Source organism: Centropristis striata, chromosome 18 (assembly GCF_030273125.1).
Source record: "Centropristis striata isolate RG_2023a ecotype Rhode Island chromosome 18, C.striata_1.0, whole genome shotgun sequence".
Lineage (NCBI taxonomy): Eukaryota > Metazoa > Chordata > Actinopteri > Perciformes > Serranidae > Centropristis > Centropristis striata.
The window spans coordinates 18,153,649-18,270,743 of record NC_081534.1 but is presented as its reverse complement, the minus strand read 5'-3'; the positions used below and the strand labels follow the sequence as shown (position 1 = coordinate 18,270,743).

Here is a 117,095-nt window from a genome sequence, read left to right as displayed (position 1 = left end):
GGTTTTCACACCCTGAGTTTTCACCGTGTTGTTCTCCTAAAAGGCCACGCAGTCAGTTTCAACTCAGGGTCACAGCCAGGTTCTGCCTACGTAGCTAAAACTGCCAGCTTTAAAGGAAATGTCAGTGTGCACACTCAAGAATCACAGTCCGTTCTGTTCACTACATTCTTGAACGAGATGTATGTGCACAATGTGTTTGTGCTAAGCAGACTGTTATTCTTCCAGTGGCCCCGAGTCCCCACAGTCCTGGCACTGTTTCCTAGAACCAAAGAGAGTTTCAGGAGTGAATTTTTTGTTGGACAACCCAAACCTTAATTTCTCTCCTGTGTGTCCATTAAAAACTACCCTCCGGCAATGGACTGAGATCAGGAACATCTCTTATGCTGGGCTTACACCAAGAGATTTTCACAGTCCCAGACTAAAAACTGAAAGTCTTCAGTAAATCCAGGAGTTTTACTGGAGTCACAGCGCGCTCCCGTCATCGTTAAGTTTAAGGTAGTAATCTGCACTGTGACTGTGCAGTGACGTAAAACAATCAACAACCAATAGATGAGCAGGGGAAAGGTCCCTGGTTCCAGACTGGGCAGTAAAACCACCTCGACATCACAGTAATGCTAGTAAGCTCAGTCCTAAATACAAATATAGTGATGTCATATATTTACGGCCACAAGCGGGATTTTTGGGGGCCGCTGTTTCTTAGTAAAGAGAACATAAGTTAAAATGTATAAATAAATGTATACATAAATAAGTAATAAATAATCGATGATTAATGTATGATTAACTAAATTAAAGTTGATAGAGCTGATAATTATAATTATTCAGTTAAACAAATTATAATTAAACAGGAAATAAATGATTATCATGAATTCATTTCTAAATTTTACTTTCCTTTATTCTTCCATATCTATTTTTACTGTAAAATAGTCAACTTTTCATGTCAGAAAAAATAGAAACCCTTTTTCAGCTTTGTGAGGGGGCATTTTGTGGCGTCTTCTTCTCTTCTTTTAGTTTTTCAACACAAACCAACCAACACAAACCACTGCACACACTACTACTACACACTACTGCTTCTCCTCCAGTTTGTAAGTTTTTACTAAGAGCATGATGGGGGAAAAATTGCATGGTAGGACAAATTGCTAAAAGAATCTAGTTGTAGTCTTGTAAATAGTTACCCTGCAAGATCAGTCTGAGACTAGGCTGGGACTAAAAACTCTAAACACTTGTCTTTAGATGTGAGCAGGTGTGAGCTGATAGTTTTCCAGGAGTCTTTTCCAAATCTTTTCAAAGTCTTCTGATGTATAGGTTGTAGGGTTGTCAAAAGTATCAATACTCAAAAAAGTATCGATACTAAAACGTTGTATCCGGATACAATACTCATTTTCAAAAGTATCGAGTATCTGAAGCTTGTCATCATAGTTGCAGTTTCTTTTTGCACAACTGTTTTTTATTATAAATATTTAACCTGTGGTTCTGTTAATTTTTACTGTTGCATTTTTCTTGTTAATAAAAATATTTCTGTTAAATTTTGGGGTCTTTGTTTCTATCCTTGTGGTATCAAAAATGGTATTGAGTATCGAATATTTTCCTGAGTATCGGTATCGAGTTGAAAATTTTAGCATCGTGACAACCCTAATAGGTAGCATTACGGGGCCTTTCAAAATCCCTGTCAGCCAGCTTATCAATAACAAATAAACATATATTCACACACACTGAGGATGTTACCCTTCATATTTTCTCCTCAAACTGAAATTTATCTCACACTGTAGCAATACCTTTATCTTTATACGATGCTCATAGGCGCTCCTTTCACACCACCACAGCAATCTTACACACACTCACATCTACACAGCCCTCCTACACACACTGCTGCTATTCAGGCAAGAAAACGAGGGGTGTGCAGTCACAAGGTATCAGAGCCGCAGGGTCAGGAGAGATGTTGTATGTGGGCATGGAGGGGTCTTGACTTGCCCGGCTAACCTGATTGCCGTGTCCAGTCATGCTCTGTAATCTAATATAGGAGCACAGGGAAACAATGCAATAGGTTTAGCTTCTCCCTCTCATACGCCAGCCCAGTCCATTTAACCACGCTGTGAACTCAGAGTCATACCGAGAATACCAGAACCAAGCAATTTTAGCTAGATAATTAACTGAAAAGGCAGAGAGCAGCAAAGACAATCAGCTGTTTTCTTCTCCCATGACCCAGGACTTTGGACAGGGCAGTTATACATGTAGCTCTGTTTTAATTTGAGATTTTATCACAACAAATTGTGACTGAACAAGCGCTGTAGACTTGGTGCTACAGGGGGGTGACTGAGATAAGCTTTAAGGTAAAAAAAAATGCCTCTTGTGGATCAAAAATGTGACCCGATGAGACAATAAAAATGCTGACCCAGGCCTGATAACGAGGAGATAATGCAGGAATGTTATGAGGCAACTTCACATGTGGTTATTCATCCCATAAAAGGTGGCTGACTCAAATAAAAACCAGAGCAAATATAAAAGCCTCAGCCATGCCAGAAATGTGTCCCGTCATCTGACCAGTCTGCAATTAAGAGGAGTGATGGCTGAATTTAAAGAGAATTGAGCTGTTTTGGCAGTGTGAAATGGCAAAATCCTGTGGCAGAAAGCAGTTCCTCCCACTTGTCCACAGTGATAAAAACCACATCCGTTTGTCCTGCGGTCAGAGTTACATTTACTCAGCTGTCCCTCCAGCTGCTTTAACAGAGTTCACAAAGCATTTGGTCCATCTCTATTACACTGTTCAGCACAGTAGGAGCTCCATGCTGTACCCAACATAAAGTTATGTCATATTATTTTACATGCAACTGGTATGGTGTGTGAGGTAAAAGCCTTTTAATAAAATAGACCCAAGCTAAACACTGCCACCTAGTGGTCGTCAGTATGAAGTCCCAACATTGGTGCAGGGTTGAAGAAAAACATTTGTGCTGGCAGAAGTAAAACACAAACAAAAATGTATTTCCAGAGAATAAGCTTTATTAAAATTTTAAAATGTTAAAAATAGATTACTCCAGCTTCATTCGCGATGAGACAGGTTGAGGTCATGATTCATAAACTATATAAACTCTATCTATAAAGGACCCTGCATAAGTCAAACCCATCGCTTAATAATGATTAACAAATTATCAAGTCCGGTGTGAAACTTCTCCCGCTCTTTTTGTTTGTTACTAAAAAAAATCTCCCATTTGAAAAGAGGGGGAAAACAGGCTTCAAGGACCCAAGGGGGAATCCTGTGGTTCGACCAGCTGTAGCATCAAAGCTACAGAAAGGCCTTTCCAAGAACCTCATGTTTCCCAGGAGACGTCGTCCTGTTTGAGGCTGTTTCTGAACCTCTGGGTGTCTCTGAGAAGCTGCAGGTTGTTGTTGTTGTTAGTGGTCCCACTGTTCTTTCCTTTCTTAGCAGCTTTAACAGGAGAGGGAGCAGGTGGCCTGATCCCACTCTGCTTTTTGGCTGCATGTTCCTCAGGCTGGCTCTGGGTCAGTTTATGGACCTGTGCAGGAGCCAAAGAACACAAAGAATACACGAGACATCTGTTAGTTTGACTTTACCATTTGTTTTTAATTTTTTGTTTTTAATGTTTACTTTTCAATTGTATTTCAGTTTAGTTTTAGTTTTCAGAATGTGTTTGCTAGTTTTACTTTAATTTAACTATTCAGTTTTAGTTTTACAGTAGTTTTATTTTAGTTTGCTACATATACATACAAAATACAAGGTTGGAGAAATGTGTTGGTATTGCCATATTATTATTATTATTATTATTATTAATAATAATAATAACTTTTTATTTTAGCATTTTAATCATTTTACAAACATTTTTAAACATTTCCTGACATAGGATTTGTAATAAGGGACATCATAATAAACATCAACAAACAAAACATGAGGGGAGAATGGATAAATAATTAAATCAGAAAAAAAGGGGAAATAAATAAATAAATTTAAAATAATTATATATATATATATACACATACATATAAATAAATAATAATTATATACAAAAAGTATATACAATTAATCAAAACATAAAAAGGTACAAGAAGTTTATTACATTAAGGAATAGGTAATTATGAAATAAAATTGTTCACAGGTACTAAAGTAATACTAGTAACAGCAACAGGCAGAGGAAATTATATCTATCAATGGTGGCTAAGCAAGACTTTCCAAAGAGGAATTCAAATAGGCATCTCTTTTCAACGGTATTCTATCACATCATCCCATCCATCAAACACCCAGGTATTGTGTGTATTCAAATTCAGGTCCATCTTCGCGTAGAAGTGGTATTGCCATTTTATTTAAATATTTTGGTTCGGAATCAACTTGTGCACTCTGCCACTACCACACTCAGAAAACGTGTCAACTGCAATTACATCCCAACCCCAGTTGGTTAACATTAGACCTGAGCTGAATAGCTTGGCTAAATGGTATTTGATCTACAACATTATTCAAATCATCTTTTTGTGAGACTAGACTGCATGTTAAAAACAGTAGTGATTAATAGATCTGGGAATGTCAAGTCTGTTCGATTTCTGTGGTTTAATGTCACAAGAGCTGACAGAAATTCATGCCGTCTCCCTTTTTTCCTTTAATGATTTTTCCTTAATGACATTATTAAAGCTAAAAAAACAAAACTGAAACAAATTTAACTTGAGCCGAGTGATGGTTTACATACCGTCTGCTGGTGTTTGCGAAGCTTAGTGATCTGAGCTCCCTTCTCCTCCATCCTCCCAACCAGCCTCTCCAGTTCTCTCTGCAGATCCTGTCTCTGCTCGCGATCTTGGGTTGCATCTATCAGCTGTACCAACTCCTGATGCTCGCTGACAAAACAACAAAAAACACACAGACGGATTACTAAATGTGCAGAAGTAAAAGTAAAACAAAACCATTAAAAAAAAGCTTACTCACAAGCTCATTTGTCCCAGCTCGTCCTGCAGAGCCAAGAGCAGGTCAGACAGCGAGCCCAGTGACTGATGTGCTTGTTCGGTCTCCCGGTCATTCTTGGTAGAAGATGAAGCAAAGTCCTTTCGGAGGCTTTTCTTGGCTGCACAACCAGACCTGTGCAGAGCACTCACTCGTTCACACAGCTGGGGCTGATGGTGCTTCATCATGTGAAGTATACTTTGTACGTTGGCGTGGACCGAATGGCTCGGGCTTGTCGACTGTGAGAGGTCGGGGAAATTGAAAGGATTAAAACTGGTAGAGAGTTAATTATAATATGTGGTTTTTAGAGTTGGGGCGGAGCATCAGAACTGGCTTACTGTTCCTGCAACAAAAGGCATTTTTTTGTTCCTTAGGCCGCTTGGTGATGTCACCTCATTCTGTCTGGGGGTTTTCTAAAGTAGAAGACAGTAAATATCACTACAATGTGCAAACTCATATCTTTCGCCATTAACTTAATACAGTCAGGTAATTAAGAAAAGTACCTTGGTGCTCTTTTTTGTTTTCTTCTTTGGCTTTATCTCTTCAGTAGCTGGCATAGACAATCGAAAGTTGATGTCCAATTCCTTCTGCAGCTGTGTATATGGCAATAATAGCATAGTTAAATACAATTTTTTTCTCTCTTCAAGATTCTTTGTTCGCATTTTACCATTAAACAGTCAGATTTATGTAACTTAAAATACACTCAAGTAAAAAAAATCATAAGTAAAAAAAAAAACTTATTTTTTCTGCATTTATTGTAAAATTGATTTTGTGCCAATGTTTAGCTGGAGAATGTGTGGACTAACCTCCTCTGCTTTCTCCTGCACAAGTTTACGCTCATGCTCTTCTTTCAGTAGTTTTTGCTCCAGAATGGCAAGCTTCGTCTGAAATAAAAAACATGCATTGGAATAATGATCTTATCATTAAATTTGTGATGATTAGAGTTTAAAAAAAATCAGTTGTTAAGCTGTGAATTACCTCTGCCAGAGTTTGGGTCCGACTCAATTTGAGACACTCTGATTCAAGTTTCTCCAGCTTCTCCCGCTGAGACTGGGTGTGTGAGCTGCTTTGCTGCTGGTTCTGCAGTGAAGCCTAGTGAAGAGATAAACATAGATTATACTGTATGGTGCTTTAGTAAAATGCATTTATGCCACTTATAATTCACCCAGAAATTCTTGGAAATAACGAAATGTTTTCCAAACTTCTGGGTAGACAAACTGACAGTGATTAGTTCTACAGTTTTTGGAGGTCTACTTTTGAAAAAGTTTTGTTTATGAATATTGTTTGTGGCACTTTACACTACCTGATTCTCCATGAGAACATTCCTCTCCTTCTTTGCGTTTTCAACCATCTTCCTCATATAGTCCAGCTGCTTCTCAAGAACCTTACACCGAGCCTCTGCAGACTGCAGCTTTGAGTCCAGCTCTGTGATCATAAACAGAGACACAACTATATATTAAAAAAAAAAAAAAATCTACAGAAAAGACTTTGCATTTGCAGGGGCCTCATCCTTTGCATCTTTCACCACTTACCTTTCTTGCCAGAGTTATCTTTCTCAGGCAGTCTGGCTGCTGGTTGACTGGACACAGTGGAAACTGCTGTGACCTGTTGATGACTCTGGGCATCCTGGGAGAACTGGCTAAAGCTCTTCTCAGCTTGCTTCCTTTCCAGCTCCAACCGCCTGATTTTCTCCTGGAGGGTCTTCAGTGCATTAACAACAGCTGAGGAGGAGACAGAAAAACATACCTGGTTATTACAGCAAAAAGTGGCCATAAGAACATTGTATGACAAGAAGCTCAAATTATTGGCTGTGACATACCTGTGCTATCAATATTAGGTTTAGTTTCAGACTCGTGGCGGCTGGTCATCTGTGGGTCCATGGCAGGGAACTCCAGCTGTCTTGCTATTGGTAGCAGCCTGTCTGGAGGCTGGTAATAGCTCCCAATGTAACTGTTTTTCGAGGGTGAGTCTAAAGTCTATAGACAAAAAAAGAAAGAAAAAGGACTAATGATTATTATAATTAATGATTAATTGGTTAGTCTGTAACACTTTAAAAAAATCATAATGTTAAGTAAAGTTTAAGTAAAATTTTAAGGATACATTATTCATGATGAGTTAGTGCATTAATTAATGTAGGGTGAGTCATTAATTCCCTTTGCTCACCATTAACAAATGATCGAATCACTATGACTATTTCACACATAACAGATAATCCATGTGTGTTAATTCCAATTCCTTCACATATTACTAGATGTGAAACCAAAGTAATAGTTTCTATTCTCACAGAAATATAAAGCCGTTTTGAAATCTAGGTGCAAACATTGACATGTTTGCTCAAACCTTAACAGAGTCATGGAGCAGGTGCAAACTGGCAAATGACATGCAAACAAATATCTGGAAAACTGCTCTGGTATCATGGAGACATTGGTCTGAAATAAACCTTAAAGCAATTATTTTGGCTGCATAAAGTGACTGTGAATTCACATAATGATTTGATCGTTTGTAAATGGTTGACGTTATAAATAGAGGAAATCCTTATATATCCTGCATTAAATCACCACGAGTGACTTGTACCCTTATTTGTAAAGTGTTACGGTTTGGCCTATAAAATTTAAATATTAATAAGATGACCATCAAAAAGTCCCCACAGTACAAGTTGGGTTGTCTGTTTGACTAACAGCTCATTACCAACATAATGATTATTATATTGCTGCATTAAACCTCTGAAGTCCAGGAGATTTTGGTTCAAATTTGTCAACTTCCTATGCATTCATTTCTGTCTCTGTTTAGCATCTTTCAGTCTGTCCTTACATAACATGCATGACTCCTTTTTCTCTACACAAACTTGGCTATCAGTCTGATTTTTCATTTTATTTTAATTAAAGTATAAAGCTGCCAGGAACCCAAAATACAAACAAAAGCCACAGGTGTCTATGGAAATGTACCTTTTTTTTTTTTTTTTTTACCATTTATACACACAAAAACAGCAGACAAAAGTATAAATAATAAAACTACAAAACAGTAATAAAGTAGTAAACAGTAGTAAACAGTAAAAATCTATTTGCATGTTAATTAAAAGTAGTAATAGTTTTCATTGTAGAAAGAAAAATCACATTTTAAAAATGGTCTAGAAACATAAATGGCACACTGTGAAAGCTCTTATGATTGTACTTTCAACTGGCTTTCTCAGCTTGTCTACATATCATACATAAATAAAGTTATTACTGTAAATTAAACATGTGTATTTTCAATAAATAGTTGGACTCCAGAGGGTTAATAACATTGACAATTCTGTGCAGCTAGAACAAGACACGTTCCCTATTTGTCCTGTGAAAAAGACTGTAGTAACTCTGTATACTGATCAAAATCGCTATTAAGTTAGTAAGATATCTGATGATCAACAACTAATTTTCTGCTATAAGAAGGCTGTTTTCAAGCTCATCGTTTGCTCCTAAAAGCTTCATGAATTTAAAAATTGCTAACTTTACACAAGCGAAAACATCTCATTTTGTAAACAAATAACGTTACCGTTAAGAAAGTTATCGTATCATAAAACTGTAACACCCTTTCAACCGTTTTCTCGTTAGTTAAGAAAGATAAACGTTTGCTGCAAAAACCGATAGAAAAGCTGCTTCAGATAAGCTAGCAGCTAACGAGAAACTTAGCCAAAGTAAGTAAACAATGCTAAAGCTAACGTGTTAGCCACATTAGCAGCTAACTGACGGCTGGTTTGTTACCTGATCGTGATACGTTTCCATTCTGTGACATTGACGTTGATTCTCGTTTTGAATCTAATCGTGTATGTTTATATTTAATATTCTTAGATTGTTGTTTTTTTATGTAGGAAACCGACTTCCTCTAACGACTCAGTTGTCCTGTCCCCAGGCAGTCCGGACTTTTTGAATTTCCCTCTTCTTTGCCGCCCTCATCACATTGGTTCCGCCTGCGCACTGTTTCTTACTGCACGTCCCCACTGTTTCACACTTTTATTTTTTTTAATATTTATTTATTTATTTATTTATTTTTCAGAGTATGTGATTTTATCCCTTTAAGATAATGGCCTATGTCAAGTGTGTGACTTCAGCGGATTTATTATGGTTAAGTCAAAATAAAATGTGACCTAGGCAATTTTTTGAACATGCCTTTGTGACTTAAGCAAGATATGGTAACACTTTATTTTGAAGGTGTCTACATAAGAGTGACATGAGCGTGTCATAAACATGACATGGGATGTGTCATGAACATTAATGACACTTTGAAGTAACATTAATGCTCATGATACTTGTCATGTCATGTTTCTGACAGGCTTATGTGACTCTTATGTAGACACCTTCAAAATAAAGTGTTACCATATCTTGCTTAAGTCACAAAGGCATGTTCAAAAAATTGCCTAATATAAGTCATTTATTTCTCTTAAGTTACATAATTTACACACAGTGTTATTACTATGCCAATAGCCATCCTTTGTTACATCCTTTTTGAGTGAAATGATCAATAAATGTCATATGTTACACTTTTGGTGAAGTTTTTTGTGTTTCCTGCAAAACTTGAAAAAATTAGTTAGACGATTATTTTAACAGAGTAACGATATATTATATTATTAACCAGTTGGTTAGGCTTTTTCAGACTTATTTTTCAGACCTTATTTTTAAAGTACTTGTTGCATGTATTTAAAGCATTCACATTAAATGGGTTAAATTGTTAAAGGGTTTATATCTTGGGCTCTTCAAATATTAGCAGCCACTGACCAAATGCCAAAACGACCAAAATTTTTTGTCTATTAAAAGAGATTAAATACAGTGAGTCCATTTTTAACACAGTTATGTCTGTGCATATATCAGATTCAGTTAGGTTACATTATTGATTTAATGATTTTTTGAGTGAACTGATAAATGGACTTAACAGTTTAAAAAAACAAACATTAAAAACAATTGTTCTTTTATTTTTTGTTGTTCAAGTATATGGTGTCGTCTTAAACCATCAGTGACTGTACCAAACTTTTAACATATTTTACTTCGCAACATATTTTCTTCATAGAAAGACAACATAGATCCATAGGTTTTTTATTTTTATTTTATATAAAAAAAATAGAAATCAAGTAGTTTTCTTGGTAATCTAGGCTACCCCAAAGTGTCCAAGACCAAGACCTGATGGTCCTATAAACACTATTAATTATGTTTGATCATTGTAACATGGCAAATGGCATGGACAATTTTCCTTTTTGACCACACAGACACATCCCTTAAAATAGCAAAGATATGATCTCAGTGTCCTAGCTATAGCCTTAAATAATATACATGACTTAAGAAAGAACCCTTTGTGGTCTATAAAGTGGGAAGTTGGAATGTACCTTGAGACATGCTCTCATGCAAAAAAAACTTTAAGCCTTTTTTCTGATCTTTTGGGCTATTATCAATCAATCACCCTGTAAACATTTGCACAGCAGTATGTAAATAGCCTGCTGCAGCTACTAAAGGCAACGTGTTGTGTGGCAGGTGTGCTGCACTGAGAAAAACAACATATTTTCAGTTTTGGTATTTGTCTTCCTACTGCAGATTTGATCTAATTTTGCACAAAAAAACAATATGCGGCAGTTTAGCTTAATAAAAATAATATAAACAAGCAGTACACGCATGCCGGGGCATGCTGCTGTCGGGGTGTGTGCGTTACAGGGGCCAGTCTATACCACCCCTATGAATTTCATTGCCTTAAGTGTTATAGTGTGGCCACGGTACCAAATATGAAATTAGACTGCCACCACAGTGCCACCTAGGGGCCGATCAATAAAACCTTAAAGGGTTATCCTCAGGAGGGCACTGACAATAATTGTACCAAGTTTTGTATAATAATGCACAAACTATCCCTTTAATCCTCATACAGTTTCTGAAGGAGGACTCTTAACTGATATGTATAGGTTAGAAGAGGCAGGTAGCAATGGTGGAAAGTAACTATGTACATTTACTCAAGTACTGGACCTAAAGTAAAATTTTGAGGTACTTTTATGTACATTTTCTGTAACTTTATACTTCTACTCCATTACATTTTGAGACATATATTGTACTTTTTATTCCTCTACATTTAGCTGACAGCTTTAGTTACTTTTCAGGTCAAGATTTAAAATGACAAACATGATACATTTAAAATGATTACCCATTTTTATAAATTAAACCACTTAAAAGTTTATTAGGTAGTTAAAATGAGCGGAGTGGAGTCATTTCAAAGTGTGATATTAGTACTTTTACTGAAGAAAAGGATCTGAACACTTCTTCCACCACTGTCTTTTTTACTTCTTTACTTTTTTTACATTTATTTTTTAAAATTTATTTATTTGTCTTTATTTTCTTCAATTTTGTTATTTTTTAAAATTTTATTTTTTAAATTTAATTTAATTTAATTTTTATTTTATTTTATTTTATTTTATTTTATTATTTTATTTTATTTTATTTTATTTTGTATTATTATTATTATTTTTATTATTATTTATTTTTTGTTATTATTATTTTATTATTATTATTATTATTATTATTTTTTTTTTGTATTAATAATTATTTTTTCTGCGTTTCTGCGCATGCGCGGCTTTTTGCGGTTCTGCGCATGCGCGGTTTTTCTGGACATTGCGCATGCGCAAAACCGCGCATGCGCAGAAGTGAAAAATGTTGCGCATGCGCAGAAGTGCAAGGAAAGCCACGCATGCGCAGACGCGCAGAAAAACCGCGCATGCGCAGAAGCGAAAAAACCGCGCATGCGCAGAAGGGGGAAAAAGACCGCGCATGCGCAGAAGCGAAAAAAACGCGCATGCGCAGAAGGGGGAAAAGACCACGCATGCGCAGAAGCGCCGGAAAAGCCACGCATGCGCAGACGTGCAGAAAAGCCGCGCATGCGCAGAAACGCAGAAAAATAATAATAAAAAAATAAATTAAAAAAAAAAAATAAATTTAAAATGTAAAATTTAAAATAATAAATTTAAAATGTAAAATTTAAAATAATAAATTTTAAATTTTAAATTTTAAATTTTAAATTTTAAATTTTAAATTTTAAATAAAGTTAAAAAAAAAAGTAAAAAAAAAGTAAAAAAAAAAAAAAAGGAAAGAAGTAAAAAAGACAGTGGTGGAAGAAGTGTTCAGATCCTTTACTTCAGTAAAAGTACTAATACCACACTGTGAATTGACTCCACTCCGCTCATTTTATCTACCTAATAAACTTTTAAGTGGTTTAATTTATAAAAATGGGTAATCATTTTAAATGTATCATGTTTTTCATTTTAAATCTTGACCTGAAAAGTAACTAAAGCTGTCAGCTAAATGTAGAGGAATAAAAAGTACAATATATGTCTCAAAATATTTAAAGTTTCATGAGTTTTGGGGTATGTTCAGGCAGTGAAAAATGCAATCATTTGGGAAGAAGAAAAAATAATTAAAAAAATAATAATAATAATCATTAGAAATACAATAGGGACCTCGCATGTCGTTGCCTGCTCGGGCCCTAAATATAAAACGCATACAATGGAAATGTACAACATTCCTTCTCTCTCTTCTGTCTGTTTCTCAGTTATTTCTGATAAACAAGAAAAAGGGGGGCTGCTATGCATGAAATGCATCATGGGATATGTAGTTCTTTAAAGCTACGCTGTAAACGGACATTGAACGAAGAGAATTCATCTCCCATAAAACCTTCCCCCGCGAGCATGGCAACTCCTCTTCAACCAATCACTTGTCAGAATCCGCACGGTACCGCCCTAGAATGCCCAGAGCCGCCTCTCATTGGTCGGCAGCTTCTGCCAATCAAATGTTTACCCTCAAGTTCTACCCTGGGACTAACGTTACTGGTCAGTGCTGTGGCAAGACGTCCCGTAGCTGAAGACCTGCACCAAAGAATGTGGATAAAGTGAGTATTTGAGAATGACACTTTCTGTTTTCGCTCCACAGTGAAAGCTTTGTATGTAGGAATGTTATTTTGACCGCGGTTCAGCCGTACTTAAACTGGTGTCTTTGTTAACGGGCAGCTTGACAGCCTTGACACGAAAGGAAGGCAGGGAGAGATTGAATGGACTCACTACCTGACAAGTTGCGTATTTGCGATTTTAAGTAATGATATGTCTAACATTTAGATATAAAGTCATTTTCTTTAAACCAATGGTGGTTCATTGATATTTGCAAAAACTACGTGGGGCAAAAAAACAGTTTTAATTGCCAGATTATGGTGGTTTATTACATAATTTATGTTAGTTAAATAGCCTGCACTTTAACCAGGCTGTTTTTCTTGGAAGTTGCTAATGGACCAAATATCAGTATTGCAATTTTCAGCAATAACTCGGTTTAAATCCCTGTATTCCTCACTGTGACTGGCTTTTTGAGGCCAATACTGAGATTTGTTAGTCGAGCAATGACAGATAAGATAACATACATCAGCTGATATGTGTGTATTATTTACATAAACGCATAACATTTGATTGAAAAAAAGCCTTGCATTTGATTATTTAATAATTGTGACCAAGATTTCGTAAGTAGGGTTTATCGTCACAGGCATCTAACGTTAAAACCCTACTGTTTCAGTGTAATAACAGTGTGTTGTGGGCAATAAATCTTCAAATTAGTATTTTTTAAATATATGTCTTTATCCATTCCTGTCAGGTTATTTGATGTATACACAGTTAATAATTTTCAAGAAAATGAGTTATCACAAATATAACTTGTTATATAAAAATATATGTGGAGAGTTTATTTGCTAAGGCTGATAAAAATCCATTCTTCAAATTAATAAACCAACACCAGGTTAATTGATATTCCTTTAATGTCCAAAAAAACCTAACCTAACCTAAATAATTTATGAAAACAGATTTTTTTTTAAAAACAACCCAACACCAGTTCATGTTGAAATTGCATACAAAAAAGATTTAGGAAAATAAATGAAACTAAGATTTGACGCTGCTTTTACAGATGAACCGTTCATATGTAGATAGAGAATTTACCAATAATCCCTTTTACTGAAACTTTCATGTCGAAAACATGTCAGCAACAAGTTAATTCCAATTTTTCTGCAGCTGGAAGGCATGTAATGTGTTACAGACAGGAAGAAATCTTTATGACATAGGTCAACACATCATAGGACTGTGCACTGATTGGCTGGTGGGTATTATTTTCTGGCCTCATTTTGCAGCTAATTGTTAAACTATACACAAATTTTAGTTTGGCTGCAGAAACTAATAGAAGTACAATTTCCCATAGACATTGAATGGCAGCCTGCCGCACTTAACCGCTTCTCAGTGTGTGTTTTTAAGCGTTGCAGTTGAAAAAGTCTCTCCTCAGTGGACAAAGTATGTAAATGCAATCTGAAAGCACATGTTTGAAAATTATGTTCTGCAAATTTTGTTGCCTTTCAGCTGACTGAAATGTACTATTATTATGTACTGATACCAACATATTTGTGATAAGCTAATATTGGTCAGTAATATTGGCTGGCCAATTTATCAGTCAGGCTCTAATTACTGCGCTTAATGACATTGACTCTGTTAGATTAACTTGACAACCATTGTTTAAAGTGTTTTTAATGCTTTTTACCTTTTATATAAACATATTATTGTGTGTTTCATGTGTCATTTGTTACATAGCCTGTTGTAAGACAGCACAAACGTTACTCCAACATCAAAAGATGGAAGTGCAGGACCGGGAGTCTCTGGGGAGATGGGACGGGCTGGGCAGCCGGGATGCCATCTCCAGAAACGAAACCATGGAAAACATCCGCCAGGACGTCATGAGGAGAGTGGAGGCCATCAGGCCCATACCATCGCCGACCCCATCATCCCCGGCCTCTGGAAGCCCTCCCAACAGCGACCTGAACGACATCCTGGCTCACCTCCTCATGCTTTCCAAACGGTGTCCCTATGACGACGTCAAGGAGCGGTGTGGTCGTCTTCTGCGGGGCGTCCAGGTAGGAGATACATACAGCTTCTAATGAGACACCAGTGAGCTTCTTGTTCTGTGCTGCAGTAAGCTGTACCAGGCTGTCATATGTCCTCCCGTACTGGTGCTTAGGGTATTGTTCTGCTGCCATCTGCTCCTCTCTTCACCTCCTCATAAGCAATGCAAACATTGTGGTTGAGGCAGAATGTCGTAGATACCCAATGCATGTTTAGTCAAGTGGATTACATTCAATGACACGATGAGACACCGTGAACTCATTAACACTACAAGAGCCAAGGATTTACCAATCGAGGCTTTCAACCACATACAATCATGCACAGAGAAGAGCAAGAATTTGTATAAACAATATCACCAGTGGGTGTAATGTTACAAGGAATGGGATCGGCTGAAGAGGAGATGTCGCACTGAGCAGTTGTCTGTCTCAGCCATCCGTGACATAAACATCATAACCTTGTATCAGCTAAAATCAATGTCAGCACTATCAGTATGCCATGCAGTTTTTGTTGTCATTGCAGATGTGTGGGGTGTGATTGGGATTCAAGTCACAGCACGTAGCTGAATTTAATTCTGTATTCATGTTGTTGTCGATGCACCAACCTCGGTCAAAGAAGTAGACGGACTTAAAATAAATGTGCATTCATGGTTAATATGTTTTGGTGATTAACACAGGCACTAAAGCATTTTGGATTTATTATGTTTCGTCACTTAAAATCGTTATTTACTCGAAGAGAACAAAATACTGGTTTTATCCCGGCTTTTGCGTGGTGTTAGCTGTGGCCTGTTCCACTTAATGAGTCCTCTAATAACAAACAAGACTAAGCCCGACAACTTTTGATGGCCTGACATGTTGTTATTCTGAGGAAATAGACTGTTTGGCTGTGGCATTAATTCCTGTTTGTGCGGAAGTGGTTTTTGGAAGATGTAGGAGAGGGGCAGAGAGAGATGAGAGAGGGAGAAAGCTGCTTTGTGGGTTTTAGTAGTGCACCACAGTACACACACCGTCTGGTATTTTTGAATTATGCTAAGCTGCATTTGGTGTGGGCTAGCCAAAGAGTGCATTTATGAGCCCAATGTGGCAGCTCATGTCGTTCTGGTCCCACGGTCGAAGACCCCCCCTGACCTACACACACACACAGGCGTACACACACACCTTTCTCATGTTGTCGGAGATGGAAGGGGCTAAGGTCGAGGGGCTTGAGCTCAGACAGACCTCTAATTCCAGCAGATCCGCTGATTAAAGACAAAATCTTTGAAAGCACAGACAGTCCTTTCCTCATGGCAACCCCCCTCCTCTAGAAGAGGAAGGCCTCCTGCTTGGTGAGAATAATGTCTCTTAATACACTCATGGCTTGCAAAAATTTTCCCTCGGACAATTCTTTTGCTAGTTTATTGTCCCACTGTGCATATCCACTGAATACTTTGTACATTTATCATCTGTGAAAGTAAATCCAATAATGATCCAATATGAGGAATGCCTGTGTCCATGGGTAGGGAGGAAAAAAAGAGAATCTAATTCTAGGCACTCGTGGACAGTGGAAAAAAAGTAAAAAAAAACAACCTTAAATAATATGTATTACATAATATAATATGTAATAATGTGCATATGGCAGTGTTGAGGTTATCTGCCACCAGCTGTTATAATTTACTTTTTAATCAACTTTAAAGCCACATTTTTATGTTACACTGTTTAGTTCTTGGTGTTTTTTAATTGCATTTTAAGTCATCAGAGAAACAAGCAGAGTAAACATTAGCAGCAGCTTGCACAGTGCCTCCAGGACATCCTGTATCTGCAGAACATCAATCGGAGAAACACTGATTTTTAACATGAAACTGCTTTATTCAATGTTTTTATGGGACTTTGGTCCTCTGTGCATAATTTGGCCCTCAGCAAAAACCTCCATAATGATGAACTCTTAAGTAATCCTTACCGAGAGAAACCAACCTAAATGTTGATTGTGGTGAAGATGACAATTCCCATGATCCCACGCTACTTCCGACGTGACCAAACTCTGTCTTTTGTTTCGATTGAGAGACAGGTTGAGGCGAAATTACGTGTTGGGCTTTCAAAGCACTGGTTTTAGATTTGGGGAAAAAACTTGTTCACTTTATATAGGAGAGCTGCCAGTGAGCTTAGCTTAGCATTAAGACTGGAAACAGCTTGCTGACTCTCTGCATGTAACAAAATCTACCTACCACCATCTATAAAAGCCAACAAAAAAAATGTCTCTTAAATAGTTTCTTTCATTCATAAAAAGCCAAAAAAAACAAACACATTTTATGGTTGTGCAAGACTGTTTCCGCCTGCAGTAACTTCCTGATATGTCCACTGTCCATTGTCTGTTATTGTGGATAATAAGACTTAACCTTACATCTTGCACCTAAACTGAGCTAACAGGCTTCTGGCTGTAGCCTTATTCAGTATTTAACGGACAGATATAAGAGGGGTTTCGATGTTAGCGTATTGCCTAAAAAGTCAAACTGTTAAGACAAGTGTGCCAATACGTAATGGCACTTGGATATTTTATCCCACACTATACACATTAATAAAGACTTAGTTTCTTATATTTGTTCATTTTTGTTATTTTTATAGATCCAGTTATAGTTGCAGAACCCATATGATGAATTAGAGATCCAGAAACATCTCTAATCGAAGGCCATAGAGCCTTGTGTGGTCCTAGCAGTTACCTTATGTGCCTTTTTTATGCAATCTGAGTCGTTGCTTGTTTTTCAAGGCACCCTGTGAATATGCAGGTCAGGCTGTGTTCACAGTTAAGGAGTGGGCATGTGGGCTCGAATGTTTTCAGTGGTATGTTGCCTCAATATGTCGGAGTGTTAAGGTTAAGGGTTGCAGGGTTTGCGGCTGAAAATAGGGTTACAAGTGCCCGGGGTGGGGTCGGGTTCCCGTTAGCTTGTCCTTGTGCGAGGATCTGCTGGGGTGAACATACGAGGGTCAAAATCACTTAGCTGTGCAGCCCAGCCGGTATGGTCAACACAGACACAGACAGAGGGTCATCCTGGGGCTCGTCAAGGCGGTTGACCTCGCTGAGCTTTATTGATTTCATGCGTATAGGGATGCAGGCTAACGATGGGCGAAGACAAATGTACACACACACACATACACATGCACACAAACCAAGAGGGACAATAGTAAGTGTTTGTTTGTGCCGAGTCTATGAAAGGGGTGGGCAGACTCCATCGTCCCTCTCTCTCTCCGGTCACCATGTTCCCTCGCTGGATGAAAGGAGCCCAGTCTTGGGCGGCTGGACAGAGACAGAGAGGGGTTTCTTTGTGTTATGTAATTACTCCATTGTGTTAGCCCTCTACCCTAACTTGAATTAAGAGCCACTCTGAAAAGATCAACCTGTTCTTGTGATGCAGGCTGGTGCTGCTCAGATTCCACAGACTTGGGCTGATATAATGTTGGAAAGGGCGTACAGTAAATACCAAGTGGGCTTAGTGTCTCTTTGCATTTCATTCAGTCCAGTTCTGAGTACATGTGGTCAACTAGCTCTGCAGTCCAGTCCAATAAAATGAGCTTTATTAACATTGCAGTTTGTTCTACAAGTTTGTGCTGCACACTTCAGCATTGCACAGATATACATAGCCCCAGTTTGTGCCTCTCATGTATTATAATAACATTTGAGCCACAGAGCTAAGCATTTTGTTTTTCTGAAAAATAAATCCCTGGCAGTCTTTCAAAAAAACTCCAGTGGGTTGTTTAACAACATTAGCTGCATTTTTGAAGGTATTTCCAGATTCCTCAAAGACTCCTTTGTCCATTAGGATAAACCACTTTTTCAGTTTGGTGTGCAGTGAAGTAGATTTTTAACCAATTTCCCAAATTGTGACTCTGTTTCTCAATGCAAAGAAAGATGGTTAATGTTAGACCAAGGAAAGAAGCAAATCTTCACATTTGAGAAGCTGGAAATGTCATTTTTGGCATTTTGCTTGAAAAAAAAAAGGATTTTATTTGTTCGCAAGTAGTTAAACATAATAATAATAGTAATTGATTCATTGTTCTAATCAATGCAGCTCTGAACTGATTTGTTCAGTTTGCATGATGTGAAACAAAATTGTAAGTTATACTCATTATTAATCATTTCCAGTCTTTTGTCTTTTCATACATTCACAGCCTTTATATTTTTCTTTTATATTTCCTTTTACTTGCCTTTCATTCTACAAAATAATCAACCATCTTGTTTTTGGTTTTGGGGGTGCAACTTGGCAAATGGGTTAAAAATCAGTTTTTCTGCAGCAGACAGAATATTTTTTGACCCAGATCTTGCAGCTTTGGCTGCTTAGAAGAGATGAGAGATTCATTTTTTTTGGAGATTTTAACAAAAGCGACAGTTGTGGATTAGCTCAGTTGTTCTCTCTGAGGGAGGCAAAGGCTGTGGATGTTTCAAGCTTATGCCGCTCCTAATTTACAATTTACACATACTTATTTAGCTAATTATGGACATTTAGGATGACTCAGCAGCCCCTGCAATAAACACTTATGTGTGATTAATTAAGTGAAATGGCTTCCTGGATCTGGCCTCCTCCAGGAATAACCCAGAACACATTTCTGTCTCCACATGGAAAGCTTGGGAGTGTCTCCGGGCCCTCGGAGATGACATCAGATATCGATCACATTGCTTTTCCAAGATTAATGTAGTACATAAGGTCTCTGACATACAGGTTGTTAAGGGTGTGCACTGCCTTTAAGTCATTGTCTAAAGACTGAAATATGTATGATGGGGGCAGCCAGTCCTCATTTGAATTGGTCCCTTAAATGTTTAATTCATTTTTATATTATTTTCCCTTGCTTCTCTGAGGTTTGTGTGGTGTGGTAGCTCATGCTTTGGTTTAATTTGGTGAGTTATTGTTGGATAATTTGTGACTGATTATAGATTTGGTTTGGTTTGGACACTGTTGTCTGTATAAGCCTGTCTCAAAGGTGGCTTGCTTGTGGTGAGGCTGTATAAACAAACTTGACTTGTCAACCTTGACATACAGGAGTGTGGACAGATGCAACATTACTTTTTTCACAGAGTCAAAGTCCACATGCAGACCGTAACATTTCTGCAGAGTTTTTTCACACTGTCACACTAACAAGAATCTTTTTTTATAGGCTTTTGTGCATGGATGTGTGTATATGTACCTGCCTCAGTCTTTGTGAGTGTACTGTATGTGTCAGCGTGTTTGTGTGCATGCCTCCAGTTCCCTCGGGGCTACCTCTGCTTACTCTGTAAATAGAGTGAGGACCCATGGAGAGAAAGCCTTGTGGTCTGGACAGATCTGCTGGATTATGGACGATCTCGGCTCAAACCAGGTCAGACAAATTGCATGTTGAAGGGGGAGAGAAAGCAGCAGTAGCAGCGGCAGCAGGCAGTGACCTTTGGCACAGTAACTGTACAGTGCTCTGTGGATATGGAGGACGTGACAGAGAAATAAAAGCTGTGGATTTACAGCTGCCAGCCAGCTGGGCAGAGTGATGGGACGGTGTTGATAGGGGCCGGCGTGTGTGTGTGTGTGGGGGGGAGACGTTCAATCTAACTAAGCTACATAAAGCTTTATGTTGCAGTCATACTGTGGCTACTTAAAGCTTTTCTACACTCCTTCAAACCTGTAATATGCTTTTTTTTCAGCTACAGTGGTGGTGCTGAAACAACTGCACAATGACGTAGCTCTTCTTTGATGCATTTTAGCTTCTTTTCCATTGCTTTTCAAAGGTTTGGTGCAATTTAGAGCTGATATTTATCTGATTAATCAATGATTCAATCCACAGAGACTTTATCAACAACAGTTAGGATAATTGATTAACAATTCCAACCATTTCTGCAGCTTCTCCATGGTGCAAATTTACTTTTTTCCCCAAATTTTATCCTTTTTAAACCAAATGTCTTTGGGCTTTGGGCTGCTACCCGACAAAAGGAGGCATTTGAGGACATTTTCATCCTGGATTCTTGGAACTTGTGTCGGACATTTCTAGGGCTGCCCTCTCTCACTTGATTATTCGAGTAATTGGGTGTTTTGGTCTTAGTCAACTAAGATTTCCATGAAAATTATAAGCACTAAGCGGCTCTGGTGATGCTGATACTGGTGATGATAGCTGCACAATGAGCTGAAATTATTATTCGATTAATGAATGATAAACAGAAAACTAATTTACAGTTATGATAATTGATTAATCATTTCAGCCATTTATTCAGAAAAACAAGAAATTTGAAGACATTTTTATCCTGAATTATTGGAAACTGTGCTGGATGTTCTGTAGATCAGATGATGAATAGATTAATGTAGAAACTGATAATGAAAATAGCTAATAGTTGCAGCCCTTGTACAATTTACTTTATCATCAAATTGAAATCAGGATCACATTGATTTTTATCCTTGAGTGGCTTACTCAGTGTACAATGTGAATTAAAATCCACCAATAAGTAAATTAATACAATCTACAATAGATAAGCCTTCACTTCACTGCACAGTAAAATAAACTGTGCAAGAATCGGAGGATTTATACAATAGCTTGACTTTCCAGCACCAAATGCCTGTTTTACTGGAATATTATAGACCATTTCTAACATGCTAGAAAAGCATCGTAAAACCCCCACTTTGATCCTCCAACACAGACAGACCCCCACCTTCCAGCCAGTGCAGCATGCTGCCGGCTGTAGACTCGGGAAGACTAGTGAGGAGGGGGCATGTGGGAAGTGTGCAACTAGGTCACTGTCAATCTGTTGTAAGCCTGAATAAATGATAGAAAAAACCACCATTTTCCGTTTTTAGCCATTATTACACATGCAAAAAAAAATGTCGGAAACATTTTCCCGCAGAAAGGGAAAAAGAGAATCTTTAATTTGTTCCCCATCATTGTAACATTTGTTCCACTAAAGCATGTAAAGGCTGTATTATCCTGGCATGAGGGAGGGATGGGCGAGTGTTGGGTATGGGCTTTTGCAGAGCCAAAGCAGTCGTCATGGTACCAGTGGCATGAGGTGGCGGTGCATTGATGGGGAGGGTTGGTTGACACCGTTACTTGGGTGTGGGGGTGCTGGCTTTTCTGTGATTATTTCTGGCAGTGCTATTCAGGAATTGAGAGAGCGAGAGAAAGAGGGAGGGAGATAGAGGAGCGAGAAAGAAAGTGGAAATGTTGCAAATAATGTTGTCTACGCACTGAAGATTGAACACGGGACGGGGGAAAGTAACGGCGACGTCGTAAGAGGGGTGAAGGGGTGAAAACGATGGAGGAGGTGGAACAAACACCGTCTCACTCTGTATTCAGTCAGCAACCTTCAATGGAAAACTACTAGCACCCCGAGTGTACGAGCCCTGCTCTCCTGAATAACTGCTTTTATAATAATATCAACTCCTGTGCGGTTTAGAACCGAACCCCACATGTAAAAGCTTTAAATAATATATAAGTTGCCCTCATAATAAGTTGATAATCAGGCCACTTTGTCACCCAAGCCCACATCCCTGAAATCAACCCTTGCTTGCAGTTGTCTCTCGTCTGATCCAGCACACATTGCAAGGCTCAGCTTGTCTCACCCACACACCCCGAGACTGTGGAAGAAAGAGGAGGAGGAGGGTGTGGAGAGAGGAGGCGAGGCAAGGTGGTGGACAACAGCAACAAAGTCCTGCAGCAGGAGGTGGGAAAGGAATAACAAACTCTATGAAGTAGAGAAACACACAGAAAAGGCACATAAATAAAAGAGTGTTTATGTTCTCCTGCTCTGTATGCATGTTTCAACCTCAGGTAGAGCAGGATTTTACTGAGGTTCTTCAATCAGTAGAGTCGAGAACAGAGAGGGAGAGTGATCACATGGTGCTGTTGAATAAACAAGGCTCCATAATGTGATATTTATAACCTGCATATGGAATTAAAGTTCACAAATTATTTATGAAGTCAAGCCTTCTGCTGCTTCGTTAGCTCCTATTTTTATTTCTTTTCCCAGCATGTCTCTCTCATGAGATTGTGTTCAACTCTCCTGTCTCCATGTTGCCAGTAGAAGGTGAAGCTTGTGTCACTGTAGCACACAAGAGTATTTCTGGGTGAGTGCCGATATGTCAAAGAAAATCATGGGGGTTAAACAGTTTAACACCCATCCTAAACAGGTTCAACCTTATGAGTTTTCAACTCCACTTTACAGCAGACATTAACACTTGTCATAGCATGAAAACCACAGGAGTGGTACTTATCCGTGGTCACTCCATTGACAAAAACAATCATTTTTCCTCACAGAACACAGGAGTTGCTGGTCTACCACTCCCTTGATTGGTTAGTCTATTTGTTTCATTTTGGGACTTTGGTGTTTAAAGGGTTACTTTGAATTTACTAACGTTGCACAATATCATTAACAAAGTAACAAATTGAGGCAGTAAGAGACCAGTAATTCCTGTAATCTGCCAGGTATATTTACTGTTATTGTCAATGGAGTCTGGTTGCTTTGACGTGAAGCTATGATGGCTTCAGTTCTCCCTGCTTATACTGAAACAGGGCTGAGTGATTGACTTTATCCATTAATCTGACAATTATTTTTTCTATTATAGGTTAAACGTTTGGTCTATAAAATGCCAGAAAATGGGGAGAAATTTCCATTTCATTTTCATTTCTGTCTTGTTTTGTCAGTTCTAAACTCAAAGATATTCAGTTTAATATAATATAAAACAGAGAAAAGAACTAAATTTCCATATTTGAGAGACAATAAACAGCATTTTATAACATGTTTGAATGAAAAATTTGCTTTAATGATTAATAGATTATGAAAATAGTGGCTGGTTATTTTTCTGGTGATCAACTAATCATTGCAGCTCTAGTCTCTATCAAATAAACTCAACAGGACTTCTGTTAGTGCAATAATATTACACATATACACGCTTAAATATCTTGGCTCAGATTTTATTTTGTTCCAACCCTATGCCTTTGTTTATTTCTGCAGCCTTTTTGGATATCCTGAGGGAATATTTAAAACAGAATCACACACACACACACACACACACACACACACACACACACACACACACACACACACACACACACTGAACAAAACACAATCCAACAAAATAAATCTAAATCTAGCTGATTATGAAAGTGGCTGCACGTCATCCCACTTGCCTCATACACTCGGCCCTGGTCTCAGACACTTTCATCTATTGACTTGCATGCCATCTGTTCAGGATTAATTTGATCGAATTCATAAATGAATGATGAAGGTTATTGTCCAGTGGAGGCAGTATTTGAAAAAAATCAATATCTGCCTTTTATCCTCCTCCACCCTCTTACTCTTTAATGCTCAGCTTTTTACTTGATGAAAAAGAATCGCCCATTGAGTGGTTTCATCATTCTCACAGTGTGTAAAGGGACTGAAGCAGCTGCAGTTCACCTGTGTGGACACATGATGGCGCTCTGTACCAGTGTGTAGGCTGCTTCTGCTCTCCTCTCCTCTCAAGTTGCTGGATGGGAATTTTCCATGCACTGGGCTGAATGCATGCAATGCTGCGCATGATTTTAATTTTTTCCTTTTGCCCTGGTCACTGGGCGTTCATCCAGTATGTTTGTGTGTGACTTTTTTATGTGCTAGTGCGTGTGTGTGCTTGTGTGTGTGTGTGTGTGTGTGTGTGTGTGTGTGTGTGTGTGTGTGTTGGTCTGTCTGCCTTTGAGTGTGAGTGTTGTGTGTTTACAGGTCTTGAGAGATTTATAGCAGTGAGCATGCAGGATTTAGAGGCATCTGCGGATCAGGTCACAAAGCATGAATAGCCCAGTGGCTGCGGTCCAGGCCTCAGTCTGTGGTAGCCCCTATTAGGATACAAACTACACAGGCTCAACACCAGGCTTAACCAGCTAGAATACACAAACAAAATATTAGGGACACTCGCTCCTGTTTTGATCAGGAAGTATTGTGAAATTTAGTTAAATCTGAATCCAGGTGAAAAGCTGCAACTCTTTATTTCTCTAACTTACTGCATCTGCTTTGACTTGAGCAGAAGATGCCACTGAACAACTAAAGTGTTTCAAGGATCAACATGAACTTTTCAGCTTTTGTTTGCCAAATCTGAAAATGTTGTTGCCATATTTATTCATCTTTAGTTGAATCAGTTTGCACAATTCGTTAGTCAAACCTTTTACCTCACAGTCAAACAACTTAATTTGCTTTGCCATGTGTCGTAAACCTTCTTTTGACATTTTAAAGACCATATGACTCATTGATTTACCGAAAGCACTGTTAACAGATTAGCTTGTTGCACCCCTAAACAACACATGTTTCAGGGTGTTGAGAGACATAATGGGAATGTACAACAGGAATAATGGGGCAAAATGAAAAAAAAACCAATGCCTTGTCTCTGCCATACCGGTATATCTTATTATCATCAACACAATATAAAAATATCTATCATATATGTTTTTCTATCACAATGTTGAAAAAAACAAGCGGCTGATGCTTTGTGGTCTGATCTTTGCACATTGGAGTTCGAGCGAACTGTAAAGGTGCTGACATGGAGTATACAGAACTAGGCTTTACCATTTGGTTATTTAATATTGACTATTTATTTATTTATTGATCTACCAGAAAACATGCTATATTGTGATATGATGTATATTGTTATCAAGAGATATAAGGACCCAAATTGGGGTAGAAGATTTTGGCCATATCGCCCAGCCGTAGCCATCTCAGTAAATCTGATTGTGTAGGCTTCTCTGTGAGCTTAAAGTCCCCTCAGTGCCTTTAGTCTTGGAGGAAAACATATAACACTCACACAGGCCTGTTCACCTCTGTTCACCCCGTCCAGCCCTGCAAAGACCCCTCACTTTGAGACATGAACTTCACTGTGGTAAGCACCTGATGGATCATTTCCCACTGCAGGCATTGTGCGGTGCTGCTCGCCAAACGGAGTCGCTTCAGTTTACCCAGTGCCTTGTTGGCTTAGGCCTGGCTATGGTGTTGTTTCAGCGTGTGTGGTATTGTTTCAGGCGCAGTGTGGAGTAGCAGAGTGGTATTGTGCGCTCTCCTCTGGGGGTATTGTCCCAAGCTGATGTATGTGTGCTTGTTTATGTTACAGGCTAGTTTGTCAGGACGGTGACAGTTTCACGCTACGGGACCTCCGCGTTCCCACAGTCGTTCACCTCTGACCTCAGCACTTTTGCTCCAAAACCAGGTCGAAGTGTGAGTGTGTGTGTGTGTGTGTGTGTGTGTGTGTGTGTGTATGTGTGTGTGGTAGAGACAGGGAGGGAGAGAGTGTGTGTCAATGTGTGTGATTGACATGCAAGAGTTTGTTAAAAGTGCTTCACATTGTTTACTTAGGGTAGGAAAACACACCCCCTCACACTGACCAGTGTGTCTGGCCTAAATCTGGACATGCACTTTCATGTTGGAGGTTATTTGGTGTCTTATCACACACAGACATAAACAAAAACATAAAAAGTATGAAATTAAACTGATTGGGATATTTAATTGTCACCTCTCGTCTTTAATTTATGTATTCATATCTACATTTGATGAGAAATTTAAGACTTGTAGCACTTTTTATATGTAGTCCCTGATTTTGGAGGTAAGTGAATAAGATAATATACAATATAAAGTCATATTTTAGTGAAACACATAGAATAAGGTCTGGTGGCTGACTGGAAGGCAAGAATAAACCCCCATTTTGCCATAAAAATATTTAATCTTACTTTATTCCAGCTTTAAATTTCAAATGCACAAACAATTAATTCAAACACAAAGTAAACAACAGCTTGCCACAGTCAGTGTCTTATTTTGAAGATCATTGTCCTGCTGCTTTGTCCTAACATTCCAGGGGCTTTACTGCTACTATAAATATATATTTATTATCAAAAATTCACATATCATATTCTATTGTAACACTGGTGCACCTGCAGGTCGATTCTCGCTATAAATGAGCTATATTTGCCACACTCACATTAATGGCATTTATGGCTGCAGGCTGCAGACAGCTGTCAAGTGTAACCAGATACTGTGCCAAAATACTCCTGACGATATTGATCCACCACACCGAGCACCCGGACACTTTGAGGATCAACATTAATTCCTAGTGATACATTCATTTTACAGAGGAGTGACAACTGGCTGGCTGGAAGATATTTACAAGGCATTCTTGATCAAATACTTGCAAATAATACTTATAATGTGCTGATTTTTTAAAAAGGGGATGACTAGCGGTGCCATGAGAAATTATTAACACTTACAACAATGTATCGCTTGTATTAATCAACATAGAGATAATTATCACCTGAATCTGCAGCTTTTCTTGGTTTTACAGTAAACTTCACTTGTTTAGCTGTCTGGCCCACAACTTTATTGTCTGGGCTCTCAATGCTACTCCTAAAAAAACACTGTACACCACCTAATCAGTACCAAACTACATAGGAATTGTCGAACACAGTGGAGCATTGAATAACTAGCGAGGCAGATATTTCCTTCAGGAGCTTTTTGACACCAAACACAAAGGTAAAAGAGAGTGATGACTCGAAATTAATGTTAATGTTGCTCTGTAACTGTCTGGTATGTTAATAAGCAGTTTGCTAATAAAGTTTGCTATATGAACTTGAACTTAACTTAGGGAATTGACATTTTAGGTACTCCATAATATAAGAATAACTGAAATCTCCGATGTTATGTTGTTTAGAGGTGGGTCAAAGTCATTTTTTTTCAACATTCAAATTCAAAAATTCAAAATTACTTTATTTATCCCCAGGGTGAAATTCAGTTAGTCTGTTAGCTCTGTTAGAATGAGACAGCCTGATGGCTGTAGGAGCGAAAGATCTTTTGAATCTCTCTGTCCTGCAGAGAGAGAGGAGCGGTCCACTGCTGTTTTTTTTGGTCCATAAAGGTGTTTTGTAGTGGATGATCCTGGTATTTCAAGATGGCCTCGAACATGTTGACAGTGGATCCCTCCTCTGTCGCTCTCCCCGTTCATAATGGTGGATGCAGCTGTAGTGGGATTTATGCCAGTATGGTTTAATCAGTTTGGATGATACGCAGCGACCGGGCCTGCAGTCTGCATGCTCAGCAGAGAGGAGAGGCAGACCGGCCTATACAGATGTGCAGCCATATGACCCCCATGACAGACATCACTCAGTCCTAAACTTGAAAAAAGTCATAATGTGTTCTTCATATATTAAATTTACAAAAATTATGAATGCTTTTTAACTTTTAACATTCATTTAGATAAACAAGTTTGTTAAAACAAGTGCAGCTGAACTTAATCAAAAGAAAAAATAGTGCTGACATTGCACTTTTATGACATTTAGCCTAGTCTTTTCGAGCCAAAGTGAAGTCAGAAGTCATTAGTGTTAAAGTAAAGCTGCAAGTCATTACATTTTGTCAAGTCTTAAGCAAACAAAACTGTGACTCACGTCAACACCTCTGAGTTTAGCACAATAATAAAGATAACATCAGTATACTGCATCTCTCTGCAGCAGTAGCAGCCAAATATTGCGTGTGAAAATTGTTAAGGACAAACTTATGAGCTGTCAGAAATGCAAATTGTATCGATATAAAAATACATCTGAGTGTTAAAGATGATCATCTATAATTGGTGGGTGAATGCAGCCTGTTAGCATGTTTTTCACACTCTGCCCCTCCTCTCTGTTCGAGGTGTTTATGTGTGTGCGATCGCTCTGAGACCAGTGTGGTCGCTGTCTCTGTTGATTTGGTCACTTCAGAAGCTCGAGTCTGGTGTTAACTAAAAGAAGACTCACGTGTCAAAGAGGAAATGCTTTTGTTCCCTTTTTTTTTTTGTTTTAACAGTTCAACGGTTTTTAAAGTTCATGACTGAATAAAGAACGGAAACTTCATCTGGTAGGTGCAAAGCAAGTGCACACAGTTGTTTACCCTCCTAACGCTCACACACTTGTACTACATGTCCCAACACAGTAATTAGAAGAGATACCGTTACATCATGTTGTCATCCATCACACCTTGTGGGTTTATTAGACCCCCTGGCTGAGGCCACACACACATGCACACACACACACATTCCCCCGACACTAAGCACTCCTGGAATGTTCTGATAGCACGTTACCTAACAACTCCACACATTTATAACATCTTCTGTCAGTGTAGCACATGTAAGCATTTTTGTCATACTTTCCTGACTTGTTTTGCAGGACTCAGGTTGGATATAAGCGTGAAGCTGGCCCCTGAACACATCACGTAATTGTGGCCTTTGTAAGCTGAGCCCCTCTGACTCATGAGGCCCCGTAGGAAAATACTGGTGTTTTGTTGTTTGCACCAATAATTGAAGTTGTCTCCTCCCTTTGAATTATTGCAGTTGTTCTGCTTATTATTACAAACATGTGACATGGAAATCACTGAAGTGGAGTTAAGTGAAGGGAATTTGGTGTCTCATAGGTTCTTCCAGCTGAACTGAGATGAGTTAGTTTTTAGTGAGGAAGTTTTGATTTTTTATTGATATTTTTACTTTGAGTCACATGTAAGAAATGCAGTTTAAATCCATTTTTCTGCCCGAAGATGTCAGGTTGTTTCCGGATGACTCAGAAAAAAATCTGGAAAATCTAATGATTGTCAAAACAAGAACCATATGGTGTGAATAAGCTCCTTCTAACTCCTATGACTTTTCATGTGATTGATAAAATGTTGATGCATTTGAAAAAATGTATGTTAAACATTAAAACTTTAAGTTGCTGGCTGTTTAAACAGCATTTTTTAAACTGAAAAAGTTTGTACATTTTTGTCTGGCTTCTGTTTTTGTTATGTTTTAATATGATTTGTTCGATTACATTTCCTTTTGTTCATCTATTTTCTTTAGTTTACTGTAACCTGTTATTTTCACATTTTTATCTTTATCTCTTCCGCTGGTGTTGACAACATTAAATACTCTTTAATGCATGTTATAGGATATATGATATGCATTCATGCTGGATATTCACAATGCTCACTGTGTCAAATCTGGCGACCCTAACCCTAAGTCATAAAATGTTGTTGTGACTAGACAGAGAGATGTAATAGATTACATGCTGGTCCATGACCAGTCAAAGCCCGCCATCTTTGACAACACGTGTGACCTGACCAACTTTCAAGAACAAGAACGTAAACAAACAATATGACTGAATAAAGAATGGAAACTTCTTGCAAAGCAAGTGCATACTTGTTAAGTTGTTTACTAGTTGACGTAAACTAACAATAATGGTGTCAATGATGCTGGCTGTCCTGTGTGTTTGGAATAGAAAAAAGAAAGAATGACATACCTTTCCCCTTTTTCACAACTCCCTCTGCGGGAGTGCGGGAACAAAAAATTTCTAACATGCTAGTTTTCATGTTGGGACGGGGTTTCGTTTGTCGTCCGCTACATGACTGACATATTTTAGAGGATAAAATTATCCATTGATGCATCCGAGGGCCATCATCTATCTCGATCCAAGCTAAGGATCCAAGATAAAATGCTCCCCTCCTTTCTTTTTCAATATGAGATAACAGATTTGAAAGTTGTGGAAAGCAGTCCATCCCTTCAAATGAACATTTATAACTATTTTTTTTATTCTTTATATGCTGTTGTGAGCATCATATCAGTGTTTTCATACAGTGTACTTTCACCAGACCACAGAAACATGTCAGGCTCCTTGATTCGGATGGGTGTGACTGCACATTGAACCTGTTTACACTGAAAGTTTAATATGTTTCCCCTCCCTTGTGTTTACTTTATCGACCGTTTCATAACATGTTTTCTTACCTGCTGAAAATGTAGGTGTGATTAAGGCAGATGGATGAATTATGGCAGTCTGTCTCAAAATTGGGTCCTTGAGAGTACTGCTGAGGGTCTCCACTTTACGGTAATTCAGGAGAAATTAGCCCAATTACAGGGTGATTACAATTAACTACTGGACTCAGAAACCAACAAAAGTGAAAATGGACGTTTCTGAGGATTAATATTTAACTTATAAACATCTGTTGAAGTCTATACAGAGCCTCAGCAAACACAAATATGGATATGTATAGAAACCAGGTCCTATATGTGGTCCTATACAGGTTCTTATATATGAGATAATGCATTACAGTGCACAAAGCCTTCAGCGGAGCATTTCAACCAGGGTGTGTAGCCTTACTGTGAGCGTGCTGTATGTCTCTGCCAGTGGTGATTAGAAAGTAAGAATGAGCCCCTCTTTGAAAATACCAAGTATAATCTCTGAGGCCAAAGAGCGCATTAGACAGAGATCCTAACAAGTAGAAATATTTGGAAACAATGCAATCCATTGTTTCATAAGCAGGAGAGAGAAAATGAGTGGTTGGTGAATGGATGGGTACGGTGAGGTATAGCAGAAGGAACGCTGAAAAGAAGAAGTAGACAGAGGACAGGAATGAGGTGGAGTGGAAACAAAGAAGATATGCTGTATGTCCGATGATATCATACACAAGCAGGGTCTAGCAGAGGGAAATGTAGGGAAGAAAGGAGATTTTGACTAACTTTTAGGAAGCTTAGAAGTACAAGAATAGCAGGGGCCAAGCTTGGCTAAACCCTCGGGAGAACAGAAGTATCTAGGCCACAGAGAGATCGATGGTTAGAGAGACAAAAAACAACTTCTCCATCTGGTTCCTGAATAGTTTTTGCTGGCAGGTTGCCACACCTCGTCTGTTCCTCTGTAGATTTCTAGTCAAGTTGCAGTAAACACTCTGAGGCCCTTAGGAAACCAGGCATGTAAAGGTTGGCAACCAACCAACACAAAATATATACACAAACCCTTGAGTCACTCAGTCAGCTCATTTTTTCTCTCTTTCTCTCTCACTCTTACTTTTTCACCACTGGGGATAACATCCTGGTAAATATCTCTAAGCCCTGAACTAATATCAGCTTTTCCCCAACATCAAACCTTAATCTCAGAAATGGAGAGAAGGAGTCGGCTAAAAGAACTGATCCCCCTCATGACCCACATGAGCTTATTCGGACAAGAGCTTCCCCCTCAGGATATCAATCAGCGACATGCTCTCAGACGGTTATTGGCTTGTTTTGAGGGTGTGTCGGGGGCCCATTGGCTCACTTCTCGTCACTTGACGTCAGGAAAGAAGGAGAGGGGGGAGGAAGGAACTCTATAAGGACCCCTTGTCATAAATTTTACACAGCACAGGGCACGATGTGATGTCAGGGGAGAAGGTAAACAAGTGATGTCCGGTAACTTATGTAACATGCTTTCTCAATGTCAATGAGCAAGTCGAGGTCAGATTTTTATCTTAAAATCAGTCATACTAAGATTTATTGAGGTTAAATGTTGCAGCTTATCTCTGATGTTGCCGTCAGTGTAAATTGGCCTTCATAAATAGGTAGGTTTAGGGTTAACAGATCAGTAGGTATAGGAAGGTTGGTGTATAGATGACCCAATTCTTCCTGTACTTCATGCATCATTGACTGTACTTTACAAACATGTCAAAAACACACACACGTTCCTCTCTCAGTGGCTGTAATGCCCATCTGTCATTTTCTTTGTCAGTTCTGTGTGTTTGCTTTTCTTCGTCTGGTCTGGACGCTTTGCTTATTTTTCTTCTGCAGCGTCATCTTGCAGAGAAATCCACGCCGTTCTGTTTGTTTGCGCGTTATAGCTTGTGTGCTTTGCTGGATGTACCAAACCAAGTGCCATCCTGGTGTGCGTTTACCTGCATGTATTTTTAATGTCTGCCTTTTTATTTGATGGAGCAGGCCATGTTGCAAATATGTTAGTTTTAGTGAACTCATGCACAGTTGTGATGTTTAACAGGGACTAGGGCTGGGAAATATATATCGATGTGTTTATAAATGTGATATGGAATTAGACCATATTGCATATATTGATATAGTTCAAAACAATTTTTTCTTTCTTTATATATAAATGCTGCCCTTACTAGGGTTTGGCATATTTAGTTCATATGATGCTCTAATATGTTTCAACAGACTATAATTGGCCCATTTTAAGCATTTTTTAGGCATATTAAAATTTTGCACAGATTTTTAAAATGTATTGCTTAAATCACCCAAATATGATGATTTGCTACTTTTATTCCATTGTAAATTAAATATCTTTGGATTTTTTTTTACTTTTTACACTTTGAGAATGTCACTGTGATTGCAGTTAGTATTTTTTTTAAAGAGTATTAGCCAGCCAATATTGGCTTATCAGCAAATCTGTCTGCTGATTTGTGAATTGCAGTGTAGAAATGGAAAAGATATGACATCAAAGGTGCAATCAGGGAATTGGCCTGAATAGTAAATTGATGTTAAACACTACTCATGCTTTTAGAAAGGCTCCTGACTGAAAAGCTGCCAGCAATAATATTCTAATAAATTATGAAAGCTGCACAGACAAGGAATTGTTTTGATGGTGTGCCAGTTTTTTTTTCTTCTTTGATTACTAATGCCAAAGATATGTTGGTGATAATGCAGAAACAGCTTTGCAAGTTTATGCAAGTCCTGCTCTACATATCCTGGACCCAATTCCTGTATAGCCAAATTTTAGGGACATACAAATGCTATGATTGGCTTTGGCTTCAGTCAGGCTTTAGTTAATCATCTTATTTAAAACCAAAATCAATACATGAATTAGTTGTAAAATGACAACCCCAATAAGGTTCATTCAAACTTGAAGTATTGTCTTTGATTGAACAAAATTGTGCAAATGGAAAATGTATGATTTACATCCTGTGCATCAAGGCTTATTATGAAAAACATGTACTTTTTCTGTGGTTGTAAAACCTGTTTTCGGCGACTCAGCCCATCTTTCCACACATAGAAATATAGGTCAGCAGGACTCGGTAGGTTATATATGGGTGAAGAAGAAAAAAAAGAGGAGTTGTTGAACCATGAAACCTCTGTGAAATACCACGTGTCTCTGCGCGTTTCTGAACGCAGGTGTGTGAAGGTGACCATCCAGCCGAGACGTTCATCCAAACATGCTGTCATCACTCCCTTGTCTCAGAAGTTTTCCCTCCTCATACTCATGAGAAGAAGGAAAAAAACAGAAAGTGGGGTGTCCATGCCAAATCGAGCTCACTTGTTTTCGTGTCTGATTTTGAAATGGTCACCATACAGCTACACTATTTGTCGCACTTTTTTATCACCTGCTGATATCGCAGAGCGGTTATACACTGCTCCTGATAAGGGACGTGTTTGCTCAAGATTTTTATTTTGAGACGTTACAGGAGTTGCAAATAACACTCTGGTTGCTTCATTGTGCAACACAACCCCATTGCATAAATTTGACTCTAAGAGGGAAGAGGGAGGAAAACAAGTCATGAATGTTTTCCTTCTTCTGAATGTGATTTTATGGGTCTTGTGCTGTTTGAAAACACAAAAGAACAGTGCCTTAAACTACTTGTACTTAAAAAACTGTACTTCCATTGCTACATACTTTATTTTGAACCTCTATTTTGTGCTGATGTTGATAAAGGAAGTGCAGAATTATCTTTGTTTGTTGTTGACTGGTTTGACAGGTGCCCTGTTTGTACTGGACAGACACTCTTTCCCCTATTGCCAGCTCTACACACCCTCTGAATAGATATAACCAGCAGTGTGTGTGTGTGTGTGTGTGTGTGTGTGCATGGGAGGGAGGGAGGGAGGAAGAGGATGTGAATGATGTTTATGTGCAAGAAACAAAGTCTGGCCTGTGTGTGTTTGAGGGAGGGAGAGGGAGGGTGACAGATAGATAATGATAAAACATGTGAATGCTGTGCAGGTTCTTGGGGTAAAACAAAGTGTATGTGTGTGCACCATGCACACGCACACACATACTTGTGAATTTGGGATTAGCCACCTAATTGTGGGCAAGCACTCAAAGCCTATTAATGCCTGACCTGACCTCCTCTTTATTCCCTCCATCCATCACTCGGAACGCAGAAAACACGGAGAGCAGCAAAACAACAACTGCCGTTAACAGAAGGAGAGACGGCTGCTTCCACCGGCCGCTCTGATTGGCCCAGATGCACAGCTTGAGAAGGCTGCGATTGGCTGAGAGGAGACACACCTCTAGAATCTGTTTATGTGCAGCCAGAATAGCGAAGAGGAGGAGGAGGATGGGGTTGGTTAGAGGAAGGGTGATATTGGGGTTGGGGTGTGATGTGCAGAAACAGAAGGGAAAAGATTTAGGTGGAGGGGGGAGTTACATGTACTTTCTGGAAAACTTCCATTGGATGCTGTTCAAAACCTTCTAGGAAACCAGGATGTTTGTTTGCTTTACTTTGGGTGTGTGTGTGTGTGTGTGTGTTTGTGCTGAGCCCCCAAATCACATCCAGGCTTGCCTAATTTAGCCAGCACCATTAATGAGCCAGCAGCCCTTCCCAGAAAAAGTTGACCAGCAATAGCTTGCTTGTGACAAAGAAAAAATCGACATCTTTATCTCTGGAAATCACATCAACATGTTTCTGTGGTCAGGCCTGCCTTTACATGCTACAAAAGAGCCACTTTGTCATTATTATCAGCAGCAGCAGCAGCAGCTTGTGCACTTGTGTTCTTCATATTTGACATACATGAGTGCTGTCTCAGCAGTGAAGCATTCTTGTCTTTTGTCACATGTGACATACAGTGTGACGAGATCACAGTCTTTTTGAAGTTAAAGCAAACCAGATAGTTTCAGTAGGTGGGTCTGCGGCTGGAGAGCTGTTGTTCTCTAATCACAGAAGCCAAGGATGTAGGAGGAGCTTACCATGTTTGTGTCTCAGGTTAGATGTACAAAATGTCCTGTACATTTGTTGGAGATGAAAGGTCAGACAGTGTGTCAACAGGTGAGCCCATAGCTTTACTGATTTAAAGACATTGATATCAAACTAAGTGCAAAGTGTATCCCTCTATTCCATGGCAGTGAAAAACACCCCTAAATATGTTTAGAACTTCAAGTGCACTGTCTCCTGTCACAATTACAACCCTCCCCCTTTATCTGGCTTCAGGACCGGCAAAACTGACCCAAAAGAGACACTGACTGTAAACCAGCTAGCAGCGACTTTGGTTTGCAGACTGGACGCTAAGGGGTTAACATCCCCTCCGGCTCCGACTGCAGCTGGGAGAGACTGCTGCGGGAGGACTGTGCCGCTTATAAGTGCTTTGGGGCGAGGGAGGGGCCGCTGGCAGCCCCCCCGGCTCGTTAAGAAGAGCAAGCAAGAGTCCAAAAGTCTCCGATAACACCAGAAAAAGTCGCTAGATTTGTCACTAGTGGCTTTTTTGAAAAATAGTTGCTAGAGGGGTCTGAAAAGTCGCTAAATCTAGTGACAAAGATCCAAATCCAAATGTATAATTCTTTGAATCAGCAAATCCATTATAGAAACTCCATACAGAAATATTTGGAATTTTTCGTTTTATTAATTGCTGAAATCGTCACTTTTATGTTGATTGAATTATAATCAATGCATTGGCTTTAACTATTTGTTTCAGCACTACTAAGTATGTTCCACCTCAAAAAGAATGATGACACATATTTTTATGGCAGAATTTGTTTGTTGTGTGTGTATGTGTGTGTGTGTGTGTGTGTGTGTGTGTGTGTTTACTAGCAGGGATAAGGCCAGGAATATGTGTTGTTATGAAAGCTGAGAGCATGGCAGCGTCCATTCACTCGTTGTTTACCATCTCACCCTGCGTGTGTGTGTGCGTGTGTGTGTGTGCGTGTGTGTGCGTGCGTGTGTGTGTGTGCGTGTGTGTGTGTGCGTGCGTGTGTGTGTGTGTGAAGAAGAGTGTCTGGGTGTGTACAGAGGCATTAGTGACCCCTGAGGAAAAGGTTAGGGTTACTAATGCACAGGTTACTTGCGGACATTCACTTTTCTGAGCATCATATGACCGAAGTGGGAAGGGAAGCTGTCCAGGAAGGAACCAGCACTGATAAAATACTTATTGTTGCATCAGCACAACCTCCCCTTCATCAAACCACGCCCCTCTTCTTAGGTCACGTTTGTTTGTCTTCACTCCTCAGGATGATGTATTTCTATCATCTGCTCTCTTGTTGATGTTCAGGAGAGAAGAAGAGGACAGAGCTTTCCTTGTTCACCTGCTTTCTGCACAAACAAAGCCAGAGTGTGTTTCTTGTGCCTGCACCGGAGTTGGTTATAAAACCGAATTCTTGTAAAGCTGCGACATATTTAGAATATAAAAATTAACACCCTTGTCTGTTCTGAGTTCCTAAAAAGTGAGGATAAAGATAGTTAATGAGGTGCACTGTGGAAGAGACATTGATGAGCCAAGTTTACGATTTTGAGGAGCTGGTAAAAATAATTTCCACTTGCAATGCAACCCTTTTACATTTAATAATAGTCTGATCAAAAGTCTCCATGTTTTTCCAATATTCATTCATGCCATATAGAGGAATAAATGGCGCATCCAATACAGGATATAAACATACTTATTTACATGCATATTTCATGTCCGAGAAAGTCCAGACCAACCTGTTTTTTGAATTTCCAACTTTTCACATGTCGACACCTGCTCAGGACCCTTTTTCTTCACTTTTCACTTTTGCAGGGTGGACAGAGAAAGTACTTTAAAGTTGTATAAAGAGCGCTAAAGTCCGCAGTCACAGGACTTTCACACCGAAACTGCTGCTCATGTCCCGTGACTTTAACCCAGATGGATGCAGTTTGTGTCCCATTTTTTAACACAAACGACAATCTTTTCCTAACCCTAATCAAGTACTTTGTTGCCTAAACATAGTTTTGTGTTAGTTAAGTGTGAATTGAAAACATTAACCACATGTTAAAGTCTATGGGGCTATTCTGCATGTCCAAAACTGACTCTACAGAGTTACCCTGTGTGTTAGAAAGTGATGCCAAGTTCTCCTGACCAAGCCTCCACATGTGATGAGTTTGTAGTAAGATTGAGTTGTAATATTACCTCTAATCCAAGAGCAGGGCAGCTGACACCCTAATCTCTTTGAGCATCCAGAATATTTCTCACGCAGTAAATGTCACTGTCCAAAATGTACTTGTGACTACACAAAACATCGTAGTTAGCTTAAGTTATGCTACCCCGTGGCTTTGGAACTTCAGGGAACTGCTGTTGGTACTTCTGTTGGTAATGGCTTACATTAAAGTAGATGAACACTGTTTTATCAACCTTTTATCCTTTAATTATTGTGTTTTTGTTCTTGGAAAGGAAAAATAAATCACACCACCATCCACAGTTGTTGTTTACTGAGAATTACTATTGCCCCACGCACACTGCTGCAGCATGTTGCAAAAACTCAAAGCTCAACAGACCTGCTGTACTTAGTTACTGTTGCAAAGTTATAATTGGAAAACCATTGTTCATAGGAGAGCTTTAGTGAAAGCCAATTTCCAATAAATGTGTCAGCTTAAATATTAGTTTCCCACTTGGACCGAATTTAAGATGCAGTAACTTCCTCTGGTTTTTGTCAAAGGCACAGCTGATACATGTCACACAGATCAGTAAACAAGTGTTATAATATGTGTGTATGTGGGTGGGCGGCAGCATACATACATTACAGATATTATATTTCATTGAACCGCTTGTCACCCCCTGCAGCAGACTGCTCAAGGCTGTTGGCTTAGAGTTACATGCTCAGGCATGTTGTGTCAGGATATATAGCGCCTTGTGTCTCACTTTCCTGTCGGCACACATTCTCATGGCAACAAATTCAACATAAACAAATAACTGCAAAAGCTTATAGACACATTGTTTCTTTGTCTGCACGGGTTTCGCCCTCAACTCTTGATTTTGAGGCTAATATGTCCCTTCCATACAGCTATAGCCACCAGGCACCTGCAGACGGATATTCATAAATCATGTACTGACTACACATTGCACACACATTAAACCTACACAGTCCTGTTTTTTATGTGGGTACAGAAAGTACGTGAACATTCCTGCCTCCCTGTACTGGATGTTCTCCCTGCTTCTGGGTCAGTTTACTCAGAGTTGAAAGGTTACAGCACTTAACAGAATGGCGCACACATAAGTCACAGTTATACATACATAAAAGTGTGTATGCAAACAGACACAGTTTCGTACACTTATGTAAGTTAACTGGTTAGCCATTCATGAAGCTGTCGTGCAGCAAAATGTCATTTGGCCAAATCGCTCCCACATGTGTGTGTCTGTGAACGACTCTGCGATGGAAAATAGCTATTTAAATCACAGCAATCATGTCTGAGTGTGTGCGACGTGAGGTGCGTGACAGACAGTTTATTTGTGTGTTTGTGTGCGTGTGTGCGGAGGGTTGTGTGTACTGTATGAGGTCTGTGGTGCGTGTCTGTGTGCTGTCTGTTGGCCAGAGCCCACGGTCCTCACTGGTTCAGACTAGTTCATCTGTCATTGTGGGGTATGTGGCCTCGCCGCACAAAACCACTTGTAATAACACAGGGGTTTTTGCTCTGCATGAAGGCTGGTGGTTGATGAAGTGAGGTGCTGCGTTTGGGCAGATTTTGCACAAACCAGTTTGGTGCCAAACTCGCCACCGCCGATCTTTTTTCCGTGCCACTACTTCACCGGAGGGGTAAAAAAAGACCCGTGAACAAGTGGTTAGACAATAACACAAATAGACAGATATAAAAGAACAAAAAAAGAAGAAGGTGCATTAATTTCAAAGAGGAAAAGTCGTGAGGGGAAAGTTTGTGCGTCTTTCACAGGAAGTGAGGCTCAGAGTGTGCTACCCCACACAGGAAGTACAAACAGTGGGTAAGAGGTCGACTGAGCCCACAGGGGGAAGTTTCTCCAAGGTTTCAACATCTGTGTGTGATATCTAGTGTAGACCACATTTACATGTTTGACATTAAGCTGAAAAGAAGGTTGAAAGATTGATTTGCCAAATGCACTGAATGTGGTACAACAAAAGCTAAATTTTTTTGGACAAATATAATGATAACAACAAAAATATCTCATAAGAGTTCAATTTAAGAGCTAATATCTAGACATTTTCCATGGTTTTCTTGATAATAACCAAAATCATCATCAAGAAAACCATGTCTAATGTCTAGATATCAGCTCTTAAATTAAACTCTTATGAGATATTTTTGTTGTTGGTCTTATCATTTTTTTTCATGACTGTAGTTGCACCAAGCCAAGGTGCATCTACTCTGGTTTGCATGAACAATATTCAACCTTAAAGTAGCGCTCCACTGATTATACATGCTAAAGTCAATTTACTAGTGCACAGAGAATGCAGACCTCAAGACCTCTTCAAACTAACCAGGTTGCATGATGTGTCGTCCAGCCGTGTCCAAAGCACAGGAGTACTAATTCCCGTTCTGGATGGCCACACTTGAATGTCGGGCAAAAAGTCTGCAATCACAGCCTCCTCTGGCTGCTTCACAATGCCTCCTCTATCTCTTTCCAAGAACTGGCTGGTTTCAGCTGGGAGATGTGTTCAAGGGGTGAGTTTGCTTCGTTCCACAAGCTCTCTGAGTTCTTTTAGTCAAGTAAAGAAACAAAAAAAAACCTCACAAAATGTCACGCAAGGAAATCTTTCACACATATTTTCCTATTCACCTTTTAAACTCTGGTTATTGCTAGGGTTAAAAGAAAATTGAGACAAAGCCTATGACAGAAGAATCATAAAGCCAAAATGCATGTATCTAGCCTCATTTACTGAAAATATGTCTGTTTAGCATGTGGATAAATCAGAATGTTAACTACATCACTTGAAACTAAAAATAAGCTTTTTTTTGGTCTAACCATTGCTGCTGATGGGCAGTGGGTTTTAAGAAGTTTTAATGAAAACTACAAATATACACCTTCTTAAATCACGTTTCTCTCTTTCACTAATCTAAGACTAGTTTAGTTGACTAGTCAACTCAAACAACACACACTTCATTCAAAATTCATCAAACCGTCTACTTTTCCAAAAGTCACCAGTTCTGTTTTGGTCAAAACTCTTAATTCAGTGAAAACTGTGTGCAAATATGCTGGTTCGACATGCCGTATTTCTGTGCTGTTTCTCTCTGCTGAATGAGAGTCTGAGTTGTCTTGAATATCCCGACCTATTTCCAGATTTTGTTTTTGTTGCTTGTCTTGTCTAAGTGCACCATCTCTACATTTATCAGGGTATAATGTTCACTAAATACATGTTAACATGGAAAATGCATCATTACTACACATAACAAAGGGCTTTTCTACTATCGTTAAAACCACAGAAAAAACAACTATAAGTGTGATTGCACTCTTGGTTGTCTGCCTGCAGTAAAAAATGTGGAGACATCTGGCTGTGCAGACACACACATTATCCTGCAGATATTAACTGTATTATTCTTCTGCCTTATCTCCCATATGTGCAGTAATCTTGTGTATATGTCTCGGTTTAATGTTCATACTGTATTACTTTCACTCTTACTTCATCTTTTTCACACCCTGCTCTCTCTCTCCCCCACAGATACTCTTTTTTTCCCTTTCACACATACACACTTTGAGAGAGAGAGAGACACACACTCACACACACACACACACACACACACAGTCGCTCACTGACAGTGACTAAGGTCGGCTTGTTGTTGCAGGCAGCTGGCGGAGGGCTTTCCTGTCCAAACAGCCCAAACGCTGAGGTGGCAGAGCTGTGAGGGACAGGGAGAGATATACAGAGGAGAGAGAATAGGCTGAGTGGGGTGACCACCAGCTAATCCTCGAGCCGACTGGGGGTGGGGGGTGGGGGTGGGGGGGCAGAGCAGGAAACAGAGGGCATGGGAGATGGGCGAAGGCCAACAAGTTCTCTCTCTCACCCCGAATGGCTGATACGACTGAACCTACACATTCACACGAATACACGAGTATGGATGTACACACACGTGCGAAGACACATGTATGAACACATAAACATACAGGAGTTATTTTACAGCACAAAGGCCAACCCTGACCTGCTCCACCACCCGCTGAGTTTGTCACTGGATAGTCGTGATTTTCATCCTCATAGTTTTCCTCCCCGGGGGTTGAAGACTATCCTGCAGAATTCTGGATTGTGGTTTAATAAAGCATTTCCACAAAGCCACTAAGCTGAATCCTGCTGACACACTGCAATTAAAGAAACTGTACATGAGCCAAGAAATTCAGTCAGGCCCTAGATAATATTAGAGGATGAGTCATACCACTCAATGAGTCCAACTTCCTGTCGTCAGGTGCTGGAGATGGTCCTCTGAGTGTTGAACAAGTGTCAGCAGTGAAGTTTCCGAATCTATTGCCAGTCCGTTCGCCCTTAAAAAAAGCACAAAGCACAAACATATCCTTTATTTATTATTCGAGGAATCATTGAGGACAACCCCTAGTGTACAATGATGTCGAGAGTACAGAGAAACACAATGAAGAACAAACAGCACAGACAAAACACTTGAATAACATTAAAAACAGTTACAGTGAAAGGCAGAGTTATTGGTTATCATAGTTTTAAACTGGCCCATAGTTATAATTGTGTTGAGTTTGTGTGAATGTTGTGAGATGTTCCAGGTAGATGCAGCAGAAAAACTGAAAGCAGTTTTTCAAATTCAATACAATACCATTAAACATTAAGCAATCACTAGAGCGTGTTGGATAATTACTATGTGACCAGTTTAATAAAGTGCTGAGGTATGGTGGCATGTCGCATATCACCTTGTCTCATAGATAAAGGTGTGTTAAAGAAACTTACCCTCCTGGCTTGGAAGTCCATCACTCCACCTTGTCTTAAGCTGCATTTTCCAGAAAAAATTTGATGTCAATAGTTCTAATAATGGCCCCATTTAGAAGAAAATAGAAGATAAAGAATCGTATGATTTGGGGCATGGCTAGCTTTGATTGACAGGTCACTAACAAGACGAGCCGTCATCAGGAGAGAAGCAGAGCAATGCCTATGCACGGCAACGTGTCAATAAAGTTATATATAACGTTATATAGATAGAAAAGAGGACGTTTACCGATTTGGTCTCATAACTTTGACCCTTTCACACTGTATTTTCACTTAATGACAGTTTTTTTGAACGTCTTGTTCAGTAAAAGAGTAAAAGATGGCGACGAGTGTAACGCTGAACTCGAGGCTTCCAACGGGCCACAAACCAATGGGTGACGTCACGGTGACTACGTCCATTATTTATATACAGTCTATGGATTAGATAAGATGGATAAGAGTTCAGAGAGACAATAGTTTCAGTGAATATTACCTTTTTTACTCAGTTTCCCATAGTCAGAAACTAATAAATACCTTAGGACAGATGTGGTATGCTGAAGTTATGTCAGACAGCAATATTAGGCTATCAGGGCTCAGTAGTTGAGTGCCTGTGGGATCAAATGACCTAATCATAATCCCATAGGCATCCAGGAATTGAGCTAAACTAAACAAGTAAACTAAGGGTCGGGTAAGAGGGCGCCTTTCTCCAAACTCTGTCTGAGGGGAGGCCTGTAATCTTAGGCTTGAAAACCCCTGGGTTAGGTTATTTTCCAAGAAACTTTTCCTAGTTCCAGCTCTTCACTTGTGAGGATTTGCTGTGTTTCTTTGTCTTATGTGATAGAATATCTACAGTTTTTTTAGTTACAACACCAGTGTAGCACCGTAAATTAAATTGCATGACATTTAATCATTTTAGTTTTCATGGTATCAAACATATTTTAAGGGCCAGAAACAGTTGGATGTGATACATACTGTGGGGGAGACTAGCTTCTGCAAAATATTTGTGTTGTGGTTGTTTCTGACATTTTGCAAAATCTTGGCAATGAGACTGCGATTATGAAATTGTTTGGCTACCCGTGTAATTGTCAGAGTTTGGAGGATTTTCATGCTGACCATTAAATAGTCACAAAACAATTGGTTTAGGCTGGGAACACTCAGTGGTTCAATTTATCAGTTGGTGTTAAAATGTCTGAAGATGATGAAAAATGTGAAACCAGCAGAACAATTTGGATATTATTACGATTCCCAATATTTTGTTCAGCTGTAGTGAAAATCTAAGTCTTCATCAGACAATAGTGAGAGTGCATTTCAACCAATGTATTTCGCCTCTTTTGCTCTCCAAACAGACTGTTTACCTGCATGCAACCACTGCTTGCTCAAACGTGATTGGTCAATACTTCTCAGAAACCAGAACAAAATCATTGTCCATTTGCCTACAGATTCTGAATTAATATACAGATATCTGTTCATAGAGTTCATAAGAACTATCAAAATATAAGTTCTGTTTTCATAGTTTGGTCATTATGTGAAGCAGAACATGTTGTGACTGTTGAGCTGTAAACACCAAACCCAGTCTGTTTTATAGGCGGACTTTTAATTTTTCTTTCCTTTCCTTTTGGTGTTCAAAACAATTTTAATGGAAGTATTGCTTCAGTTATACATTAAGACTTTAATTTCATGAACAGCTGCAATGTATTAGTTCTGCTATCAAGTTAAAATCTGTCAGTGAAGTCAGTAGAGGTTGGGGAAAAAAGTCGATACAGCATAGTATCGCAATATTTTGACTGGCGATATTATCTCGATTCATGGCCGGTAAGTATCGATATTAAGCATTCTGACGGCCGATGGCCATCACATTTAGGAATTTACTGGAGATACTGGTATCATATGAAATTAGAAGATCTAAGGAATCTGTATGCACCATGTCAGGATATCGTGTCATGTTAAGTTGTTGAAATAACGCTGCAAAGCTGTAGTTGTTTTTTACGTTTCATTACAAAAAATCAGTGAAAGCAGTGAAATTTAAAGTTGAGGAAAGTTTGATAAAACTCTGCAGTTATTGTCGTCCATACATGTTTACTATCAGTTCAGTTCAGTTTGACTGAATACTTTGTTGGTCAGTCTGTAGGTTTGACTTTCACTGTGGAGAAATAAAAAGACTGAAGTGAGATGAATACAATGAGAATTTTCTCTTATTTGACAAAACAATTCTTGATTGAATTAACTTGCAGTTAAACAGTGAAATGGCAATATATTGTATCGCAATACTCACCATGGAGCCTCTGCTGATTCACACGTCTAGAAGTCAGTGCCAAAACTTTGCTGCGGTTTACCTACAAATGACAGCTAAAAGTGTAGTTTTTCTTAAAAACACAAGCTCTACCTCAGTATAATAGGTACAGATGCCAGCAGACATTATAAGCTGTATTTCCAGGGTAAATGACCCGAGGTGCAACCTGCTGAGAGTCTTGTGACCCCCCCTCCCATCTTTCCCCCACCACCTCGGCCCCTCAGTGTTATGTAACCTCCGGGGTAAGACTGTCGGCTGCAGGGGGTTTATTTCTGTACTCTGACACTCCAGTGTGACATTCGGCACTGGCCTAAACCGATACGTCCTCTAGTTTATGTTTTTGTATATTTCCTCTTAACACACATTTGGTGGCAGGAAGTTACACACATGTACAGTGAAGAGTCATGAAAACACACTGGACACTGATATTACAGTGGGAACAGCCAAAAAAACATGGAGAAAGGAAAAGGGAAGGACCAGAAACCAAAACAAAGAGTGAAGCCGCCCAAGAGAAGCACTGAGCAGTGGGAACTGTGTGCCTTCTCGACTCCGTATGAGCAGATGGGTCCGTTTTGCTGCAGGTTTTTCCTTATCAGTGTCAGTGGCTCCGCTCTCTGTAGTCTCCATGAGGGAGAGAGGAGGAAGAGATAGTCTGAGGGAAAGAAGGAGAATAATGGGCAGAGAGGGAGCTTGGGAGATGACTGAGGTGAGATAATTCTGGGAATTAGAGGAGAAAAAAACATTTGGAGATGCTGAATAGACAATGAAGAGACAGAGCTAGAGAGGATAGAGTGGGAGTGGTTATTTTGGCAGATAGCCTGTGCAGCTGCTTGAGACAAGGGACCTGGGCAGCAAAGATCAGGAAAATGTTAGCCACACTGTTACACACACACACTTTCTCTTCACACACACACACACACACACACACACACATACACGTGCATGCCATTTTAAAGACCTTCACTTTTTGGCAGCGGCTGCTCGTTTTTTGTTTTCTGCGAAAGTGGTTTTCGAACACTGATTTAAATCAATCTGAGAAATTAAACGCTGGGAGGCTGCTGCTGCTGCTGTCACAGTTGGATGATGTAATCAAAGTTATTGAGGAGTAAACATATCTCAGTGGAAACTTTTACACACAACACAAATTAGGATATTCTGTCTTTCTTTAGTGTTTTTTTTAGTTTTTGTTTTTCCTCCTGTAGCAGTTAAACACAACACATTTAATAGCTTGAAATGACTATTTTACTGTATGTGTTTGTGCCAATAGGTAATCAGTTATTAAAGGCATTGTTTTCTTGAAACAAAGTAGTTCATAAGAAATGTGTCTGACCACGTCTGTGGTAACAGTGTCGGCTGTTTATTATGGCTGAAGGTGGCATGAAAAGCCATCGCCAAAAAGACAGTTGATACCTGATAATAGTTACAACAAAGGCAGTCTCTCTTACAAAGCCTTTCATAGTGTTGTATATAAATAGGCAGAGGTGGAAAGTAACTAAGTACATTTACTCAAGTACTATACTTAAGTTTTTTTGAGGTACTTGTACTTTACTTGAGTATTTCCATTTAATGTTACTTTATATTTTTACTCCACTACATTTGGAGGCAAATATTGTACTTTTTACTCCACTACATTTGAACTTTTACTTAAGTAAGGGATCTGAATACTTCTTCTACCACAGTAGAAAGGACAGAAGTAGTTTAGTGAAAAAATGAAAAAAAGAGGGCTCTATCCCACCTCAGCACAGCAGGCCAGTCACAGAGTGAAGTGGGTGTGAAAGTTTTTAAAAGTTACAGAAATGGAGGGTTAAAGTTTGAGAAACAGGGTTCAGATTTTAACTGACCATCCAACAACCACTTTGATTGCATAATGACACTTTAAGTCTATCACTGCTGGTTCAGAGGCTACATGCACATGAACACGTCCGTTTTAATACGCATTGCTTTTGCTACATTTAATGGCTAGTTTCCACACTACTCTGGCATTTTCAAGCCTCTAAAATGGAAATGCTTGAAAATGCTGTCGACCCTGTTTAAGTTTGAAAACTCCTGGCTTGTGTTTTAGTCTTGAGACCTCTCAAAGCGTTAAAATGGACGCCCAAGTTCTCTTCCTGACAGTAACGACTATCACGTGGCCGTCTTCTAGAAGAAAACAAACATCAGCCTGGACTTCCAGCGTTTAATTCAACATACATAATGAATTACAGGCATTGCTGACCTTGCTGTTATGCTAGCAGCTGTTGTGCTGTTAAAATTTGCATTTTATAATGCTACTGCTGCCTACATGCGCAGGAGGCAAGCTATTATTCAAGTGTTTTGGGACAATTCCCATAGCCGGTGGCGTTATCAGCCCCGCATTGTGTTTACACCGGCACGCTATGTGTGAATACACAGATACACTAAATAGCAAAAATAGTGAAATTACTGCTCACTCTCCCTTATAAATGAAGTAAGATGTTGACAGAAGGTTCACTTTCAGTTTTTTTCTGCAGCTTTCTATCACAGTGAGCATGCAAGCTGAAAGTTTTTTCAGTCTGCTGTTGCGTGACTCCACGTCTATCCGCTCCACATCCATCAGTCAGACACCTTCAGCTCTCTTTGCTCAGCAGCTCCAGTACATCTGACATTAAGGTGTAAAACCCTCCTGCTGTTATGTAGAATTAATGAGCCGCATGTTTAGGTGTTAGTTTGTTTGTTTGTTTCGGATGAAACCGGCTCATTGTCACTGACTGCAGCACAGCGGGGACTCCAGGTGACAGTTACATGACACACACGTACATTACATGGACCACACACACACACACACACACACACACACATGCGGAGCAGGGCTTGTCCTGAGGGCACACAATGTTCTGTTGACCGTGCAGTTAGAAGAAATATTGGGAGCAGCTATGGTGACATGTCCATTAACATGCCTGTGAGAAACAGCACCCCGCCTAGACCTCAGGCAACCCCTCTCTGACTCCGCTTATTTAACTGGTGTGTGTGTGTGTGTGTGTGTGTGTGTGTGTGTTGCTGTCAACATGTATTGTACGCCCTAAGGACATTGTTGAGGATCTCTGTGCAGCTGTGTGTGTTATATGTATCCTCGGGCTTTGAGGTCTTCTGGAAAACATACATACATAAGCACACAACTGAACTTGAGTTATCCAAGTTCAGTTATTTATCAGCAGTTGCCTTGTGATTTTGTCGGCCTGTGATGGTGTTAGTCATACAAATCTTATATAATAGCCAGATATATATGTATATATACAGTATGTCAGCTCAACTATTTAATATAAGATAATGATTCCTTTGCTAACAGACATTTGGCATACTGGTAAATAAAAAAAACACATTTAACATAAGTTTGAGCCAGTCTTATTGGCATTATTTTGCCGTCTTTATAAATTATAATAATGTAATGTATTGGCCCAATAAAAGATGACTCGCCCCTTTTTCAACACCTGCCTTTGTAAAAGTACTTTCCCCGAGGTAATGTTAGTTCAGGGATAAGATGAAGATTATCCTTGAAGCCTTTTCTCTCGTAGAATGAAACATTAAATCCTTCTATTAAAGCAGAATGTAAATCCCATATTTGTGTAGCTTCAGACACACACTCACACACACACTCTCCCGTCAGACTGTGAGAAATGCTCTGAATAATGTTCTCTAGCTGTTAGCAACTTTCTGGACTTTCTTGCTAGTAACTTTTGATTTCTTTTATTTTGTCCGGCTATTAGATACTGTAGGTTAAACTGGACTAACTACTAGTAAGTGAGTGACTCACTATACACTGAACACTCTTTCACACGTAGCTTCTGATAAACTACTGTGATTAGTGGTTTTCACTGTTCACACGTGCACTACATTCAGTGACATTTATGTTTCGTGCCTTCTCACAATAGAGTGGCTAAGGAATGGTTCAGCAGATGTCGTTAATGCATGCCAGCCACAATAAACCTCAACAGAAGGAGAAAAAGAAGATGGAGCAAAGCTGGATGTATATGTATGCAGCATAGAGCAACATGGCTGCAGTTTCCAACCAAGTAGCTTGTTTGTAATCAAAAGTACTTGTAGTGGTTGTTATTGATCCAATCACCCATTAAATTATTACTAAACCCTAAACACATTGCAGATTCAGCTCGTCTTTCATCAGACAGACAACACAATTGTATAGGAATTTCCCAAAGACTGTATATCAAGATGGACAACACGTGTCCACTGTCTCACACTGTACAAAAATGGAGCCAAAATGTATTGAATATGGGCAGCCTGCACAGTAGTGATGAGCTAGTGGAGGTATGGTTTCAAGGTCCCACCTATACACCCTCCTAACCAATAACGACTCAATTACACCTGTCAACTACAGCCCTATTTTTATAGCATCAAGTAACTGAAAAATGATAACTGAAACAAAAACTTGAACATAAATCAGTGTGACATGAACTACCTAAAATGACAGAAACGGTCTTTGGGAAAAATGTCTTTGGTGGCGGGGTTTATGGCCTGTACTGCAGCCAGCCACCAGGGGGCGATGGAGATGTTTTGGCTTCACTTTAGGGGAGCTGTCATTTTGTCAATCTTCATACACAGTCTGTGGCATTTCCCCTGAAATGTAGTGAGATTTTGAAGTGGGAAATTGGTGGTACACATGTTCCTGAATATCAATCCCTGCGGCCATTTGGACATGACCCCATGCAGTGAGATGTTCCTGTTTATTTCCGAGATAGACTGCAAACAGACTTGAAGAAACTTGCTAACTAGAGCCTGACCAGTATGGGTTTTTGAGAAGGATGCCGGTACTTATTTAAGAGGGGGAACATTAATCAGTAAACGACATGGTGGCCGATATAGTACGTTTTTTAACTGTAATGAAAATAGACCTTTTTTATGTGGATTGTGCACTGATTTTTCACCTCTGTGTACCCAGAGAGCTACTTTCTGAAACATAAAAATGTATAAGCTAATATTTAACATTGTAAACAGATACAAATATTGTATTATATAGTCAGACAATTCTATAAATGATAACTGAGAAAAAAAAGAACATCTCGGAATAAAATAAATAACTAAATAAACCATATTTCCGTTAAAAAAAGATTTGATGGGCCAATATTGGCTGATAATATCTGTCAACCAATATATCTGTCAGGCTCTATTGTTAACCAGGAACATTAAAGCTGTAAACACAAGTTCCTGAAAAGGCTGTTGGCTCTACTTTAATACTTGTCGATGAATAGCACGTATGCAGGGCAAGGTGCCAGGTTATCGTTTAAGTTTTCAGACTTGACTGATCTTGTTTTTGCCGAGCGAATCTTTACTGACAAGCTTCGAGGAATGATGAATTGGAGAGTTAATGAAGGACGCAGCTGTGAGTTCACGTGCTGCCCTTCTATTAAGACACATCTTAAATTTATTGCTCGGTCAGTGTTCGAGCTCAAAACCATGGAGCTGTAACTCTCTGAATGTGTGTGTGTGTGTGTGTGTGTGTGTCCTGTCCTCTTTTCCTGGCCGCTTCCTGTTCAGATCCAGGGGTGTGTTCCACTTCCTTCCTGCGCTGCCACAATCTTGGTCTGGCTTCCTTCATGTCTTCCAGCTTTATGAAATCTACTGTGTATGACTGTGTATTTTGGCGTTTGTGTCTCTCTGTACAGGAGCTTACAATGAAACACATACAAGTGTTGATGAGGTTGCACGCTGGAAAATAGGACACAGGGCTTTCTCTGCTGCGTTTTGATGTGACCCTCGCTCTGTGCGCACAAACATCGCTTGACACCTCTGAGGTCAGAGGCCGATAAGAAACGACATGAAGTAACTTTCCCACACGGTGATGTCACCGCTTGTGAAAATCTTGTCACAAACCAGCCTGGCTTTGGTTACTTTGAATTCTTATCTCTTTATTTGTGGTTGTTTTGCTCTCCCACCTCTTTCTTCAGTCTCACCTGACCAGACTTTGCCCTGTGTCACCGATACCTGCCGAGAGGTTACGGGGTAAACGCTGCTGGCTCAGACTCTTAACAGACATAGCGACACCAAAAAGCAAATAAAAGGGAAATCTTGGCTCTTGTTTATGCGGTTAGCACTTCTCCATCATTGATGAAATGGCAATTTTCTTGCAACACAGAGGAATGTTTCTGCTTCCTGTCTGGCTGCTGTTGTTTTGACCCTTGGAGACGCTATTGCCTGCTTATTGTGCTGCTGTTACACCAGTTAAAGCTTATTTTGCAGTTTTGTAATCTGGATAAAGAGAGAATGCTTGTTGTTTACAGAATATGACCCAATAATGTTATAATGTGCATTGTTTGAGGGTAAGGTTAAAGGACGCAACTTTAAAAAAAATGTCATCAATACCTGATTAAACATTAAGCTTAAAACATTTATACGCTTCCTCGACATGGGCCATTTCACTGTATCACCTTGAAGTTAGATATTTGAATATTCCAAATGTGTTTACATGCTGTGTAATCATTACAGCTGCAGGAGTGTCAGTGTGGGCAGTGGCGTTCACGTCACAGGTTGCATCTTTCTAACTGAACCAATTTGATAAAAGAAGCAATGATATGGTGTCAAGCTACATTTAGAAACTGCTGCATCTGCAAAAGATAACACTGATTCGGCAACTTGCAGGCCTGAGCATGTTGCCACTGTGTAAGGTCTACATTGACTCACCTTTGTTTACATATGCAATTATAGTATACTCTCTTTTGATTTCCGCTTTAAGAAATCAGTAACTGAAATATAATTAGTGAAGTCCATCCAGTACATGATACACTCAACGGGCGGTAGACCTGTCACGATAACAAATTTTCTAGGACGATATATTTTCCCAGAAAATATCACGATAAACGATAGTATTGCTGATGTTGTTGTTGTTGTTTTATGCCACTGATATAATGATATTAGAGCATAATAATTTAAGTACATTCTTTTTTAGAGCAATTAACTTTTATGTCTCAAGAATATTGAACATTGGCATTGAAATGCTGGAATGGCTGTTTGAGAAATGTAAGGTTTTAAGGCAATTTGTACTGCCTATCAAAAGTCTGCAGCATTTCTCTAAACGCTGGTTTCTCAACAGTGTTGAATGGCTGCATCTCTTCGGCTATAAAGTGAGTTACGCTATTTGTGAGCGTGCGCCATTTTGTGCTGTCACGTTTATATTTGCATTTTTTGGCAAGATATCCTTAATTGCAAGTTTTCTGTTAGTGGAGGGCGCTCCATGTCCCACAGCTCCCGCCCTGTTTTGTGTTCCCAGATAAAGAAATTGGATGGGATGGTTGTGTTTTAAATGGACTTTGAGGTTTGTTGTGTTCCCACTTTTTGTTGCGACTATCTTCATACAAATTTTACATACCGGCTCGTTGATGTTAGCGGGCTCTCTGCGTTCATCTGGCTTGAATCCAAAATGTTCCCACACCGCCGCTGTGGCATCAGGCTTTGGAAATGAATCCATTTATGCCACTCAACTTTGTGTAATTTTACAACTACGGCCGTTGGAAAACTTTGCTTCGGGTAGGCAAATTATTTCTTTCTCTCTGCTTCAACGCTGTCCAAACCGCGTGTGTGTGTGTGTGTGTGAGAGAGAGAGCCCCGACTCCCCGGAAGTTGACTGAACAAATAAGCATGTAAATGACAATTTATCGAGTCCGGAAAAACTATCGTCCATTTTTGTTTAACGAACAATAAGTCGATATATTGTTTATCATGATAGGCCTACCAGACACTTTATTAAGTACACCTTCTCAACTGCTCATTGACGCAAATATCTAATCAGCCAATCACATAGCAGCAACTCAATGTATGTAGGCATGTAGAAATGGTCAAGACGGTCTGCTGAAGTTCAAACTTGAAGCAGATGGGCTACAGCAGCAGAAAACCACACTGGCTGCCACTTTATTAGGTACACCTTGCTAGCTAATCGAGTGGCTGGTGAGTGTAAATGCCAGTGTAACAGTAACAGAGAGTGGAGGTTTTTATTGAAGTTGGATGCTGACAGTGAGCCATAGTAAAGCAGCAACCTGCAGGCCTGAAAAGTAAAGCCAGTGTAGAAGTGCTTTAAACCTACATTCTTTCTAATGGCCACCAGGGGGCGACTCCACTTGCTGCAAAAAGTCTGTTTGTGAAGAAGTCTATGAGAAAATGACTCTACTTCTCACTTGATTTATTAGCTCAGTAAACATTGAGGTTAGTTTAGTTTTCCCTTCAATTCTTCTTAAATACAGCATTAAAAAAAAGAAAATGATGGTCCCATTTAGACTGAAATAGATGATAAAGCAGGGTATGCTTTAGATTGAAAGTCAGACAGACATGACCAGGTGCAGATTTTTAAAGCCCTGGTCATTGTCACTATATCTTGACCCTCTGGAAGCGTCTCTGGCCAGTCTGAAGTCATGAGACTGTTTCCATGTGTCTATGTAGCTCCCATAGAAACCGTCTGATAGGAGGACCTGTCCTCTATCATGCCATGTGGTAGAATCCACTCCTGAGCTCTTGTGAGGCACTTTGGGAAATATGCACTTTAACACACTCCCAGTGTTACACACATAACCACACAGAGATAGCTGGTAAGTTTATGGCACGACTGATGGCCTAGATGCCACAGCAGAAGGTCCTTTAAGGTTAAAGTTTCTCAAAATGGAACATCCAGTGCATAAAAACCAGACAGAGGCGAAACAAAACAGGAAGAATTCAGGAGCATTTTCTAAAAGCAGATCCCATGAAAGCAAGCAGCAGACAAAAACAGAAACACAATGGTCATGTGCCCTGTAAGATGCAGACAATACATATGTGTTTTAAATAACACTCTTTCCATGACAGACTCAGATGAGTCCCATAGACATTTAGACAGATTTATAGATGAAAGGCTGTTAAACCCAAACACCTTCCACAAATATCACACAAAAAATGTGCTGATTGCTACACTCCTAATCAAACACCCCACTCTCACCTCGCAACCCAAACTTTGTCCCTAAATGTCTCGTTCATTTTCTCTCAAACAAAACAACTTGCACAACCCCACTTCAGAGCAAACGTTCTCCTACACAGGCCACAAAACACCAAACAATCCCCCCAAAAAAGGAAGGCCTCTGCCTGGCTTTGGAGAGAAAACATAATCTGTCTTCAGAGAGCAAAGCACTTTTCAAGAAGCCAGTGTTTTTCAGAGTTCACAGAAAACGGCGTGGAAAACACATTTTGCCTTGTCCTTCTACAATTGTTTCCATGCTGTACAATTGTTTCAGCTGTAGGAGTGTCGACGTGGGGAGATGCTTGGACGTCACAGGGGGAATGTTTGTAACTAGGACGAGCCGATTAAAAAAAAGTAGCAATGAGTGCAGTGTCAAACCACAGATAGGAGGAAGAAAAAAAATGTAAAAAGCCTTGAAATTGACCAGAAAGTTGGGAGGGCAGCAACCTTATTGAGCTGAGGGGAAGGAGTCACTGTTTAGAAGTGCCTCCCCTGTGATGTCTGGGGACTTGAGGGCCTACTATAACTGGGTTGTCTCTGCAGAGGGGGGCTGCACAGTGGTATAGAGGGGGCCCTGTTTTCTGTGTGCGCTGCTCATACTCGCAGTGTTCCTCTTCAGGCAGGCTGTCAGTATGTGGAACAGCCGTGGAGGGCCTTGGCTCAGGGCTTTCTGTTTTGTGTTTTTTTTTTCTTTTCCCTGCCACAGAGCGAGCTGACGAATTTGCTGGGGTTTGAGCTGTAGCATCTGTTGCTTTGAGGGGGCCTGCTATTTATCAAACTGAAGCCGAGTCTGCTGGGAGCCCAAAGGGGAAGAAACATGGCTTACTATATAGGTTAACCCCCCCTCTTCTATCCTTCTCCCCCTCTCTCTCTCTCTGTTTTACCATCAGCCCTCTGTTGCCTCGCTCTCCCAATCTAAAGACATGTTATTCAGAGCCGTGTTTGTGCGGAGAGAATAACTAAGAGGGGAAGAAGACGGGAGGAGTTGAAGGGGGGGAAAAAAAAAGAAATATAGGATGTGACTTATAGTTTTTCAAACGACTCCCTGTAGTTTTATAGTTAAACCAATGGAAAAAAAGGTCTTCATACAGGCCCTTGGCACTTGATGTTGTTTTTCAAAACTCTGTTGAAATAGTTGAGTACTGAAATGCAGATTGGCCTCGGGCTTTTCAGGAATCCACTAGCAAGTTCTTAGAAAGATTGCACCGAGGGAAGAAAAACTTGAAGGTTTGGTTTTATCGCACACCTCGGAGCAATAAAAGACAAAACAGTTAGTTGTTTTTGTGTACTTTTCAAAGACCAACAGGCCACAGAAGCATAATGAGACATGTCATGTTGGGCACCTACTGCAGTCATTCCTCACCTTTTTAACTATTTAACTATCTGCTTACATACGTTCTCACACACTCAGGCATGACCTGAGCTGCTTCTCACTGAGACGACTAATGCGTCAGCCAGCCCTCAGGCGTGCTGTGAATCCTGCTTTGACCACATTGTTCCTAACTGTCCCATTGACAAAAACAACGATGGGGGGGGTTGCTTTAAGGCGATGATGAAAGCAAACTAAGGAGTGGGAAGGTGGGTGGAGGAGGGAAAGCGGTGGAGAAAGATGAGTATTGATTGACAGGACAGAAGTAAACAGCTTGACAGAACACACCGGAGGGCTGGACTTGAACGAGGTGAACTTCTGGGTTAGGTAAACAGAGAATGAGGTTACATATGTAATCCCTGTATGTACAGTATTTCCTCCATGTCTAATGACCCACTTCCACCATCTTTCTATGCTTCTCCTTGCTCTTTTTTCCCCTTGTCCCACTTTCTCTATTAGCCCGGTCACTTTCTCTTCCCCATGCTTTCCTTTGACCTCTCTCCTGCCCTCTACCTTTTCCTCTTGGACTCTTCCCTCTCTCATGCCTCCACTGTGATGCAACTTTCTCTAACAAACATGTTTTCTTGAAGGAGGCGCACTCTGCCACACACACACAGGCTCCATTCATACAGAGTTGTTTTCTGTGCTTTACATCAAGTGCACAAATATAGCTCACATGCCTGTCCCGCATCTGTCGGCCTGCCGCAGCCAATAAGTCCTTTATTTATGTAAGATGAGTCTTGTTATGGGTTTCACCACCTCAAAACATGCCTCCTGACACGCTCAGAGGGAGAAAATGCAAGGCTGTTGTTTTTAAAGCGGACCTGTTATGCTCATTTTCAGCTTCATACTGGTATTTTTGGTTTCTACTAGAACATGTTTACATGCTTTAATGTTTAAAAAGCACTTTATGTTTCTCATACTGACAGTGAGTGCTGCACCCTCTGTCTGAGATTCTCCTGTCTCTTTAAGTCTTTCCTCCTGATTGCTCTGATTGGTCACCGTTTCCTGGTCTTCCGCATCTGTGCTCTCCCGTCTCTGTACCACCATAATTGTACCCGGAGGAAAAGCTGTAATGGAGTATAGCAGCACTTTTTACCATGAAAAATCACCAATTAATTATTCTAAACCAAAAACTACACTATTGTAGGCCTACATGTTCCAGCATCCAAAATTGGGGTGAAATTAACAATATTACAGGTTTTCTTGGCTTAGCGTGTAGCTACATGTAGCAGTGTATGTAATGTAAACACTGCAGTAACGTGCCTGGAGCAGATGACTGTATATAGAAATATATAGATGTCAGCTTGAGCTGAGAGTAGAAATACTGTTAAAAGATGTCCATAAAGGCCTGAAACCTGAGTTCTTTTGCTCACTTGGATTACTTTTACATAAGTTTACCTCATTATTTGACACTTTGGCCACATTCAATATGAATATCCGACCATGTAACATTATATATATATGACAGATAATTAGGAAAAGCACAATAGGTTCCCTTTAACATTGGCAGAGATGAGCGAAGAATACAAAAAGGTTTCTACAGTGTGCACACAGTAGGCTAGAGTCTCTTCCTCCTCCCTCCCTCTCTCTCTCTCTCTCTCTCTCACTCTCTCTCTCTCCCTCTCTCTTTCTCTCTCTCTCTCTCCGTTGCCCACACACACTTCTGCATACACACACAAACACATTCTCTCCGATCTAAACTTCACGCTGAGAGGCTGCAACTGGTCAACAGGATATGAAACCCTCCTTTCTGCTTTTTTTTTTTTTTCTATTTTCTTTCTTCTTCATGTCAGAATTGACCTTTCCCCTACTTCTGCTGTTTCTGCACTAAAGCTCACTCTTACTCGGTGCCTTGTTTGTGTGGTTTACCCCGTTTCATTTGGTTGACTTTTTCAGCCTGTGGCATTCATTTCAAACATCACTGAAAGAAATAACCTCTCTTGGGCAAACTGTGCGTTTCACTCAGCGCATCTGGGTCTGGTAAACTTTCCATTTCTGCGCTGTAACTCCGTGCAGACTTGCAGATAATCAGTGTCCAGCTCATTTGCTTTATGGGTTATGGCTGAGTCATTCCCATGTACTTGGTGAAAGGTGTTCGCTCGGAGACGGAGACCACTCTGCTGAGCCTCACCCCTCACCCCCTCCCCTCCCTCCTGACTGGTGTTAGTGGAAGGGAAGATGACCATCTGCTGCCCCAGTTGCCAAGTGACTGGACAACAGCCTTCCCTTATGGCACAGTTCCACTGTCCATTGTCTGCTTGAGACTCTGTGCGTGTGTGTGTGTGTGTGTCTGTGTGTGTGTGCTAGTACATTTAACATACATTTTGTACTTGCCTTTTATGTGTGAGTGTTGAAGTTTCTTAATCTGTCTTTCTGTGTGCGCTCTGTGCAGCTAATGTGTGTCTACCTCAAGGAGAGCCAAGTATTGTATTAAGCTTTCCTGTGGGAGTCTCGTAAAGAACGCACCCTCGCCCAGCAGGACGGTCCTCTGCGTGGTGCGAGCTGACTCGGTCGTACAGTCGGGTTAGTGGAGGGTCAGAGATTTATAAGGCTACAGGCCAAAACTTTTGCTCCGGTGCATCAAGAGAATAGATTTCCTCCCCAGACGTGTGTGCATGATCACACAACACACATCCTTGCACACTATTGTTGTGGAGCTCATCATTGAACATGTTGGGTACATTCATATCTTTGGCATCTTACGCATAGAGTCCTTAAAGGTGCAATTTGTAAGATTTGGCTATACAAACACAATGTGAGGAAGTAACAGTTTTGATGTTATGTCAAAGATGTCTGTGTATTATGTTGCAAAGATGCAAAGATGTTTCCTGAAATTAGCATGCTAACCAGCTAGCCCCTGCCTGTCCTGTCTTGTAATACCACTTGTGTCTCAAGAGGTGATAGTGAGTCACTGTAGCATCCAAAATGAATATTAAGACCTTCAGACAAACTATGATTCTGCATTCAAGAGTTCACTCAGTGGAGATGATGCGAGAGGAAACAGGTGAACCAGGATCCAGTGTAGGCTAAGAACGGCCCCGCATAACCTGCTGTTCTCAGCATCTTTCTCTCCAATGCCTGCTCTACTGTCAACAAACTGGATGACATGAGACTGCAGGCAACTGCATACCTGCATTATGTTCATATCCGAGACCAGGTTGCACAAAAAATTCACAAGGTGAAGTGCTGCCTCCTATTTTTTGGGAGCAATAGCATAGCAATTACACATTGCAGTGACGGTGTGTCTTTTTTAGTTTAGCATGTGATCAGTAAAAAATAACATTTATGAAGCTACAGTTTATGGGATTTAGCATTGGAGCAGGCCCTTCAGTCAAAGAGAATATCTGTCGACTGATTAGTGACTGATGGTGACCATCTTCACTCATAAGCCTGTCTTGGCTGGTATAACACAGGGCTTTCTTTGTAGCATTTGGAGTCCCTGCAGGAAGTGGACGGACAGACAGACGGCGCTCCAGGTGAGCGCACACTGTGAAGACCAGAGGAGGTTGTCATGTTAGCTCACTTCATGTTTTTTTTTTTACCCGCCCAGATCTGATACTGAAAGATTCGCTGTGGCTAACCCAACAAGAGAAATATACTGCACTGTATGTGATAATGAAACCTGATCCAGATCCGAAAATACACCCACTCAGCAAATGCATCTTTATCTTCGTCACCTCAGGAAGTTAACACACTGCGCTTGTTTCTTTTTATTTATGCGTTTGAAATCAAGAGCAAGAGTCAGTTCTTAACTTTCCTGATCACACATTTCCCGCAGGCTGTGTTTAGTTAAGTGTGATTTGAAAGTGTTGTTTGATACTTTTCTCACCCTCTGTTTCCATTTCTATCTTGTCTCTTATTCCCCCTCCTTCCTGTTGCACACTATCACTCTCTCTCACACAGGTGATGTGGAACTGTACTGAGCTCAGTTACTCATTATCCCCCATCCAAACCCTGTCAGTTAGCTGCCTGCTCTTCCGCTGCTCGCCTTGGCAGGAGAACAGCGGCAATCTGAGAGCTGTGCTCATGACGCTGAACTTTTCCTCTAAGACATTTAGCGGAGGAAAAACAAGCCTCGAGCCACGCATTTCTTTCTGAAAGAATCTTGCCAGCTACAGTTTTGTCAATGGTTCTTAAATCTCTTACCACATAGACACGCATTTATGGGTGACAAAATTTACAAGGAGCCCTCTAAGTGATGCCTGTGTGTGGTTCAAAATGTTAGTCATTTTTATTACCTTTTTAACCCCCAACTCAGCCTTTTATTGCATAATAATAGCTGTAGGCTGAGAATAGAGGTTGACAAATACTCCTGAGGGAAGCAAGGGGATCTGGGAGATTTGCGGACTGTGGCTGAGCCATGCTGCTTTGATATTTAGGTGTGTGTGTGTGTCTGTGTGGACAGAAATCTGATTTGGCAGAGCCATTATCCCCTTTAGACTTCAACAGTAGGCCTACACCGCGCTGTGGCTGCCACTAATCCCATAATGGGCTGACTCGGCACTGAAGCCGCACAAATACTGTTCCCCTTGGTGAAAACTGTGACAGTGGGTTTGTTTCTGTTAATGCTCCCTGAGTATGTGCTCTGCATTACAGTGTGTGCATTAGTTGTGTGTGTGTTTCCTCAGGTGAGTGGGCACAGATAGGTAATCTAGTGTACAGAGTCATCGATTTTCCCGCTGCACAGGAAGTGGCTGGTTATTGATTCTCAGGGACAATGATGTCACTCCAGACGGCGTGGGGTGTTTGCTTATCCATGATAACGTACGAGGCGCTTTCTCCCCGCACACTGGTCAAATAATCCTCTCCCTCTGTCCTCCTGCTTTTTATCACTCTTCTCTCATCAGTCTTTCCACCCTCCATCTTTTCATTCATTGTGAATGCACTCTTTAACCCCAACGTCCATTATATGTGACATAATCTTCAATAAGGGATGCCGCTTTATAAAAGTCACGCATTTGGTGAGATGGGAAGTCTCAGCCTGGGTCGCACCAACAAGAATCAATTTAATCTAGAGTTTAGCAAAACCAGGTTTAGATGAGTAAATCCAGATTTTATTATTAAGCAGAGCTCTGTTGCACAGTTTAAAAGCTAATCTCAGTAGGGCTGGGCGATATATCGCTAAAAAAAGATATCAATATATTTTTAAATGTGATATGGAATTAGACCATATCACATATATCAATATAGTTCAAGATTTTTTTTCATTCTCTATATATATAAATGCTGCCCTTATTAGGGTTTGTCATATTTAGTTCTTTTGTAATGTTCATTATTCTTTTCTCATATGAATATATTTATTTCAGAAAAAGATTTGGCCTATTTTACTTCATAGGCTATTTTTGTTTAAGATTTTTTATTTTGATTTAAATGTGCACTTTATGGAGCTTTGATAAAAAAAAAAAGAAAAAAAAAGAAAAAAAAAGGTACTACTGTTGTCATACAGTATTTATGTTCACTTAAATAAACGGTTTCAATAAAACTACTTGTGACATGTCATATTTGACTTTGACTTTGATTGAACATTTGCTCTACTTTGTGATAAAAATATTGTGATTGTGATGGAGTTTAACCAATATGGAGATGTTTGCTGAACCGAAATTAGAGTAAATTAATTAATTTATGAGCTTTCAGGACCTATAAAACATGGATTCTTTTGTGCTGGCCCATTCAGTACAATTGCTCGCCAAAAAAAAATCTATGTTTATTTTCGTTCGTCTAACGATGCTCATGATGACTTGGAAAAGAAGCTCTATTTTCACTTCCTTTGGGAAAAAGTTGTCGGACGAATTAATGGAGCAATATGGCCACATAATAGGAGATTTAAAAAAAAGGTACAGTAAGAAAAAAAAGACTTAGCAATAACTGGCAGACAGTTTTAACAGATCAACTGGAGTGAGATAAAGAAGAGGCACTGCTCAACTAAAAGCTTGTTGGAAAAACATGAAAACACAGGAACGAAAGGATGCAGAAAATGTTTATCCATTTTTAAAGTAAAAAAGGTTTCAAGTTTTGGTGCAGCAAAATAAACCTTGAATCAAAGTTTAAAGTTAAAGAGAAGTTTAAATTACATATTTCTTGAAAATAGTTTTTATGTTTGGTGCAACATCTCTAAAGTTAGCTCATGATTTAATCAGGTTTAAAAATCAATCCATGTTGGCGTAACCCGGTCTATGAGGTTATGAATCCTGTGCCAAATTCAACCCACACAAATGTCTTCTCTGCTATAAATAAATGCATTTAGATTCAGTTAACTTTTCCTTTGTTTGATACATTTGCACATTTACTTAGTCAAAGTGTGGAATTTTACAAAATCAGCAGCACTAAAGCTCCTCAGGTCTTTTTTTAAACAAACATTTTCCATCTCTTTGTAGTTTAAAAATACTTATCTTTTATCACAAACCTGTTGTGTTGCTGGATGACTTTTATCCCTCAGGTGCAAACTTTCTGACAACACACACTCCGTCAAGACAGAGCGCCAATTCAGCTGAGTGAGCTAAAACATGTGTTATTCAACTTAGATTAAATTTTTGTCTTTAATCGAACATGACACTGCCAGCTAATACAATGGCGTCCACCTATTTGAGTTACGTAAGACCACTCATTGCACATGAGCTCCCAGCATACAGCAGGCTGTGTCGGCACTTTACAAAAAAAGTCAGAATAATTCAGATAAAAACAATCATCAACTTTCCAGATTTCAAAACAAGCAATTACCTGCTGCATGAACTGACAAACTGACTCATGTTATTGTTAACCTCAGTAATATAATCAGTGAATGCAGCACTGGACAGAAGCCATCTTATCTCCTAATTATATCTGACACTTCAAAGTTAGTCAGATATTTGAGTCGGACTTGAGTCCACAGGAGGAATGATACGGAAGATTTTCAGCCGTTGGTTTGTTCTTTTCTTGGTCCCACAGGCCTGTAATTGATTAACCACAGAGCAAATATGTCCAACACTACCTGTGGCATGAGGACCACACACACACACACACACACACACACACACACACTCCTGTCAGGGTTATGAGGTCCATGGAGAGTTTGTAAAAGTGAAGAACAAGCATACACACAAGCCCTATGCATTAACCCAGTACATTTTTAGGAGTTTTTAGGACAGAAGAGGGAGTTCAAAATGTTTCTTTAAAGAGGGAGTTTTTTTGGGAAAAAAATTATTAGAAATACATTTTCTTTCCTTACATCAAGCAAACTCAGCATGAACATTTCTTGCTAATAATAAATGATTATTTTTTTCTATAAAAAGTCGCTTCTGTAAAAACGTATATACACATGTTTGACTGTTATTAAATTGTAATTATTTTACAGTTTTTGAATAGATGAATGGTTATTTTCTATGCTCCACGTGAATGACTCAGCACACACTGTTTGCATAACCGGTAGCAAGATGTATGGACATATTTTCAGGCCCAGAAGACAATGTGCCTCGGTAAGCATTTCTGCATTTTACCAGTGTTGTCTTGGACATTTCAAACTCATGATCTCATGTCATGTGCTTATGTTTGAGGAACTTGCTGGGCAGAGGACAACATGCATGTACATGCACGATGAGTTTGCATATGTTGGTACTTGTTTGCACACACTGAGTCTGCTGGCTTCACTGTGTATATTATCTGTAAGTCATCTTGGACCTGTGTTTGAAGTTGAACTTGTGGTGCAAGCGTCCGTAACTGTAATCTTTACACTTCGGTTTATTAGAATTTACTGTTTTCATGTTCCTGTTGACCTTTTACTGGCCTGGTTGATTCAGAGTTCAACCACAGTAAAGTAAAAAAATAAACAGGTGGAGCTGGGAACGACCCAAAACACAAGAACAGAAATGTAAGAAACAGATTGAACTGTTTATCTACTCTAATTGTTAGTATGTGGCCATCCAGCTTACCTCCTTCCCAGCATTGCCTCTAAACACAAGGAACATTTCATAAAATGTTGCTTTATGGTGTTACATGTTGCGTAAAAAATGCAACCTGTTCATGGTCGCGCATCCACAGTGTTGTTTTTCCCGACTGTGGGCAAGCTGGCCCTTAATGCCAAATCAGAGTGTAATGTAGCATCAGCAGGTTTGTCCTGCTCTTAATTGGATTTGGGGGATGTTTACGCTCCAGCAACTCCAGCCAAACTTGTTATCAAGATAGCAGTAGTGTGCCAAACACACTGGTTAGTCCTCACCCTAAAAGCCCTTCCTCTTGTAAAGTCAAAGAAAGAGAACAATAAAGCATAACTCAAAACCTCTGCCATGCTTGTCCAAGTATGTGAGCTTAGCACTCAGACAGGAACAAAATTACACTCTGATCTTACTTTTTTTCCTGCTTACACTTAATAATATGTGTGATACTGGCTCTAGTATGCAATACAAGATGTCTGCATGAGACTTTAGCCTCAGTCTTTTAGCCTTGTATTATGTATGAAGCCAACAAGTGCATATTTAGATCTGATCCTGGGCTGTAAGAAAATATAGATACACTTAAGTAATGCGATTTTATGTTTTGTGATATTGTGTGAATCCCCAAAAACACTATTAATGTGCTCGAAACTGTCATTAATTGTCTTTTTATGTGGTTTCAAGCAATTTTTATATGAAACACTTTTTTAGATCTTAGTCATTTTTAACTGCTTGAAGGATTTTAGTCATCGGACGTCTGGATTTTAAGTTATTAGGTGAGCAAACGTTGGCTGCAGACTAAGAGAAACACATGAAACTGCTTCATTTAGTGTTTTAACTGGTTTAATCACCAGGTCTGTTTGTTTTGGCGAGCAGGAGACCTCTGCAAATAATTTGGCTCCTGAGTGATAAACACTGAAAGATTCCTAATCAGAAGAAGCTGACTGCAGGTCACAGCTGGAACATATGGAAACTCATTGCTTTTGTTATTGTTTTGATTGAGAAAAAGGCAAAAAATTACATGTTAGTGACTATGAGGAAATTTAATAACATTTATTTACAAAGGCAATGGAAATAATAACAGATCACCATTTTTCCACCTTCACTCTTCTTCTGTCTCCACTTTTCAATGTCATACGAACCATCATTGTGTTAAAACAATCTCCAGAGTTATTGAAAATGTGGAGTCAGTGATGGTGGCTAAAGAGGACAGCGGCCGAGGTGATCGAGTTTCCACCTAATCAAACAGACATTTCATAAACGATTAAACATTAATGAGGCAGCCGCCGTGACGTCGCACTCAAATGAGGTTCTGCCAGCTATTTTGTTCTGCCATTCAGTACCGGGGCTCATTGCCTATTAATGAAGTAACAAGACACGGCCAAAATGGTTCTGAGGGCAACGATTAGCCCCTATCACTTCCTCCCCCCCTTAAAGTACAGAAGTATCACATCCACTCTCAACTTTGCAATCAAAATACATCCTGGTGAAGGTTACAGATTGAGAGGATAGATGTTTGAAAAGGAGAAGTGAAACTGGCTTTAGGGAAAGGACAAAGTGCAATGGAAGAAGTATTCAGATCCCTTACTAAAGTAAAAGTACTAATACCACACAATGACTCCACTACAAGTAAAAGTCTTGCATTCAAAACGTACTTAAGTAAAAGTACAAAAGTATCAGCATCAAAATGTACTTAAAGTATCAAAAGTAAAAGTATTCGTTATGCAGAATGGACCCACTCAGATTGTTTTATATATTGTTAATATAATATTACATTATGTGTATTGATGCATTTATGTAAGCAGCGTTTTAACTATCACCAAGGTGACAAAAAAAAAACATATTTTCGATGAATTTTAAAAACCCCATCTTATCCCTTTAATTTTATCATGATTTTCATCTCAAAAAGTAACTAAAGCTGCTAGCTTAATGTAGTGGAGTAAAAAGTGCAATATTTGTCTCAAAATGTAGTGAAGTAGAAGTATAACGTTGCATAAAATGGAAATACTCAAGTAAAGAACAAGTACCTCAAAATTGTACTTAAGTACAGTACTTGAGTAAATGTACTTAGTTACATTCCACCACTGTGCAGTAGTTTCTAATCTTTGCCTCTGTGATGTATTCCATCAGACTTTATCAGGGTTTTTGTCTGCTGCTCACACTGGATCGCCACTCTCAGGACTGTCAACACTTCTTGTTATATAAAAAGAGTTCATTGACTTGCTTTTTTAGGCTCAACGAGTTTTTGCTGCCTCTGATTCAGTGTCTGATGAGAGAAACCTGCCCCTCTGATTCCTGACTGGAGCGCCGTCTGCTGTAAACTGCTGTTGTGAACTTGTTGTTTATTGGTATTTTTGGGAATGAATCACCTCCGCTCTGTATTCTCCCAGAGACAGGTGAAGGGTCAGTTCTTTTGTTGCTGCTTTTACAGTGCCCATTAAGAATTACAGGGTGATGATCAACAACTTTTTGGCCTGCGTCCCAGTGTGATGAGTCATTTTTTGCGCAGTCAGCAGAGCCGAGGTCTTGTCAGAGAAAGAGAGAGAGAGAGAAAAAAACAGCTGTGCATGCCAGGAGGCGCACAGCAGCGTCCGACCAGAGGGGCTGTTGTCTTTGGGGCTGTTAGAGTCCCAATGCTAGTGTAAGGTCAGCTTTGTTAGTCCCATGTTTTTGGATAAAAGTCGAGATAAGCTTTGGCTGGGTTTCACCGTACATGTTTTCAGTATCTGAAACATTTACCACAACACTTTGCAAGAGTTTTTGTCTTTTGAACTTTTGGCAGCACCTCTGGACTCGCCCCGCTGTGTTATCTCCCGTGTTTCCCATCTGTAAACATTACGAGGAGGGGGAGTCAGAGGACAGCTGGGGTTTATTTTCAGAGAAATATAGAGAGAAAAGAGTAGGGCGAAGCAAAACTGAGAGTTTCTTATTGATTAGCGGTGGCTGTGTCCTATCGAGCTAAAGATAGCAGGGGAAGGGTTTGGTATTTTCTGTTTTTCTATGGGATCTTTTCTCTTGGAGCCTGTTGTATTGTGACAGCTGCCCTCTCCCTGTAAGAATAACATCCCCGGGAACTCACTCTTCCTCACGTGCACACGGGTTGCAAGCCAACGCCTCTTCCCGTGCATTGTAGCTCACTGTACATATAGATTATTTAGGGATTTGCATGTTTACGCCTGGCAGCATAAAGTCATAAAAGAGAGGTTTTCTTTTGTCCCAGATACCTCTTTCCCCCTCAATCTGTAGTTCTTTTTTCTCTCTTTTCCTCACGCACCCTGAGGTCTCCACAGTTCCTCTGCGTTTCATGGAATCCAGGGAACGCTGCTTCCTCTCAGTGTTGGTGTGTGCTGGTCCAGGACCCGCTGGTCTGAGTGGGGGGGGCACGCCTCTCCTCTCAGGAAGGCCGGCGCTTGGCGAGACCGCTCCACTCTGATTGCATGCCAGAAAACACACAGATCAGAGAAGAGACGACTGGGGAAAAAAGAAGAAGAAAAGGGACCAAGAGTCGCTCACAGAGGGCCAAACTCCGGTCCAGTTAATTCCCACATTGATTCAACTTTGGCTCTAAAGTCTTGACATGAAATAAAAATAAATGTTTGAAATGAGAAGCCTCACTTTGAAGCTTATAATCAACAGGTTTTTGACAACTTAGCAGCAGTTTTAGAGGCTGGTTAATGCTCTGTAAGATGAGAGAAAAGTGTGCAGGTTGCAGGCTGCTGGACAGGTAGGGGTTAATGCTTCAGCCTGCTCAGTTAAATGCTCTGTGATAGGAGAACTGGCTCGACATAGAGTTGTGTTTGAAGAGTGGGGTGGGGGATACCCTCTTAGTCTGCAGTTTTCACTCTTTGTGCACAAGTTTAAAACCATACCCATATCTGTAGATCTGTAGTATTTCAATGTATTGATTTGCTGAAACAGTTAGTGTGGATTTTATCTGCTAACAAGGAAGGAAAAAAGTGTTGTGTAGTTGTTTTTCCACAGATGAAAGTTGCTGTTGTGAGCCTCTGGGCTAAGTTGAACCATGTGGTTTTGTGTTGTGCTGTGAAGTTAGGAGACATTTGTTTCGCCACTTTTTTTTTGTCAGAGAAACTCTTAACAGACAAAAATTACAACCGGGCAAATACAAACTAAATTACTTTCTGTGAAACAAACCAGATTAGTTTGTTCAGTGAACTTCATACCTCTGCAAAAACTTTTTTTTTTTGTTTTCCTTTTCGTTTTTTTTCACAGAAACAAGAGAGGCAGAGAGAGAGAGCAGAGAAGATTGGTTCCTGTAACTGTTGTTCTGCGTTGTGATTGGTGGAAACCTGTTGCTAGGCTTATGTCAGTGCTCGAGAGTTTTCTGCTTCCTCTCCTCTGTGCACTGATAGGTTCAACTGGTCTGGTGGACTCCTGCCACTTGTGAACATCCCCACAGTTTTTTTGCGGTTCCCCTCTCGTCTCACTGCAAGAGAAAACACAGCCAGCCGCAGCGCTGAGACACATATGTGCAGAGTTTACGTCTGGCACGGCTTCCCCTCTCTCTGTTTTTTAATCTTATTAACTTTTATCATCCTCTTTATTGGTTTAAGCCTGCTGTTAATTCTGCTCCACACTCATAAAGGAAAAACAACTGCTTTTGTGAACATTTGAGAAAGTAGCTGCCATACTTTCTTACTTGTAAAAAGTTTAGTGAACTAATTCTTCACAGCAGACAGTTGGATCTTAATGAAACAGCTACTTTGCTTGAAACCTACTAATTGTTTTTTTCCAGATTTAGTATACCTCTTTCTGCAGTAATCCTCATAACTCTGCTTTAAATGCTTAAATGCTTTTATGCTACAACAAAATGCCAACTGTTGCATTTCTGTTTACTGCTGAACTTCAGTAAACCTTAAATTCCTCAGTGGCAGCGTCACTTATTGAACTTGCAACACTTAACAACGGTTTCACTCTTTTCTGTGGTATTTATTTCACGCTTTGTTGACTGATACTATATTTTCACTGGGAAACACTCAGGACTTTAAGGCTTTAAAATGTTTGTAGTTTTCTCATTTGTGAGGTTCAGAAAAAGTGGTCAGCTTGGATTAAAGGTGGACAAAGTGGACTCCTGGATTCTAATAAGTTTTCACAGTGAGAAAAAAAGTCAAAATGTCTACAGAAACCACTCCTGCTCAATGTGCAGCCTTTTTTAAAAACCAATATGTGGCCAAATACAGTTTCTCAACTGTCAGCTCTGCTTCCTTCTTCATGAAATGTGCAAAAGCTGATCTTTGCATGTGCAAAGTAGGCTTTATGTTTCTAAGGCCTCTGGTACATAAATTAAAGTGAGCCTATATAACTTCTCTGAACACCAGAAGAAGCAATAATGATAAATCCTGAAATGTAGGGAACTATGGGTTACATCTTAATGACTCAACTTTTGATATATAAAGAGTCAAGTCAAAGTTTATTTATAGAGCACATTTGAAAACAATCTCAGTTGACCAAAGTGCTGTACAATAATTAAAATACAATTAAATCATACACAAATATAGTAATAAATAAAAACAATGAAGACAATAAAATAATACTAAAAATAAATTTAAAAACAGTTTAAAAAGAAAATAAAAAAGTAAAAAGTTTTTTTCTACTTTTCCAAAGTTATGCCGTTACACCAAACATGAAGCACATTTTTCCCACGTGATACTCATATTGGAATATCTTGTGTTTATTTGTGTCGCTCACAAGACTCTCCAGTGTAGATACCAACAACGTTTCTTTCCATCAATTCTTTCCACCATAAACCATTGCCAAAATAACCAGTATTGCTGCTTTATACCTGTTGCGTAATTCCCAGATTTGTAGGAAAAAAAACAAACACTGTAATGTCTGTGATCATAACATCACCCATTGGTGCACACAGGTTGGTCTGCAAGAGGCTGTTCAGTTTCCATTGGGTTGAAAAGTGTTTTAGTAGCTATAAATGAGCTTCTTATAATGGGCATGAAAGTGTTCATGAAAAAAACTATTGATCTGAACAATATTCTGTGTTATACTCTTAATAAGAATATTTTTTGTGATTTCTAAGCAGAAAACTTGTTGAAATGTGTCTGATCTGATGATGGACCAACTGTTAAAACAGATAGATGATTTCTGTTGTTTCCAGGAGTCTTTCCACCGTCATAACTAATCTTCCCACTGTTGTCTTAACCCCTGGACTCCAAACGCCAATCACACACACGTAAACACACTCACACAGTTGCATCCAGGGTGTCACGGTGGCTTAGTGGCCAATCCTGTAGCTGAAAGGTCACTGGTTTATCCTCGACAACAGCTAATGAGTCTCTGGGCCAGCGTGTTGTCCTGTAAGTTTAAGAGCAAATAACAAACATGCTCTTTCACTAAAGCACTGTCATAACAAGCATGTTGGAGTGGTTTGGATGATTTATGTACTTAGTTTACAGCGATTTCCATTAACTGTAGTTGACATTAAATTATTGAGACGCCTAGAGATGTAGGTCTCCAGACTCCAGCGAGACACCTGCAGTGTGGTTTTTATATGTCACACCGTGTTCTGAAGCAGCTTCAGAAGACACCACAAAGTCTCAAAGGTTATAACACAAGGCATGCATCATGCACTGAAGTCAAACATGTTTTCTTCAAGTGTGTCAACACCAGAGACATGAAGTCAAAGCATGCAGACAAGTTCAACATACCTTTTTTAAGTTGTTTTAAGGGAATGGACATATAGTTGGACAAAAACACTTTAGCTCAAGGCTCGTACACAAGCTTTTTTCTGGAGCTTCCAGAGCTTGGATAATATTATATGCATTAGAGATAAAACGGTATGAATATTTCATATTACAGTATGTTTAAGAAGTGCTGAAACACTACTGATGCACTCTGAAATCACATACAAGTTTTACATTATATTTTATATTGATAGTAGTGGGTGGTGGTCATGAAGATGAGTAAGTTCAAAGTGTTGCCGCCTTTGTAGCACTTTTATTTCTGTATGCTCTAACATGTTCGATCAAGTTTCCCTCAGCACTATAAAAACCAAAATACGACCACACGTAAGACTCTCAGAAGGCTCTGAAGCGCTATCACTGTCCTCCACCATGTTTGCATGACACAAAAACCATGCTTTTAGAGTGCAGTAATCAAACACGATTATAAAGATAATTGAAATTGAAGCGATAATACCAACCATTAGAAATGCTTTATTGTGAAATTAGTAACTGTTTCATCCCCAAAATAGATGTATATGCTTATTTCTACTTTTGCATAAATCAGCTCTGAGTACCAACAAACATGCAACTTTTTAGCATTTGAACCAAGACCAGTGAAGTGGAGCCTTGGTCTAGGAAGGAGCAGATATTCCTGGATCACTGCACACACAGAGATACTCCTGATGTGAGTACAGTAAAGCCTACAGAGTAGTCAGTGCGTGCACTCTGACAATAGTGTTTGGCCCTGTCCGCGAGGCCGGACCCCCCGAGCCTAAGCGCTTTTCTGTGAAAAGGTTTGGTGTGTCGTAAGCCCTAACGCTGACCAGCCTCTTCTGCAGCTTTGCTGAGCCATGGGGCTCCCAGCAGCCCTGGGAGTGCTGACTCCAGCCCTGGGAACATGTTTACCGCTGCCTGCCCCGCACCCCACCCTGTGGCATCAGGAGAGGGACCAGGGAGGGAGGGGGGGGGGCGGTTGGCTCGAAACCACACAATGAACCTGCTGAATACTGTGCTATCTAACTGTCAGTGCTGGGGACTAACAGTCAGTTGCCAAACTGGCCAGGCAGGCTCCGGATCGAAGTGCACAGCGGCAGGCTTGCCTTTTCTTAGCTTCAACTCAATGACTCCTCTTCGTTACCAAATTTAGCTTGTTTTTTTTTCTTGAGTCATGATGCCACAATACCAGAAATTTAAACTTTGATTGTATGTACCATTATGAACATACTCAATACCTCTTCTGACACCACAGCAAAAAAAAGTAATTCTTAAAATTAACAACCTGGTACAGAAAAACCTGCTGAACACATACAACACAGTTTATTTTCTGCCCCAATGTTAAATCTACGAGGCCTTGGGTTCATAATCTGATTGTACATCTTTTTTTATTATAGCTTTAGTATTTTTTGATACCTTTATTCTCCACAGTTCACTTAAACACTTCGTTTAAGAGTTGTTGTTCAGGATGAACTGAAACATAGTAGCTCACAATATGTGCAACTTTCGCAAACAATCCAAACTCTTGTGTCATTTTCAGCTTGTAAAAGGAGTCTTTGTGAAATCACTGGAAAGTATTTTTTGTTGTTTTTGTTGTTATTTTGAAATCTTTCACAGAAACATGACGCACAGATGTGCATGTGTGTGTGCACACACACTGGCCAGTTTGTGGATGCTCTTGTTATGTGGTTGCTGGTGATCCACAAAGGAAACAACACTTGCCTGGCATGTGTGTTTACATGAAATTACAACTGTTTATCTGTTGTTTACCGAGAATTTCAAAGACAAGTGAACCACTTGTGGTAGAACCGACTTCCACATCAGACATTTCTGTGTGAAATAATAAGGTGGCTATCGTACTGTAATATAAAATTTGTGGTACACCGTGTTGTTTTCAGCCCATCTCATCTGATATCATTCTGAGTAATTATTGACTTTCTAACCACCGCGGTATTATAAACCAGTTATACACTGTACCAGTGAGTGTGTTATTGCCGGAGCTGGGATAAACAAAGCCATAAGAACGGCCTTCCTTGTCTCTGCTTCCTCCTCGCTCTGAAAAGACTCTTCAGCTGGGGCTGATAGGTGGATCACATTATCTGTGGGCTGATAGGCTGCGGTGCACAAACCACTAACTGAAGGGCTGTTGTTGTTGCAGCAGCAGCAGGTCCTGCAGCTATCTATCTCGCTGATGCTCATCTTTTGCACAGCAGACCTTCTTCTGCTGCACACCAAGGACAGACGGGGGCTCAGTTTACCCCCTCGGTGCTGCAAGAAGCCAATAGAGGGACTTGCTGCTGCATGCTAGAGTTCTCTCTATGTTGTTGTTGTTGTTGTTTTCATTGAATGCACAGATGAACAGATACCACAAACATGCCTCCCCCCCAACACTTTGGCAGAAAACTATTCTAGTAACTCTGCAAGATTGTGTTGTGCCTCCTTACCATGACACAGATTCAAGTATTGATTTGACTGATTAGAGAGGAAAATCAAGCACCTTGGATTGATTGCTGCCATTATTTAGCACACAGAGTGCGAAGCATTACAGTAAATTCAATCATGATCAATGGCAGCAGGGAACAAAAGAAGGAGAGAGAAGTGATGATGTTTTCTTAGAGGGGGGGATTGTTCTTTCTGCTCACGTTTAGGACCCCCCTCTCTCTCCCATCACGCTTAGCTCCGCCCACACGTGCTCGTCCCGCCGCCTATTGGCTGCTCGGAGGCTGTTTTCGCCACCTGATTGGCTGTCTATGCGCGTCAATCAAACGAGCCTCGACTTATTTACCGAATGTATGAGCGAGAGAGGACGGTATTCTGCTGTAGGGCTGCAACAGCTGACTGCCGAGCACTTTGCCCAGTGCCTCAAGGAACAAAGAGAGGAGCAAACAGCCATCCAGAATACGCTTTTACATTTTTTATTCCCTTCAAATAATCAAAGTGCAGCGAGGACACGCGATGAGGCACGCAGTCGCACCGGCAAAAAACGTGGAAAATAATTATTTCGCAGTGACAGACCTGTTTAAGATATGCACCCATTGTGAACGGCTAAGCAAAAAGGTAAGAGAAAAAGAAAAGCTTTGGAGATAAATCTTTTTTTAAAAACGCACCTGCTTTTAAAGCTTTAGTCTGACATTTTTTTTGGATATAGAAACCTGAGTCACATTATTGATGTTTTTAAGCGACGTTTTTCCTTTGAACAAACAAGCTGCAGTGCAGTCTTTTGTGCTTTTGGCTTGTTGACGAGTCAGAAGAGTTTGTGGTCATCGGGCAAGAAATGGAAATCAATTTCAGTTCAGGAGAAGCAGCAATGTGAATGACAGTGTTTGAATGAATGTTTTTAACCCAGTGTCATTTCTGAATAATGTACATTTCGCTGGTCATTCATTCATTTTTCCTATCCGCTTCATTGTGCGCTGCGGGACGGTGTCCGCTAGTAGACATGTCTCGACAAGCAGCGGAAAGTTACAGGACATAATAGAGGCAATGAAAAGGCTTCTGTTGGGTTTTAAATTTGTATGAAGGCAAAGTGTGTGTGTCTGGATGTCTCATTAATTATAAAACTTAATCCTTATTTTATACATCCATGTATTATGACTCTGCTATGAGTTGTTTTGTGTCTTCCACATTGGAGATAATCTTAAAAAGCCCCCCCACCACAAAAAAAAACAGGTTTACTTCTGTCTGACAAACAACTCTGTGATTTCTCACTCAGTGAAATGAGAAGTGATGATCGCAGGCAAACTGAGCCTCAGCAGCTTCTCTTCTGCTCTCCTGTGGTATTTAAAGTGCATGTGTCCTTTTTTTTTTATCTTTCAGGACTTGGGGGTAAGGATCCCAAGACCCTTAGGAAACGGACCAAGCAGATTTATCCCTGAAAAAGAGGTAAAAGACAGTTTCTCATCTCCCAAGAGGCTTTTTAATTCACTTGAAAGCATGTTAATAAGGAAGAAACTTATTTATTTTTGTCTTTAGATTCTTCAAGTCAGTAAAGTGGACGCCAGGACACAGTCGATATTTGAGGATGCGTTTGCAGCCCTCGGTCGCCTCGACAATATTTCTCTGGTGATGGGCTTCCACCCGCAGTACCTGGGGAGTTTCCTCCGGACGCAGCACTACCTGCTACAGATGGATGGACCCCTGTCTTTGCACTACCGACACTACATCGGCATCATGGTACGCTCAAGTCAATTCACTGGGAAACCCAGTCTGTACAGCATATGACCCTTGCATTTGATAAGGAAAAACTGAGAAAAAAGGGAGAACTTAAGAGAGAGCAACTAGGGGAATCAAATCCAAGTCTACTTTAACTATTAATATGTCAGACTGTTAAATGTCTTGTGGTTGATATATTTTCTGTGATTCTGCAGGCGGCAGCTAGACACCAGTGTTCCTACTTGGTCAACCTCCACGTGAACGACTTCCTCCAGGTCGGGGGTGATTCCAAGTGGCTGAACGGCCTGGACGAAGCCCCACAGAAGCTGCAGCAGCTCGGGGAGCTCAACAAAATCCTGGCCCACCGACCTTGGCTTCTCACCAAGGAACACATCGAGGTGAGAGGATGGGCATGATGTGGACGTGAACGGTGTTGCATAACAGGCTGAGATCATGGGTGGAGGCTGAGTGTAGTTGCAGCTGTATGAGTTGGAAGGATTTGGGGGTGCAGGGACAGCGGGATGGGGGGTGGAATGAGCCTGGAAAACGAAGTCAATAAATTGGTTAGGAAGGGTGAAAACATATTTTCCCACTTCCTAAAAGGTCAGCGATCACTGAAGTCATGATTTGGCTCTAATACTCACTTCGTTTTCCCTTTTTTTTCCTTTTCTTCCTTCCTTCCAGCGCCTTCTGAAGGCAGAGGAGCACAGCTGGTCCCTGGCAGAGCTGATCCACGCCGTGGTCCTCCTCACACACTACCACTCCCTCGCCTCCTTCACCTTCGGCTGCGGCATCACGCCCGAGATCCACTGCGATGGCGGACACACTTTCAGACCCCCCTCCCTCAGCCAGTACTGCGTCTGTGACATTGCAAACGGCAACGGCCACGCTAATCACCACGACGATCCGCTGGGCAATCAGGTGAGTGGTAGAGGATGCCGTGTGTGCAGTGAGGAGGTTTTCCTAGTGTCAGGGTTCCTACGGGTGCTGGAAATCCAGAAAAAAAAATTGCTTGAAAATGCTTTAAATTTAGGTTATACATACAAATGGGTGACATGTTTTGCAACAAGAAACTTAGTTGTGTTTCACTTTTTGTCACCCTGTGTATTGCAGTCATGCAACATACTTTTGGTTGTTTATAGCTCATAACATAACCAGTCGTAAGGTCCTGCAAAAGCCTGGTAATGCACCTTGAAAAGTGCTTAACTTTGACTTTGGAAAAGGTGTAGGAAGCCTGTATTGTGTAAGACTTAAATCAAGGCAGCATGTCCTCCCTCATCCCTGCATTTTACTTCCATCCTAATAAACTTAGTGAAGATGCATCTCGTAGGACTCATTCCTAACCGTACGTTTTGGTCTTTTCTGTAGGAGATGTGCGGCGAGGTGGAGGTGCTGATGGAGCGAATGAAGCAGCTGCAGGAGTGCCGCATCGACGAGGAGGCGAGCCAGGAGGAGATGGCGACTCGCTTCGAGAGAGAGAAGACCGAGAGCATGCTGGTGGTCACGGCAGAGGACGAGGAGTGTGTCCCCTCTAGAGACATCTCCCGGCACTTTGAGGACCCCAGCTACGGCTACAAGGACTTCTCAAGGAGGGGGGAGCATGTGCCCACGTTCAGAGTGCAGGTAGAGATCACATCCAGTCCTGATATCGAGTATCACAGTACGCTACAAATGATCCATATGGCTGGTGTTAACTGGTTATTTCTCCTTTTCTTTGTGCAGGACTACAGCTGGGAGGATCACGGCTTCTCTCTGGTCAACAGACTGTACCCTGATGTTGGTCAGATGCTGGACGAGAAGTTTCAGATGGCCTACAATCTGACCTACAACACCATGGCTACACACAAGGATGTGGACACCAGCATGCTGCGCAGAGCCATCTGGAACTACATCCACTGCATGTTCGGCATCAGGTCAGTTTTTGCTTTTTCAATTATTTTCTCAGTGTTTCCATAAGCCCAAGATAAGCCCATGAATTCCTTTTTTTGGTCCACAAATAAAATGTATTCAGTTTTCTTAAATGTGAATGTTTTTATTCTGTTAAAGATTTAGAATTTTGACAATTTTGCCTTTTTGTTCTTTAAAATATTACTCAAACAGATTTGTTTTATTAAAGGAATAGTTGGTGATTAATTCAATAGTTGACAACTAATTAATTAGTTGATGTTTAATGATGTAACATTTATTGCAATGTGTGCTGTGACTCTCAATCATGACTGTAGCCTCACACCGTGTTCCTCTGTGTTCTTCAGGTATGATGACTATGATTACGGGGAGATAAACCAGCTCCTGGACCGTAGCTTTAAGATCTATATTAAGACTATGGTGTGTAGTCCTGAGAAGACCACCAAACGAATGTATGAGAGCTTCTGGAGGCAGTTTCAGCACTCCGAGAAGGTGAGATCCTGACCCATCCTGGCCTGATGTGCACAGGGCTGGGTTAAAATTTTGATATCTGTTCTTGAATTATACTTAAATCTGTAGCTGCTTTATTTTAATTGGTTGATTTAGTGTACAGTGTTTAATAACTGTCTCTTTTCTCTGTCTTTTCTCCTTCAGGTCCACGTTAATCTGCTTCTTATGGAAGCGCGAATGCAGGCAGAACTGTTATACGCTCTGAGAGCGATCACCCGCTACATGACATGAAGTGCTTTTGGCGTTTATATCGTTGTCTTTTTACTGTCATTGTTCATTATGGGACACTTCAAGGAAAAAAAGAAAATCAAAGGGGGGGAATTCAACAAAAAAATGTGGAAGAGACGTGAGAAGCTCTGGGTTGTGACAGTGCTTGTTGGATGGATGTCGAGAAGAGGATCAGAACAAATGAAAGCAAGAGAAAAAAAAACTAACTGTTGAAGAAAGATTCATCTCAAAACTACAAAGTGGATACACAAACTCAGTTCGTGTTGCCTGCAGTGCCAAAACTGACCAAGAGAGGGCAGCCTGGAGCAAACTCCTGCTCCTGCTGGGGGAGTTTGTGCCGGGCACCGGAGGCATCCAGGACGACGTTTCAGTATTCCAGCATGCAGCAGCAGCTCCTGTTGTCCGTCTCTGCTGTCTCCTGCTAGAGTGAAGATCCACAGGAAATCCCCAGAAAGCCGTGCAGCCGTAAAGTCTGCACCTTGATTCTGTCATCACTGTTATATTTGTTTAGTTTCTTTAGTATCTTTTTATTTCTTTTTGTATTAAGGGATGTTGTTGTCGATGTGGTTGCTGTTCGTGGTAACTGGAGATGGAAGCATTTACTTTAGGCGACGTTTTTTATTTTTATTTTATTTTTTTAACGTGTGCCTGAACTATCCAGCACAGTGTGCATACGTGCTGATGCTGCTGCTCCCATGACGTATTCAGCGGGGTCATATTGATCCCCAAATCACCCCCCAAACCCCCATTATATCCCCTATCCATTAGAAATCCACTGCATTACCCCCTCTCCCTCCGTCTTGTCCCTCCCCATCCAAAATGTCAATGTAAGCTAATCCAAGGAGTGTGTGAAAACCAGAGAGGTGTGGAAAGAAACTCAAAGAACACTGTCTGAGCCTGTTTTGAGTTTGACTGTAAATGTGTGGATGTGTTCAAGATGACTGAGAAGTGGATGCTTTTGTGTGTGAATGTGGGTGTGTGTTATGTGTGTTTCACAGAAACGATGGAGAGAAATAAAAAGTTTGTCTTTTTAAAATTTCATGTGTCAAAAAAAAAAAAAAAAGAAAGCGAGGCACTTTGAAGGAAAGACTTCTTGCTTCTGCTGTAGCTCTGTTATTGTGAGATAACTGTTTATCATTTGTTGTTGTTGATGATGTCTTTATTTTTCTGGTAAGGGGGAGGAAAGGAAAAAAGGAAAAAAAAGCTAATCAAAAAGAAAGTTAGAAACCAGGTTTTCCAGGAGGGATTTGCTTCCGGTTGCCCTAACCACACCGTATCTGTCTTCCGCTTATCCCAGCTGCCTGGTCACCCTAACACTTTCGAAGCTTTGGATTGTGAATTTACCAGTAAATGAATACCTCTTCTGTTTTTCTCTATAAAACATATAAGAAGTGCTCTTTGGTGAGCAGAGACTCTTTTTCCGGGCTGCCGTTGTTCCCATTGCTCGGGGACGCGGCAGCGCCACACAGGGCCGACTGCGGTCGATTAGCTGTCGAGCGCAAAAAGGTTGTAGCTGTGCTTATTTCCCTTCTGGGGAAGTCTAACCAGTGCAAAAGAAGCTTTTTTTTAATTATTTTTGAACAGAGATGTGAAACCTCTGCTGTTTTTGTTTTTTGTTTACTAAAACCAGTAAAGTACTGCATTCTTCTGAGGTTGGATTGAGAGAATCAGACAGATGAATGAGTGAGGAGGAGGAGGAGGTTGGCGATGATATAAGAATGGTACATTTGGAAGTGTTTTGAGAGGAAGTGGAGTTTTGTTTTTTCAAACTTCTGACTGATGTCAGTTACTGACACTTTTTATATTGAAATATATGAAAAAGATGAAAAAAAGAATAAACTATGATATTGAATTGTTGTGTATCATTCGTAGTTTTCTCCCTAGACAATATCAGTGCTCCGTCGAAGAGATTGTATCAGGTGTGGAGATGCCTACACAATTCAGAAATCAAACAGCACAATCACCATCAGCTCACTTCCACTGATCAGTTGCACAAGTTCAGGAAATGAAAGAAGTCACGTTAAGGTGACTCATGAAAGGAGAGTTATTCTGTCACCTCATGCTCCAACGTACACTCAGCTGTGAGATAATAAAGCTGACTTCATTAACAGTTCGCTGAGCCAGGGACTTTCATGTGAGTTCATTCTGCTCTACGAGCTTGTGACTCACTGAGAAGCAGGTAATGGTTCATGTGGTGCGGTCAAAGTTAGTTTCACTTTGCTCCTGACTGATTGAAATGAGGGGGGTTTCCTTATGGGGACCTTACCTCTGTCCTGTTTGCGTCCATGTCGCACCTCACAGAGACAAATCCTTCATGTCCCCTGCTGAAGCTGTCTGAAGTTCAGGCTGTTTCAAACTGCCTTCACATTTCGCCAGCTTTACAGGAAATGGAATATGAAACGTTAACTAAGCAGCCAGCCAACTTTTCTTTCATATCAACCTGAGATATTAATGTAGAGAACATGTTTGTTATTAGCTCTGGCTAATGAATCGTTTGAGGGTTTTTGAAACATCAGTTTGTCTTTGTGGTTGTTTTGAGATCGCTGTTGTGTGAACTGACATTGGGGGGGGTTTTACATTAAAGTGCCGTTTCTGATTTGTTTCGATGTAATAACGATGTGATTTTGAAATGCTGTACTTTAGGCTACTTGGTGTAACTTGTAAGCACTGCCTGGCCCCATATCTGTGTAATAATAAAGGCTCTGAGAAGCAACACAATGTTTTTTCCACTCTCTTTTGCTTTATTATGTTCAAGTTCCAATGTCACACGATCCCCAGACAATAAAAGATTTAGTTATGAGGTAAATTCCAAGTCAGTCATCTGTTTTTGAGACTACATTATCATAAAAGAAGCTTTACAACACAGTGAAGTTACAAAACAGATCAAGTCTGTTACATAAATGTGCAAAGAGCTTGTATTAAATTATCCCTGTAGATATCAAGATACACAAAAATAAGGCTTTATGAAAATTAAAGTGCATATAAAGTGAAAAAATGCTACAAATAAAAAAATAAAACTGTTGGAATTGATAAAATGAAGAATGACCAAATAATAAGAAAATAAAAAAGTAAGACCTTGTTTATACAGAATAGAGAAATAAATCTGGAAAAATTCACTTCCAACACAGATTAACCCTGCTTCTTATATTTTGCATAATTACCTTAATCTGCCACCTAAAATCTATTGTTTTGAATATGACACGCTGACCATCTGTAGGCTCAAAAGCTGGCTGTAAAAACTATGTAGTTTCTTGAAAACAGCATCAACAGTCAGCTTGAAGCATCTGGACAAAGCATGGAGAAGAAATGTAGTGGTGCACAATAGTTTGAAACATTTTTAAAGGTGTTTTGACTTTTTTTCTGTGTAGAAAACCAGCAATGGAACTCACTGTGACTTGAATTCAGACTGACCTTACCTGCTTTCCTCCTTGAAAAAAGAAGCTATAAATCTTTACAGCAGTTACCTCTAAACCCCACAAAAATATATTTTACTTGGAGTTGCTGGTTAGCTAGTTAGTTAGTGTAATTATCCCTTTAAATGACATAAATCAGGGTCTACAATCTAACTAACACATGTTTCCAGTGTTTCCTTTTTCATGGAGAAAGCATGAATCTCATTGCTGCTTTTTAAGGCAGAAAACAGTTAAAACTCCACGTCCTGGTGTGTCAGGGAGTTTGGTCTGGAGCCTGGAGCGTCTTCACCAGTTTTTGAGCAACAGGTAGGAACTCTATCTCCCAGCAAGCCTTGTGATAGTCCCTCATATCTTCATTTTCGATCCACTTCAGAGCCTCCTTTTGATCTGGATCAAACAGAGTGGACAGAGTATGAGAGAGCTTTCAGGTTTATTTTCAATACTTTTTTAACAGAGTTCAGGCAGATGTGACCATAGTTATTGTGTTTCATGACAGTGGGAATCTGTGTGTCCCTCCCTTCCCCCTCAGGGCCACTGATGTGAAAAAAAGAGGATGTTCTTTCCAGCTTGTCTCCCTCCCTTGTTATGTAAGGATTAGTAATAACATGGTGCCCCAACCTAAGTATGTAATGAGGAACTCCAGCAGTGACCCTCTCTCCTGTGTGTCCAGCAGCTTCTCTCCACCGCCGACCATCATGTTCCACAAAGCCTGACAGATCTGGCCAGCCAGCTGCCAGTCACCTGGTCCGAAGTCTTTCAGACAGTCCACCAGCCTGGTCACACACAGACACACACACACACACAGACACACACACACACACACACGGACACATCGTGTGACTCGAGGGAGAGGGATTCACATGACCGGCAGGTTTGTGGGCATTAGCTCCACTTCAGTAGATCTACATCTGAAACAGGACTGTGAGTCTCTGTGTGTGTGTGTGTGTGTGTGTGTGTGTGTGTGTTTGCGTGTGTGTGTGTGTGTGTAAAAGGGAAGTAAAAGCCTCACATGTACAAACAATAATCACGTTTGTATGTGACAAGCTTGCACGATAGTTGGAAATCATTTGTTCCATGTGTTAAAATGTACAAACTTAAAACTGACAAATCAGTAATTTTGACTTTATTAGTTGTTTTACTTACTTATAAAACTTCTGTAAACAAATAACATCAAGTTGGAGATGATTAGTGTTCATGTCAGAGGATGTGTTGTTTGCTCATGTTTGTTAAAATGAAGAACACATTTCCCCAAAAAACTGTTTACTCTCTGTTGGAAAGAGGATGCTACTTTTGCCAAAAACTCAGAAAGCATTAGCTCGTCATGATATTAAAGGAATAGTTAAATGTTTTGGGAAAAGACGTGAAAAAAATGTTTTCTCAAAACAGGTGGAAACAGCTAGACTCGCTCTGGCCAAAAATAATAGTCAAATAAGCACCTGCACTTCTCTTTTTGCATAGATTAAACTAGAAATATACCTATATAATGGATTCATAGATCTTCTGGTGTAAACTTCCTTTTCATCTAATGCTCAAGTTTAAATGCCAAGCTACTTCTTTAAAAAAAAGTATTTTTTTATGGAGCACAGCCACAGCATGTGGCCAGGAATGACACCTTGACCTTAAACTACAGGTGCATCTCAATAAATTTGAATATCATAGAAAAGTTTATTTATGTCAGTAATTCAATTCAAAAAGTGGAAATAACACATTATATAGATCCATTACACACAGAATGAAACATTTCATGTCTTAATTTATTTCTTCTAATTATAATGATTATGGCTTACATTTAATGAAGACCTCAAATTCAGTGTCTCAATTTGATTTCTCAATTTAATATTACAAAAGACCAATTTAAAAAAGTATGTTTAATATGGAAATGTTGGCCTCTGAAAAGTATGTCCATCTATATGACTCAATACTTGGTTGGGGCTATTTGACTTCAACTACTGGAAATTTACTTTTCCATCATATTCTAATTTATTTGAGATGCACCTGTATACTGTCTATTTGAAGTCATCATTATGTTTTTGATTTCATTATTATCCAGGCACAATAGATCTGATTTTTTGTTACCATTACTATATAGTGGAAAGTCTGTGAATTGTCTGTGCATTAGTCCTTACTTGGCAGCGGCCCCCTCCTCTGAGAGGCTGACCCTGTTGGGAGGGTCAAGAGCCAGGTTAATGAGCACCCCACAGGCCGTAAAACACATCTCAGTGCTTTTTGAGTCGAGGAGCGTCACTACAAACTGGTGCACTGAAGGAGAAGGAGGAGAAAGATGATGATGTGAGGGAGTGGACGAAGACAAAGCAGGGCAAAGATAAGAAGGCTGCTATCACCAGAGTCAGCAGCCATGTTTATACTGACTCTAGCTGGCCTTGCAGATAAGTTCAGCCTAAACATGACATAACAGTATGCAGAGGTGCGTACTGTACCGGGTACTCAGTATTCTCTAAAGTTCTGTGCTTGCATGATATGATTCAAGCATTATTACATTGGTCTTTTTTCCGTATATTACTGTGTATTATTAGGCTTTAGAAAAAGATAATTTTTGATTCTAACAATGCAACTCTTTGCTGAGTTTCCTGCAAGAGTCAATGAATACTGTATGGCTAAAACAAAACAGGAAATAGCACAGTCTCCTGTTGGAGTGTTTGGTGTGTGTCTGTTGGTGTTTGTGTACACCACATACCTTTGTTTTGCATAATAAAGTCCCGTACATCCTTTGACTGAGACAAATTTCCATATACACGTGTGGCCTCGAGCATGGCGTCCATAGACGAGCTGAGCACCAACTTCAACATCACTGAGGTAGAAAGAAAGAGAAGTAGTTCAGTTTGTTTTTTTTTTTGTGTGACTATGGATGGGTGTTTGGAAGAAACCTGCCAAATCAACTATCTATAACGTTAACGATCAATTAATCGATTCATCCATACTCCAGTAGAGATAAAAACATGCATACACGGGGCGACACAGCCTTTTCTATCGCCACCCCATCCCTCTGGAGCTCTCTCCCTAAAATCATCAGAGACTGCTCACATCCACCCACCTTCAAAAAACTCCTCAAAACTCACCTGTTCAGAACTGCTTTTAATGTGTGAACTTTGGTGTTGATTTTAATTGTTGGTTTTATCTTTAACTGCATTTTAACTGTTTTAACTGTAAAGAGTCTTTATGTACCCTGAAAAGCGCTCTATAAATAAAACATATTATTATTATTATTATTATTATTATTATTACATGGGCAAAATAAAAGATATATATTCAGTACTATGCAAAAGCCTGTTTTGATAATGTATGCTTTTATTTTGAAAGAACAAAAAGAGACTTGTTTCAGTTCAGTGAGTACTTGTACACAGTCATAGATTAAATTAAAATTAAAAAATACACAGATCAATTAAAAATTCCACATTATCGACCAAATTCTTAATGATCATTCATCAATCATCGATTAATTATTCCCATCCCTAATCCGGACTAACCCTAAAAAAAAAACAAAGTCACAAAATACAACAAACTAACCAATCAAGGCAGCAGTAGACCAGTAAGGTCCATGTTCTGCAAGGTAAAATCACTGTTTTTTTCAATGGAGTCTGGTGGCTTTGAAGAGAGCATCGCATCAATTCCCCAAAGGTAAGCATAAACTAGGCTGTCGGCACTGACTATGGATAAGTAGTACCTCATACAACCCCACTTCCATAAATCTGAACGGTCCCTTTAAGATCTCTTTCAGCCTTACACTTTGCGATGGTGAGTCGACTGCGTCCGAGCACAGAGCTCTGCTCCTTGTAGAAGGACAGGTTGTTGATGGTGGCCGCCACATTCACCAACAGCTCCTCGCTCTCCTGCACGGACCTCAGCTCTGTTTCAAACAAAAACAAGTCATCTCCACAAAGAATTATGTTGAATTTACACAATTTCTAATAGAGATCTTGTAGTACCTGTTCCTGAAAATCCTCCTGTATAAAATACAACCAACAGAGGGAGCATCCGTACTGCACCAGTCAACAGGAACAGGCTTTCACCTGAAACATTACTGCCCACTGCTCCCACATTCTGGTGACTTGTCCCAACAAAATGTTAGAAATTATAATTATAACTCTTCATTGCCTTATGAAGAATACATGAATTCACTTAAAATAAGCCACTCTTTCCCTTTTAATGACTAACCAGGTGAATCCAGGTGAAAGCTTTGCTTCTGTTTATTGTTATGAAGGGCAGCAGATAAAGTAAGGTTTGATTATTAATCCATAAAACAGCTGCAACATGGTTTGTGCAAAGTGGATTGCACTCATGTTGATTTTACATATCTTCCAAGTGCAATGCAAATGTAATAAGATTAATAGTTAATTAGTATTTTACACATAAAAGAGCAGTTATAGAACTATTTGAATATGGTAAATACATGCATAATACATTGCATATTACAGCTAGGCCACACTGATATGACACTGTGACATTATCATAAAAGCAGCTGTTATCTGTGGTTTCGGCTTGATATAGTCGGTTTGATCATGAGCCCGCATACAAAGGTCAATGTGACCCAGTCCAACCAGCCATGACACCGTGAGCGGCTTGGAAACCGAGTCTGCTCCTGATATAGCAGCAGATGTCGTGTGCTTGGTCATAAATCGCGGATATTGCGGTCGGTGTCAACTGGCGGAGGCTGTGTCACACTCAATTTTGTTTCTGTTTCTGACTGGAAATGCTGCTTTGTTGTGCCCCCCTCCCTCCCCCCCAGAGCTCTGTAATGTAAAGCAGCACTGCCTGTCAGAACTCGATCAAAACAGGACATGGATCAGACACCCTACTCTTTCATCCTCTGCTCAGATTTTGTTTTCAGTTTCCAGCTGTTGCGCCAACTCCATATTCTCTTTCATTCACTCATTTAATGTTTCTGTCTTCAGTTTTTTAATTTACTTCCCATCTTACCCTCTGGCATCAATCACACACCCCTCTATATTTTGCAATTTGACCCCTCCCCACTAATTTGACCTCTGTTGTTGTGTTTTTCTCTCCCAACTGCTGTGAAGTGTGTAGGAGGCAGGCAGCAGAGAAATCAAGAGTTTCACACCCATCTGCGTATCAGTTCAACCTGTCCTGAAACCATGTTACCACATGGGAGAATTTCACACACACAAACCAAGTCGGCTGTGAGATGTGACAGAACATCCTGCTCATGCAGTGAAGCGCTTCGCTCTGTCAAGACTTTAAAAAAAAACAGGTAAACCAAAAGAGGATGTGCTGCGAACAGAAAGCACCTAAAGGAACGCGAGCGATGGAATGAACAGACAAATGAAGAGTGTGTTTTCGACCAAAGTCATGTCCTGTTCCCAGCACAAGGGAAGTGGTCGGGTGCTTAGCAGATACTGTACTTACAATGCACAAAACAGCTATTTTTAAACCAGATTTGCACACACTGTTCCCTTTGTATGACTGAGATATAACACGGGCCACATCTAGAAACATTAAAGCTATACATCTCTAGCTGACTGTATCTTATGCTTTCTTAAACACTGACTAACTCCATGAGAATGAGTTCCTCCTGCTCACCAAGTGTCTCCATCAGCAGCTCAATGCAGGTGGTGTTGGCTGCCAGAGATGGACCTACAGCCTGGTGGATGCACATGTTCGCCAGCACCCTGACAAGCTTCACCAGCACGTCGTCATCCTCCTGTGCACTGGAGGCCCGAGGCTCGTTGGGGGAAGGGGGACATTTCTGTAGCTGTGTGTGTGGGGAGTCGTCTCTGCGCTGGTAGGTGTCGTACAGCTGCAGGAGCGTGTCCATGCAGCCCTCCACCTGAAAGAGCTGCTGCCGAGCCTCGTCGCTTTTTGACGTGAGGTTCCCGAGGGTGAAAAGAAGGCGCACAACAAGATCCTATAGGAAAGAGGAGGAGAGAACTGAGGTGGTCAATCTGCATCTTTATGTTATCTGTTATTTTTCTGTTACAAATGTGGCACCAAATGATTTGGCAATACACTGGAAACCATCAGAGTGATAAGAATCTTTGCAGAATCTTATAGCCAATATTTTGGCTGTTTAACCCTCCTGTCGTCCTTGGCTCCTTTTTGACCCAAAATCATTTTCATCATACCATTAATATAGGTTAACTTTCATAGAATTGCTTGAAATTTTCAGCATATGTGCCCCTCTGCATCATTTATAGATAAAATATATTTAAACTTTCTTCATACATTTTTACATGTTTTATACATTTTTACAACACCCATGGTCCTTGGGGGTCAAAAAGGACCCCATGATGCAAGACTGGTTTTAGAAAAAAAATGATTAACAACCCTCTTTTAAGGCAACTCATGACCAACAAATTGATATATAATTTTCATTTTTTTTTTATTATTATTGGTCAAGTTTAGTCAAATATACACAATTAGGCCTCATTTCAAGAGAAAAAAAGTAATAAAACCGGAATTTATTTTTTATAGTAATAGTGGAAAAAAAATCTTGATGTATAATGAATATATAGAATTATAGAAGAATTGAGATTGAGAATAATTATGTAGGCTAATAAACATTACTTATCTATAATGATAAATTATATTAGGTTTATAAGAGGTGAATCAGTTATTTGTTTACAATATGTAAGACAATATGATTTGTTACATAGCCAATGAAATAGTTATTAGCAAAGTGAAGTATTGTGCTGATGTAATTGTGTGCGCGCGTGTGTGTGTGTGTGTGTGTGTGTGTGTGTGTGCGTGCGTGTGTTAGTATATGTTGGCTTATTGGCTCATTTACAAAAGTGAAATGCACATAGTTTATGGTATACATTGGTACAAATATATATTAAGTTTTTATAAGCAAAATATAGTGTGTCAACCACTTAGGGATGGGGGGCCTCATATAGTTCTGTAGCCCAGGGGCCTCCAGTGATGTTAATGCACCCCTGTGTACATGTGATGTCATTGTGTCAGTTCATAAGAAGGTATAATACCATTTCCCCTCAGCGATCATGTGGCAAATGATATATGTGATATGTTTTTAAGTGTTGATTGAGTTCAATTTGCTTGCGCTCCAATCATCACCACTTGCAGCTATGTTTTCACTATTTGTCTTCTTCTTGCTGAATGTTTTTATAAAAATTCCAGTGAGATGCTTCTAAGATAATATGACCCCATCGGCCTGATGTTGGCGCTGTAATTTTTTAAGTCTGCCATGCCTGCCATGACCCTGTTTACCTCTGGGAGGAACACCGAGCACACTTGTTTCTGCTTGGAGTCAACGAGACGCAGGTGAAGTCAATCTGCCCTGAAATTTATGACCAATTTCAGTGTTTAACTGGTGTTTTGTTTGGGTTTAAATATGACTTAACTTTGCTCTGGGCTAATGAGCAGTGGTGGAATTTAACGAAGTACATTTACTCAAGTACTGTACTTAAGTACAATTTAGAGGTACTTGCACTTTTCTTGAGTATTTCCATTTTATGGGACTTTATACTTCTACTCCACTACATTTAGCTGACAGCTTGAATTACAACTTTTTACTTTTTGGGTCAAGATTTAGCATGAAAAACATGAAAACATTTGTGATAAGACATTCTTTTTTAAATGATACCTCATAACAGTATATGAGGTAGTTAAAATATACCCTGTCTTTACAAAATTAAAATGCTGCTTACATAAATGCATCAATACAAATAATATAATAATGTATTTGTAAAACAATCTGAATGTCAATTCTGCACAACGCCTACTTTTACTTGTGATAGTTCAAGTACATTTTGATGCTGATACTTTTGTACTTTTACTTCAGTAAGTTGTAAATGCAGGACTTATATTTGTAGTGGAGTAATTTCACAGTGTGGTATTCATATTTTTACTTCAGTAAAGGATCTGAAAACTTCTTCCACCAGTGCTAATGAGGATTTCAGTTTGATAATTTAGACTAAATACATGAAACCAAGTGTCATATCTTGTGTATATCTTTGTGTAATTAATATAAGCCTACCATTTGTTAAAGTTAAAGGGAGGTTTGTGTCAAAATAAGGCCATATAGTCACATTTCCAATTTCAACAATTTTTCTTATGATTTTATTGAAACTGAAAGCTTATCTACATCCATTTCTGATTTAGAATGGATATTGTGACAGGGACACCATGTAATTGTTTGTTGCTACCTGAAAACAGTGTGTTGATAATATTGAGTGTCGGTTTATTTAACGGATGTAACAACAAATTATTTTCAATTTCTAATAATATGCAGATTAAATTCTTGATTAAACGATTTATTTTTTCTTTAATATCAGAAAACAGTAAAAAATTGCCAAGATATGTTTTATTTTGTCTGATCAACGGTTGAGAATTAAATCAACAAATATTTGTCATTTTGTACTTTATGGTTCTATAGGAATCATAGTATATAAACAAAAACTGCTGTATGACGGTACTCCATACCTTTTTAGTTTTCAAATAAAATAACCCAGTAACAGGTAGTATTGGAACTTCCATATGACCCTTTATGTCCTTTTGCTCACATCGGATGACCTCTTAATTCTTCTAATTAATTCAACATGTGACTGTTCCCCTACTTCAGCAGCTAGAACCCATTAATGTGTGGTGTATTTGATGGAGCTGGCAGTTAAACGTGTTGTGTTGTGTATAAATAATCTGGCGGCGGCATTTTAAGAAACCGAATGCTTTCATTCACATGATGGGTATCAAATGAAAAAGGACTTCAAGGGTAATGGTTTCAGCCATAGAAATACAGTATAGTCACAAATAAAAAAAGATTACTCTGAAGAGAAAGATGTTTCTGAGAAGAAATGAATGGGCGACATCAGATCCTGTGAGATTTCATCTACATTTCGAAGAAAAACGGCTACTTCACCTGCAGCACAGTGAGCCTGCCCCGTCATGCAGCACTATAGTCCCTGTCACTGATTCCCCCAGAGAAATCGTAGCTGTGTGGACACGTCTGAGTGTTACTACGCCCTGTCTTTTCAATAAGTTATCACACTCTTTCCAAGAAAAAGGTGACAACTGACACCCTGTGCGTCACCCTTGTATCCCGACTCTACTTAGTAAATAACATGAAGAGCAGGTGAATTGAGAACGTTTTGTTTTCTGACATAAACGTGTCTTGACATTGATATGAGGACAGGACGGGCTGTCCTAGAAGTGCTTAGTACATGTGGTGCTGTCCAGTTTGTGTGTGTGTGTGTGTGTGTGTGTATGTAGGCGTGGGTGAGATTAAGAACACATGTCAGTCATGTCTGATTGCCAAAGTCCCACCCTTTTTTCTCTCCTCCTACTCTTGTCTCTCACTCCTCCCCTCCACCTCTGTATCACCTCTACTGTAGTGTCTCCTCGAGCTCACCTCATTCATTTTTTTTCCTACTCCTTCTCCTCCTCCCTCCCTCCATCCCTTTCCTTGACTTACTCAGCCCCTCCTGGGATGATTAAATGTCAAAACACACACGAGAAGAGACGAACGATGTGTGCAGATGGACACAATGTCCCGTAAATGTGCTCGGACTTGAGGTACATAAACAATTTGCTCTGAGGGTAAACATGCTTAGTGGATTACATCAGGAACGCTGGAACAGCATTCATACACACACACACACACACACACACACACACACACGAGGAGGCTCGTGGACTCACCTGTTTTTGGTGATGTTTGGTCAGCAGTTCTAAAAATAGTTGGTAGCAGTCGGGGGTCTGGGCCAGAGCGAGGCGGCACTCAGAGTAAGAGGAGAGTTTACTGAGGGAGAAAGGGGACAACAAATACCTCTGAGTGAACACACACTGACTGCTGACTAAATATGGAGATATTAAATCAACACTGCTGATAGATAAGTAGCTCTGGGCTGGGATCTACCTTTCATGTACTCATCATCGTGGGCTGTGTTGGAAAAACGCTTTTATCACACACTAAATGTTTTGGTCTGTGCTTCACACACTGATGAGGTACTTGTGAGCAAAACACTGAAGATTGGGACTTAGAGCATCATTTGACTCATTGCACTGTGTTTGGCGAGGGACTTGAGATCAGATGTTATTGAGTGAAAGAGTCAGATTACTGAGGCTTCGAGGAATTTTAATGCCCTGAGCCATGTCTCGCTTTACGCTGAACCATTCTCCCATGTGCCTCTAGAACAGGGCCGTCACACATTGCACAACAATTATTCTGAAGTTAGACGTACAGTTCAGCAGTGGAATAAGTTGCGTGATGGTACAGCTGAGCTCAGGTGTCTTTCTGGTTCAGTGCACAAGACTTCCAGTGCAGTGTTAAATTCCATCTCTCCAGTTAAAGTGTGAAACGTTTTGCTTGCAAATGCTTAATGAACGAAATAAAACATTCGTCATCTTTAAAATTAAGTGTTGAATTTGTTCACAAGCAATACAATTCATTACTGCTTACTTCAGGTTACTCTGAAACACAATTGTAACAAAGTTTTGCTGCTACAGCCTCACTTAAGTCTGGTATGACCTTAGCTTATGATTGCTAATATTAATAATTTAAGATAGATCTTTTAACTATTATTGTATCTTTTTGAGTTGCTGCTGGCAGTCACATTTTTTATGCAAGGAGCTTGTCTGACTTAAAGGTACAAATATTTAACTTTTCTGCATGCGTGATTACATCACTTATATATTTAGATGATGTTTACTTGCATTATACCAAATGTTTCCAACAAATTTCAAACCCAGAGATATCTGTAATTTTTAATAAGGGAGTGGTCAGTTACTTTTGGTTTGTCATATCCCCTTTATGCATTCACCGTGTTGTTGCCTGCCAGAAGCTGTCATAAATTGGCTTTTTATGATACTTTTTACAGATCTTGGTTGTTTTTAGCTATATATTTTAAGCAGATAAAGGTTTTAGTCATCAGAGATCTGCATCTTAAATTAGTAAAGCAACTAAGTTAAGTTAGAAAGTTCGGTTTGTGTTGAGAAGATTCTTTTCAGATAATTCAGATAAACTGACTTTATGGACCAGGCCTCTGATAAAAAACCTCCGGAACGATGAAAACTGAAGGAATCCTAACAGGGAGAAGTCTGCAATGACCACAATGGTGGTGAAGACAACAACTCCCATGATCCAACGTTACTGCACAACATCAACAAGCTTTGCCGTTTGTTATTGTTTTTATTGAAACCCCAAACCAGAAATTATATGTTGTGTGTTTACTGGTGTAGCTGTGTAGTGTCTAACTCTGGGTGAGCAAGTTCATAAAAAGGAGTAGTGTCTTCCTTTGTTTTAACTTTTGTTTGTTCTAATTCGGATATAATTTTTAATAGACAATGTGCATGTAGGTCTACACATTCTACAAAGAAAGCATGAGTGGTAACATTAGGAGGTAAAACAGAACAGAGGACGAGGTGAATGATGGCCTGTTTTGATTTAGGTTATGGTGATTTATGTTCGTGAGGTGGCGAGAGGAGTAGAAAGAAATAAGGAAGGAACTAGAAAATTACTAAAGAAATTGTAAAGTGTAAAGAGTGTGCTTGACTCTGGCCCGTGACTCTCACCCATAAATTATTAGATTACAATTTGAACTGTTTTCAAAATGAAAGAGGAGTCACGGGGGTTAATAAAGCAGGTGTTAGTGTTTTTTTTTTACCGTGTGTGTGTGTCTGTCTGTCAGTCAGTTCATCTGTGTGTGTGTCTGTCTGACACTGTAAAAATAACGAGAAAAAAATCAAAATAACGAGAAAGAAGTCAGTCACGAAAAAAAGTCTAAAAAAATGTCTAAATGGCTAAAACGTGGTTCCTATCAGTGAAACAACTTCACTTTGAACATCCTGAGTTCCTCCTGAATGTTTACATATGTGTTTTTTGAAGAAAAATGAAGAATGTCTTTTTATAGCGATCACAAGAAACTGGTACCTCTGCCAGACCAATGTGAGTGAGAAGACAAATTTTCCAACGTTTCTATGTATAAATTATTTCTGTAGAGTGGCACTTGCGGCCTCGAGCGCAGTTTCCAAATTTATTTTTTGACAAATTTTCCTCTCCCTCTGCACTCTAGCGATGATGTCATCCACTCTAGCCTCTCCATAGGGTAACATTGGGGGGATTTTTTGGCATGTTTTTGCCGCGTAATTTGAAAACCATTTGCTGAAACCCTTAGAAAAGTCATAGCACACTTGTCATGGCCGAGCCGGTCGATTTGATACCTTTTTAGTGTATGCTCGACCAAAACTGGAGAAGTTGACTGAAAAAAACACGGAAGTAACGGAAGAATAAATAGGAAGAATCCCGCTGAATAGCATATAGTGTGCTTTTTCAAGCACACTCAATTATCCTTATGGAAGTGGATGTGTGCTACCTGAATATTCTGGAAATGTTGGTGCAGATGTCCGGCTCTCTGCAGTGATGACGCAGCACCAGACAGAGCTCTGACAGTAGAGAGAAGGAGACGAAGAGTGGACGGGAATCGGGGTGATCTGCAAGGTTCCTCAAGCTTGCTGTCAGCTACAGGGGTCAGAGGTCAGAGACAGAGACAGAGAGAAAAGAGGCGTGGATCACAAAAAGAAATGTATACAGATCTACCTCCTGTATTTAAGCGTTTATATTTAGGTCAGTATTGTTATTGTGGCGTGCACACAATGTCGTTCATATGCTCATTAAGGCTGGCCGCCGGCCTGTACAGGACGCCATACAGCAGAGCGACCGGAAACTATTGAGCATGGGCATAAATCATTCTATCACAAGAGGGAAACGGTAATTTCCAACACACGGCAGCACTGAATGTTCTGGAAAGTCATAGTCGGCTTATTTCCCTCCACTAACAGCATAATGAGTTGTTAGATATCAAATGAAGCGCTGGCTCAAGATGTTTTGTTTTTTTCTTCTTTGGCCAACTAATGTGGTTAGCAGCAATCATTTTCGGAAGAGTGAAGCAGGGTGTGTTTTAGGCCGGCAGAGAACATTATGCTCTGAGGGCAGCTCATATACCAGACATAAACAAAAACATTTGAGTCTAATAGGGTGAAAATCTTCATCTGCCAACAAACACATAAAGAATATTTTACATTGTGTTCCTTTTATATTGACCTAGTTCAACTTTCAACTGGCACAGAGAAACTGTTGAGAAAGTATGGGTATTTTGTGAGCAGGGGTACATGCTTCAAGTTTCCACTGGTTGTGATACAGAAGCTATTAGCTATCCAGCAACAAATTCCTGAGATAACGAGATCATTTTCTTGAAATCTTTTTTTTCCTGTTTTCCTGAGATAAGATAAAGTAGCCTTTTTTATTCTCTAAAAATATATATATTTATACAGTAAGGCAACGCAAGGCAGGTTTATTTGTATAGCACCTTTCAACACCAGGGCAATTCAAAGTGCTTTACAGAAAACATATATAAAATTACATTCAAACATAAAAATTTGAGACTAAAAACAAGCAGGTAAATATTTAGGGGAAAAAACAGAAGTAAAATTGAAAGCTAACTGATAAAATATATTTTTTTAAATAACAAATTCTCTACTCATATTGCTAAACGAGAGGAGTCCCTTAATCTATTCTCTACTAATATTGCTAAATGGGAGGAGTCAGAAGATCAGAAATGTATAAAACATAAAAGTATATTCAAATATAAAATTGAAAGTGAGCTGATAAAAGTTAGAGTGCAGTAAAGGCAGTGGCAAACAGAAAAGTCTTTAGTCTTGATTTAAAAGAGACGAGAGAGTTGCAGCAAATCTGTACAATAAAGCATAAAATCCCAAAACAAGAGCAGTAAAAAGTGTCAAGTGTGGCAGAAATGTGGAGACGCAAAGGCCTAGGTCTATTAAAGTTTAATTTATGATCTCATGATCTCAAATTAATTATTTCATTATCTCAGGAAAATTATCTTTTTATCTTGAGAAAACATTATTTTACAGATGACATAAATAACTATCACAGGAAAATGTTGAAACACTGCACAAAAGTCTGACACACCTGTACGATGATGTGCCCCGCTATAGTGAAGTTGTCGTCTTCTATTGTGCAGAGCCTCTGGATGAGTTTCTGAGCCACACCAACAAAGTTCTTGTCCAGCAGGAGTCTGAGGATTGAGCTGTTTCCTGAGAGAAATTTCAGAGCCCCGACACAGTACAGCAGAGCTTCTCCAGATGAGGATACGTCCTCTTTGCTCAAAACGCCCAGAAAAGAGTCTAGACAGGAGAAAAATCAAATGTTAACATCCATACTATCTGTAATGACCTGGTAAAGATGTTCCATAAAAAACGGCACCGAATGAAACCAGACAGATACACTCCAGGCCAGCAGCAGTGGTGGAAGAGGTATTCAGACCCATTACTTGATTAAAAGTACTAAAACCACACTGTGAAATTACTCCACTACAAGTAAAAGTCCTGCATTCAAAACCTACTTAGGTAAAAGCACAGTATCAGCATCAAAATGTACTTAATGTATTACAAGTAAAAGAACTCGTTATGCAGAATGGACCCACTCAGATTGTTTTATATATTCTAAATATATTATTAGATTATTTGTTTTGATGCATTTATGTAAGCAGTGTTTTAATTATGTAAAGATAGAGCTCATTTTAACTACTTAATCTTTTGAGGTTTAATTACAAAACATCTAATCACTTTAAATTTGGCCCAATGTGTGTGTTTATATTTACAAGATGTCACTTTGTGTTCTTTACTCACATATATTTTATAATACAGGACTTGGTAGAGTATAGGAAACCTGAGCTAGATATTGTGACCTAGAATAGTGTTCACCTATGATGGAGTTGTTCTGGAAGAGGATGTCGTTGCTTTCACTGCGGCTGATCTGGAAGATGAGCTTACAGATGTTGAGCAGGTTGTTTCCACTGACACACAACTGGAGAGAAAAATGCAGAAAAGTTTTGTATTAAGCGCCCCGGATGCACTTTGTGATTGTGAGTTAGTGGCAGACGTGCTGACACCCACACGGACACGGACGACTCACAGCGAGGCAGAGCTTGGCGATGTGCAGGTTGAGCCGGGCCGAGTTGAGGTCGATGAGGCGGAACAGTGTTCGAAGTATCCCTGACCTCCTCTTACAGCGTCGGCCGAGCATGTCTGCTTCTGCCAAGGTGCTGTGGAGAGCGTCACACAAATCACACAGACGGTCCACGGAGCCCTCGGAGCCACCTGGCATCGCAGGAAAAACAAAATTATGTCAAATTCAGGGCAACATGTCAGACATCCACAGAGAAAGCAAACATCCCAAATGGAAAACACCCACTTGTGTGTGTTGGCAAGTGTGTATCCATATAAATACAGATGAGTGATGTTTGTGCATGTCGTGGTATGCATGTGCAAAATGCTTGGGCTCTACTGCGTCGTGCATTTATCATTTGCATGAGGAACTTGAGGTTAAATCCTCAACATCAATAATGCATCGGTCAGCAGTAAAATAACATTCCCCTCCCTTTTCTCAGAAGCAGCTGTTCAAAGAAGCAGCGTTTCAATGGTCAAATGCAGGTAAACAATCCTGCAACAGGCAGCTACGATCTTGACGCAGAGGAAGAGAAAGGGTGGAGTCTTTTCCTTGTTTTTGAGGTAAAATAAATGTTTTCCCTGCATAAATAACAGGGTTTGGCCATTTCTAAAAAAGGCTGGCTGCAGTCTCTCACTCAACACTTCACTGCAATTTCCCACTGAATCTGAAAGGTGTTTTATGCATGAGCCAGAAGGCACTTGGTACAATAAATATTTAATATTTATCTTTCAAATGAATTTTCCATTAAATTTGTAGAGCATTGAAATATTTACAGCCATAGATTTCATTTCATGGCTGCCAGACTGCAGTCTCAGACGAAAACAATTCTGCATGGAGGCCAAACATAACGCTATTTTGTTTGCTTTTCTTCAGTGGTTGAAATGACAGTGCCTTTTCATTTTGTGAGCCTCCATGCATGACTATCTGGCAATGCTAAAAACCTGCTGGTCGAAAATGAAGTGAAATAAAAGAAATAAGGAACTACTAGCTTACCTTTAATAAAAAAGACCAGAATAACTGCACCCACATTATGTTTGGATTAGTTTCAGAGACTTTTTTCAACCCAAGAGAAAAAATGTAATACATAAAAGTGATTCTGGGAGAGAAGTTGGCGACAGAAACTAATGTATGTCACATGACTGCACTTTTTTTTAGTGTGTTTCCTTATTGCAATGCTCACACTACCTGCAGCCACACTCTCTAGTTGTTGCAGCAGAGGAGCAATCATATTATTCCACACCAGTGACTCTGCATCCTCCTCTGCGCTTGTGGTGTTGTCTCCATTCCCCAGCTCTGAAATGTGCAGAGAGAATTGCAGTTAGCCAATTACCACATCCAAACACAGACAGCCAACACGAGTGGCAAGCATGGTTCACAAGTTCACTGTCTCAAAATAAAACAGCAGGAAGTTGGATGCCACAATGAAAGGTCACCATCCACAGTTACACTTCCTCTGATTGCAGTGCTGAAATAGTCTATATGTGGGCAGTTTGTGCAAGTGTGATGAAAACACGTGTGCATGCATGTTTGTGCACGCAAATGTCTGCAAACTCTCTCACACTGTGCACTTTTTGCTGAACATTTGCATACCCCCCCTTTGCTTGGTGTGATGCAGGAAACTGTGGTTGCCCGAACCAACAGCTCTCTCAGCTATTGGCTGGCTGCCTCTCAGGGTGGAAATTAGGCCCTTAGCAACAACACCCCAATCAAAGTTTGACATTCAAAAGGGGGTGTTGAGTTACTCTGAGAGAGGTGTGTCTATGTTACTGGAGAAACAACATTTCTGGGCTCAAATCTTAATATATTTTAAGGTTGATTTCAGTTTGCTCTCAGACATCTTCTAAAATGTTACTTTTCAAGTTAAATCACTATATAGTTGAGTGGTATGTTAAAGGAATATTTCACCATACAAAATCATCATTTGTATATCAGTTACTCACCCTGTGTTACCTTAAATTCATTAAGAAAACTTTTCTCTCATGCCTTCACAGTGAAAAACTTGTGCAGTATACACCAAGTCTTGTTTATACAGTTGTATTCTGTGTTCTTCCCAAATGCATGCATTTTTGTGAAACCTTACTATTTAAGACCCTCCTGAATAGGTCTCATGCTGGTGCAGGCGTGCTACTGGTCTGTGCATGAGATAGTTTATGCAGAAGTGTTTAAATAGTAAGGTTTTAACAAAAATGCAGGATTTGGGAAAAACTGAGAATATGACTGCATAAACAAGACTTAAATCCATCAAGTATTTTCTGTTTTTTTTTATTTTTTTGTTCACTGTGGAGGCATGCAAGACGTTTTCTTCACTAATTCCATGTAAAAAGAAAAGGGTGAGTAATAGATATAAAAACGATAATTTCCTGCATGAGGTATTTTTTTTATAAGAGGCTTTGTGCATTTTAATATACATGCTGAAAATGTACCCTTTGTGACAAATATGTTTTAAAAAAAGGGTTCAAAAGAGGTTAATTTAGTGCATCAGGACAAACCTGTTCTCCGTCCTGCTTTGCACTCTGTGAATCTCACGCCTGAGTCAACACCGGGCTGAATTAAACTGTTGGGACACAAAAACACAGTCTTGTTACATCAGATTGACTTTTTGAAGATTTGGCTTATCCGGAAATGAAAATGACAAAACACTAAAGAGTGTTGAAGAGGAACAAAAATATTTAAAGCATTAATTGTGTCAAAGAAAAGCTCAAGACAAATACTTTTTATATTCTGTCAACTTAGCTGTACTTTCATCAACCACCACTCGGTGTCACTGTTGCAGCAGAGGTTGAGACTTATGTGCAGGTGCTGTTATCTCTCATGTGCTTCTGTGTATGTACATTTGCAGATACATGTGTGTGTGCGCTAGTCTGTCTGTCTGTCTGCGTGTGTGAGACTGCTTGTAAGTTTTTTGTGTACGTGTGAACCTTTTGTGTCTGTGCAGGCGTGTGTGCCGCCCGTTGTGCATCACAAACTGCAATCCCCAACAGACAGGAACTCAGATCTTAGCTTTGTGGGCAGTCTGGTTAAAGCTGTTCATGCTTTGTCACTGTGAGCTGTCTCCACAGCTTCACCACCCTCTGTGCAGTAACCGTAAAAGTCCTCCCAAAAACACACCCCCTTGTCATGCTATGGTATGTGTTGTGGCTTGCCCTCTGCATGTCACTGTTGCATCTTACTCTCCGCATGTCACTGCCGAGCCTCGGAGCGACTCAATGCTACGATTAAAATTCTGTGAAACACGACAGGTAGCGTGTCTTATGAGTAATTACTACGTGACCAACTGAGAAAATAACTATTAATAAACAGATAAACACAAGCAGCATGGTGAGTCATCCTAATCACTGCTATAACTACAAACACTACTTCACAAATCCCACACAAGAGCGTGAATACACCATAGGAAATATGGAAAAGTGTAATCACTCCAGTGAAAGGCTTGGAGCTGATTATGCTATCAGGACTCTGAAGCTTCTGTAGTGACAGTAGCACAAAAGGCTGACTCTCAGGATGGAATATTATTGAGCTTTTATACTCACTTTGCTTCATGGTCTTGCTGACAGGTAGGAGACAGAAAATGGCCCTAGCTATTGTAAAAATGTCTCCTTTTATATGCCATTCGCCAGAATTCGTTGCTTGATGACATTAGCATTAATACACAGTATGCGGGTGTGACTATAGAGTGCACTCTCACTATGATGATGAGATTTTAGCGATTGGTGTAAGCTGGCACACAGGGCATATGCAGCAGGGAGTGCTGGCCGAGGCATGTTGCAGTGAATGTCAGAGAGGGGGCTTTGGCTCTGTATGATAGGATTAAGAGCCTGATAATAAGGCCTCTTTGTGTGATACTGCATTCTCTGAGACATGACCTCATCCCTGTCTTAGGCCTGGCCAGTGCACTGCAGTCACAACACACGCTGCTGCCAGCCTTGCCCAGATGGGCACCCAAATCTAATAGAGAGCCATTTGGAGCTATAAAGCCTCGGCTTATTGGAGAAAAAGAACCTAGTGGATGTCTAATCTCCCCTATCTTTATATCTCATCCAACTCATCATATTAATCTGTCATGCTGTGTCTATTTCCACTTGCAGTCAGGGTACTTCTGGCTCGACTATCCCTGATTTTCACTTTGTTTGTCTCTGTCTAATGCACCTTTTATGTAGTTCATTCACTGCAAAGAACAGTGCCTCAAAACTCTGACCTGACACCAATCAAGAAGTCTTTACTCTTATCCTCTTAAGTCATAAATTGACCACAGCCTCATCTCTTGGGTCTTCTCTTTGTCAGCAACAAGTTACACAAACATTGCGTGTTAACTTGGCTTGTGAGGGAGGAGGTGAGGAGGTTGTGCTGCGGGCGGTAGCCCAGATTTCCTGTAAAAGTGTTTTATTGCCTGTCCCCCCTGTACAGCCCCAGCTGCCCCACCCAATCGATAGGCGGATGGATTGTAACGACAGCCCCCCGACCTCACGCCCAGAATTATGCCCCTCGTGCTGACACGCAGCTGATGAGGTCGGCAGAAAAAAGCAAGAGCTTTTAGCCTTTCTGCACTGTGAAGGTGTAAAAGCTGACACGTGATGGTAATGACAGATAGAGGCCATTTCATCGGGAACGAAGCTAGATTTCACTTTGACCAAGATATAGTGTACAGTAAAGTATATGAGGGTTTGAAATGGGGTCGAGTGTCTTGAGTTGAAGAATTTGTTAGTTTGCGAGGCCACTGCTGGGCTAACTGACTTCATTTTTTCATCTGTCAGTGATGGTTACTGGATGTAGGTCAGCACTATTCTGAAAAAATATGTAACTTGATTATTTTGACTGATATTCAATTAAGATATGACTCACGATATATGTTTTTTTCATCCCTATTCTCATTTTCATTGAAAAAATATATTCAAATGATCATAGTGTGATTTTTTTTTTTTTTTTTACCTGTACCAAAGACTTTTCTTCAGTCTGTAGAATTTTATTTTTATTTTTATTTTTAGACAGTTCTGCAGCACCACAATACTTAGTTCAGAATGGTATTTTGACCTTTAAAAAATATTGTTCCTTCCTATTTGGATACTGCACGTCTAGGGCTGCACAATACATAATTTCAGCATTTACATTGCAATGTGTCAGACTGCACGATGTGCAATGTCAAGTAAAGCAAATCAGCTCAAACACTTTATCTAATACTCTTTCGTTGCTTGATAGAACAGTAAAACTTGCCCGGCTCTTATTTTCCATGACTAATCAAGTGTTTCCTGCTTATAACCTTCTCTTCCCAGCGGGCTGGATAAGTTATGGACTAAAACAAGGTCACACAAAGACATTAGAAACTCTGTGAATTTGACAAACTGGGGAAATGCAAAGAGAAAGGCAAGAAAGCATTGAGGATAAGGAGGATTTGGTGAAAAGCAAAAATGGCAGGCATAATCAACTCCATCTTGTAATGGCTACCACTGCAACCTTTGTGTGCCTATAAATCTTCAAGTCATTGTCGTATTGTCACTTTTCTGAAAGAGGGGGAGCAGGAGAGGGTGGGGGGGTCGGCGAGGGAGAAGGACAGATCTTGCAAGTCAAACAGAGAAACAGAAAGCGTACCTTTCACTTGCTGTTCTGCGTGGGCCAGGTCTAAGATCAGTACTGGGGAGTCGTTTAGTTGAAGGCTGCTTTTGTCCCGGGCCTGGATTTAATCTCTCTTTCACTAAACACAGAAAGACAGTGGAAAAAGTTATTTATGCGGTTCTGCTTTATGTTGCACTAATATTTAAAAAGTGTCAATGTGTACAAAATCACCAACTTTATACTAGGGCTGCGCAATTTAATTAAATAATTACATTTTAAGTTACAATTTTGGCTTCCAATTATATAAACACAAGGTACTTGATTATAATGCTCTGTTTTTGGTGCTATAAATCCTTTGCACCTCTTTCTTTATAGTGATGAACCTTCACTCATTTTTTACTGAGTTACTGACTGGATTATATTGAATATAGTTTACCAAAATGTTGAATATATGTTTCTTAGTTTTTAGTAGGTTGAGATACTGCTCTACAACATATTTGATCTACTTAATTTTAGTCATTTATTATTATTTTTATATACTGAATATTTATGTTTTCATAAACATTTCAGCATAGTTGATCTGCGATAGTCTGGCGTCCTGTCCAGGGTGTACCCCGCCTCTCGCCCAATGACAGCTGGGATAGGCTCCAGCCCCCCGCGACCCGATTGCGGATAAGCGGTTAATGGTAATGAATGAATGAATAATGAATGAATGATCTTATTGATTTGGATTTAATTTATTCATATTAATAATTTTATTTTTTATTATGTAAATGTTTATGTTATTTATTTTATTTATATTTATTCTATTGTCTTATTATATTATTTATTTATTTTTTAACATTTTTGTTTTGTTTTTCAGTTTAATTAGATTTTAATTTTAAGAAAATTCACGGTTAAAAAGACATTTTTATTTATTTATTTATTTTCATTTTTTATTTTATTTTTCAATTTCATGATGTTTTCAAAGCCAAATGGGCAGCCCCTTCTTAGTCAATTAGTTGACTTATCGTCCTGTGAACGATTGTTTTGGTCTTTGTGGACCAACATTTCTTCAGTCAGTCATTTTTTAAATGCTTTTTTCATGCTAAATGAATTGTTTTGTAAACACAGGATTTAAAGTGGCGCTGATGCATGATTCTTTATGGAGACACTCAGTTTAACAGATCTGCTAATAAAATGTACTAATTGAATAGTTGGTAAAATTACAAAAAAGTATGACTGTTAGTCGACTAAGAATTTCTTTAGTCCGGAGCAGCCCTAAATGAGTAATCATGTTAAATAATGGTGATCTCAGTATTGACCAAAATAATTGTGATTTTGATTTTTGCTATAATAAAGAACTATATATACATTTGTACTCGATTAAAGATTTTCACATTCAGTCAATGCTTCTGAATAATCCTCATCATCTATTTCATTACTCCAAATAGTAGAGTAGATTCGCAAGACTAGGCCTGAGAGAGAGGGAGAGAGAGGTAGAAAGAGAACTCATTTCCCTCTCAAAACGACAGCAGTAAATCACGTTTTTCACCCAGCCCGACCACAGAGAATGTAAATCAGGTATAATGTCAGAATGTGAATGGCTCCATTCATTTCCCTTTGAGAAAACTGCTCTTGCACTAGTGCCTGCGCAGAAGATTTACAGGGATGCAGTGGGTGAAATAAATGGGGTGTTATTTTCCTTTTTCATTTTCTACCTGTTTAATAAATGCACCATCAGATACCTTCACTTAGTATTTCATTGTAAGCACAGCATGAATGATTACCTTACAATAATTACTTTACTTTTATCTACTTGCATCAGTCTTTTTTCTCCTTCCTTACCATCTGTGTGTCCCTCTACAGGAGACAACGTGGTGAGAGATCCAGCCCGGAGGAGGCGTGCCCGCGCCACTGGAAGCCCTCTCTTCACTTCCAGTGGGTCAGCGGGGGGTTTTGGAAAGGCCTTGAATGGATCCTCAGCACTGGAGGAGACTGGAAACTTCGGCTTCTGGTAACACACACAAACATATTACTCGAAACTTGAATCCACAAATCAAACTACTCATGCCCACGAAGAGATCCTATTATTTTGATTACTCAATTTATTCCTCTTCCTTTTTTTATTTCACATATTAAAATTATAATCCGGTTTATTAAAACCAGATTAAGCTTTCATGTTGCCGTACAGAGGCGTGCATACTCTTTATCCTATTTCTCAGTTTTTATGGTTTCACTAATATCATCAAACAGGCTTTCTGCGTGTGCTGGAAATCCTTGAAAACACTTTAATTTAATTTCAAAAGTGCTTGGATTTTGAAAAAACAAACAAACAAACCTTAAACTCCTTGAAATTAAGGTTACATAGGATGCCAAATATTATAAAACATGAAACTTTGTTCACTCTTAGGTAAATTGCCGTCAAAAAACATAACTTAGCTTGTTTTTAGTATAATAACATCTAATATAATGTGATGAAGATGTAAAATACTACAGCTGTAAGGTGCTGGAAAAGCTTGCGAATGCACCTTAAAAATGCTTGAAAATAGCTTGAATTTGACTTGGAAATGGTGTATGAAACCTTATTAACAGATGAAAAATATTCTAAGACCCTAATTTGAATCTGAAATGCTATTTAAACTACCATTTGTGAGTGTGTGTGTGTGTGTGCTATTTAAACTACCATTTGTGTGTGTGTGTGTGTGTGTGTGTGTGTGCTATTTAAACTACCATTTGTGTGTGTGTGTGTGTGTGTGTGTGTGCTATTTAAACTACCATTTGTGTGTGTGTGTGTGTGTGTGTGTGTGTGTGCTATTTAAACTACCATTTGTGTGTGTGTGTGTGTGTGTGTGTGTGTGTGTGTGCGTGTGTGTGTGTGTGTGTGTGTGTGTGTGTGTGTAAATGGGTCTACACTGACTGTGCATCCAATTCACCCATCTATGAATCACTATAATGGTGCAGCAGTACATCAATTTTCAAAATAAATCAACAATAACAACCAAACATTAAATGAACATAGTAACATTCTTACCACAGCGATTTAAAAATTTTCAGTCATGTGATTACTACAAATTATTTGAACACATATTTAGACTATAATAGAAAAAATATCTCATTTTAAAATATCTGTGTGTTTGTGAACACTTACATGGTCCAGAGGAGAGAGGCGAGTCCCTGAACTTGGCCTCGAGTCAGGAGCATCAAAATTTTGAGCATGAAGACTGTGCAGTGAGAAAAAAGGGCTCATTATTTCAGGTTACATGTGACCCATAGTCAATCTCAGAACATATAAATATAACAAAGATTTGTTTGTGACTAACCTAAAGGTAGATGGAGGTCTGTTGTCACGGTCTGCACGACCAGAGCTCGTTCCAAAAAGTTTCCTGTGTGCATCTCTGGGAGTAAACGGGCGCTGGGTCGACTGGACTCGCAGGGACTGTCTGACTTCACTGACTATCTCGGCACTTGTTTTCCTCGCAATGTTGCGCCTTTGAATGAACGGGCTGCACACCTCACGTTTTTTCTCCGTAGAGGCCATTTTGGCCTCTGTGACATTTGCCAAGACAGGCTGCAAATGACTTCAGTGGTTTGATTTCATTATGCAGGTTACAGGGTGTCTCACTGATGGGAAACAGTTGGAACTATTAAAAAATGAAATAGGGTAATGGCAGAACAGAAAATGAACAGCAAGTTTAAAATGAGGTTGGAATGAATCACATTTATTAAAGCATGACAAGCAGGGATGAAAGAAATATCCAGATCCTTTTAGAAAGTAAATCTTGCAATTTAATGAGTCTTTGACAAATGAAGTATTTAAGTTTCATCAACAAAATATACCTAAAGTAACAAAAGTAAAGTATTATGCAGCATAACAGCCCCTGAGAGCATTTAGAGCTGCAGATTATTATCTTATTATTTTATCAATTAATCACACTGAACCAAACTAGGATGGTTAATCAATCATCAAAATAGTGTTCTAGGCATTTAAACAGCATTTTACTGTGATAGCCATCAGAGGCAAATGTTATATTCTTACTCCACTACATTATCTGTCAACTAAAGTTACTAATTTATTTGCAGATTTAGATTATTGAGACAAAATATCACTCAACTAAGAAATTATGTATTATTATGGATTAAGTTACACAGCCAGTTGTTAAGATAAGATAAGATAAGATAAGATAAGATAAGATAAGATATGACTTTATTTAGTTGCCACAGCAGCTCAAGATACAGACATATAGATATAGAAAACAGAATAAAGAATATTAAAAAACATTGTATATATATATATATATATATATATATATATATATATATATATATATATATATATATAAATTAACCCCACCTTTACCAGCTGCAGATTTAGTGATGCTTACACTTTAAAGCTATAATAACTATAATTTAGTAATATATTATTCTGAAATGGAGACATTCAGCATGGTCCTTTATGCAGCCTATATTGTTACTTTAAGCTTTACTTAAGTAAGATTTTGAATGCAGGACCTATGTTTACGCCGTAGTATTTTTTACTTTTACCAAAGTAAACGATCTGAATACTTCTTTCACCACTGTATAGTAAGGGTTTGTCGCTTTGGATTAAGAGTATGGAAATTGACCAGCATATGGCTGATTGTTGGTGCTATTGCGGTTAAAAACAAATAATTGGGTTCTGCGTTTGTTTACTTAAAGAAAAAGCTCAACAGTGTAATTTGTTAAAATGTATGTAGTTGCACTGAAAAAAGATTTTTTGGGGCCTGTAATTATTATTTCAATCATCTATATAAACTCTACAAAGAATTATGAATGCAGTGCTTTTACTTTAAAATAGCAGTTTTTCATGTACTGCATTACTTAGTGATTGTTTGTTATTATGTGTCCTCAGTTTTGTATGTAAATTGAATAATTCGTTCCAAGTAATATTCAATAAACCAGTTCATTGGCTTAAATAGTTGATATTTCCAAGTAAAATGTAATTGAGGGACATCAGTGAATCTGCAATTTACTTGTGTATTTTCATTTTTTAAAAACCAAGTGGTTCTATTAAATAAATATTACTTAGAAACAGCCTGAGTAAAGATTACAAACACTTTCTGTGTGGAAAAACTTGCCTAGCTTTTTTAAAAGTAAATGTCACTCCAATTTTTTTCAGTGTGGCCAGTTTATGCGAGAGGTCCCTTTGCGCGTTCACGCGCTGTCTCCATGGTGACCAAACGGCGCTATGGTAGCTTGAACAACAAATCCAAGAAACAAAATAACATTAGCCTTCAAGAAGCCGAGCTTAACTGTTTATTATTGCCCATAAGAGCTGTTTAAAACTTCTTATGTGTAGTAAGTGTACCCAACTTTCACATGACCAGACGGAGACGAGAAGCGTTTGAAGAAACCGTTGTTTGAATGAAACAGTCTATCTACTAAACGGAAAGTGAATAAAAGTACTTAGAAATCTTACCGTTAACCCCTGTAAAATCCTCTGTATTATGACAGGTGGTGCGGTTATTATTCCAGATTTTAAACCCGGTTTCTACAGTCGAAACAGAGTAATAACATGTGAAATATGTTAAACTGTCAAGTTTCTCAGCATGCTGCAAGCTAGCCCGAGGAACGAACGTGCACGAGCTTGGGAGCGCGATTCGGAGACGCGCGTTCCGCAGCTGTGCAGGTTGGATGCAAACTTCGGCTTCACGCAGTAAAGTGTAAGTGTTATAGGCTTATTTTCCAGGAAATATGTTAATTTCAAATGTATCACTGGTCCTCTATTTGATGGACAAGTAATTTGACATATTTAATTGGAGTTTGAAAAGGATGCGTCTAAAGTAGCCTGTTTTATGGATGTCCTTGATAAACTGGAAGGTAGACGTTGCTAGAACAACAAATGTCCCAGATGAAACAAAAGAAAGTTTATTTCCATTTGTGGTCGTTAAGTAAAGGTGCATGCATTAATAAAAGTCTCAACAAACTAAAATGAAAGTCCAACAAACACAAAATATTTTGATCATCTTAGTGAAAATACTCTTATGCATTAAAGTATTGATGTCCTATCCTATTTAAGAGATGAATTAACTGACATTAACACGATTTTGTCAACTAATCAGTACTGCATGCAGAAGTACCACTTTAAGTCTTTTGTTTACTGGAGATGCGCACATAAGTTTCTTGGAAATAAGTCATTCAGCATAAATAAAGCATAAAAAAAATTCAACTAAGACCAAGACAATGAATTAATCAACTAAGAGGGGGCCATACTAAGACTTCCTGGGTAATACAAACCATTAATTTATGCCTTAATTCAAGTCCATGACAACTACATTAAAGATCGAGTTTGGAAAAGTACCATTATTTATTATTGATAATATTTGAAATGACACAATGTGGAATTTTGCATCATAATTTGCGTCCTACACACTGAAATATCCATGAAAATGTACAAAACACATCAACACAACAAATTCAAATCAGTGAGCAGTATAGTGAGGCATTCTATCTAATGTCCACAATGTTTCTCTTTACATGAATCTTTATATAAATTATTCTTGCTATACTGAAAAGTTCCTGTCATTGCAAGAAATACAATACAGTCCAGTAAAATAATTCAGTAAGTAAAAAATAAGAAATATATGTTATGTTTTGACGTTACAGCAACCTCTACAGTGGTGTAATATAGACTAGCAGATGGATATTAGTGGTAAACACTGTGGCTATTATTATTATTATAAAGCTGGTTAACAAAAGTCACAAATCAGAAGTAAGAATGTAGGAAGAAACAAACGTCTCTGCTGACTAAAATAAAAATAATTTAAAAAATGTTAATCATTTCAAAAATTAACTAAATAAACAACAATTCAGAAGCAATTTGAAACTGTGCAGCTGTCATGTGTCATCTGTGCATAGAGATTACAAATCACTGAAAAAAAAAACATTTTGCTTTTGTGCATGTACACTTCCAGACTTAATATGTTTACAAAATAGCCTTATTTTTTTCTCCAACTACTTTTCTGTCTAACACTCCATTCGTTCAGTGTAGTTCTGTTGTTGTTGAGGTCGTGCTGTAGTTGTGAGCAGCGGTCGTAGCTGTAACCTACTTTCACCTCTCCTCTCGTTCATGTGAAAGACACACAGGTCACTCTGCATAATCCTGTAAACCACAGAGCTTGTTCTATTGACATGAATGTTCTCTGTGACACTGAACGAATCGCTCTGTACCGTGTAAGAGCCAAGTAATAATAAATAATAATAAAATTACATGACTAATTCAACAAAATATAGTCTACCAGAAAAGTTTAATATTAGTACAAAACACAGAATCTACTTCAACATATTCAAATTTTTATATTCGAATTTAAATATCACTTTCAGCAAAATTTGGTTTTAAAAAGGATTTCCTTCGTTGCCCGCCCGATGTTTGGATGTATCCACCATTTTGTCGTCACTGAAACGATGACGTTTCAAAAAAATGAGTGGACACAAAATGGCCGCAGACTTACGCTGTGTTCGTCAGCGAGAGTTTCACACTGTAGTTGTTGTCCACTGCAAGTTGGGTCTTTGATGCAACAGTCCTGCTCCGGTTGCACCATGGAAGACCCCCCCTCCCCTCTGACACACAGTACAGCAGAGTCCATCCTGTCCATGTTAACCGTGCCATCCCTGCTCTCCTCAAGCTTCACCAACTCGTCAGTGTGGAGAAGAAGTAGAATCTGATCGATATTTATAGATAAACTCAAGGTTCAGGAGGAGCACATGATGCAGAAGTTCATTCATTCAACTCACGCTTCGCTCTGGGTCTCTTTAGCCCGTCTAGATGGGCCGACCACTTTGAACACCAATCAGGTCTGTCTGGATTTGCACATTGGTCCACTCATAAACCTTTTCCCCCCTAGCTTTTTATTTTTTGCACTGTGAAATATACATCTGAACAATCTTGTGAGTCTCTGGTTGGATTTAAATAGCCTTACATGCTTCAGTCTCTTGGATACAGTGAACATGATTGGCTGAGAGTGCATGCCGGGCATGCCCAATCACAGGGCATCACCACGGAGCGCACCAGCCAATGGGAGAGGGAAGATGGTCTCTGTGATTTCATTGTCACTAAGGGGAGGGGGGAAACATACTGCCAGGACAGTTGGCACTAACATGCTAAGCAGTGGACTCTATTATAGTCAGTGTATATGTTTGAGATAACCTGTGGAGCGGGATCAGGAGAGAAAAGCACCTGGCGGGTCTGAGAGATGAAGCTCCTCTCACCAGGAGCTGCACAGTCCCGTGCACACACACGCTCGTAGTACACTCACGTCACTGTTATTGGTGCTGCTCACGTCACAGGAATGAATGGGTTGATTTGTGAGCGCCATCGTCCTGCTTGAAGGTGGTGTGTCTCCTTGGCAACAAGCTCCATCTCTGGCCAGGAGCTTAGACTGACGAGGAGCACTCGAATCGCAGGACAAGGGCTTCTTTAGTGTCCCTCCACCACCGTTCAGTCCTGGTTTGACCCCTGAGGAGTGACATCTCTCCTTCTCTCCATCTCTCGCTGTCTATTCTTCCTCTCCTTTCACCTGTTTTTACCTCAATGTTAGGGCTCGGCGATATATATCGATTAAAAAAAAAATATATCGATATATTTTTAAGTATGATATGGAATTAGACCATATATCGATAGTTCATTTTTTTTCTTTCTTTTTATATAAATGCTGCCTTTACTAGGGTTTATCATATTTAGTTCTTTTGTAATGTTTGTTATTTTTTTTCTCATATAAATATATTTATTTCAGAAAAAGATTGGCCTATATCATTTCATATGCTATTTTTATTTTTAGATATTTTTTTATTTAAATGTGCACTCTATGGAGCTTTACTATAGGGTAAAGTTACTCCTGTTGTTATACAGTATTTATGTTCACTTAAATAAACGGTTTCAATAAAACTACTTGTGACATGTCATATTCAGCTTTGACTGAACATTTGCTCTCACTTAAAAATTAAATGATAAAAAATATCGGGATATATATCGTATATCGATATTCAGCCTAAATATATCGGGATATGACTTTTGGTCCATATCGCCCTACTCAGTGTTGGGTTTTCTGTCCTTCATCTTTATGTTTGTACAAGAGTTCTAACCGCTCCAACGGTCCAATATCATCAATGCAAAGTGAAAATATGTCAGAGTCAAAATATGCCTCTGTCTTGAAACTTCCATCTTATATCTACACCTTCGTCAAAGATAAGATTGTTTTTCATTTAAATGTCAGAAGAGCTCAGTTAATATTTTAGTAGCTTTTCGTGAGTTGACAACCTATTATATCATCGCATATCGATCACAGATTAATCGAAACAGAATCTTATCATGACAGACTTTGTGATATCAGAAAATATCGTATGACTGTTCAAATAAATTATATTGTATCATGATGAAACTGGTCTATACTATTGATGCAGTAGTTTATTATTTCCAACATCCATTAAGCTACCAACTATCTTCTTGATTAGTCATTTAATTGTTTGGTCTTTAATACATATCCATATATATGTCCATCACATTTTGTTATTTGTTTGTTGTATTATTATTAACCCTCCTGCTATGTTGTGGGTCAAATTAACCCATTTCAAAGTTAAAAAAAAAAAAAAAAAATAGTTTAAAATATTTTTTCATAAATAGAAAAAAAATAAAATGTAAAATATATCAATGTCATGTAAAACCATTGTGTTTTATATGTAGATATTTCCAATGTACATAAAAGGTTTTAACATGCATTTGAAGAAAAACAAAAAACTATTGACTTATCCTCATTGAACCATGATTGAGATGGTCAGTAATGGAGTTATTAATAAAAAAATAAACAATGTTTATTGGGATTTTTTAGTTTCTGACACTTTTGGATAATTAAACATGCTCCGGGTCAATTTGACCCATGAACAAATATTGCTGTTCCTGAGAAATGAACATAACAGGAGTGTTAAATATCTAGATTTTTTTTTTTTTTTTAAAGAAAAAGGGGGGAAAAAGGCAGGAAATCTTCGGTGAAGTGAATGCATTTTGGCGTATTTGAATTTGGAAAACTGACTGATTAAGCTGCAACTAATAATTATATTCAATGTCGATAAATATGCCAGTTGTTCTCTGTATTATTCGATCAGTTGTTTGATTTATAAAATGTCATAAAATGGAGGAAAAAAATTTCAAAGCCCAAAATGACATGCACAAATGTCTTGTTTTGTCCAAAACTCAAATGTGTTTAGTTAACTGAGATGGAGGAAAAAAGAACCCAGAACATATCCACATTTAAAAAGCTGGAATCAGAGTATATTGGAACCATTGAAATGGTAGTCGATTCATTTAGTAGTTCACAACTAATCAACGAATCTACCATCAACAATCAACCAATCTATTAATCTTTCCAGCTCTAAACTGTACGACAGGACAATATTTCAAGCTCAAGTTGTCTGAATGTCTGGTACAGAGGTTCTAAAGATACTTCTTATTATATTTTATGAATATCAATTATTTCTTGCATGTCCTCCGTTTTGTAGAACTCACAAGATTGACGTATAATTTCAGATTTTCAATTCATATTATGAGCATAACAATTTATTCTCAGCCTTAGAAAAAGCAGTTTGACACACACACACACACAAACATATTTACTGTAATGACCTTTGAAATGGAAAAAGTTTTACATATCAGTAGTTCAATAGGATGATTTTTCCATTACGATATGACACTTCTGGTTCCTGTTTTGTCAGTTTACTCATAAGGCCGTAACACTCCTGATGGGGCAGGAGTTATTCTGCAGATCTCTTCTTATCTCTCTCGCTCTCTTTATAACTTTTTTGTAACTCTTTGTCAGCTCTTCCAGCAGTGATTAAGTAACCACCTGAGTAAAGTTTTATTGAGACAGCAGGTTGACTTTAGAGCATGACGGAATTTAGCACTGAGTCATTTTTGGGTTTCGCTCTTAGTCAGCAGCTCGTTTCTGACAGAAACGATGGTGCTCTGCCATGAAAAATCTGAAAAATCAAACTCCTAACTTTTCATGCTGTTTCTTGTGCAAGATTACAGAGTCAGCTTGTATGAAGATGTTCATTAAGGGAAGTTAGGAACAAGGGGAGTTGCCTCACACAGGAAGGACAAGGCAGAACAGTGTGTATTTTGCATATTTTGTGCCGATAAAAAGATGCTACAGTCTACAACAAGCACTTTTTTTCACTTAATCAGTGCTGGCTGTCACTTTTTTTAGGGAGGGAAAGGCAAAAGAAAATATACCAATGACTTAATCTTGGACAGTCAGTACATTTTATCCTTGCAATCATTTTCCTTGGCAGCATTTTTTTTGTGTGTAAATGTCAGGCTGTCCACATTCGTGTCATGAGAAGTGTCTTTCCACACGGTTCAGTCGGAGGCAGGAGCGGGCAGAGAGCCAGAGTCTGCTGCTGTCTGTTAAGAGGGAACCGACACTGTACACAGACATTCAAATAAAGCAGACACGCCGGGCAGACAGTCGCCGTCTTATCGCTCATCTCTCTTTGTGTGCATGGAAAATAGAATATCTCACACGCACACACTCACGTTACGCACAGATGAGCTTTTTGAGAGCCTTATCTAGGCATAAAGGAGACACACAAACACTTGAACATATGGGCATGCAGGCGTACAGAACAGCATGATACACTGAGGTAAAAAAATATAAAGTAATAATTCCAAAACAAGTTATGCTCAGAACTTTCTATCAGAGGTGGAGTATTTACATCTGTTACTTAAGTAAAAGTACTAACACCACACTGTGAAATTACTCCACTACAAGTAAAAGGCCTGCATTCAAAACTTACTGAAGTAAAAGTACAAGAGTATTCGCATCAAAGTGTACTTACAGTATTAAAAGTAAAAGTACTCTTTATGCAGAATGGACCCACTCAGATTGCTTTACAGTCATGGAAAAAAAATATAAGACCACCCTCTTTCTTCAATTTCTTGTTCATTTTTCAGGTACATTTGACAAGTATTGATAATTGATATATTGATAACAATGTTGGTTTATATCAAGAAAACCATGGAAAATGTCTATATCAGCTCTTAAATTAAACTCCTATCAGCTATTTTTGTTGTTATCATTATATTTGTCCAAACGAATGTATCTTTAGTTGTACTAGACATTAAAATGAACAAGAAATTGAAGAAAAAGAGTGGTCTAATTATTGTGTAATAATAATAATAATTGAGTGTATATGTTCTAAATATATTATTAGATTATTTGTATTGATTGATCATTTATGTCAGCAGCGTTTTAATTTGTAAAGACAGGACTTATTTTATTTAATTAATATACTGTTATGAGGTTTAATTAAAAAAATGTCAAATCCCTTTAAATGTATCATGTTTTTATGTTAAATCTCGCCCTGTAAAGTAACTAAAGCTGTCAGCTAAATGTAGTGGAGTAAAAAGTTCAATATTTGCCTCAAAATGTTGTGAAGTAGAAGTAAAAAGGTACATGAATGGAAATATTCAAATAAATTACAAGTACCTCAAAATTGTACTTAAGTACAGTGCTTGAGTAAATGTACTTAATTACTTTTCCCCACTGCTTTCTATTGCCTATTCACTACTGACAGGTAGAGTGAGCAATGAATTGCTATGGACACGGGCAGCAGCTAAACTTATTTTACCCACCTAAAAAAATAAATCAAGATCAGTTTTAGTGTAAGCTATTATTTGAATATTTTCATCGCTGGTAGCAGTTTAGGTTAATTCAGGGGAAACCTTTTAAAGCTCCCATCAAAGGCACCACACTCCATTGACACAAACAGTACTTTTACCTCACAGAATGCAGGAGTTGCTGGGCGTCTGCTGCTAAAACAAACTAACTGACTAATCGAAGCAGCGGGAGACCAGACTCTGTGTTCTGTGAAGTTAAATTACTGTTTGGTCAACAGAGTCCGGTGGCTTTGAAGAGAGCATACATAACAGCTATAGGTCCCCTTGTGTGAACTTAAACAGAACTGTCTGACGGCAAGGTAAAGCAGTGAAAATATTCAAAATAAAGCTTACTTTTAGGTGGCTTAAATACGTTTTACTGCTAGCCACAGCAGCACATTGCTTAGCTTCCATGTCAGTACTGCTGCCTGCTTCTCCAAACTGGGTCGTGCTGACAGCCATCTGCACTCAGTACGTTTACATGACACTGTAGATCTTAAAGTACATCTGTATTTTTACTGTACTGTATTTTATTGTGAAGGATAGAAGTATGGTCCAGGTGTGTTGATAACGATAGTTGATAACGGTGTTATTTATTTGGCTTACCCAGAAACATCCAATTACCCCCGAAAAACTCAGTAGCCCCATTGTTTTATAGCGAGGAGATCCAAGTGTCCGATTTGGGATACAGTTTGCGCACGGCTAATTCACCGGCATTAGCATCCTTTAGCCGACGCTGGTAAACCCGCGGCTAACGTACACGGTAAAAACAATATACGGTTTGAAAGATAAGAAGTTAGACTTTAGTTTCACACCATTTAATTAATTGGAAGAATAACATGATCATTTATATTAGTAGTTAATGTGAAATTTTGATAGAATCTTAGCTGAATGGTGTCCGATTTGGGATACAGTTATGCTATATAATGTTATATATAACTTTATTGACACGTTGCCATGGATACGCATTGCTTTGCTTCTCTCCTGATGACGGCTCGCCTTGTTATTGATCTGTCAATCAAAGGTAGCCAAGCCCCAAATCATACGATTCTTTATCTTCTATATTCTTCTAAATGGGGCCATTATCTAAACTTTTAACATCATATTGTCTTGAAGAAGATTTTTTCCTAGCGATTGAGACCATAGTGTTGTCCTTAAAAAAAATTCTGAGGTAAAAAATCAAGTGAGAAGTTTTCTCATTTTGACTTGAAATGAATGGACTCAAATGCTTCTGTAGCCGCCGTCAGCGCCCCCTGCTGGAATTTTCAGTAGAATGCAGCTCAAGGCTTGTCGCCTGGTTTCCAGTCATATTGCTAAGCTAGGATAAGAGAATGGTATCATTCGTCTCATCTAACTCTTGGCAAGAAAGCATGTTTCTCAAAATGTTGAACTATTTATTTTAATATATTCATTTAAATCCTTGTGGAGAGTAAAATTTCATATCGGGCCGAGAGAGGAACTGGTTTTTGTTTCCTCCTGAGATTGCCATCAATGTGACGGATCCCAGTGAGGCATGTCCATCTCATTCTGTATGCTAATCAAAATGCAGGCGACTCAGCCCTATCTTGATGATGTCTGTTTCTATGAATAGATATGTGGGTGCGGGTGCTGACCTGTCTGTGTGTTTCACCCTGTTCCTCCCCTGCATTGTCCCTCGCAGCGCTTTTTCACCAAGGCCATCTGACCACACATAAACATCCTGAAACACACACATCCACCGCCTCTCTCTAACATGGCAGGACTCTTTCTTTTTTTACCCCATTATTAATCTATTTGTGAAGCAGTTACAGATGCTGGAATGCTAATGTAGAGTGTGTTTTGTCTTGTGCCCGACATTTGCTCCCTGCTCATGTTGTTAGGCCTGGAAAAAAAAATCTGTACAAAAAGTGAGCATCAAGGTCTGTGTTTGGCGCTCTCACAATAGGCTTTTACACAAAGCACACACAGGAGCTGCTGAAGGCCATCGCCACTCGCCTTGCTCTTTCAAGGATTCAGTTCATTTGCAGGCTTTAAGTGCATTTGTGTGTCTTTTTTTCTGTTGCAATTGTTTGACAATAACTTGCTTACTTGAATGTCTTTTGCTCATTTGTGTTACACAACCAATGGTGCAATCATGCTCTTTTATTCAGAGCAAATAAAATGCTGCGTATAGCTTTCATAATCTTATATTAGTGTATTACCTTGATGATACTGAAGTACTTTATGAAACGCTCATAAGAACATGACTTTGAAATGAGGATGGAAATTCTGTGACAAAAATATAAGGGGTTATAGAGACCAAAGCTAAAAAACATTATTATTGTTATTGGCATAAGCCTCTCTGAGGTGTAAGCGGTGAGGTGCATGTTATGCCAAACAATGACGAATTTCAACAAAAAAAAAGTTGAGTGTGACTTTGGTGAATCTGAATTTACCCTTTCAAACACTAAAATCGCACAATGACAAAAAAGATATAAAACAATCCTGTCAGTGGTAGAATAAGGTAATGTAGAGGTAGGTAAAATGATAATGGAGTCTGCTGACTAAAGAGAGTATACAACTGTGATTCCAAAAATGTTTTAAAGTTGTTTAAGGGCTTGTTTAGACGACAATGCTCTCGGGCTTAAAAACGCAAAAAAAAAAATGAAATCGACCTCCAGAGTGGAAATCTTAAAAAAGCTCCACCGTTGTGTTTCCGTCTAAAGGTTTGAAACCACAAAAGTGTGCTTGGATCAGGCGCTAACCTCCGGGTCTGAGCAGGGAGGCAAACCAGGAAGTGCCTTAAGCTGCATTCTACCAAAAATTCCAGCAGGTGGCGCTAAGTGTTTCAATGCAAGATGAGAAAAACTTCTCACTTGATTTATTACCTCAGAAATGTTTTTTTGGGACAACACTACGGTCTCAATCGCAAGCAAAAAATCTTCTTCAAGACAATATTATGTTAATAGTGTAAAAAATGGCCCCATTTAGAAGAAAATAGAAGATAAAGAATATAATTTGGGGCGTGGCTACCTTTAATTGACAGGTTACTAACACGGCGAGCTGTCATCAGGAGAGAAGCAGAACAATGCGTATCCATGGCAACATGTCAATAAAGTTATATATAATGTTATATACATATTAAAAAAAGCTGTTTACCGGTTTGGTCTCATAACTTTGACCCTTTCACTGTATTTTCACTTATTGACAGTTTTTTAAACATTTTGTTCATTAAAAATGTCTGTTCAGAGATAATAGCAATATTAGTATTCTTAAAGAAAGAACCATTATTAATTGTAGAATGAATCTTCTCCAGTAAAAGAGGACCAATTTGAGGCCAGAAGGCCAGATAAAACTCTGGAGGTATACCATCAAGCCCTGGGGATCTATTCGTACTCATACTCACTAGGGCTGTGTGCAATTCACTCAAGGTTATTGGAGCATCAAGTTCAAGGGCAGATTCATAGGGAAGCTTTGAAAGTTGAAGGGGATTCAAAAAGCTTTTGCATGCATGCTCATTATAAACAAACTCAAATAAATAAAATAAAATAAATTGGAGTAAAATGAGCAAAAAATATCATTTACCTCAGTTGGAGCAATGCACAATGTACCTGTGGAAGATTTAACAGACGAAATGTTTGCCAAGTGTTCATTGGTTTTGAGTTTCAAAGCCAATAGATGACTTGGTTGTGCACTGTACAAGTAATCAAGTTGCCTAGTCCTATGAATGAGAAAATCTGATTTGTTCCTGAGTAGTTGATTAAGGTCTTTAATTAACAGGTCTCGCTTGAGAATAAGGTCAGAGGTAGCATTCAGAGACAAAGAACTCTCTTAAATTACAATTCTATTTTCTAAATCTACAATATGCTGCCATCTTGTTTTGTTTAGATTAGAGGCAAATCCAATTGTTTTGTCCCTTATGAACCCTTTTACAGCTGACCAGACTACCCTGGGATCATCAACAGAGGGACTATTTATCGCTAAAAATTGGTCCAGTTGTTCTTTCATTTCCCTTAGGAAAGATCCATTCTGCAATAAGAATACTAGTATTGCTATTATCTCTTTACTTTAAAAAATCGTAAGGATCCTCCTGAGTGCTCGAGTTACCGTCCTATTTCAATTTTAAATGCTGATACTCAGTTATTCGCCAAAGTCTTAAC

At 39.4% G+C, this 117,095-nt stretch overlaps 3 protein-coding genes across 6 annotated transcripts; 1 reads left to right on the top strand and 2 right to left on the bottom strand.

Annotated features, from left to right (window-relative positions):
• Positions 1-2,972: 2,972 nt before the first annotated feature.
• On the bottom strand, positions 2,973-8,842 carry cep57l1 (centrosomal protein 57, like 1). 2 transcript variants are annotated; one of them, XM_059356484.1, is made up of 11 exons: positions 8,674-8,842; positions 6,756-6,912; positions 6,469-6,657; positions 6,240-6,361; positions 5,915-6,028; positions 5,743-5,820; positions 5,440-5,529; positions 5,275-5,349; positions 4,922-5,175; positions 4,689-4,833; positions 2,973-3,509 (listed from the first exon to the last, which is right to left on the bottom strand). In XM_059356484.1, the coding sequence occupies exons 1-11, from the start codon at positions 8,692-8,694 to the stop codon at positions 3,303-3,305; spliced, it is 1,452 nt and encodes a 483-aa protein (XP_059212467.1). In that variant the 5' UTR covers positions 8,695-8,842; the 3' UTR covers positions 2,973-3,302. The 2 variants fall into 2 exon arrangements, with proteins under 2 accessions (XP_059212467.1, XP_059212469.1); XM_059356486.1 differs by having other exon boundaries at positions 5,915-5,986; positions 6,330-6,361.
• Positions 8,843-12,730: 3,888 nt separating this feature from the next.
• Positions 12,731-78,360, top strand: sesn1 (sestrin 1). Of its 2 annotated transcripts, XM_059355784.1 has the most exons (10): positions 12,731-12,820; positions 14,544-14,863; positions 73,416-73,481; positions 73,572-73,772; positions 73,967-74,149; positions 74,436-74,672; positions 75,120-75,374; positions 75,474-75,664; positions 76,004-76,148; positions 76,311-78,360. In XM_059355784.1, the coding sequence occupies exons 2-10, from the start codon at positions 14,585-14,587 to the stop codon at positions 76,395-76,397; spliced, it is 1,644 nt and encodes a 547-aa protein (XP_059211767.1). In that variant the 5' UTR covers positions 12,731-12,820; positions 14,544-14,584; the 3' UTR covers positions 76,398-78,360. The 2 variants fall into 2 exon arrangements, with proteins under 2 accessions (XP_059211767.1, XP_059211768.1); XM_059355785.1 differs by lacking the exons at positions 12,731-12,820; positions 14,544-14,863 and adding an exon at positions 72,399-72,656.
• A 754-nt stretch (positions 78,361-79,114) lies between these two features.
• On the bottom strand, positions 79,115-106,648 carry armc2 (armadillo repeat containing 2). 2 transcript variants are annotated; one of them, XM_059355781.1, is made up of 18 exons: positions 105,748-106,648; positions 103,613-103,933; positions 103,441-103,513; positions 102,138-102,303; positions 100,347-100,449; positions 97,253-97,317; positions 95,949-96,056; positions 94,728-94,912; positions 94,517-94,619; positions 93,723-93,937; positions 92,107-92,252; positions 89,435-89,534; positions 85,364-85,688; positions 83,550-83,672; positions 82,503-82,616; positions 81,934-82,066; positions 80,426-80,580; positions 79,115-80,194 (listed from the first exon to the last, which is right to left on the bottom strand). In XM_059355781.1, the coding sequence occupies exons 2-18, from the start codon at positions 103,828-103,830 to the stop codon at positions 80,061-80,063; spliced, it is 2,466 nt and encodes an 821-aa protein (XP_059211764.1). In that variant the 5' UTR covers positions 103,831-103,933; positions 105,748-106,648; the 3' UTR covers positions 79,115-80,060. The 2 variants fall into 2 exon arrangements, with proteins under 2 accessions (XP_059211764.1, XP_059211766.1); XM_059355783.1 differs by having other exon boundaries at positions 103,613-103,913.
• Positions 106,649-117,095: the final 10,447 nt, after the last annotated feature.

Bases quoted from the DNA above. Each gene is read 5' to 3' on its own strand.
- cep57l1 (XM_059356484.1), bottom strand. From the start codon at position 8,694: ATGGAAACGTATCACGATCAG. The intron at 6,362-6,468 runs GTAAGTGGTGAA...TTATGATCACAG, and splicing joins AGATAACTCTGGCAAGAAAG to AGCTGGACTCAAAGCTGCAG. The intron at 5,530-5,742 runs GTTAGTCCACAC...CCATATACACAG, and splicing joins TGCAGGAGAAAGCAGAGGAG to CTGCAGAAGGAATTGGACAT.
- sesn1 (XM_059355784.1), top strand. From the start codon at position 14,585: ATGGAAGTGCAGGACCGGGAGTCTCTGGGGAGATGGGACGGGCTGGGC. The intron at 75,665-76,003 runs GTCAGTTTTTGC...TGTGTTCTTCAG, and splicing joins CACTGCATGTTCGGCATCAG to GTATGATGACTATGATTACG. The intron at 76,149-76,310 runs GTGAGATCCTGA...TTTCTCCTTCAG, and splicing joins AGTTTCAGCACTCCGAGAAG to GTCCACGTTAATCTGCTTCT.
- armc2 (XM_059355781.1), bottom strand. From the start codon at position 103,830: ATGGCCTCTACGGAGAAAAAACGTGAGGTGTGCAGCCCGTTCATTCAA. The intron at 97,318-100,346 runs GTACGCTTTCTG...GTGTCCCAACAG, and splicing joins CGCAGAACAGCAAGTGAAAG to TTTAATTCAGCCCGGTGTTG. The intron at 94,913-95,948 runs GTAGTGTGAGCA...CTGCGATGCCAG, and splicing joins ACTAGAGAGTGTGGCTGCAG to GTGGCTCCGAGGGCTCCGTG.